The following is a 136,729-nucleotide window of genomic DNA, read 5'->3' as shown; positions in this document are numbered from 1 at the left end:
GATAATGACTGCAACACTTTGCTTTTACATCTAGTATACCAGTGGTTCCCAAACTCTTTTTTCTCAAGCCCCCCTTTGATGATATAAGAACATTGTAAGCCCCCCACCCCAAATAATTTTCACCTCCTTTGTTTTGAAAAAATTAAATAATACATAAAGATGTTTTCTTTCTAAAATATGTACATATCACTTCACATTTCAATTTTACAGTTTTTATTGTTTGTTATGCTGAAAAATAGCAATACTAACAAACTTCCAACTCAATTTAAAAATATAATTATATACAGAGCTGACATCATAGCAGCAGAGAGCCTCCATCCTGATGAAGAGCTTTAACTGGGACTCTTCTTCCTCACTGAGTTCCCGACTCTCCATCATGTTGAACAGAAGTGAGGAATTTAAACTGAATTCACCTTTTCAGACCAGATTTGATCCAGAACACTGGAATGAATCCAGAATAACAAACACTGTTTTAACTGGAATTTGCCATCTCAGTAAAAATTAATATTTACAATACAATATTTATATACAACAGTATGTCCATAGCTCTTTGGCCAAGTAGCAGAGAGTCTTTCTCCACTCCACTCCAAAGCACAGCCAGTGGATGTGAACTGTAGTCTCTTTCTTGAGTCAGATGTCATGTCAATGTACTGTTCTTCCTCTGTGGCACTGAGGTCTGCAGGTGCAGTTGCTTGAAAGGGGTCTCGTATCCAGTCATATTTTGCAGAATCCTCAGGGAAATACCTCAAGGGTGCTTTTGCAGGGCCGAGATATGAGTCTTCATACATGGAAGAATTGTATTTTCCAGCTCATTTTTTTCAAGGTATGCTTTCGGGTTTTCAAAGGAGTCCACATTTCCCTCTGCGAGCCTTCTCTCCCACATCTTTTTTTTGTGAAAGAAGCTATTCTGTCTGAGTTGTGGAAGATGAGTGTTGGTACCTGCAACTGTAAATTCAGTCCATTTAGGACCTTTCCTCGTGAAAGCCATCTACACTCACTGTGCCACAACAGAGCTGTGTGCTGAGATCCCATTTCTTCCCATATTGAAGATAAGATTCTGGATTTCAGGGGTCTGGCTTTTATGTAGTTGACTGTTGTGATGACATCTGTCAACACTGAGTTCAGTTCAGGACTTAGCTCTTTGGAGGCAAGTGCCTCTCTGTGAAGCAGGCAGTGTGTCCATTGTGCTTTGGGGGAGACGCGTCTGATGAGAGCTTGCAGTCCACTGTGTTTACCAGCCATCGCCTGAGCCCCGTCTGTACAGACTCCCATAGTCCTCCCATTTCAGGTCTGCCTCTTTCAAATAGGGGTCAATAATTAGGAAAAGCTCTGCAGTGGCTCTGTTAGGGATATATTTGCAGAAAAGCAAATCCTCTTTTATACCTTCCACATCAATATACCTGACGTATGTTATTAACAGACTGTCTTTATTACTGTCCGTTGCCTCAACCATTTGCAGAGCAAAACGACCATCTTTTATCTTTTCAATAAGCTGCTCTTCCATATCTGCAGAGAGGTCACTTATACGTCTTGAAATACTGTTGTTTGACAAGGGGATAGGTTTCAGTTTACTGGCAGTGGATTCATCAATAATAGTTGAAACCATGTCAATAGCTGCGGGTAGCATTAACTCCTCCGCTATGGTGTGCGCCTTTTTGCACTGGGCGACTCTGAAGGCTACCTTTTAAGAAGCGCGTTGTGCTTTCACAACGCACTGCGGTCTCTCTTCTTGGCCGATCATGGTGCTTGTAAAGCCCAGGCACAGATATGCCTCGGCATATTTCCTTACTTTTACCCTTTTCCTTTCCGTTGTTGTGATGTTCGCATCGCCTGTGGCACCTGACTTGCTGTCTGATTTTCACTTTGTGCCTTTCACAACAAACCTGTCCTTCTTTACCTATCACTCGACTTCGGCTTCTTCTACGGTTTCTGCAAACGCTGCTCGTTCTTCTTGCTTGTTTTATTATGGTTTGCAAACCCGGTGCGGGCGCATTACTGTCACCAGCTGGACTGGAGTATATAGCAGGAAATTCTTTGACGTCCCCCTGCAGTTTCACTGTGCCCCCCCAGGGGACGCGCCCCCCAGTTTGGGAACCATTGTATTATACTATCATATTTGACGATTGCGGACATAATGGTTGTGCCAGATGGCTGTGGTCTCCTTCGCCAGCATGTTTCACCCTACCGCCAAGCAAAATGGCTCAGGCTTTAAGAGCACTGCAACTTGAAGTGTTTCTTTAGCCTCCAAATTCTCCAAAATCTCAATCAGTGCGTTCTTGGGATGTGCTGGACAAACATCTTCGCTCTACCATGGCCCCATCCTGCAACTTACAGGAATTGCAGTTGAAAACACAGACTGAGGATCAAACAGCAAATATGACGTTTAAAGAATCTGTTGAGATCTTGACACTTGATATTCCAAGGATCACAGCTAAGGGGATTTGATCATGTGGTGTCCAATTATATTATGTAACCTTGTATTACTAAACCCCCTCTACTATATACTATACTACTGGTACTTTTTGTGACTTTGGAGTGTTTGTCATCATAGTTTTGCACCCCTGGAAGCACAAGACAAAGGAAGACAACTTGTTTGTCTCACTCAACAAGCGCCTTGATCCTCGAATCGGAATAATAGTCACTGGTCTGTCACCTTTCACCCAAGCTCACCCTCAAACACAGGTGGTCATAATGTTATGGTGGACACTAATATGTATAGCCATGTATGGAATCTGTACATAAAACTATCATTCTATTGATATTAACCGTTGCCCAAAAAGTTACAGCACTTACCTTTGACAGCACATCCATGTGAATCGCTGCCCTCACCATTTCGTTATTAAAGGAAAAGCGCACTGACAGTTTGATGTATAACATAAACACATTTTATAAAAAGACAGTTTGTATTTGTATAGACTGTGAATTATGACTTGAGAAGAGGTTCTGGATGTTAGACGTATTTTCAAGTTTTATTTCAAATAGCATTGTCACTGTGGGGTTATGGGCACCAAACACAACCTCACTTTACTTTTGACCCATTGTGATTATTTTTTCCATTCCTTACCATTACAAATGCCATACATATTGAGGAAATTAACTTGGCATAACAGCACTTGCTGTTATTAAAGTAACTTTATTATCCAAAGTTGTTTGTCGGTCTCAGAAGTTTAAAGATTATGAAACCGTGTCTACATAATGCTATGTGACGTTTAAAATGTGGCAATAACATGTAACCAATCAGTAAACACGCCCACGCCTGTTATTGACCAATGAGAGGCCGGAGTAGACAGGAAACGCCGCCCTCCACTTCCGGTTCTTGTGCTGCGCCAACACCTGGAATACGTAAAACTTCAGCAGATAAGAGTCCGGCGCATCGGTGAGTGCACGATCAAGGTAAGATACCTCACAATGTTTACATTACACCCAGAACTTAAAGTGAAGATGGCAAGTTTTAATCATCACTGCGAATAATGACGCGTCGCTGACGTGAGCGTCTCTTTTTCAGCATTCTGTTGCTCATGATGTTTGTTGATTCAGTCTGCTGTTTATCATCAAAGGGGCTGTTTATCGTAAAAGTGAGCTCACTAGGTCTTAGTGATGCTGTCTCGAAGCAATAAAGTCCTCTCCCAGCTCTATAAACCGGCCTCATGGATCCATCTCCCTCTAAATCATGACCGGAGAGCCCTCGCTACTCTGCAGAAAGGTAAACACACGCAATAGCAAGTCATGCTTATTAGGCTAAAGTGACCTAGCATGCAAGCTAATCCCAAAGTGACGCAGTTTACCATAGCAACAAACTTCGCTGTTGTAAAATGGTCAGATGAACAATTTAAGGACTAAAGTAAACAGAACGAGGGTTTTACTGAATATAGCGGTAAAGTCTGCTTTAAAAAAAAAAGTTGACATAACGTTAATGACTCTGTAGAGTTTCATCCATTGTCACACTTGCACTGATTGTCAAGTTAACAGATCGGTAATAGTCCGCTAATACCTTTAATTCGTTAATAGGTTAGAAAGTAGACATGGATTTGCTTGTGTATTTATGGATACGTGGAGTAATGGATGTGTGCTTCCACAGGCACACAATCTCTTGGTTTATAACTAAATATTTGCAGGAAATGGATCTATAAGCAGTGTGTGTAGACATAGATTTAAAAATAAGAATACATTTTTCCAACATCCAGTTAATGCAAAATCCCATTTTCAGTATGTTATGGTATTTACTCAAATTAGCTTTTTGCTGCAGATTTGATAAAGAAACATGAGTTGGAGAAAGATGAATTCCGCCCTCTCTACATGGACTTCCAGGCCACGACGCCTATGGTAACCATTACACCCATTTCAGAACCTGTTGGTGGAATCATCCGTGGGAAAGGATACTTAATCTTGTCGTTTAATGTGTGCACTCATGAGTAGGATCCACGTGTCCTGGATGCCATGTTGCCCTACCAGGTTAATTACTACGGTAACCCTCACTCCAGGACACACGCCTACGGCTGGGAGAGCGAAACGGCAATGGAGACAGCAAGAAAGGTAACGAGATTTAATTGGTATGATGGGTACAAAACCTTGATTTCTTTATTTTTTGATGAAAAATGCCACTGAGGGTTGCCTTTCACTCCGAGCAGCAGGTGGCCGATCTGATTGGAGCAGATCCCAGGGAGATCATCTTCACGAGCGGCGCCACAGAGTCCAACAACATGGCCATCAAGGTTACTCTTCCCTACCACTTCATTTCATCCAGCTTCATGGAAAATTAATTACAACCATATAGAATTGAAACCAGTTGCCAAATAAATGTACATGTTCCTCCAGTTTAGGGGTAAAGGTTTTTTTTTATAGCTTATACTTAAAATGTAGTCATTTTCACCAATATCTCCTCCCTAAAGTTGATAATAATGAATTCTAATGAATTAGACTTGAATTCTAAAGAGACAAACTCCTTATTTCTAGTTTATTACAACTCTGTGCACCAAAAAGGAAATAGTTCCCTCTTTAATTCCATTGTGTTGGTTAGTATTGCCACACCATGACATGAAGGTAACAGCAGCCTTCATGTAGAACAGTCAGAACCGGGACAGTGATCGCGCCTCTCCCCTTTATCCCACCTCCAGGGCGTCGCCCGCTTCTACCAGTCCAAGAAACGCCACGTGATCACCACACAGACGGAGCACAAGTGCGTCTTGGACTCATGTCGGGTTTTGGAGTCGGAGGGTTTTAGTGTCACCTACCTGCCGGTTCAGAAGAATGGACTGGTGGACTTGGAGGTATACGTGCTGGATTTGCAGGAACACCAAACAGAAGAGAGACTGTCGTCAAAATGTGCATTTGTTTTTCTCTGGACAGCTATTGGAGGCCTCCATACGTCCTGACACCTCTTTATTGTCGGTGATGACTGTCAATAATGAGATTGGAGTCCAGCAGCCCATTGATGAGATTGGTAACCATGGCATCACCTACATGTTTCCTCCTCGCCCAAATAAGGAGAAATCATATTTCTGAAACACTCCTGTTTTGGCTGATTTAAAAACTTGGCCTTCCTAAACATCTCCCTTTTTTTTTTTTTCTCCACAGGTCGGATTTGCCGCTCTAAAGGAGTTTTCTTACACACTGATGCTGCACAGGCTGTTGGAAAGATTCCCATCAATGTGTCGGACTGGAAGGTTGATCTGATGTCGATAAGCGGTCACAAAATCTATGGGCCCAAAGGTGAGCCTTAGCGGTTCGGTGCTGTAAAAACCAGGCTGAAACGCCGGAATAACGTTGAAATCTGCCGGCTAATTCGGCCCGATCCACTCCTCCTCACCGGCCCGCCGATGCACGTGTGCACAGGTGTCGGCGCCCTGTACGTGCGACGCCGGCCCCGGGTTCGTCTGGAGCCGCTGCAGAGCGGAGGTGGGCAGGAGCGAGGGTTACGTTCTGGAACCGTCCCCACCCCGCTGGCCGTTGGTCTGGGAGCCGCTTGCAGCGTCGCCCAGCAGGAGATAGAGGTGAAACCCACGATAATCCCTTGGAAGGTCAACGACATGGTGGCACGTTCTGACCCCCGGTGTTTATTTTTGTGCACGGGCGAGCAGTACGATCATCAGAGGGTGTCCATGCTAGCAAATCGCCTGGTCCAGAAGATCATGTCTGCAATACCGGACGTCGTCATGAACGGAGACCCGAATCAGCGCTACCCTGGTACACACATTGACACACACACACACATAGCTACAAGCTACATAGCTACATAGCTACATGTTTGTGGTGTTCAGCTGCTGATGCCCAGATTGTCTCTGCAGCTCAGCAACATGTCAAACAGATTTTGCTGAGCTGTTTAAATCTGCTCATTGTCACTCAACACATGTTTTTCTCCCTTTCAGAAAAGGGATTAGTGCCTCTTACCAAACAGTTTTGGTGTCAAAGAGGCATTGAATGAGGAGATATTGATTTACTCTGAGTAGATAAATGAGACTGTTCATTTCAGGCTGTGTCAACCTGTCCTTTGCCTATGTGGAGGGAGAGAGTCTGTTGATGGCGCTGAAGGATGTTGCCCTGTCATCTGGGAGGTCAGTTACCCTGGGCGTTGAACCACCAGCCTGCTTCTGACTCCGATGTCGTTTCGGAGCACATTAGCTTTGCATGACAGCATTATGGTTCTCCACGGTTTAGCTGATTTAATTAGACAGATTAAATGTGTTTGTAATGTGTGTGCGCGTGTGTGTGTGTGTGTGTGTGTGTGCAGTGCTTGTACATCAGCGTCTCTGGAGCCTTCATATGTCCTGAGGGCCATTGGAGCAGATGAAGATCTGGCTCACTCGTCTATCAGGTATCCTGAAGTTTAAATGTTCTGGCTTTTCTTTTTCTTCATTCAATGGTCTTCATTCATTAAAAAAAACCTCTTAATTTAGACATCACCCAAACCACATTAAATCTGAAATAAAGCAATAGTTTTAAAGTTGTGCACGCCGAGCATCCTGTTGGTTTAAACCAAAGTGTGTAAGAATTGCATTGAGCAGAATCTTTCTGTGAGTTAACGCTGCCACAGGCGGATGGACCAGGACCAGGACCAGGACCAGGACTGGCTAATCTGCCCGTGCCTGCATTTTTTTCTCCAATCCTTTTTGTCCTTTTGGCAGATTTGGTATTGGCAGGTTCACCACAGAAGAAGAAGTGGACTACACGGCAGAAAAATGTATCTTCCATGTCTCCAGACTGAGGGAGATGAGGTCAGTTCGGTCCCATTTTGAATCCTGTCCTAATAGAATGGCCCACTTCATCATTTCTGTCTGTGTCCATCAGTCCTCTATGGGAGATGGTTCAGGAAGGCATCGATATCAAGAGCATCAAGTGGGCGCAGCACTAGATTCCCAATTGATCATCCGGAAGGATTGTGGCTCCCTGCGGATTCAGCAAATAGACCAGCTTCTTTCCTTTCCGTCTACAAACACGCACAAACTCCCTGTCTGACTTGAAGTCTTCGTCTCTGTAGAAGCTCCCAGATGGAAAAAATCCACTTGCATTCACGCTGTTGCAACAGTAAACACATTAGTTCGTACACCTAATTTCCCTTTGATCTCCTATTTGTATGTATTGTCTTCTAACTTTATGTAACATCAGAATTGTGGTTATCCTAATCGACGAAAAATGAATAAAGAACAAGCTATTTCTTATTAAATGTGCTGCAGAACAGCAAGCTGACTAACTTGTTTTTTCAGCTGTCACGAGCTGGAGCCTCCACACAAAATGGAATTATTTAGCACGTTCCCGTCAGCGTTGCTGGTTTTGACTCATTGAAATTCAAGTGTGTTGACTCGCCTTGTTTGCATCACGACTCTGCCAGCGTTGTTCTTTCAGCTGAGGTTGATATTAAATAATGTTGTCTGCTGTTGAACCAGTGTTGGACTACTGCATAGTCCCCATTTTGTTATTCTATTATATTATATGCAATAGTATTCAATAAAGAATCACCCTATTATGCATTTTATTTTATTTTTTTCATTAGGAGCTATACATCAGGGAATGATATTCAAACGTGCATGTGATTTAAAGCATAGAAGGGCCCATTTTATTCTGTGAATGGGTGTAGCTGGGTGACCCTGATGGGTATGAGAGAAAAGAAGGTGCTAATATTTTAGATCGGTATTTATTGTTGCACATTCCTGTGCAATTGACCGGGTCGGTTCCAGAGCTTCTGCTCTGCTGAAATGGGAAAACGGAGGGAGAGGGTTGTTATTGCAGTGCTTCCAATAAAACTCTTGAGTATTTGGCTTAACCACCACATCCTCGTGGGGCCCAAACATGACTAAATGTTTGTGAAAAGGTTAGGAAACAAACACAATCAAAGCCACAGAATGAAGGCCATGATCGCTGTGGTCTGTGGCCTTTTTGATGATCACCTGTGAAGAATGAACCAAGAACACAGTAGAAATTTCAGTTTTATTTTTCCTTTGACAGGTAAGTCTCGGTTGATGTGTAGGTATTTGTGTCTATTAAAAGCCGGCTTAAAATTGTACCTGCAGCTATTCGCGCAGCAGAGGGCAGCAGTGTACAACTAACACCTGCGGGATTGAAGACGAAGAAGAAGAAGGAGGGGGAGGAGCGACCTTCTGTGACGTCAACAAAGTCTCGTTCCTCATCGCGGTGTTTGCCGACATTTTGTACACCGTGACGAGAGACGAGAGGAGAGAAGAGTAGAGAACATTAATGAATTAAACTTCATTGTCTTTCTTGACAGATTTCTCGGTAAGAATCCAGCAGTGTCAGTCCACTGGGTGATGCACTCGCGACGAGAGGCCAAGATGAGCCGTTGATAGCGGCCATCCTGCTTCGCTCCGTTGCGCACAAAGCATTGTTCCTAGCTAGCTAAACAACAGCTAAAACAGCGCTAGCTAGCGTAACTACACTCACATTTCTACCGGGTGCTAAATTAGACCTCTATTACTCTAACGACCAGTCACAGTGTATCTAACATGCTCATTACATTGATGAATTGGGTTAATATGTGGGTTTGTTTGGGTGGCGAGTTGCTACGGGCTATCGGCCGTCATTCACGAAGCTGCATTGATTTTCTATGCGTGAGATGAGCAATGTTGGCGGTGAAGGTAGCTCAGGTTTTGCCTATTTACTGGTGACCGCTTACATCATGCACCGTGACGCTTTTACCTGGTCAGATCTACCGATATATCTCGGTATAATTGAATGTCTAGAGTGAGTGAACGGAGTCTGGGCTTTCCGATGGACGCGAACGTGTCGCCATCGTCGCTCTTGGTTGTGTCTGATGGGCTCCACTGTTCTTCTGGCTTCATTTCTTATTTATAAAAACTTGACGCGTGTTGCGTGCAAGTCAGTGCGGTTATTTACAGGTGCCTCTGCAGATTGTGGTTGTTTTAAAGTATTTTCTGGAGATATTGTTGGCCATGCACCTCATGGGCATTTACGTGCATCTTGGTTCACACTGACTACTGTGGTGGCCTTTAGTTAACGTGTACATCAGGTTTGCTAATCACCTCTGCCCTCTTATTGTTGGTTACTCCTGAGGAGAGCTGCATCTAGTGTGAAATGGAACCCCGACGGTGCCTTCGGCTCATTGATTTTGCGATTTTTTCCTGTGTTAAAAGATGCTGCTCCTGCTGGTGTGCGAAGAATTGTGTCTCCTGGGTTTCTGATTGTTGCATCTGCAGTTTTTGCCTCTCCGGCTTTGGCTGTTGCTGTGTTGGATCCTTTCTCTGCTGTTGCTTATGTTTTTTAATCAGGGTGAAATCAAGAAAAAGGGAATCACTGAAATTGATTGAGCTGATGTGGTTTGTGACTGGAGCTGGTTTTGTTTACACTTTATAGAATGAATAAAAGGTTAAAGGTCGGTGAAATGACCAACTATGACTATGCTGCCCTTTAATATTACAAAAGTGGCTCGGTGTTTGTTCCATTTCTTGCTGCTCAGTTGGACATAATGGTGGTTTATTTTTATTTTTTTTGTACATTTGTGTTTAAAAATCTACACCCGATGAAATGCTAAAATCTTGTGATGTAAACAGATTAGACCAAGAGAAACAGTGTCAGAACATTTCTCGCCTTTTTAATGGGACCTCTAAAGCGATTAATTAAATCAGAAAACCAACCCAAACCTTTTCGTGGTGCTCTGAGGATCGGGCTCTTCAGACTCGTGTGAAATAGTTGCCAGGGTCCACCTGCCCACACTTGAATCATGTGTCCCTGACATGATTTCCCGACATTTCTTAGTTGCCTCTTTCAGGACTGGATTGCAAAAGCATCGGAGGGTAGGTTCTGATTCCTCCAGCTCAGGAAGCTCTCCGATTCACGGGTGATCGGCGGTATCGGCGAGGAGAAGCCACAGAGCATTGCATGTATTAAATGGAGCACAGTCAATATGGCACAACAGCGACGTCACCAAGAACTGGGCGCCCTCCGAAATTGGTGAAAAGGAGAGAATAAAAGTGGCAAGGGTGGCCTCCAAGGGGCCTCCAGCAACATTAGACGAGCTGCTGGAAGCACCGACTGCGTGCTACATGTGACAACAGCGTTGTGTGTTCTGCGAACGTGTTGGGTGGCACGACGTATGACGTTATGATCTGGTAAAATCCCGGTTTTGCCTACAACTTTAAGGTGTATTTACCATCCACCTTCCGAAGACCAGCGGCCCCATTGTGAAGCGTGGTGGAGGCAGCGTCAGGGTTCGGGAACCGGTGTCCCAGGGTGGAGGGCCATGTGACCAGTTTGATTGTTCAAGCTTTAGACATCAACCAAAGAATGGCTTCAACAGGTTTTGGAATGGCCCAACCAGAGCCCAGGGTAGAGTCCATCGGTAAGGTCCATCTGAGGACGGCTCAACGCAGGAGTCTGAATCTTACGAATTCCATCCCCCCCACAAAACGTATTTCAGCTTGTTTTGGGTGGCATTAAAGGTGGGAACCGTTCTGACAGGAGTTTTCTTGGTCTTTCTTGTAATATCACAAAACCCTGGCATTTTGACGGGTGTGTAGTCCTTTTTGACGCAGCGTAAATGTGAGCTAATGGTGCTCTTCTCTTGGCTTTATTTTCATGTCGGCTGCTTTTTTTTTGGTGCTCTACTGCCTGAGACGGGGATGTTGCTCTGATTTGTCTAATGCAAACTGCTGCTGTTTTGTCGCTGGTGTTTCTTTTGTCCTCACCTCCTTGACTTTGCTGTTAAAATGTTGATGTTTAGAGTTATTGTCTTGCTTTGGTTTTTGCTGCTTTTGCTCCGGTTGAAGTGATGATAAGGCTCCTGGGAAAATATTGTGGGATGTTGCCCGGACACTGGCTAAAGTGGTGCTTAGCTGATTTTCTGTTTGGTAACCAGAAACAACCATTTGAGGTTTGCTCAGCTTGGACTCTATTTCTTATTATTCCAGAGTGGATTGTTGCTTTGTTTGTTGATTGCAATTTTTAGCCACTAAATTAGTTTTGTTTGTGGAAGAGAGCATTCCATGTTGATTATAAAATAGTGTAATGCTGACATGTCCTAGCTGGATTTGATTGAGGAATTTTTTCTCGTCGTAAAATATTCAATATAGAAATGAGCATTCACTCTACATCATTTAAGGCTATCCAAAGATGAGGGTCTTTTTACGCGCTTTAGGGTATATCCCATAATAAAATCATATTACATGTAGGCATTGATGGCGGGCGCTATGTACTCATGTTAACGAAAACGGTTTCCCCGAAGGTTTTAGTTGGTATCGCCGCTGTTTTATAAATTTATTTTACAATAAATCAAAGTTCAAATAGGACTTTGCTGTTATTTAAACATGATCGATGACCAAAAAACAAGAAATTTATAACTTTGGCCAAGACAATAGGCATTGTTTTTCCCAGAATCAGGCAGCACAACATTGAAATGCTTTAACTTTGTACATTCTGATGTCTTATTTATCTATTTCAAGCCAGCGAAACATTGGAATTTGATCCTAGCCTTTTTTTAAACTCACTGTCGTATAAATGTATTTACAACTTCCGTTATAAAGTTAGCTAAAGTGCCACTGGTTTCCAAATGTCAGAAGCCAAACGAACACACAGAGTTGAAACAAATTTATTATGGCTAGGCAATTCTACCGAGACTTACATTTACACGGTGTAAGTTGCGAAGGGTTTGTTTTACTTTTATTTAATTGCCTGATGCAGGTTTCCCAAGGAAACATCTGGAAACCACTGGTTGCCCTCTTTCTGCTTTTCATCTGACAGTAGTATTGCTTTCTCCCCAGGTTATAAGGCTGTTTAGCAGTCATTATGGCAGTAGTCATCAGGCTGCAAGGTCTGCCCATAGTGGCCGGCACCATGGACATCAGGCACTTCTTCTCTGGCCTCACAATCCCTGATGGTGGAGTGCATATTGTTGGGGGTGAACATGGTGAGGCTTTCATCGTCTTTGCCACTGATGAAGACGCCCGACTGGGAATGATGCGTACAGGTGGGTCCATTAAGGGCTCAAAAGTGTCTTTGTTGCTTAGCAGCAAGACTGAAATGCATAGCATGATTGAACTCAGCCGCCGCAGGTTTGAGGCTGGAACAAGTACCGCAGAAACGGCTGCAACTGCCACGGGAAATGCAAACCGGCAAGTGGCACAAATACCCACGGTGCAGACGGGGGCAGGTGGCCGAAGCGGTAACCACGGCAACCAGGCTTTCAGTAACACCCAGGCCTCAGTGACAGCAGCAAGTTCCTCTCAGGAGTCTCCAAGCAACAAGGCAGTGGCCAGCATAGTGCCCAGCTTTGCTACGAGCTACAGTTCTGCCCCCACAATCACCACAGCTCTGACATCTCTCAGTGCAGGCCCTCCACCTATACCCCCGCTTCCAAGCATGCCTTCCATGCCCCCGATCCCCTCACTACCCACAATTCCAGTCCCTCCCCCAGTGTCTTCCCTCCCCCCTGTTCCAACTGTGTCTCCACTGTCTCAAGGACCTCCAGTTCCTCCAATGTCCCACCTCCCTCATGTGTCATCTCTTCCTCATTTTAACCCATCATTGCCACCCCCAGCAGGCTTGGCCTCCGGCCTCCCCCTTGGAACGCCCAACCCCATGCTGTTTAACCCTCTTTCTCCTCTGGCCTCTCTTGGCCTCCAGGCCCACATGAAAGCTGCAGCTGCTGCCAGTGGAGCGGTAGCAATGACTCGCGATGAGTTGTTTGTCCTCTTACAGAACCTTCCGTTCACATGCACAGAGGTAGATGTCAGAGGTTTCTTCAGGGGTCTGGGTGTGGATGCGGTTCGCTTTCTAAAGGACGCACAGGGCCGGCATACTGGAAAAGCGATGGTTAAGTTCTTTTCGCCCCAGGAGAGTTTTGAAGCTGTGAAGAGGGGCGGAGGCATGATGGGCCAGAGGTTCATTGAAATCAATCCAGGCTCTGAGCAGCAATGGGCCAGCATCAACAACGGTACAGCAAGCCAGGCTTCACACAGTGGCAACAAATCAAATATCGAATTGCAACAGCACTGCCGTAATAATTCGGGGGTGGAAGCAAGGGATCAACGAGGAAGGTCACGATCTCCCCACCGGCAAGAGTTTTGCATTTACTTGAAAGGCCTCCCCTACGAAGCGGACAAAAAACAGATCAAAGAGTTCTTCAACAATTTGGCCATCATAGAGGACAGTATCTACATTGCTTATGGACCTAATGGTCGAGCCACTGGAGAGGGCTTCCTTGAGTTCAAAACTGAACAAGACCACAAGGCCGCGCTGGGTGCTCACATGCAGTACATGGGTAGCCGCTTCATCCAGGTCCACCCAGTCAGCCGAAAGGGAATGCTTGAAAAGATAGATGCGATCAGAAAACGAGAAGCATCTCACGGTGGCGGGAAGAGCCAAGATGGCTCAAAGAATCCCCGAAACTGCGTCCACATCACCAATATTCCCTACAACATTTCCAAGAAGGATGTCCGTGCCTTCCTGGAGGGGGTGGGGCTTTACGAAGACAGCCTTAAGGTTCTCACAGATAGCCACGGCAATGGTTTGGGTCAGTCTATCTTCCAACTTCGTAGCGAGGAAGACGCCAGAAAAGCAGAGAGACTGCACCGGCAAAAACTCAATGGTCGCGATGCTTTTGTTCACTTGGTGACTGTTGAGCAGATGAAGGAAATAGAGAGGAATCCTCCTCCGCAAAACAAGAGAGGCCAGCGCGGTCAAAACCAGATGAGCCAAAATCAGAACCAGAACCAACAAGCCCAGCTTAATGCCCAGCATTCTCAGATGAACCCGTTTGCTGCCATCAGCGGTGATGAATTCACTTTTCTTCGAAACACTATGGGAAACCTTAATAATGCCCCCTTCGTCACTCCATTCTCAGCCACTGGAAACGGACTGGCAGGCCCTCCTCCAATGCCTCCTCTTGCCGCAGGGCTGGGGGAGGTAAATCTGGGTGTAGCCCCCCCACTTGTTTCTGGGCTTCCGGGAGCACCGATGTTGGAGCCACCGGGCTTTCGGCCCGGGCCAGTTGGAGGAGCCCCGTTTGGCCAGGATGGACTCAGAGGTCTGGTACCCTTTGACAATACCAACAGAAAAGTAGGTGGCGGAGGCCAAAGTCGGGGAGGAGCCGCTAATAACCACCAAGGACGTCCAGTTGTTGGAGGTGCTGGTGGACAGCAGGTGTTTATCCCAGGAAATGATGGTCTCCTCAGTCAGCCTGGGGGAACCCCTAATTCCAACAGTCAATGTGCTGCTGGACCAACGGTTGTAAAGCTCCAGAACATGCCATTCACTGTTACCGTGGATGAAATTATGGACTTCTTTTACGGCTACCAGGTGGTGCCAGGCTCAGTCTGCCTTCAGTTTAGTGAGAAAGGCCTACCAACAGGTGAAGCCATGGTGGCCTTCCAGAACCACGAGGAGGCTACGGCTGCCGTGCTAGACCTCAATGATAGGCCTATTGGAGCTCGCAAGGTCAAGATAAGCCTGGGCTAAAGTCTTAGTATTTTGAGGTGGAAAACGGCTAATACAAATTCTTGTTTTCTGGACTGAAGTTTATCTGTAGCTCCATTTGAACTTTGCCCTGCCTCGTGTCATTTTTGTGTGTGTGTGTTGATGATGGCAGGCAGATCGCACGCGGTTTGTCAAGATGCAACTTTCTTTCCTTCTCACAGCTCGCCCACCTGCTAATTCTATGGACATCATCACAAATTAAGCTCTTCGTTATGTGGCGGGTCAAAATCGCTCTTTTGTTGCTACGATGTGATTATTATGCTGCCGCTCTGGTTACAAACATGCTTTGTTGCTGCGATAAAATGATGCTGAAAAGCTGTGTTGCTATGATCAACTGTAAAGCTCTGTTGCTATGGTGAAATGTGGATAAAAGATACTGACCTAGCGCTTCGTTGCCATTGTAAAATCCCTGTTGCTATGGTGAACGCTCGCCTGAATCTCGCATCAACGCCGTAATGTGTCGTGGATATCGGAATGACGAATGCTGTCCGTTTGTTTCTGTAAATAATGACTTTTGGTTGCTGAGCCTTTTTTTTGTCACAGTGCCACCTTTAACCCCTCTTTATTCCCAGCATATTTACATGCTCATTAGCAGCTTGGACTGTAGAGCGGGCAAATGAAGTCTGTAGGGTTTGGGTTATTTTGTTTTTTTTTCTTGCGAAGTCTTTGTTGTATTCATAGCATGTTTTAAATGTTCTTAATGTTTCACCTTTAGGCTCGGCTTTGTTTCTGCTGTCAGTGTATACAATCATGTATAACCATATCTTACGTGATGTGGAGTCTCCTTTGCTTTGGCTAATAAAAGGATATTCCTACTGTTCCTGTGCGTTTAGCCCCGTCTGACTGTCTGCTCTCCACTGCCAGATGAATCCTATTGTTCATGTCGATTTGCGTGATTTGAGTCCATCTTCTTTTTGTGTAAAACCTGGACTGCTTGGTTTGGAATACCGAGGCTCACCGCTCCACTTCTCTGGTGCCAATAAATGGTATCGGTTTGTGCATTGATTAATGACCTTATTTTTTTTTAAAAAAAATATAGATTTGACTTGAGTCCCAAAGTGAAATTGTCTTCTGTCCAGTGACGATCTTGGCCAGTCATAAAATATCAAGCCCAGACAGTACCGTGGAGCTGTACCGTGTGGTTGTCATCAGGATTTCCAGCTGTCCTCACACTGCAGTTGTAGTCATCTCCACAGCTAATGCTTAAAGGTCACACCGTGCGCTTTATTTTGGAGGCTTTCCTATAGGACTTGGGGGTCCCCCAATGCTGTTTCTGAGGTCTTGATCCCTAAATTCAGGCATTGGGGCAGAATGACAGTCCTCTACAAACCACTCCCACAAAGAGCTTTGTGCAGCTATAAATGCTAATGGGGAGGTTGAGAGGTGGGGCAAGGTGGACGGTGGGGGTGTGGCCTTGCCTATCTTGCCCCCATGGTAGGGCGCTCGAAGCTCAGCTGATTTTCCAATAAAATTAGACGACGCCTTTTAGCTAAAAAACGATGCACCGACACCGAGGGATGAACAAAATTTGCCTCCTTTCACTTCTGCGAACGGAATGACGAGACCCTTTTCAAATGTGCAAGCAAGTAAAGAGCTTGTGTACTGGTAGTACTCTCTAACAACTGGTGCTGGTTTTACGTGCTTGAGGTACTCCTGCATATCACCCTTGGTACAGCCCAAAGACTAGTGTAGCATTAGTGCTAACATCTATATACAGTACGCCGTATGTTTCAGAGGGATACAAGGGAGCAGAAAACTGGTAAATCTAAAAAAAAATCTTGGTAATTTCAGCAAACGAGTTGATATTCGCTCCGATATTCGCTCCAAAATTTCTTTCTGCTCATTGATGAATAAAATGCTGCCTAACACAGCAGAGAAGCGTTTTTAATATATACTGGATTTATCTTGTCTGGCTATGACGGATGTTACTGCGGCACATGCAACAGCATAAAGCAAGAGATAGTACTATAATGTGCCTTTAAAAAAATCAAGGGTTAAGGGGCAAAAAGCACCGAAAGATAAAGATTTATAGAGCAAAACTTTCAATTGGAACATTCATCAGTACCCTATTAAAATAAATGATATCTCCATGTAATGTTTTTACAAACTACTAATGGTCCCCATGTTAGCTTCCTGTATTTCCAAAATTAGTTCAAAATGCAAAATGCACTTTGAATAGAAGTAAAGTATCTGATTTGGTGGAGAGTCCAGTATTTTTTCCCCTGTCCTGTAACTGTGAGCACACTTGAAAAGGGTGTATTCTTGGCCGAATGAGGGGAGGAAGCAAAGGATTGAAAGGCTTTGGTCAGTAAATGCACCCGTTGTCGATAGCTGAAGACTTTTTTTTTCCCCAGAAGAGGGCCCTTCCTGCTGCTCAGGAAATGGTTAACCTTCAACCAGGTACACTGACTGGTGGTGGATGTGTGTAAAGGTGAATTGTCAGGTCATAATGGCCTGAGGTGTCCGATTGGACAGTAGGGTTGTTGCTGGCTGAATGTGTGATGGACGCGGGGCGTGGCGTGAAGAACAATCTGAACTGTAGACGGCGTGGCCCGGTCAATGTGGAGCAGATGTACACTTACTTTATGGCTGATATTCAGCTGTTGGTCCAATGATGTGTTGATAAATCCTGTACGTGCAGGTGAGTAACACAAAGGTGAGGTGACCGTGAGCAGCTTTTTCTTTTCAGTCATCTCCTGACATGGAGAGCGTTGCCATTTGAGGAGAAATGATCAAGTTTTGGCATGAGCCCAGAGAGTGGTTCTGTTCCAGAGGTGGAGCATGTGGTGGGGTTCTATCATCCTTGGACCGGTTTGATTGGAGAACATGCATATCTGATCTTAATAAGGCCCGTTCGGTTCCCGTCGGTCTCTGCTTTGTCTCCCCGCGGTGGCGCTAATGCGCCGTGCTGGCTGGTGCTGGTCGGTCACAGTTGTTGTTTGCAAACCAACACACTTGAAGAAGAAGAAGAAGAAGACGCTGTTTGAATGGAGTTCATCAAACACTGTTGTGGTCTTGAATCTGTGCTGTGTAATAAAGCTGGATTTGTTGTGTGTCGGCTGTGTGCTAAGCCCTGTTACTATGGATCACACACAGAGCGAGAGACTACATGTCAGGCATGTCAATCACCAGGCCGTGGCGTGGAAAATAAAGTACACCCTCCCTCAATGGGAATATTTTTCTACAATAGTGAGAATAGTTATCCTTATTATTACCCTAGTCACTGCCTCAGATGAGCTTGAAATATTCCCTAATTACATTAGCCATCCTGCCACAGGCTTCCATAAGCTGCAGTCATGTAATCAAATGCTGTTAATTAATCAGCAGGATGTTTGAGAACTCCCGTAATGTCTGGAATTAGGAGTTAACGTCATCACATTCGATGAGCGGTCCAGTTGAAATGCTAGCTTCTGAGCAATTCTGCATTTTAAAACATTTACTCTCAAACATTCTGCATAAATCCCCACACTGACGTGCGCATCCCCCCCCCCCCACACACACACCCCTGGTGTGTTCGCTGGGCGTAGATGAAGCTAAAGAGAATGTGTGCATACCTCACACATTCTGCTTTACAGCCAACCGTTACACTAACTGTACGGTAATGGCACGTTTGTAAGCTACAATCTTTTTTAAATTACTTCATTCTGCACCATCAAAAGACTGATTGCCACTCAGATTGTGCATAAGACTCCTAGGAAAGCCAGGGCCCACACACTTTACAGAGCATTAGCATGTGACAGGCCGCAGGATGACTCGACCGTCTCTTAGAGAGCAAGGTCGCTCGTAAAGCTGCATCAAACAGCACGTAAGCACAAATAGCTGAAACAGCCTGTCGGTCACACGGTGGGACGATGTGAGCTTGTTTAGCATCCACAGCACCAGAGCCGACACTTTATCAATGTTCAAATTATTACTAAAGACTTCCTGTAGGTCAACGATTAAAAGCAAATCTACATCCAAGTGGTTAAAGCAAGGTGTGATGCCTCAACGTTCAAAATTCACAATGTGATCCATGCCTCAATAAATGTTCAGTGAACCCAAAGCTAAGCTGTCAAAGGGCCTAAATCTTTTCACAATAAATTAGGAGCCCAAATGAATTACAGTAAATCCTTTTGGACGGTTGTGCGTTGCTTTTTAAACACACACCTCTCCTGTTGGCCTTCATTTTGGTTTTGTTTTTTTTATTTTGTGGGTCGTGTTTGTCTTTAATGAACTCTCAGGGACCAGACAGTTCATTAAGAGATGTGGAAAGTGATAAAATTGAAGAAGGGTGTACTTTGATCTAAATCTAACTCCACTAATCCCAAAGGAGCCGCTGGTATATCAGCATATATTACAGTTTCCAGGTGACTCTGACTCTGTCGTTTTTCCTAAAGAAGTGTTGGGAGAACATTTGGGAGACGGTGTCCAGTCCCTGAATGTTCACAATCTGGTGACAGGTCTTCAGTTGTTTGACGAGGCTGCTAATTTTGTGTGTACGACTGGGGCTTTTATCACTGATCCTGTATTGATTGATTTGACTGATTTGATCAGTTACGTGTTCCCTGGAAGCTGAAAATGATGGCCTTCATTAAAGGATGCAAATGTGGGCGCTGTAGTATGGTGGTATTCTCTTAGATCTTAGATTTCTATTAACATTGATTTGTGGTGAAGCTTCAGTAAACTGCAGAGGTGCTGGGCAGATTAAGTGTGGATGCAAATGTTTTGCTGTAGTTTTGCTGTAGATGTGGTTTGCACATCCAGCTGAGCCAGGTGTGTTTCAAACGTGTCTGTGTATGAGAAACATTGCATATGTATAAAGAGAGGTTTTATATACATTATGTATATCTTGTGACCTTACTCAGTGAATTTGGAAACATCCAGATGCTGCTATCCTTTTATTGCTGCTTTTACCCTCCTACCCCCCAAAATGTGAGCTTTGTGCATTTTCTGTCATCGTTGCTATTTTCTGTGTAGATTTTATTTATTTTATTCCGTCAATGATTCAGTCTGACGACAGGTGGTGATTGACAGCCACCTTGTCCAATCAGAACTTGCTCGTGCCACCGTCTGCCAAATCAGAGGTGATCGCTTAATTAATCTCGTTGTTAACTAAAAGCGTCTGAACATTTTAGTTCGCCAGATACAGAATTTATAGCTGCTTTTATTAGTAGGGTGTGACCGTTAAAATTATGGCTAGAGTTGGGGGTTGGGGGTGCCCGCCAGAAGTGACGTCGGCTCACTTCCGCTTCCTGTTCCGTGTCGCTCTGCAGACGAGCCGCTCCTTCCTCTGCTGTGTAAAGATAAAACAACTCGGATAAGGTGATTTTCTGTCTCTTTTCTGCGTGTTGTACTAAAACAACGTGTGTGTAACGGAGTTACAGAGAACGTTTCCCCTCAAAGCTTCACTTCTAAACGTGCTCTTTTAACGCCGTTTCTGGGTTTAGGACTTTAGAATGTGGGCGTTGCCCACAGCTGCGGGATTTCATGGACAACAGACATTTTCTGTATTTTCTCAAGAACGCAGCTTCTTTTGGGGCTTTCGGCTGTATATTCGTACATTTGTTGGAGAAAAGAATAAAAGACGTTTGTTCCTATCGTGGGCTATGTGTTCAGGTGAGGTCTCACCTGAAAAAAAAAGTTGAATTTCTAGTTTGTAACACACCATATCTTAATACATGACGGATTCTTGCTGTGTTAATGTAAAGGAGGTGTTTCTTATGCTTTCTGTCTAGTCAAATGTGTGTTGAACAGAACTAAAAGTGTCTTTTCAGCCACTTTCCCCAAAGTGCAACAATGGGAGGAACTTTTGATGGAACTAACACTTGGAAGTTATTGTCTAGTATGAATTAAAATGGTTTTTCCTCCAACATCCCCTATTCTATAAACGTCGCACTCATCACTTTAAGCAGATCAATGCATTTACCCAACCCAAAGCAGCCAGGTCAAGTTTGGGTACCTTGCTCAGGGGTACCTGGGCAGTGCTGTGAACACCTAGAACAGCACCCATGTTTTGCCGGCATCGGGCTTGAACCGAGAACCCTCCACTTCTCCGCCCAGCTCCCACCGGCTCTCACTTTGGACCTCTTTCACCTGTTAAGGCCTCTTCAGTTTTGGTGCAACTGGGGGGGGGGGGGATCCGTCTGTGTTTTGGGCTGTGCTGGTTTACCGAATGCTGTTGTTCCTGGTCGTTAATGGTTATTGGTGCTGTTGGGTGTGAACAGTAGTAAAGGTTTCAGTTTTAAACATCTCAAGACATCATATATGCATTTATGCTGCTACAGTCATGCCTGCAAGCGCTTTCTGTTCCAAAATGTTATTTTCTTTTGGATTTGTAACCAATAGACCCGAGGTGATTGTTCTCTTTAGAAACCATCAACACCTGTCAGATTATTATGGTGTATACTTGGTAATACTGAATTCAGCAGTCACATACTGCCTGTTGACATACTTATACGATGGTATATTTGTGTAACCTAATCTCGAGGTGTTTCTGTGGCCCTGCAGATGGCGGACTGCGTCTCAAAGGTGGAGCTGACGGTCTCCTGTTCTAACCTGCTGGATAAGGACGTGGGATCAAAGTCTGACCCACTGTGTGTGTTGCTGCAGAGCTCAGGGGGAGACAAGTGGACAGAGGTACTACTGCAGTCCCCCCTCCCTTAAGTGTTCTGAGATGAATTAAAATGTTGGGTTGACTAAACGATATCTTCCGTCTGCCAGCTGGGTCGCACGGAGCGTATAAAGAACACGTCCGACCCGTCCTTCAGCCAGCGCCTTCGGCTGGATTATCACTTTGAGGCTGTTCAGAATCTGAAGCTGGGGATCTACGACATTGACAACTCCAGCTCTGACCTGGGTGACGATGACTACCTGGGAGGACTGGAGGTCACACTTGGCCAGGTAACGGACCTCTTTCCATCAAAATTTATGCCGGTTTAAAATTCAGGTTGTTCAATAAAATGACCAAGGACCATATGAAAAGCCATAACAGTGCAGACATCTTGGAGTTTAAAGGTCACATGGTGTGCTTTTTTGCTGACTGTGTCGCCTAATACTGTGTCTGAGGTCTCTCCTCAAATTTGGCCTCGGTGCAGAGTAATAGCCACTACAAACCACAGTCAGCTTTCCCAAGGATGTTCCAGTTTGGTGTCTGCTGCTATAAAAGCTAATGAGGAGCTAATGAGGAGAGGTGGGGCAGGTCTGATTGGGGGTGGGGTCTTGATGGGCTTGCACCGCCCCAGTAGGGGAGCCCTGCTGAGGTTCTCCTGGGCTGGACAAAGCAGAAAAGGAGGTGATGTTATGGTAACAGAGGGCGGGGGTTTAGGATGGCCAGTTTGAGCTTTCATGTTTTTTAAAACTGGAGAATAATCTCCAGAACATGATTCAGGGCTGTGACTGTCTTGCCTTTAGAACTAATTGCAAATATAAGAATTAGAAACCACTAGAATTCTACAAGAAATCAGCAGTAGCATTATCACACTGCCCCCTGTCGGACTGATCGTGTAAGTACAGCTTAAACTGTATTCTGATTCTGAAGGCCGGTCTAAAGAATGATGTCTCATGATTGTGTTTCAGATTGTTTCCAGTAAAACATTGACCAGACCGCTGCAGCTTAAAAAAGGGAAACCTGCCGGCAAAGGAACTATTACTGTATGTACAAGTCAGTGTGTCGCAAACACGCCTTAATCTGTCTGGAATACATTGACATGTGGCATCTCGTGAGATACCTCCATTGTGTAAAGTCACATTTGTTTAATTACGAGTCAACTCGTCCTTGTGTTAACAACAACAGAATTATTGCACATTTTACTGGTATCATGGAGTTTTGGCTCTGTGCTACAACAATGTAATATCTAATGATTAAAACAATATTTAGCTTCTTGGGATCATTAAATAATCAGAGCTTTATGTGTGTAGGTAACAGCAGAGGAGATGACGGACAACAGAGCGATTGTTTTGGAGCTGGAGGCCAAAAAACTTGACAAGAAGGTAACTTTGCTCCCACCTTTCAAGATTGTTTATTTGTTATTTTGCTGCTATTCTTTCTCGGCTTCAGTTGCCACTAATTCCAGTCAAAGTCTCCCTCCCTCCTTCGTGAAACACTGCTCTTTGGAAACCGAGAGGATTCTGTTTTAGATGCTGGTTCTGGTCAAACTCAAATACCCAGTGGGCCAAAATTCAAAACTGGGACAAAGTCACGGGCCAACATTGATATTGAAAAAAATCTTCCTCCAGCTATAACAGGGAACTTTTTATTTATTTATATATTTAAAAAAAAATCTCTTCCTCGCCCTCCTGGGCGGTGCCTCCTTCCTTCAGACTCGGGTCCTCTACCAGAGGCCTGGGAGTCTGAGAGTTCTGCGCGTTCATGTGACTGGATAGGCCAGTGGTTTACGCCACTGACTTTGGTGCGGAAGGTTGTCGGTTCAAATCCAGGCGAGCCCTTAGGCAAGGCTCCTTACGCATATATGCCTATATGGTATGAGCGGAACATTAACTGATCGAGTCAACAAGGTCCGCGTCAGGGAACCAGGGCTACCTGATGTCAAATTGGCTACTGGAACAAGGCATTCATGGAGCAGGGTGGAGAACATGGTACTGATATATATATATTTATTTATTTATATTTAATAAAATACCAGTAGGCCAGCTCTAATAGTCAATTGGTATGGCTTTGCGGGCCAAATATTATTACATTGCGGGCCAAATTTGGCCCACGGGCCAGAGTTTGACACCTATGCTCTACCTGCATGAAAGAGGCTGCGGTAACTTACTGAAGCCTATGAGGAACATGGCTGCTTGTCTAAACGTGTGTTAAAATAGGGTTCAGATAGCTCTCTTCAGGTGGATCCTCAGGTTAATTCTGTGAAATTAAGAAGTGATCTTCCCCCACACACACACACACACACACACGAGTCCTCCCTGTGAGGATGCTTCAGTGTACGACGAGGCTGCTCTTCTCTGCAGGACACCTTTGGGAAGTCTGATCCATTCCTGGAGATTTTCAAACAAGGAGCCGACGGGAAGTGGCAGTTGGTCCACAGGACCGAGGTAATTGGGCTTTTCTAAATGCAAACTTTTCTGTGCCCACTTCTAAGAGGAAGCGTCTCTATTTGTCTGTCAATACACAATAGCCTCCCCGCAAATACCCCAAAACTCCAGCGATACACTCGTTTAATAACGGTCCTGTGATGGTGACAGACATGGTTGTGTGTGTAGGTGGTGAAGAACAACCTGAATCCCACCTGGAAGAAGTTCACCGTCCCTCTCCAGACGTTCTGCTCCAGCGACCTGGAAAGACCTCTGAAGGTCGGAGCTTTCAAAGCCGTTTCTACCGGAAACGACCCGTGAAATGTTTGAGTAGTCACCTGGAACCCCACCCCCCTCTCTGCAGGTGGACTGTCACGACTACGACAGCGACGGATCTCATGACCTCATCGGTTCCTTCACCACTAAAGTGTCTGAGCTCCAGAAGACAGCCCATGGCTCACCTGTAAGGGTTTTACACCTTCAATAGGTGATTATGGGATGGTGGCTGGTCAAGGGTGGTTAAATTGAGGTTTTGTCTGAAAGGTGGAGTTCAACTGCATCCACCCAGAGAAACAGAAGAAGAAGAAGAGCTACACAAACTCTGGGGTCGTCTCTGTGAAGAGCTGCAAGGTAAACGCCCCCAAGGTTCCCTGGAACCTTTTAAAAGCACAGAGAGTACTGCCCAGGTGGTTAAGAAGAGGAGAGTCCCGTTGTGGGTGCTTGTAGACGGCGGAGAGATTTAAACTTTGACTCCTTTTGTGTGTTTTTGCAGCTGGTGACTCAATACTCGTTCCTGGACTACGTGATGGGAGGATGCCAGATCAACTTCACTGTAAGAGAAGAGCTTTGTAAATAACTGTTGCACCTTTTATCCCTGATTGAACGAATGTTTTGCCACGTCACTGCAGGTGGGGGTTGACTTCACCGGTTCTAATGGGGACCCCAGCTCCCCCAACTCTCTTCACTACATGAGCCCCGATGGACTCAATCAGTACCTGTCGGCGCTGTGGTCCGTGGGTCAGGTCATTCAGGACTACGACACGTTAGTATCCTCAGCACGCTTCTTTCTTTCAGCTGTTTGGACGCGATTAGCGTCTGGGGTAGTCAAGGTCAAAGCCACGGGGGGGGGGTTCTGAACTTCTGGGGTTTCCCCTGAAACTGTCCAACGCATAAATACGCACTCACATGGCTTAAGATGTTGACGCGCCTTCTTCTTCTCCCTCCTGACAGTGATAAATTGTTCCCAGCGTTTGGTTTTGGCGCTAAGCTGCCCCCAGACTACCAGGTCAGTGCATCAACCCGCCCAGTCGGTCCGTCCACAGCCCCCCAGCTCTGCTCAGAGCTGGACATGTCGCACCTTTACAGCTGCTCTTGATCTTGCAGGCTGCGCACCACGAGTTTGCCCTCAATTTCAACCCTGCTAACCCCTACTGCCAAGGTAAAGCGCTCCGCTCCCACATTCACCGTAACAACGTTCCAGTCGGGGAACGAGCGGCGCGCGGGGGCTAACGCTCCCCCCTCACGTTTCAGGCATCGAAGGGATCCTCGACGCCTACCGGATGGTTTTGCCCCAGTTGAAATTCTCCGGGCCCACAAACTTCTCGCCCATCATAAATCACGTGGCTTCCATTGCGTCGGGCGGTGCCCAGAGCAACAGCGCCTCTGTGAGGACACACACTGAAACACCACACACCCCTCACCCTGAGCAGTCTAAAGTGGGCGTGTCTTCTGCAGCAATACTTTGTCCTCCTCATCCTGACCGACGGCGAGATCACCGACTTTGATCAGACCCGGGACGCCATCGTCCGGGCCTCTCTGCTGCCGCTGTCGATCATCATCGTGGGGGTGGGGCCGGCCGACTTCAAGGCCATGGAACTTCTGGACGGCGACGACGGCGTCCTCAGGTCAACAGTAGGGGAGGCTGTTGCCAGAGACATTGTCCAGTTTGTCCCATACAGGAAATTCAAAGACGTAAGTAAGGAAATGTATTTGGATCTTCCATTTTAAAGTCATTTCGTGACGCTCCTGTTTTTTGTTGGGTTTGTTTTAGGCATCAAAGTCGGCCCTGGCCCAGTCTGTCCTGGCCGAGGTTCCCAACCAGCTGGTCTCTTATTTCAAAATGAGAGGCCTGGAACCAGCTAAAGCTAAAGCTGCTCCCAAATCATAAACCTGCCAAGGCAGCCCCTCTCATTTCATTCCACCAGAAGATCCCGACCCGATGTTCTCGTAGGGCAGTCGGCGTCTGTCAGGGACCAGGAATAATGTTACAGCCCCCCCCCACCACTGCTGAGCACAAATGCAACATGATGGACCAACTAGTCCAATTTTAAAGAGCCTTTCTCTGCTTGCTGACTGCAATAATATAGATGCTGTATTTCTTCTTCTGCTGCTGCTGCTTCAGCAATAACTATGCATGTTATCGGTGCCTTTTTTTTTCACCAGTGCCAAACAATAGCGTGAGAATCTGCTGAGTCAGCTGTTCCTTAGACAAGCTTTGCACTTTTGCCACAAAGGCAGTTCTTTTCTAACAAAGGGGGAAATGAAGACCACCTCCCTCCTTACCCACGGAAGTTTTAGCTCAGCCGTGCACGAGCGTGCGCACGCTGCCGTCTAGATGTGTTACTGCAGTGTGTAAACAGCCTTTGAATAGAGCGCAGGTCAGACTGCAACACGCTTCTGTCTAAAACACTGTTCAGTACGCTGGGCAGGTCTCCACATTCCACGTGCATCCCAATCACACGTTTGTATTAGGAGTTTCATTAACCGCTCCGTCCAAGGTAGTTTTCTATGTCTATAGTTTTCCAGTTGACATAGAAAACGACCTTGGATACAACGACCTGGACGATTGAGACTCTACACAGACATTAACCGCTGCGCAGCCTTTTAATCTGCTAACGGGGCCAAGCGTGTTTCCCATTTGTGTGTGTGTAAGTCCGACGTTTTAGTTTTTTTCCTAATTGCTAGCCAACTTTTGTAACCCTTCAGCTCGTTCCCCGGAGGGTTTGTTGTCACCTTCCATCATCGGCCAGTAGCGTGTCGCTCACCCAGGGGCTGGATCCAAGCCCCGAACCTTCGCCGTTGCCAAAGATTACGATTGCACCTTCACCCCGAACCCCGGCCGCGTGTCGGGATCAGCCAACGCCGCTCACGGCTGAACTCTTTGTCCTGCTTTCTTGTCAACAGATTTGATCGGGTGTGGTTCACCTGTGTCTCCAGGCCGCACGTGAAGCCGAAAAGGGCGAAATCCCTGTTTGGCACAAACAAACGGTCTGTCTTGGGTTGTCTGTCACATGATGCTGTGATGTCATCGAGTAAATATGTCTTGCCAAAATGTACCATATGGGCCACTGATTGAAACAAAATCTGGTGTCTAAAGGCCAGAAAGGGTGCGACTTGTGTCCTTGAGTCCTTCCTGGGTACACGCTGAGTTACACAGACGTATAGCACCTGTATAACTGCTCCTCACTAACCAGGCTGTCTACGCCATTATAAGCATTAACATCATGTACCAGCGCTTGTTAACAAGCAAAAATAAAAGCATTTTGGGGTAAAAGAAAACTCTTGTCTCAGTGTGTGGATGAGGAGCTGGAGGCGGCTCCTGCCGCTCACCTTTAGTCAGAGTTTTAACTGATTTTTCACACATTTAATACAGAATTAATAAATTAAGAGGTTTTTTTTCCCCCTCGGATGCTAGTTCAGCTAAACATTAGCGCAGCCAATTGGTAGGTGTGAGCGAGACGCTGCTGCTTTCGGCGCCCTTTGGCTCCTCCCACTGCTGCCCTCTGATTGGTTGGGTCCCATCCTGTTGTGCACGTTTCCCTTAGCTTTTATGGACAGTAGGTGTCCCACAGTGCCCGCGGTTTTTCAACTTTTAAGTAAATACGTTATATTTTGCCCCCTAGGAACAAAAAAAAACAACCAAATATAGAACCTTGTAAAGTATAATCATCTATAAAAGTGGGCCGGTGGCAAGAGTGATGCTGGGACAGCACTACCAAGGTGCTTTTGAGCAAGGTGTCCACCCGTCAGAGCACCTCGCATGTCTTCTTTGAGCCTAACGTGTGAGTAACAGTAATAAAGGTTCCTTGGGGATTATTGAAGTGCTTCTTTTCTTTCTAGACTCAACCATGTTTTCTGGGATGTGGGTTGGTTTGTGTTTAATGACGCAATCGTCTTTCCGTCTCTGTGTCTATTTGCCCGTGGGAGAGAAACCAGTTCGCCGACTCTATTTGCCTTCTCAAACATCAACTGCCCTAACGGACTCAGACTTCTGGTAGAGTCTCAGACACTCGAGCACCATCCAGTTACAGACGGGAGACACGCTTGACCAGACGCCAGCACGCCGGTCGCTTGGAATGTAGTGTGGACCGCTGAAGACGGCTGTGCACGTCCTCGGGTCGTATCGTCATGTCCATCAGTGTGACCCTGCAGAGGGTCACCAACCTGCCGGGCAGATCTGACCGCAAGGTGGAACTCACCTTCAGAGGTTAGTGTCAGCTACCGTTGGATGCTGCCAGGTGGACAAACCTCCTCGTATAAGAGGACGATATGAAGGACTGGTCTGGGTCCTTTGATGCCTTTTCTGCCCTTTAAAGAAGCAACAACATTCTATGACGTCATTCTGATAGAGGAACACAGTTGATGGCAGCTTTAACATGAAACTCTTTGTTTCGTTTACGCTTGCGGCTAATTACCGACACCCCGATGGATGTTTCACCTTTACAAAGTTTGTAAAACTGACGACTGGAGCAGCTTGTTGTGAAGCACAAGCATCTTCTGCCCAGTTTACATGCTGTGGGTTTCTGCCTGTGCTGTGAGGAGACGTGCGTGTTAGCAAGACTGCCAGTCCCATAAGTGTGTGTCGCCTTGGCAACCTGTCCAGGATACACTCCTGTCTCTGGCCATGTGACCACTTTCACCTCAGGTGGCTCCCTTTAATGTGCTCTGGTCTCTAAGGCTGAGCACTGGGACCTGATCCTACAGACCCCAAAGCGCCTCAAGACCGTGGGGAGCTGATCCAGGGTTCCAGATCGGGGGTAAAACCTGTGTTTGATCCCCACAACTGTAAAAATCCGGTCCCCTCTCGTCCATCACCCCAGGAGTCCTGCAGGTGTATGCAACATTGCAGAGGTGTAAAAGTCAGAACAAGTCTAGAACAAAGCCTTGAGGGACTTGGGGCAAACCTCACCCACCCTGGGGAGTTGTTGAACAGTCTCAGTCCCCTTTAACCGACCCGGGTTCAGCTACTACAGTGAGAATATAGTTCCTAACTGCCTTTGTTAATGCTGCTTTACGTGAAATAAAGCCGTCACACATAAAGCCATATTCTTTTTGTCTTCTCCAGGGTTCACCCACAAAACCAGAGTCCTGCAGTGCGAAAACTTTGCCATCTTCAATGAGGTCAGTCAGAGCTGACAAAGAGGTTGCCGATCCCTGTTTTCCATCCTAATAAAAGCTTGTTTCTGCCTGTAGAGGGTTGGCGAACATGATTTGTTTAATTCTGTGTTCTGATTGGCCAGTGGGGGTGAAAGGGCAAGAGGGCTTCCGATCAAAAACCCAAAAACAGTCTGTTCAAACCTCCACCCGTTCACTCGTTCACCTCCTGTTTGACAGGTTATTAATAAGCTGTTGAAGGAGAGCAACACCGCTGCCATGTTTGCTTTTCAGGTGTGAGGGATCAGGTGCCCCCCCACTTACTCTTTCACAGACTTTCTCATCATCTTTCTCTTCTTTTCTTCTGTCCCTTGAAGAAGGAGTGGGTAGAAATATGAACTCGTATTTGAGAGAAATTCATCGTTTCTGTTGTTGACTTTGCTGCTCTGACGTCATCTGTTTAATCTGAGTTCATGGAGTCTACATAAAACAATACTGTGTGTGTGTTTGTGTGTGTGTGTGTGTGTGTGTGTGTGTGTGTGTGTGTGTGTGTGTGTGTGTGTGTGTGTGTGTGTGTGTTCAGCATTTCCGTTGGCCTCACTATGGCAAACTGGTCAGTGATGAAGTTTTGTGCATCAGCGTTTACAACAGCAGTAAAATCTTCTCCCACAGGTGCCAACACACACACACACACACACACAGAGAGGAGATGCAGGTCGACACGGTCTGATCCTAAACATGTTTCTGTGTGTGTGCACGTGCATGTAGACTACTCGGTAAACTGGTCATCGGTCTCCAGCATGTGGTGTCCTCAGGGAAGATGTGGCTGCGTGAGCCACTCACTGATTCCAACCTCAGCCCAACAAATGTAAGAGCACAAACAAACACACACACACACACACATACACACACACACGCACACACACACACACGCACACACACACACTTCCAGTCTAAACACAGTCTTAATATAGTCTACACCCCCAATCTAAATATTGCCTGGGAGCCCAATATAAATATGTATGATTGTTTACATCTAACAGCTAGCTAAAGGCTAGCAACACTGTTCAGTTTAAGCTATACGTTCCAGCAGCACAAGGTCACAAACACAACGTTTTCGGTGAAAGATGAAAGGAAAAAACTGCTCAAAAATGTCCGTAAAGTTGGTGGAGTTTGATTAATCACGTAAACAAACATTTCTTGTTACCTTTGTTAACATATTTAATGACACGATCCTTGTCTCTATATAAAGTTCTGTCCTGGATAAACATTACCTTTGTGGAGGCGATTAGACACTATTTGATGAGGCTCTCTGTGTAGATCTTTATTGAGATGGAGATTGTTTATCATCCGCTTGAAGGAGCAGCAGGACACTGGGAAGGATACGAGTTCCTCCAAACTGGAAACGAAGAAGAGTGAGATGTCACACACAAACATGAATTCTTTAGCATTCAGCACTCTGGTGCTAGTGTAAATGATGAAGACGCATGTTGGGTTTTCAATTTTCGTCTGTCTCCTAAAGAAGCCACAACTAATTTAAAGTTAAAAGGTTTTAAAAACAGGTTTTGGCTACAGCTGAAGAACGTCACCGTGACGTGCGATGGAAGCATCTAACCCTTTTTTTCTGTTTTGGCAACATTATAAACGCAGTTTTCTTTTATCTCCTGACAGAAAATAATGTTTGTTTTTCTTCTGCATTCCCAGCCCGGATCTAATGTTCAGGAATGAAGGCTTTTTTGATCCAGAGAGGTAAAGAATGTGCATGCAGCACACATTGGGTTCCTTTGCACGCATGAGACGGGCAGATTTAGTTGAGCTTATACAGTAAAATAAAGCAACACATCGTCAGTCTCATCCGAGAGTATCAAATCAGCAATCTGGGTCATGAAAGAAGCCAATTTTAACTGTGAAATAATGGTCAACATGAACGTTGAGAGTGTTGGTTAGGGGCCCAAAAAGGGCCCATAAAGGAAGATTTATGGCTCCAGTTCCGTATTCCTGCGGGATCTGGTGATGGGATTCTAGTCAGATGTTAGGATCCCTTCTCGTTAACAAAGAGCACGCTTTGTGAGGCGTCGGTGGATCGCTGATCTCACATGTTGGTTGTGTGTGCGTGCTCATCAAACTCTTGATGAGGGTTTGGTTTTGGGGGGCGAACTGATGAACATGAGTCGTGGTCCAACCCCTCACCCTCTTTCCGCCGCCTCTCAGTCAGCAGAAAGTCATCCATGTGGGTCAGATGGATCGAGAGGCTCGCCGTCTGGGGCGGAGTCTGGTCAAGAGCGAAGAGGAGGATGACGAGGGTGATGACTACGATGATGACCTAATGGACTTGGAGGCTTCCAACGTCATCCTAACTCCACTGCTCAGGTCAGACCTTCTATCTCTGCACGACTCTGGCTTCTTATATGTTGTGAAATTGACACCTTGTCAACGTTCTGTGCGTAGTCGTTTTAGGCCCATATCTGCGAGTGTTGCCGCGGCAACGCCCAAAATCCGCAGCTTCCAGGTGAGGCCGTTTAATTCATTTCCTTTCCTCACACCTGTGAGCGGCTGCAGGAAAAGCAAGTGAGGCAATTCTCCTCTTGCCTGTTCACCACTGTTACGCCGTGTATGTGCACATGCGTACAGGTGAACGTGAACGTCCTTGAGGCCCGGAAGCTCGTCGGCGTGAACATCAACCCTGCCGTTTTCATTCGTGTGGAAAACCAGAAGAAAAACACGATGACCCAGAAATCTACCAACTGCCCCTTCTACAACGAGGTAGAGTAATATCCTGGAGAACAAAGGAGACTTTAGGACAGGTTATTGTTACACCATACAACAGAATCGGTGGTAGTAGTACTCTAGTAGTACTCTACATCTCAGAACTCTAGAGAGCACTGTAAAAGAAAACACATTTATCGCGTGTCCACTTTCAGAACTTCCAGTTTGAGTTTCAAGAGTATCCTGAGATCCTCTTTGATAAAGTCATAGAGACAAAGGTAAGTTCAGTGGTTGCGGTTCTGCTCCTGTAAGCGCTGTGAAAGACCCTTTGGTTGCTTGTCAGGTGTGCCACAGGCGGATTTTGGCCTTCCTCTTGTCCCACATTGGAAGCTTTAAGATTGACCTCTCCACAGTGTACAAACAGCCAGGTACCGTAAGCACTCGCACCGCACTGCGTTTGCCACAATACCCCTGTACTGACGCTCGGATCTCTCCGATGATCTCCGTCATCTCAGACCACCGTTTCTACCAGAAGTGGGCCCCCCTCACCGACCCGGCAGACACCAGGTCAGGGATCAAGGGTTATGTGAAGATGAGCGTTAACGTGCTGATGAAGGGGGACTCCCTGAGCCCCCCGAGTCTGCCCCCCGCCTCTACATCTGGAGCGCAAGATCACATTGAAAAGTAGGACACATCACGCCAATACGCATCAACGTTGCAGTGGTCAGGAGGAGAATCTATCCCTAAATAGAGCACAAACAGATGTGACCTCGTTGACCTTCACATTGATCTTGTATTTACAAAATTAAACTGTTGCTTTCTGTCGTAGCTGCATCTTTGTTATGGAACAGTTTGTTTTTGGTTATGCAGGAACCTGATGCTTCCGCGCGGTATGGTCTCTGAGCGCCCCTGGGCTCGGTTTCAGATCCGCATCTACAAGGCCGAGGGCCTACCCACCATGGACTCAGGACTAATGGCCAAGGTTGCCATGGTCACAGACCGGACAGTGTTCATTGACCCCTATGTACGAGTGACCTTTGCTGGACAACAGGTACGCAGAAGTACCTGCAGGTCCGCTGATGGACCTGCAGGTACCATCTATGTTCCCCAAGAGGACACTTGAAGGAAACCTTTGTTACAGTGCTTAAAGACTTGAGGATACCAAAGGATATCAGTGGTTTATATCCCCTGATATCCTTGTTCTTTATATGGCATTTAAGGTTTTATGTGATTTGGTCATGAAACACGAGTCGGGGCTAAATCTTTGGTATCTCGTGGAACCCTAGGGGGAGACGTCAGTTGTCACTGCCAGCAGCGCTCCGGTTTGGAATGAAGAGATCTCCTTCATCGAGCAGTTTCCTCCTCTGGCTCAGCGAATCAGAGTTCAAATCCTGGATGATGCAAAAATGGGAGACATCATCCTGGCCACACACTTCCTGGACCTGCAGCAGATTTCCGACCCTACCAGGAATGGTACAGTGCACAGTCCATATTTATTTAGTTAAGAGATAGGTTGGATTCTAGTTCCCTGATGCTTGGTGCCGTTGAAGTGATGTATTCTGTTTTGAGTTAACCGACTGTTTAAGGTGCATTTTTCAAAGGAAACAACTGTTTTTCTATAGGGTTTAACCCAGTCTTTGGTCCAAGCTGGATTAATTTATATGGTTCTCCTCAGAACTCCACCCTCAGAGATGTACATCAGGTAAGCCATACTATTACAGACTTGATGGCTACAGAGTCAAAGGAGTGATGATTCTTTACTTCAGTATGATATCACTTGATATCTGATATCTCTATAGAATAAAGAATATGATCTATGGATTAACAAACACATGGACAAACTAGAAACTGCTGAAATCTAAAATGGACCAACCTATTTCAGGCTTTGAACGAGGGTTTGGGTGAAGGAATCTTCTACCGTGGCCGAATCCTCCTGGCTTTGGCTGTGGAGGTTTACTCCTCACATTCATCTGTAACCACAGACTCAAGATCAGGCCTCTCCACCAAGGTGCAGTAAAGTGGGAACTAAACCCAGTTTAAATGACCTACACAGATCAGTGTTAGCACTTCCACCATAGGGGGGCCCATCGGTGAGTCAGGAAGTTAAGTCAGATATTTCATACTATAGATCTTCTGACAGAAACCTTCTCAGTTCAAACATTTAATATTCACCTCTGTCCAACTCAAACTCTCCAATAAAGACATTGGCGGTTGAAGCAACCACAACCAACTTGTTTCCTTTCAAAGAACAAAACTTGATTTCATTGACTCTGGTGTGCTCATGAATTGTTCCCCAAAAGGTGAAAGGAAAGCTGGGAAGGTTGGGACTGAAGAAGAGAAGCACCAAGAAGGAGAGTAAGCAAGGTCAGTCAAAAAACAGGGGGAAACGAGGGAAGAGAGGGTCTCATCTCACCCATCCACCCATCCACCCATCCATCCATCCATCCATCCATCCATCCATCCATCCATCCATCCATCCATCCATCCATCCATCCATCCATTCATCCATCCACCAACCCACTCACCCATCCAAATTTCCTTCTCCTTAACTCAGGAAAATCTGAGGTCATGGTGTTTGGTCCTGAACCTCTCAGGGATAGATTAGATCACATGATCACTCTAGATGGTATCTCATTAGCATCTAGTCTCTCTGTGAGGAATCTAGGAGTGACTTTTGACCAAAATCTGTCCTTCAACTTAAATTAGTCTCTAGAAGTGCCTTTTTCACCTGAGGAACATCACAAGGATCAGGAAACTACTGACCCACCATGATGCTGAAAAGTTAGTCCAGCATTTGTTACTTCCAGGCTGGACTATTGTAATTCTTTATTATCAGAGGGCCCCCTGCTATGGAACCAGCTCCCTGTCCTGGTTCCAGAGGCTGACTCCATCTCTACTTTTAAGATTAGGCTTAAAACCTTCCTCTTTGAAAAATCTTATTATCACTAATTCTGTAGTCCCAGTTACTATCATAGACAGACAAATTATCATACTTAGGGGTCGTCTAATCATTAGGTCACATCTTAGCTATGCTGTTATAGGCCAAGGCTGTCGGGGTCTGTTAAAGGGGAGTTTTTCCTTGCCACTGTTGCTTGTCTGGGGTCAGGCCCTGGGATTCTGGAAAGCACCTTGAAACAATTGTGATTGTAAAAGATGCTATATAAATAAAGATTGATTGATTGATAAAGATTGATCCATCCATCCATCCATCCATCCACCCACCCATCCATCCACCCACCCATCCATCCATCCATCCATCCATCCATCCATCCATCCATCCATCCATCCATCCATCCATCGTATTCAGCACTTTTTAAATTCATTCAATCGAAATGACCATACCAGCTCCTTGGACTAGGGTTTTCTAACTACTTGCAGCTCAATCTGCTGGAGCAACAGCTGAAGATTCTGAAGAGGCAGGACCGGAGGTACCAGAGGCTGTAACTGTGGTGGTCGAGGAGACCCACCCGCTGCCTGAGGTCAGTCACCCGGGGCAGTTGTGAGGTCAGGCCTGTCCAGGGCAACATCTAACAAGCGTTCTGTGTTGGATGAGCTACTCCTCATTTCCTTCTGTACAGTTTTTTTATCCCCAGCATTCTGATAAAAGTTTAATGTGATTTCATCTGTCCAGAATCTGCTTCCACAAATTGAGTGTTTCTGTTTTTTAATGGTGTTTTTACGGTGAGTTTTAGTTTCTGAATAAAAGATAGACTTTTTCTTGTTAACCCTTTAAGTGAATCTTGGCTTCAGAGAATTCAACTAGACTTTTGTTAGTTTTTTGAAGACGTTTCAGCTCTTAGGGTTACGGTCAGGGTTAGGGTCCTGGATTAGACGTTTCCTCACTGTGGTAACTGCGTCTGAAGTTGGGAAGCAGGCAAACTGCGAGGTGACATCATTGAAAACTTTGGTTTGCTCTGTGTCTAATTTGAGAGTCCTTATCTTGACAGCAAAATCCTGGGCGTTAATGCTGCTGACGACTGGTCTGAAGGTTGATGCCTTCCTTGTAGGTCTTGGGGAGGCCGTAGATACATGGAGTGTTTAAACCAGGCTGTAGGAAAGTTTCCTGTCGATGGCTCTGTCCAGTTGTTGAAGGCACTCAATTATCTTCTTTTTGTAGGTGTTGGTGGGGCTCATGGTTCAGTCTCTCATAGGTGGTCGAGTCACTGAGAAGACTCAATATTTGGGTGGTGTAGTTAGCGGTGTTAAGGATCACGGTGCGCCTACCTTTGTCTGCAGGCAAGATTGTGGCGTTCAGATCCCTTTGTAGTGTTGTTACTCCCCTCCTCTTCTGAACCGTCAGGTTAGGTGGTGGTGTTTTGCCACTGGCAAGTCCAGCTGATACCTTCAGTCTGATTTGTTCTGCTTCTGTTTCTGGTAGTTTCTTGTGTCAGAGTGCTTCTTTTGCTGGGATAGCAAAATCCAATCCCTTTGCCAGAACTTCCTGTTCTGACTGGGATACATCTGATAGATTTCTTTCATCATCATTGCAGTTGCAACTATTGAATAACAAACATAATCACATGCTGCAATTTCAGTTTATGTTCCCAAAAATGTTATTTTATCTTGTCTTCAGGGTTTCTTGGGAGAAAAAGAGGATTTCCTGTTGTTTGCATCTGTATTTGAAATCACCATGATGGATCCATCTGTGGGAACTAAACCAGTGAGATTTGAACTCTCCATTGGTGAGAAAAGTATTTTATAGCCACTGAATGAGCTATAAACATGGACTATGCTTACTTACTGTTAAAGCTGTTTCATTGGTGTTAACTGGGCCAGCTGCGGCTTTGGCGCAGCCATAGATAGGAGATTATTTATAGCATCTCCTCATAACGAGTAATACAAAGAGGAATTAGACTCTCCAAATGATGGGGTGGGCATTATTTAATGAAAACACACTTTTAGATATTACATTTAAATTTGCTTGGCTGCGTTGCCAAATATCCATTTGAACAGTTGAGGCTCATGTGAACATTTTATTTTATTTAATTTTTAATTTTTTCTGGATTTGCTTTCTGTAGGGAATTGTGGGAAGGCAGTTGAGGTCAAGAGATCCAAGAAGAATCAGAGCAGAGAGGACCTGAGTAGGAGTCGAGATGACCTGAGAAGTAGTAGGGAGGATCTAAATGAGGAGGGGAAAAGTCTCCTGGAGTCAGAGGACGAGCTGGACAAAATGGACATGCTGAATCCTGAACCTGAGATCAGGTCTGTGTCTGATGCCATGAGACCGGAGCCGACTCAGTACGACAGGTAAACACACCTATGCAACTGATCACTTTGTAGTTGCTTCTTCTGTGTGGCCAATATATTCATCTGGCTGATTATATAGCGAAATAGAGAGTGCAGGAGCTTTCAGGGGTCCTCTCATAAATCCTTGAACAGAGAAGATTTCTCCAAAAGTGATTGTCAGCTTTACTTGTTGAAATGTCATCTTTTAAGTGAACGTTCCATCTGACTTTATTGCAGGTCGTTCCACTGTATTCCTCTACAACCAGCCTCGGTGCGACAGAAGCCTTGCCTTTTTATCTGGACACAGTTTGAAGATCACAACTTTCGCCTCTACCAGGCTAACTGGCTCACCAAGATGGCCGACAGGCTGGTGAGAGTCTTGTGAGGCACAGGTTCAATGATGTGTGATGTTTCTGTGCTTCAGCCACTTCTCTGTTGTGTGGTCCCTGTTATTTAACAGGAAATTGGCCTTGATGAGGTGGACCGTCTCTTCAGGAGGCCGAGGAGCAAAGCAAAAGAGCGTCTGGTGGAGGTGCTGCTCGAGCTGCTGGCCACCTGCAAGTACGTCTCTGTTAGTTTAAGATTTCAGTTTATTTCCTTTTGAGAAGCAGCTAACATTTCCTTGTTATGTCACTGCAGGCAGTTTTCTGTTTTGACAGAAAGGAGGTCTCATTCTCGGCCCAACAAGCTGGACAGATGCCGGAGGAACTTCATCAAGAAGAATTTGGTGAATGTTTCCTCAGGTTTCTCTGGTTTTATCTCCACCATTTCGCTGTCTCTTTGTCAAACTGTCTCGTCTCCATCTCACTTACCATCCAACTTGCCAGATCCTGCTAGCGAGACAGGCGGTAAGAGTAAGAAAAAGAGTCACCAGGCGGACAGTCAAGCAACGTTCTACAGAAACCAGGAAATTCCTGAAGACGCTCCGCCTTTTGGCTAAAGAGGTTAGCCAGTGTTAGCATAGGCTCCCAAAAAAGATATTCCTTTATTGATATAACGGTCGTTTTAAGCAATCCCACAGCAGATCATTACAGCAGCATCAGAAAAACCCCAACAAAATTGACAAGAAAAAGCCCTTTGGCTCTGATCTTTGGAAGATTAAAGGTCAATGCCCATCTGGAATCTGGAACATCACCAAAAACTGTCTTCCTTTAGTATTCCATTAGTAAAAGTAAAATTATTGTAATGGTATAATGATAAGAATAAAAGACTATTAAATAATAAATGTAATGATAATGTATTAATAAGGGTAACCATATATCATAGTAGTAATACGAATAACAATTTCTCTATAATACTAATTTTATAACACTAGTAATAGTAATAATAGCGTAATAGTCATAATAGAGTAATAGTTAAAGAAACAATTACAAGTATTAACGAAGCAATGAAGAAATGACAAACAATAAATAAAATTAGAGGGATCTTAAAGTGCGGCAGCAACAACCAGAGGCAGCAAATTTCTAAGGTTTACTTTGCTCTTTTCAGCCCCAGTCTACAATACCAGATGTGTTTCTATGGTTACTGCGGGGAACCAAGAGACTGGCTTATGTACGAATTCCTGCGCACTCCATCCTCTTTTCACTGGTTGAGGAGCAGAGAGGATGTAACTGTGGCCGAGTTTCCACCCTCTACATCAAGGTAGCCTCTCTAAGGTCGAATTTGGAACCATAAACATTTGAAGAACTACAATGTGTACCGAAAATGGATCTGCTCTCAGTAATCCAAACAGGAGTAAATAATTCAAAGTAAAGCTTTGATTGATCTGAAAAGAAAGGAAAATAATACCCACTTAAAAGGAAACATTTTTATACAATCCCATTGAAAATATTAACCTCCACAATATGGAAAATATTAGATATTCCAATTTTAAGTATATCCTTCAAGTGAGAAAATATAAAGTATTCCAAATTGGGGTAATCCACCGAAACTTCCATCAAATATTTCATCATAGTTTGAGAAACGATTCCAGCCTGGAGACCTTGTGGAGCAGGTGCCAGAACCAAAGCATTCCACGGGGTCTCAGAAAATAGGTGCCAACTAACGTTAAAGTGGAGACTGGAGACCACCAAAGTCTACAGAGCTAAAATTCCTCCGTCACAGATTCCAAAAAAGCCAGAGTTGCCCATGGAACAGCTGATTTTTCAGCTCTAACTTATTCCACTTTTCATGTTTTTAGTGGTGTTTGATTACGTCATCTGTGTTGTGGGTGTTACACAAATCAAATGTCTCGGTCCAACCCTTAATCCCACTCTTATGAATAGGAATATTAGCCAATCACATGCTTATAATGGAGTCAGAAGTTCTTCTGTTTTTTCAATGAATATTCTCTCTGTCCAGTCTCCAGGAGGTTCAGTGAGTGAGATCTTTGCAAAGTTGGAAGTATACATGTGGTTGGGTTTGGCCAAGTACAGCAAGGAGGCCCTCAATAACCTGCCAGATGAGTTTCTGCCAGTTTATGAGGAGGAAGAGGAAGAGCAGAAGAAGCTGGTTCCCACAGGTTTAAGGAAGCTTCCTTTCAGTCTGTCCTGCCAGGGTAAGTAAGCCGACTGCATCCTGCAACCAGTCGCCCTTCCTGCTCAACTGAAGGAACAAACCTCACTACAGACAGTCGGTACTTCCAGCTGCGATGTCACCTGTACCAGGGACGAGGTCTGATGGCAGCTGAAGATAATGGTCTATCCAGCCCTTTTGCTAAGGTCGTTTTCTCTACTCAGTGTCTGGTTACCAGGGTAGGTAGCTCTTCCTGTGGAGATGGAAAGATCATTGTAGATTGATTTTAGCTACTGTAAGCTGTTAAACAACCCCTAAAACTAGTAAAATGCTCAATAAAATTCATGTCTGCCCAGGTGTTGCATGAAACGCTGTCTCCAGCCTGGTGTGAGACTCTGTTGTTTGACAGAGTCCTGCTGGAGGGAACACCCGAGCAGCTCAGACAAGATCCGCCCCTCATTATCGTCAACATCTACAGCCACAGCAGCATGGTTGCACTGGCATTCCTATTTTCAGCAAAAATTGAACTGCCTCGTCATTCTGGATTCGGTCTTACGTCACCCGTCTCTCCCTGCTGCAGGGCGCCCCAAAGCCACTCGGTCGGGCCTTCACAGAACCAGAGTTTAAAACTGTGGATCAGTTGCATAAGAAGTCTCACCTTCGTTTCTATGATGTGAACTTGGGGAAGATCCGCGCGGGTGAGCTGTTGGCCTCCTTTGAGTTGATTGAGCTGGACTATTCATTTGGAGAGGTGAGACCCGTTTCTCCGATTGTCTGTTACTGTTGTGTTGGAGCTTTAGTGTTTCAGCAGTAATGTTCATTGTAGCACCAAAATGACTTCAACATATATGTTATTAATCATTTAACAGCTCAGTCAAACTTGAGCCTGGAAATATTTGGACAGGGACACAATCGTGGTTTGGGCTTTGCTTGCCACCATTTTGGATTTGGCTTTGGAGTGCAGACTTCTATGTTTGATTCAAGGGTTTGAACAAAGATATCCTATGATTCATTTAGGAATTCCAACCATTTTTATAAAAAGTCTCCTCACTTCAGGGGCTCAAATGTATTGAAACGATCACCATAAATAAAATGTTTATGAATCTATTGTTAAGAATCCTTTGCAGCAGGAGTTTCAAAACATGTACAAGTATCACAAACACGACAAAAAAATCCAATATGTGGCCTTTATCTCCTCCTTTGGCCAGTTTGTTATACCAGTGGGGTATTGGATGGTGGGCAGGGAGTTGGTGTTTACGGCACGGACCCTGTTGTTTGCGTTCAACTGACTCCCCAGGACTTTACTCTTTGGAGGTAGAGTCACCACTGAGATTTAAAATGTGTTTCTAGGGGAGCCCTACCAAATAAGGCATCAGAACAAGGTAGCTCTTTAAGATTGATGTTTCCTGTGAGATCTCAAGGTATTTGTAGCTGTTCTCTTTATTGTCTTAATATAGCTTAAGATAGCTTTGGTCCTAGCTCGGCCCCACTGGTTGAGTCCAGATGGCTACGGTGTGGTTGCTCCACATCGGAGATGGGTAAATCTAGTCCTCAGTTTGACGATTTGAAGCGTGGTTTTATCTGTAGGATAACAAAAAAAACCTGGCTTGAATCTGGCCCTCGTGGGCTGGATTTACCCATCCCTGCTCTGGATTTTGGTGGGGTGGATTTGTGAGTCCATGTCTCGCTCATTTCTGGGATACAGCTTGATCTCATCCATGTAGAGGAGATAGCTGATCGTTGCCACTATTTCACAGTCAGGACCATAGCCAGTTTTTATGATGGCCTGACTGAGGGGGTTCAGACCTAGGTAGAACAGCTCTCTCTCTCTCTCTCTCTCTCTCTCTGTCACACACACACACACACACAAACATGGTCTTTTACTGTTTTAGGGTGTGAATTTGTTTTTCGTTGGGAGTATTTCAGACTCCCATTCTGCTTAAGAATTTAAATGGCGTCGCAGGCATGTGAGCAGATTAGGAACCCACCATTTCAGTCAACGGGAATTTTGATGAATGCTTAAATATCTTTTCTCTGCAAAAGTAAGTGTGTTTTGTCCTCTGCAGCCTCGTCTCCCAAAGAGCGTGGACCCTCATGAGCTGACCTTTATAGAGGATGAGAGATATTACATCATTCCAGATGGCGTTCGTCCCGTGCTGAAGACTTTCAGGATTGAGGTCTCACTCATGCTGCTGCTGACATGTTCCACATGTGTGTAACTGTTTCTATCATACTTTCTGATTTCTGCATGTGTGCATGTGTGTGTGTGTACGCACCCTTAGGTGCTTTTCTGGGGTCTGCGTGAGCTGAAGCGGGTGGAACTGTTTGAGGTGTCCCGTCCCTTCATGAGAATGGAGTGTGCGGGACATCAGCTGGAGTCTGAAGAAATCGAAAACTTTAAACTTCACCCTAACTTCAAAGAGATGGTCCGCTTCATGGACGTCGTGAGTTTCTGTTGTGTGAGGTTGCTGCCAAGATGGGAAAGCTTTGAGAGCTAAAGTCCTTTTTTGTGATGGATCCAACCAGGAGCTGCCTGAGCAGGCCTACCTCCACCCTCCTCTGACCATCTTTGTGTTGGAGCAGCGGGCATTTGGTCGACTCGCTCTGGTCGGGTCTCATGTGGTCCAGAGTCTAATGGATTATGCTCCAGCTGAGACTGGGCTGCAACCAGAGGAGGAGGACGATGAGCCCAAAAGGAGAAAAACAAACGGTAAAAGAGCCGAGAAGGAAATGATGCCGAGTTCACGGTCGTATTTTATACAGCGATGCCTCAACAACTTGTATAGTTTTACTTGTTTGATTGACTTATGTCCAATAAATGTGTTTATCTAACCAAACAAGTTCTTATCAGTGTTCTGTCTCCTCTGGAAAAATCTCTTTACTGCAAAGTGTTTTAAAGGCCGTGTTCAAGACCATTTTCCTCTTTTAGCTACCCTCGTGGTGGAGAGTACGATGAAGGTCAACCGCCTGAACATAGTGAAAAACATCGGGCTGGCTGGTCTGCCAATCATGCACACAAGAATCAATCCTCTCAAGTTTGTTCGCGTATGTACCGTACGCGCTTCTCGTTTCTCAGAAAAAAAGTGAATTCTTGGGTGATCGAAGATGAACTGTTGAGCGCATGTTTCCCACAGTCTCCTCTGAGCAAACTAATGAAAAAGTCGGAGGAGTTTGAGGAGGAGCCACCTGAGAAGGAGGAATTAGACTGGTGGTCCAAATACTATGCTTCCCTTGAGGAGATCGAGAGAAAGGTGAGAAACCAATTAGAAAGAAAACCATCTGATTTGTTGGTTTTGTGTGCGTGAATGCATTCAGTTGTGTGACTTTGTGTGAACTACTTGCAGGCTGCTGAGGAGAGGGAGATGGAGGAGCAGGCAGAGACCGGTGCAGGCTAAACTCTTATTTCTATCAATCACATTCAGTCATGTTGAGGCAACAGATTGGTCTTAGTGATGGAGAAACTCTGATGATTAAACTAGCCACAAGTATCGGGTCGTTTATCTGTAGCTGTTTGAGAAAATGGGTGTTTAATTCCTGTTTTAGATGTGAGGATTTGCTCACACAGCCTTGATAGCCTGTTGCTCATCTTTCACCAAAGGGCCTTTTAGGTTCTAGATCTAGTTTTTAGCGAGGAACAAATGTGTTTACGTTTGTTTGTTGGTTCATTGGTTGTGTTGCTCTGATGGCTCAGACGAGCTGTAAGGCGGGGCATTTTAAGAAGCGTCATTAAAACCCTCATTAAATCAGATTATTGTTTCTGAAATAGTTTGTGCTTCCTGCTGAATGGTCCTGCAGTGGAAAAATAGCTGTGGCGATTCTACATTTCTGCAGAAGCACGAAACCTGACAATGGCAAACATTGAAGATGACGAAGAGGATGACGATAAAGATAACGATAGCGAAGAGGTGGAGCCTCCCAAACGCAAAATGATCGCTACGCTGAAGGTGAGAACTCTTCTCAACACCGTTCCCAGTCTAGCCGCCAGTCAGAACTGGCATCAGGTTAAAGATCAGTGTGGAATTTGATTGTTGCTCGTCGATGGATTAGCCGTTTTCAACAACACAGAGCAATTTAAAAAAGTTTGAATCCATTCATTTCCTTCTACGATGAGAGATGAAGAGTTAGAATCTGCTGTCTTGTGGGTCTGGCATGAGTCCATGACCTGATACCTGTTGTTTCGTTGCCTGTGTGTTTAGCTCTATGGATATGATCTGGAGTCAGAGTTCAGTCAGTTCCAGGACTGGCTGAAGAATTTCCCGCTCTATAAAGGCAGAGCAAATGCTGAGGATTTTGAAGACGATGAAGAGGAGAGGTTCATGGGCAAATACAAGGTGTTGTGTCCTGAAATATTACCAAATGGGTTCGGAGAAACCTTCATTTTCTCAAGCGATATATTCCCCCGTCAGGGATCCTTCCTGGTTTACCCCATAGATGAAGACGACACAGATGAAACAAAGTGTGAGATCACAAAAGGAATCCCAATAAATTCAGCCATTAAAGTCTTGGCCAGAGTCTACATCATCAAGGTATCAAACTCATATTCTGTCTCAAAATGGCCAAATCCATAATGGTTTATCCAAGGGGTTCAATTCCAAAAGGCTTTTTCAGTGTATATCCAGTTGTTCTAGGATGGAGCTGCTGTAATCTGGATGAATCCTCATCACTGATGTACTTTTTTGTTGGCCCTCTAGGCCACAAACCTGGCTCCGTCAGACCCGAATGGGAAAGCGGACCCTTACCTGGTGCTGAGGGTCGGCCAGCAAATTCTTGACACCAAAGATCGATACATCCCTAAACAGCTGAACCCCACCTTTGGAGAGTCGGTACCACTTGGAACTCCTCCATCTTTCCAAAGTGGACCGCTCCAGACTGTCTGTCTGACCGTGTGCGGATTATATTTCAGGGTGTTTGAATTCACGGTGTCCTTCCCGCTGGACACAGAGCTGGTCATCAGAGTGATGGACCATGATCTTGTGGGGACAGATGATATCATCGGTGAGACGCGGATCGACCTGGAGAACCGGTTCTATAGCTCTCACAGAGCCAGCTGTGGCCTGGCTCTATACTATGATGTGTGAGTACTACTGAGTAAGGGAGTCCTGGTAATACTACAGTAGCATCGTTTTTAGAGCAAACAATAAGGCTATTCTTAATTTTTTAACAAAAGTTGTGGTAAACCATATATCCAAACTCCCCAGTGCACATTACGTGCATGTGCGACCAATGTGGGAGTTCATCTCCATGGTTACCCATGTGCTAATCTATACTGAAACATCTCCACTGTCCAGCGACGGCTACAATAAGTGGCGTGACGCGAAGAAGCCGACAACCATCTTGGCTGAACTCTGCAGGAGCAACGGCATTGCACCTCCAGAGTATCGACCGTCTGAGGTCAAAGTCCTCAACAAGATCTTCAAAATCCCCCCCGATGCCGTACCGGAGGGTAAGAGCCAACTAGGCAAAATACTGTGTTGCCCTTAAAGCCCCGTAAGCAGCAGGAACAAGTTTTGCAGAGTCTCAGCATCAGCGTCCTCCTCTGAAGCTTCTCTTTTTTCAGCTTTGCTGAGAAAGGCTGATCGGACTCCCGAGGAGGAGGCAGAGATGGAGGAACACGCAGCTCTGAGCGTGCTCCATCGTTGGGGCGACATGAACGAGTTCCTTTCTGGAGCCATCCCGCTGGTCCCAGAACATGTGGAAATCCGCCCGCTGCAGAGCTACAGCAATCCTGGATTACCGCAGGTGATCAGAGGAACACCTGCGGTGCGGTTGCAGTGAAGTCAAGGTGGCTGGTGCTGAAGGTCACGATGGTTCTGTCTTTCAGGGTTACCTCCACATGTGGGTGGACCTGTTTCCTACTGATGTTCCAGCTCCGCCCACTGTCGACATCAAGCCCCGTCAGCCAGTGCAGTCAGTGTCACGACACCGTTACTGAAGAGTTCAGGCGAACAGTAGAGCGGTGGATGTTAATATTCTTTGTTGTCTGATGAAGGTACGAGCTGCGCGTGATCATCTGGAACACTGACGATGTGTTCTTGGAAGATGTCAATCCCTTCACTGGAAATCCATCCTCAGACATCTACGTCAAAGGGTTGAGCAAGCGCACAACTACACCAACACGCTCAGTCAGACTGTTCTGCACTGGAAATAGGATTTAACGTTAATTTATCCACACGTGGTTGTTTCCAGTCGGAGGTTTTTCTCCAGACGATGTCATGTAGGAGCTTGTCACTGAGTCTCTGTCGGATTCTGCTGTGTCTTTGGTGCAGGTGGATAAAGGGGCTGGAACACGACAAACAGGAGACCGACGTCCACTTCAACTCGCTGACCGGAGAAGGAAACTTCAACTGGAGATTCGTGTTCCGCTTCGACTATCTGCCCACTGAGGTAGACACACACGTCTGGGAACATCTGGCCAGGCAGGATTATCTGCTACGCTAATTCCAAAGAATATTTCACATATATGGAAGTTGGAAAAAATAACCCCTGTTAATAATCTTTGCTAAAACAAATGTTTAAAACACAAATCAAAATTTTACAGTAACTCCAAGTGGGAATTACGAGCGTCGCCATAGCAACCTTGAGCTTAACCCCCTTCCTAATTACAACGTGATGTCATCCCTTTGGTTGTTTTGCCTTGTTAAATCTTTTGAAACGTTTTGGTGTGTGTGGAAAAAAATAAAGACAATTTCAGTTTTTACAACTTCAACACTGAAAATGCTCAGAACGACAAGTTGACCTTTTTTTAAAAAAAAAAAAAGCATTAGTTTTGCTCTTTACTGGAAAGAAACTTTCAGTTCATTTGCATTTCTTGTTATCAAGTGATGAGTTGTGTTATGTCTTATCATGACAGCTTCTACCAGATGTGCCCCAGTGCCACCTTCAGCCTCCTTCTGTCCAAACACAGTCAGGCTAAATTTCCTGTAAAACCTGTAGATTAAGAATTGATGTTGAATTCAGTGCTTCGTTCAAGTCTGAGTGCCTCAGTGGGTGTCTGAGCAGTCAGGGGGGTCTCCTGGCGGTAATGTTTTGTAGTTTATACAATCATTAAATCAAGAGTAGAAGCAGCAGATTAACCTACATGGATCAACCATCGAAACATTTCCCGGCAAATCTGGGGTAGAAATTTATAGAATCAGCTAAAAAGTTAATTTGCTAATGTCGTCTCTGTGTGTTCTTTTCTTACAATATAGAAACCTACAAGATTTGTTTTTCAGTGTAAATGGATGTCTGCTTGCCCTGTAGAAAGAAGTGGTGTATAAGAAAAAGGAGTCCTTCTTCTCCCTCGAGGAGACGACGTTTCGACAGCCAGGAGTTCTCGTGCTGCAGGTCTGGGACTACGACCGCATCGGGGCCAACGACTTCCTGGGTGAGACACAAATTTGAGGTTTTGAGTGATTCCCTAAATGCTCCTCCCAGTCAGATTCAGGGTGTGTCAGCTGTTCCAGTCTTATAACAGGGGACACACTTTTATTTTATTTCTTTTATTTTTTGATCAGGTTGCATTGAATTAAACCTGAGTGACATGGTGCGAGGGGCAAAGCAGGCCTCCAAGTGCACCATTGAGCTGGCCAAGGACTGGGCGAGCCCTCGATTCTCCATCTTCCGTGCCAAGAAGATGAAAGGCTGGTGGCCGCTGACGCGTCAGAAGACTGCTGAGGACTTTGAGAGGGAGGAAAAGGAGAGACAGAAGGCCAAGAAGAAAGGAAAAAAGAGGGGGAGGAAGAGGAAGGACAAGTGGAGCCACATGAAACAGGAAGACATCGAGTACACCGACGCTCTTGGCAACACCTTCCTGCTCATGGTACCGAGCACACGGACAGCAGCTGTTCTTGCTCTCTCACACAGTATGGTTGCTATAGAATACCGAGGAAGCCGTAGAAAGCTAATTTTACGCTAAATTAATCTGATTTATTCGATCAATCCTTTTGTTATTTGGGGAGGTGAAGTTCAAGTAAGCAGGAGCCAAACCCAAGATGTTTCTGTGCAGGGGAAGGTGGAGGCAGAGCTGCAGCTGGTCACGCTAGAGCAGGCGGAGGCCAATCCAGTGGGACGGGCCCGCAAGGAGCCAGAAGCTTTGGAAAAACCCAAGTATGACACACACACACACACACTCCTCAACAGTTACTGATTCTTCCGTCTGTATGAGCCCGGTTTTTCTGTTCTTCTAGTCGTCCCACCACCAGTTTTAACTGGTTCGTCAATCCCATGAAGACCTTCATCTTCCTCATCTGGAAGAAGTTCAAGAAGTACATCATCGCCCTGGTCATCCTGGCCGTCCTCACTCTGTTCCTCGGTCTCATCGTCTACACGTTGCCACAGCAGATCACAGCCATGTTGATAAGAGGGTGAAGACACCTTCAGAGACTCTTCTGTGGCTCATCTGCACGGATGTTATTTACAGATGACTTAAGTTATATTAAGCCCACCTGAGACCTGATAAAACTGCAGCCATTTATGGTATTCAGTCAGCAGAAAGACATCAGGTCGAATCGGGTGCAAATTATATCAAAAATCATGTTTTTATGCTGTTTAAATGCAACTCTTGCACTGTGCTGATAGCGACTAATGGCCCTTCAAAATATTTTGGTTTATTCTTAGTTTGTTTTTTTTCCAATATGTTTTGATATTTTTTTGGCGTTGAATCATATGTCTGAAAAATGAGTTAATGAATTATGATTAAACTGAATTCTTTTCATTTGCACCGTGGACCTGTTTGAATCTGTTTGACCCCGTCTGTCTCTATTTGACCCTGTCTGACCCCATTTGACCCCTGCATGTCTCTATTTGATCCTGTTTATCCCCGTTTGACCCTGACTTTCCTTGTTTGACCCTGTTTGGATCATGGCTGTCTCTTTTTGACCCTATTTGACCCCTGCATGTCTCTATTTGACCCTGTTTGAACCTGTTTAAATAAAGATCTTTGTGTTTGGAGATGACACTGGTGAATCAGGGCCAAAAGGAGGAACCTTGCATCGACTTTGGACTGGTTTAGGCCATTTGTTAATGACCTCTGCTCAGGAATATGACCTTGACTTATTGTCTTTGTCCAAGTCTACCTGATGGAAGCCGATGTCACACAGCCTGAAGAAGAGTCCTTGTGTGCAACAATGTCCTCACAGCCGAATGACAGACCTGCAGTGTTTGTAATGGGATCTATTTCCAGATCATAAATATAGTTGGTGCTCTGTTATCAAAATAGTAGGAAAGAAACGTCGCAGACATTTCAAATATTCAAAATGGATTTGGTCTCATACCAATTAAAATGTCTCCTGACTGAGGTCAGAGGGGACGGCAGGTTGTCCATGCCCACCTGTCAAAACGTGAAGGCTGTGAAACTCAGTCAGCGATGATTGACAGGTTCATACCTGATGATTGACAGGTTCATACCTGATGATTGTCAGGTTCATACCAGATGATTGACAGGTACACCGGTCATGATTGATAGGTTCATACCTGATGATTGACAGGTACACCGTTCATGATTGACAGGTTCATACCTGATAATTGACAGGTACACTAGTGATGACTGACAGGTTTATGATGATTGATGGCTGGCTGAGGTGGAACATCAAAGCACCCCATCCCGCCACTCCAGGACACTAGGAGACAGTAGGCACGTCAGCCTGGTACACTGAAATGATCTAAATCCTTTTTCATCCCACATCTTTCCCCCAAATTTTAATTAGTCTTTTCAGCATTGTGGTCATGATGCTACAAGAACCTTCACAGTCACATGATACGAAGAGAAAAAGGCCCATTTGATTCTTGTTCTTCAAATGTTTCGTCATACTGACATATTGACTTGATGCCATGAGGGAAGAGCAGAGAGGTCGAAGGTCTGGGTTCAAGCGCCAGCACGGACAAAACATGGAAGGTATTCTGGTCGGGGTGGGAGGTGCCAGGCACCGAGGTACCCTTGAGCATGAAACCCACCCCCAAATGCTGAGATAGGGCCCTGCCATGGGGTGGCAGCTCATCCATACGCACCCTTCCCCACAACCCTTAAAAGGACAAAACGTTGAAGAAGGAAGGGAAAAATGATGCTGCACAGTAAGAACTTGAGATTTTCTTCTTTTAAAATCTCATTTATTTATAAACATCATCTTAAGGTTACGCTGTTGTGCTGATCTCCGCACGCAGTTCCCTTTTAAAATAAAAAAGAAATAGCGAAACGATGTGAACATACAGATCAACGCTCACAGAGCCACCGACACAGTTCAGGCTTTTCCGACAAATCTGACACCGACATCACGGACGCAAATCTGCTGAATCATCGAATATTAAACAGCGCGGTCAACTTGAGTAACCGTCTGAGGGGCTACAATAGCCTGCCATAAAAATCAGATATAGCCATTGAAAACTATTGAAAAAGTATAAAAAAAATAGATAAAAACCCAAAGCACAGCAGAGCACACAGTGGTCACACACACACACACACACACACACACACGCACACACACGTATCAGAACCAGAGGATATCACCTCCAGATGCGGCAGCGCTGATAACTGGAGCGCTTTGGGACATTAAGGCAGGGTGAAAACAACCTTCTGTTCTCAAACCGTGAAATGTTCTCCTGTGTTTTCAGCTGGATGATTCTTATTCATTGGACTCAACATTGAAATATAAAGGAAATGATTCAAATCTCTTTCTCTTGCTTGAGTCTGCGACAACAGCTCATCAAAACCACCTCCCAGTCAGAACAATCCCACTGTGTATGAGTTTATTTGGCTTCCCAGTCATGCGTGGCAGGTCTAGAACCTGATTACAAATGAGATGGGAGTCTGGGTCTCCGGGTTTTGATATGTATGAAGATGATCTGTGACACTCATTGGTGTTAAACTATCTTCTCTGTGTGGAATCATGAACCTTGTTGGTGATCCGGGTTTACAGCATGTGTGGTGATCTGGCCTGATCTATAATTTCTTACTTTGGCCGAACCAGCCGGTGGAGTTTCTGTGGACTGAAGCACCGAAGCTGCTGTGACCTGTAGAGCTGACACCAACACGTTAACCTCATCCTCCTTTTTTGTCCAGAACTATGCATGATGTAAAGGCCTAACAAGGGCAGACAGCACCATCTGTTCCAACACCAATCATTACCTGATATGAACAGTTTAAATAGAAACATGGTGCCCAAAACACGAGTCTCTGGGTAGAAGTCTGCTGACATCAGAACATCAGCCTCTTCAGGATCCACCTGGGAGAATCAATCAAGAACAAATGTGCTCAAGCGACATTGTGACATTTTATTTAAGGGGGAAAAAAGGCCAAAAGCACCACCAAGAACCCTCACCAGGTTTCTTGACTGAGGTCACATACATTCCATTAAAGCTCCTCTCTGTCTCCACCCTCATGTTCTCCCACTTCTTCTTCCAGCTGCTTCATTCGCAGGTTGATAGAGCCGTAAGTTCTCTTGGGTCGTATGAACACAATGTTGTGCTGGTATAACTGACCTTGGCAGACTGACACCAGCAGCAGCACACACAGGAACATCCCCCCCAGAGTTAGCAGGCCCAAGCCAGCGATGATGCACTTGTCCAAGTGGGAGCCCAGTTGGGCGTAGTAGATCTCCAGTTTCTCCATCTGCCGCGCTGAAACAGAGTCCCGGTCTACTTTGGCCTCTCTGGGAATCGTATAGGCAATGACCACAAGGACAATCCCACTGACCAAGAAGACCAGAGCAAAGATAAAGCCGTAGTCTGTGGAGGGGGCTCTGGTTGGGCTGAACTTGGTGACGTCTTCCTGGCCATCTCCTCCTTCTTCTTCCTGTTCATCAAAAGGCTCCAAGAGCTCCTGATGCTGCTGTTAAAGACAAAAAACATGAATCAGAATCCAACGTTGTCTCTTGTGATTAGATGATTTAACAGTGTCACACTCATTCACCAGGAGAGAACCCTGGTTCGGATCTGGTCTTCAGGCTGTTTGGTCACACAAACAGGAGACCTCACATGGGACAGGGTGAAGGCATCAGCCTCACTGGTGAATTTGTACCCAGTAGAAGCCCTGTGCTATGAGCCACGGAGGCCGGAGAACACCTTAACGGGAACAGTGTGTAAAGAGTAAGTTGTGGGAATAGTGACTAAGTGCTAGCAACCTACCAGTAGCTACCAGCACCTACCAATACCCAACGGCAGACTAGCAGGCTGGTGAGGTGGCAGACTGTTAGGTTTGTAGAAAACAGGATATGTTTGGTTTCCAGGAAACAAACTAACACACGTTAATGCTAACTGGTCAAATGCTTGCGTAGCTCCAACTCAGGTTTGCGTTCTGCATTGTTACTGAACGGTTGAAAGAGATTTAGTTTTTTGGATTCCTGGGGAGCTCCGGTGTGTCAGTCGTACTCTTTGATGCGTGCCTCATAAGTAGCCAATCACACGTTCAGCGATCATGTACTTGTGTCTGGAAATGTCTTGATCTTAGTTACCGCTGGCGTTGGACAACCCATTGACGGAAACTCCTGCTGCGGGGGGTCGTCCTGCAGGCTGGGGGTGTTCTCCAGTAACTGGACAGTGCAGCACACTGAGGCTGCTCGCCAGGACGCCAAGGTCGGGACTGGACTCATGCCCTGCTGCCTTCCTCTTCCTTGGAGCTCCTGAAGCTCTACGGACGTCTCCAGAGACATCTGTTGGGTATGCTCATGTCTTCACAACCACTCCAGTCTTTATTTCACAGAATGATAACAAAAAAATTAAAATAACCAGCACATTCACATGAGTTAAAAACAAAAATAATATTAGTAGCAAAAATAACATCACTTTATATAGTATATACGACTGGATTTATACTTTAGGTACAGTAATTAACCGACAATTAAAAACAGAAAAGAGTGAAAACCTTGAAACCCTGAGAATCAGTTAATGATAGCTAAAGAATTCTTAATTGATTTAACTCTTATGACAAAGACAACTTTAAGAAAACTGATTAATGGAAACTCTTAAAAATGAAAACGTATGACAGCATGATACATATGGAAATATAGTAGAACTATAGCAGGAACTTCCTGTGAGTGTCTCAACAAAGCACCGTCGTCATGGTGACAGTCATGATTAACAGCGACGCTACAGAAATGTAATTGTTTGTTTATAAGAGGAAGAGTCTCCACCGGGGTGGCCTGTAAAATATGACCTTTATAAACAGGGGAAATGTAAAAAACAATTACTTTTAAAATAAGATAAGCATCTGCCTGAAATCACATATCCTCCTGCTCCCATCTGAGCACAACGGAACCAGTTGCGTTGTTGCGTGACACTTTGGGCTTTGGCAGACTTGTGACTTGTTAACTTGGGGTTGGGGCGTGGCAACTGTATTTAATGCTGTTGTACTTATAATTAAACTGACGTTAACTGTCTTTGGGACACTTGAGTCGGAGTCTGCGTGGGCCGTATACAGAACTACAGCCGCCCACCGACCTGAGCTACAGGAGCCGACTGGTCTGACTTTTAACTTCCACAGAACCAGTGTGATCCAGTGTGAACCAGTATGAACTAGTGTGATCCAGTGTGAAACAGTTTGAACTAGTATGAACTAGTGTTGACCAGTGTGGACCAGCATGAACCAGTATGAACTAGTATGATCCAGTGTGAACCAGTATGAACTAGTTTGAATTAGTATGAACTAGTGTGGACTAGCGTGAACCAGCATGAACCAGTATGAACCAGTATGAATCCGTGTGGCCCAGTGTGAACCAGTATGAGCCAGTATGAATCAGTGTGGACCAGTATGAACCAGTGTGGACCAGCATGAACCAGTATGAACCAGTGTGGACCAGCGTGGACCAGTATGAATCAGTGTGGACCAGCGTGAACCAGTGTGGACCAGTGTGAACCAGTATGAATCAGTGTGGACCAGCGTGAACCAGCATGGACCAGGGCAGCAGACTGGGGCTTCTGCCTTTGTGGTGCACCCAGACCTGGGTCAGACAGTTTGCCTCCTGCCTCCTTCTGCTGTGACATCCAGATGTACTGGTTACTGTTGTGTGTCTGCTAACCAGTTCATACTGGTCTGAAAGATGAGGAGCAGACTTGGCTGGGGAGTTCACCATGCCTGATTAAATTAAGCTTTCATGATCTCACTCGCTGCCTCTTGTCTTTCACCCTGTCCCAGGAGGGGCGCGTCATCGGCAGGGACGGAAAGACCACCTAGATCCTCGTGAGAGATCTCTTTGGAAAGCTTGAGGAGGAATCCTCACTGGCATCCTTCACCACCGATGGTGTCTAACAGAGGAGGTCAGGGAGTCGTCGGGGAGCGCCGTTGTCATTGGCTACGGTCACAGCCTCTGTCATCTTCCGGTCCTTGAGTTGACAGGAACATTCCCTCCTTTCACCGATGAGTACGTCTCAGTGGATCCTGGGTTCCTAAAGGCTCCACAGTTCAGTAAACCGGATCACACCGTTCTGATCCATTCTTCAGCCAGAATCTCCGCCAGTTGCATCACATCCCGAGCTACCTCATCCACACATCCTTCTCCTTTGTGCGTGTGTGCGTGCGCGTGTGTAGGATACGTGTAGCATACTGATACAAATACTGGTTCTCATTAGCGCGCGTCAGGCTCACCGGAAGCACCGTGACCTTGCGCTGCGCCAAATTCTGGAAGCGACAACAATGAGCGGTTCCGGTCTTCTGTGTCCATCTGTCCATCCAGCGTGTGGACATGCGATCAGAACACGCGCGCGCCGACGTGAGGCCCGTGCAAAAGCGTCCGTGGGAGGAATATGAGAGATGGACACAGTGAGGGAGGAGAGGGGAAAAGAGCGATGCTGTCAATGACAGGAGCCGGTTCCTGCACAGCTGGAGCGAGGCTGGAGCCAAGCAAACACCCCGCAACCGCACCCCGCAGTCGCAAACACGCAGAACGGTGCGTCGATGTAAGCATGGGTGAGGCGATGAGCTCTTACCTGGGAAACTACCGGCGGATGTCTGCAGAGGAGATCCGAGAAATGCTCCGCTGCGGCGGGTTCATGTGAGAGATGAGAGGGAGGAGGGCAGGGGCGCATCGCGCACGCGCAGGACCGATTCCTCTGATTGCTCCAGAAGGCAGTCGGTTAAATGACTATGAATCTCTGAGGTTCAATCAGATTCACAGCCACGTTTTTTACCACATTGATGTACATAAGAGATTAAAAAGAACAGACTGTCTTTATGTCTCCTACACTTCCAGGACAGGGACACAGGAGTTAAGGCTTCACGCATGTGTCAGTAAATAAATTTCCTTTACAGCCAAACAGCAAGTCTCTTATTTATGTTGACTGATTCTTTTGTAATATCCCAAGATTTGGAATATGGATTTAAATTACATTTAAACATTTTCACTTGCGTTTTAAAACTCTGCATTGAACAATGAGACCAAATTCTGAAACAAATCATCATCAAAGTCTCAGGTTTTAAAAGTCTGACAAGTGTCCCTATCCTTCATGTCGACACTTGAAAACTGGACGAATGGTCTCTGCTTGCTATTCTCTGTTTTGTTAACCTCACAGAAAAACATTGGTTTACTCCATAAAACTACACAATCGGGACCAAGACTCTTATATGTCACATGTTACAGATGCACTGGGTGAGTGTGCAGCTACGCTACATTTATCTGACGAAACATGAGAATTGGTCGATAAAAAGCGCCATTTTGACTGTTGCCCCTGGCCATGCACCCATGTGCCACGAGCATGGAGTCCTGAGCAAGATCCATCAACCAGGAGCGCCACCTAAAGAGTGAGGAGGTCTTCACAAGGTTAAGCTAAACAGAAGAACAAGTGAGTCGATCCACTAATTTCATATTCTAATGTTGCATTATCCTTGTTTACATTCAAGACATATTACAAACTTGCTACCCTGGGGCCTACAAGGGAAACCCGAGATTAGCACAGCGGTATTAACGATGTTCTGGTTATCTTTTGTTACCATGAGGTGATGTTTTAAGGCAAACAACCTTTTTTCAGATGGGGCACTGAACATGAGAGTAAGGAGGTTGAGGAGTCAAGAAGATGGAGAGCCACCACACACATCTGCCCATACATGCACAAAAATAACCAATCTGTGTGTCCTGTCCATGCTTGTGTAAAGGAAACAAAGAGAAAGCAGTTAAAAAGCATGTAAACATGGACATACAGATGTGGAAACCATACAGTGACCGAAACCAATATGTAGTAATAAAACCACTGGAACAGAAAATGCATTTTCTTTTATTGGAAGTATGAGCTCACCAGTGCCAATCGTCATTTCACTTCTGAAAAAAAAAGTCCACTGTAAACACTTCTTTAATGTTTCGCTTAAAGGAACAAATGGTGAACAGCACACACGGACTAGATCGTAGAGGCATTAGATTAGCATTTATATTCCCACTGTACTTTGAAGTATGGTGTACCGAGTTCTAGCTTTGCCCGTTAACTCTATATGGATTCGTACTGATGCAAGTCCTGTGGACTCCAAATCCATTAGAGGGTTTCCTCTAATGGCCAATGTTACGTCACCATCTAAGAAACCACAGTTCCCAGTTATGATGTTCTGGCGCCCCAACCTTTTTATACGAAGGACAGTGTTCCTTGTGGTGTTACACAAATGAGATATTTCCTGGTATGCTGATGTTTGTACTCAGGCTACGTCTGTGCTCTTGCTCTTGTCTCTTCACTTTTCAATAGAAATTTGAAAGCGCTCAATAAAACAGGCACATCTACGAAAGAACTGTCTAAATGCCGCGGGCCTCGGGAGCTGGAGCTCATCAACTCGGCCAAAGCAAGAGCGCTGGGACAAACCTCGCAGGTATCACGTCAGCGGTGTTCCGAAATATTCTGCTGGCAGTTGCAATTGAGATCCTAAAAGATGACTGAGCAGCGAAAGGCACAGCTTTGCTTTCATGAGACAGAGAGAGACGGGTACCAGATAGTCTGATGATATAACAAACTACCCGTAGTGTGGAACATGAAGGGATTCCAGACATCATTTTCACTTTTTCATCTCGACTTTTAAAAGCTAGTTCATCAAACGGTCCTGATTGAATTAGGCCCTTGGCTTTCCTCTCCAAACTCATTACGTTCCCTTTGTAATCTTTCAAAATGTTCCTTGCACATTCTGTTTTGACCTCGTTGCCCTTCCTCGGGCAGCCAGCGTCGGCTTAGCGTCAGGCCCTCCAGGACATCCGCTACACACTGCTTCTTCTCCATTCTGTTGTGCTGTTCAAACCTCTTCAAGTCGCTCTCTCTTGTCCTCTTCTAATAAGTTCATGCCAACAAGTTACAGACCTAAAGTTTCAGCATGAGAACTATAAACATAGCACAAGTCATTTTTAGAATGGCTGTAGCAAATTTGTCATCAGGCTTATTTATTTCCCAACAGATCAACAGCTTGACAGAGAAGGAAAGAATAGCTCAACCAGCAGTAGCCACAAATGATCAGGATAGTCGGGGATTTAAAATTTAAATCCTCTACTATCCATCTTTTAAATTTTAAATAGATGACTGGTTTCACAAGTCCCCCTTACACTTTTTTTTTTTTTTTTTACAAAGAATGCATCAAAACGTGCATATAAAGAATCAAACGAATAAGTACTTGGTGTTTATTTGCGTCATCCAAGGCAGTCTTCAATATTAACTAGCCAACATCCACTTAATATCCCCGCGTTTTGATCACCACATCCAAACGCCCGTATACAATATGATTTAGAACCAAGGACCACTATACATGATATATGTCATGTCACCGTTGACTCAAACTTTAGCTTCAGCCCCTTCCCATTGGTAAAGTGCTTGCTCCTCTCCCCTTTAGCGCTGGTCCACAACCTTCTCTTCCCGGGATTGTCGCTATCGGACGGGATACGGTAAAATCACAACCGCGCAACAACCGTCCGGCAGCTGGCGGGAAAGTTTGGCGCTTTAAGGGGTTGCGACGTCACGGAAAAACGGAAATAGTGGGTTCCACCGGCAGCACAATTTACTTAATATAATGTATTTCTGTATGTATTCTCTATGATCTATGTCTATTCTCTCCTCTCCTCTCTCTCTACCCAGCCGGCCATCAGCAGGAGGGTCCCCCTACATGAGCCTGGTCCTGCTCAAGGTTTCTTCCTGTTAAAGGGGAGTTTTTCCCGCCACTGTTGCTTGTCTGGGGTCAGGCCCTGGGATTCTGGAAAGCGCCTTGAAACAATTTTGATTGTAAAAGACGCTATATAAATAAAGATTGATTGAGCAGAGGTGAACAGAACCCAAACCCATGGCCAGTGACCGGCTCAAGCACTGACTGCTGCATGTGTCTGTGTGGGGAAACAGCATCATTCTGTTGGATCAGATTCAGCTGAAAACTGTGATTCTTGGGAGAATTTTGTGGTTTGTAAAAATGTGTCCTGCCTGGCGTTGTCGCCATGTATTTCTGAGTTTGTGAGATTGTTTGTAAGGTACGTCTGCAGCTATTTTCACTTCATCAGGAAATGAACAGGTTTGCTGGTGCTGTTGTTAAGGGTTAAGGCTCTGAAGCAGCACAGACCCCAGGTCAGATTCATGAGCCTCCATGAATTTAGTTTAGTCAGCTTTTATTTAAACCATGACAGCTAGCTTCCTTTGACCGAGCACACAGACATAAAGAAAAAGAATAAAATTTGAAAAGCATTTACAGTTAGAAACAGACAAACGGGTGCTAATCCTGAAGGGTCCGGACTAGAACCACAACCTGACACACCTTTGTATCACATCGGGACCAAATTCTGTCGTCATGACAATGATTGACTGATGTAAAACCTAAACAAGAACCATCTGAGATGATGGTGATCTACTAAAGCTCAAGAGATGATATGGTCCTGCTATGTAGGGACACACTACAGAATATATGTACAAATACATATGGGAACGTTCAACTTCTTCACAGTTTATAAGCAAGTCCTAAGGCAGCGTTGAGTCACTGACTGTGGTCATAAATGAGCAGAAAGCCTGTTATGACAGCACTATCCACCGCTTTAGCATTTATAAACACATGGGTCACTGAAAATCTTGTAAAAGTATCAAATCAAAACCTCCAGAACTACCAACTAAAAACGAGGCCACTGCTAATGTCGGGACCGGTTTGTCTTCCTGTTATCTGTAGATTCATTGAACAATAAAAGCAGGCCAGCTTTTAAATCCCTGATATCAGAAAGGACTGATGCTAATTCAGCAGTAACACAACACCAGATTGGGTTTGCACTTTCTGTACACCACATTTCTACAGCTCAATCAGTGGATTCATTTGTGTGTTTCTTTTGGTTTTAGAGGCCTGTTTGAATCAATATTTTGCGTTTTATACGCTGGCATAAAACATGGAACAATTTCAAACGCAGCTTGAGTATCACATATTGAGTCTTAACACTGGCACTAAACTGGCCAAACACATTTACACCAAATGACTAATTAAGTCATTCCAACATTAAAAAATCATGATTAGCGGTCGGATCGGTGTGTTACATATCCTGCAAATGCTCCACATTTTCTTTAAAAACATAAATAGAAACAGGCTAAAATGAGATCACTTGTGGTGTGTAAGGCCCGCTCTAGTGATCCACCCGGGTCAAAGCGTTCAGGCTAAACTACGCGGTTGTCCAGGAGGCCTCGGCTCAGCTCCCTGGGAGTGACAGTCCTCATCGGCTCAAGTTTGTGCATCAGTGGCTCTGGCGCTCAGACACAACATCCTGCAGGCGTTTCAGCAGCACATCTGGACTGCTGCTGCTCTGAGAACAAGCCCTCTTAGTGGGGGAGTACGAGGCTGACGACAGGACGTCCCCCTCAATGGTGAAGACCCTCTTTCTGCTCACGCAGCCTTGCTGGATGATGCGGTTGATGGCTGTTAACTCCTGATGGAGAGTAGAAATGGGTAACGGCTAATGCAGCAGAATGTGGTAGGCTGAGGTTACATTTGGCTATATTTGGATTAGTTGGGATGGTTAGAGTTGGGTTAGCAGCTGGGCAAGGCACCAGGTCTGCGGCTGTCCTCACAAAGATAGAATTTGTGTGTGTGTGTGTGTGTGAGGGAGATCTCACCTCTGATGGGCTGCTGTTGATCCTGTAGGAGTAAGAATTCACCGTGTGGCTCAGGGTGGAATTCTTGTGTGGGGACACGTACAGCGAGTGTCTCTGGGAAACCCGGCGAGGAGAAAGAGGCTGAGCTCTGACGGATGGGAAAGGAGAGAGAGGAGGAGCTCCGACCTGAGGGTCACAAACAGACAGAGAGGGTTGTTAGCGTGCCTGTGGTTATCATACGTCTCACCGGGTCACGTGACCTTGGATCCATACCTCACTGTCACTGACGGCGTAGCGCAGAGCGAAGTTTTTAACCTTCAAGACAAAGACGCTGTTGTAGAACTGGATGAGGTCGCCTCGTTCCTCCTCTCCTGGCTGGCTGACATTTGCGTCCCCGGAAGTCTGGCTCGTTTTTTCTGCAGCTGTTGGAACGCAGGGACCAAAACGTCAGCTTTTAAGTCACAAAAGACGTTGGGCACCGAAACCCTGAGCCCTCCATAAGCAACACTGGCAAAGAAAAGCTCCCTTTAAACAGGGAGAAACCTTGAGCAGGACCTGGCTCGTATGGGGGGAGAGACAGAGCAGGAGGGAAGGACAGAAAGAGAAGACACACGAGCAGATACGCGTGTAATTATTCTGGTTTGCTATCTGAAAGACAAAGAGGGGCACGTTTAACGGGTCTTTAAGTCTCTACACCTGTAGCATCAACCGCAGGAAGCATGATGACCTCCGGCCCCGCTGACCCGTTGTATAGTGTATTTTTGTGTGTGCCTCTCCTCTCCTCTCCTCTCCTCTCCTCTCCCTTCCCCTCCTCTCCCCTCCTCATTTCCTCTCCCCTCCCCTCTCCCCCTCCTTCTCCTCTCCTCCTCCTCTCCTCTCTTCTCTCCCCTCCTCTCCTCTCTCCTCTCCTCTCCTCTCCTCTCCTCTCCTCTCCTCTCCTCTCCTCTCCTCTCCTCTCCTCTCCTCTCCTCTCCTCTCCTCTCCTCTCCTCTCCTCTCCTCTCCTCTCCTCTCCTCTCCTCTCCTCTCCTCTCCTCTCCTCTCCTCTCCTCTCCTCTCCTCTCCTCTCCTCTCCTCTCCTCTCCTCTCCTCTCCTCTCTCTTTACCCAGCCGGCCATCAGCAGGAGGGTCCCCCTACATGAGCCTGGTCCTGCTCAAGGTTTCTTCCTGTTAAAGGGGAGTTTTTCCTTACCACTGTTGCTTGTCTGGGGTCAGGCCCTGGGATTCTGGAAAGCGCCTTGAAACAATTTTGATTGTAAAAGATGCTATATAAATAAAGATTGATTTGATTTAGTCCTTCCATAAATATGAACCCTCGTATATGTAAAACAGAGCACGTGTATTAGGTATTAGTACCAGTGTAAAGTTCTGTAGGTAGAAACGCTGAGGGAAACATAAACAGTGACATCATGACTGAAATAGTGTATTTCTATACACTGCGATTGGGATAATTTGGCAATAAAAACAGGCCCTTTAAATACTCGCAGCTATTCTAACAGAAATGTAAATGGTGAATTTACTGCAATAATAACAATTTCTTGTGCGTTTACAGTCCTTCCTGCAGCCACCATATTTACATGCTTCAAGGCGTCGTTTTAATACTCACAATCAGCAACCGAAGCAGGATCCACCTCCATGTTCTCTTCGGCCACACACTCTCGGTGACGCAGCAACACGTTGCGGTACACCTACACACACAAAAGGTCTTGATTTGGGCTTTTTTTTTTTTAAATGAAGAAGTAAATATACTCCAGAACAAGGGGGTGTCCTACGTGGCTGTGGGCCTGTGGTTGGCTGCGGTAACACTTCATGATGTCATGGAAAAAGTGGGTCTCTTTGGTGATCTGCAAGGACAGAAAGGGTTAAGCTAAACCTTTTCGAATTTCCAATGAGATTTCTTGATCTTTTGCAGCACCTAACATTGTAAAAATGGCTGATTTGAAGGGCCTCATCCAAGCAATCAGGCCTCCTCACGAGCTGCTTTCCTCTCCAGTTGTTTTGATGGAGCCGGTTATAAAAAGTCCTCCAGAATCTAATGCTCGGTAACGGTGCAATATTCCTCATTTAACAGAGGTTTTGCTGGGTTGCTACTTTCTTTGCTCACATTTGCTCAACTGCTGATGTTCAAATAAGCTTTTCCAGGTTTGTGAGGTTAATATATTAAAACACTGGCTTTTAAATCAGAGTTGTGGACACTGCTGACCAAATATGAAGCTAGCTAGTCTGTTTTCTCACCTTGGACATGATGTAAACACTGCACAGCAACAGCTGATCAAGGTGCCGGCCCCTCATCAGATCAGTGCAGTGGATGAGAGTGTGTTCGAAACACGTCCAGATCTTCCCCCGCAGGTCTGATGAGATGTCCAGCTTCCAGCACAGATCCCTCAGACGTACACTGGCCAGGTGATACACCTGCAAGCACAGACAGAGGGCTCGGGAAAAAGGCTTGGGCTGTAGTTTGTGGTCTTTACAGATGCTTGTGCGGCTCTTACCTTCCTGAAAAACAGAGCAAGTGACCCTGTGCGCCGCGGCCGACTTCCTGCCTGGGCATCGGGGGGAGCAGGGTCCAGGGCCATGGCAGGACCGAGCGAGGTGGTCAGCAGAAACTGAGCGTTGATGGTTCCAGAAGAATCGCATGGCTGAACTGGAGTTGGGAACATTGCACAGATAATGAGAAGGAAAGCAGGCTTTTTATATGCGAGGCCTACCTAAAGAGCAAAAAAAAACCCCAAAAGAATATTCTCTACTTTGAAGTGGGATGGTCAGAGCCGCCTGGGAGCCTGGAGTACTGATCTTCAGGGTGCTGCTCGGGCCAATCATCAGTCTTTTAGCTGGTGATATCAGGGTCAAACCATGAGGTACTCCTGGAGATGGGTGGTCATCACCAAAGAGACGCCGTTTAGCGCTGCCAGCTACTGGGGAGCTGTAGCGGTCATGAACTGACAACGGAGAAGGAGGCACGTCTGGGAAAGAAAGGAAGAAGCCCTTAGGACTGCGGCCACACACACCCAGGCAGCACCTTTGGTTGAACAGGGTGAAGAACGCCCACCTTTGCGTGTGCTACCCAGGCCTGACCTGAACTCCCTGATGCGGGGGTGGATGATGGGCGACAGGGTGACCAGAGGCAGAGGGGACTGACATCCGGCTGCTGCGCCAGGGGTGGAACCGGAACCGGAACCGGAACCAGGACCATGACCGGTGTCAAGACTGGAGGAGAAATTAACCTGAGAGAGATGAATGAAAAAACAAAAAATCAAAACAACTTCTACCAGAAAAAGGAAGTGAAAATATTGGTATCTTGTCTTTGATACAGCTGCCACTGGAGGACAATGCCATCTTTGGTCTTCCTGCTTTTTACCTTCCATGTTTTAACCCACATTTGGTCCAAAGGTCCACAACCATCGGGACCAGGGAGAGTCTCCACTACAGGGTATAATTATTTTGGCAGATCTAAACAAGTTTGACTTATTCAAGAATGATAAAAGAGAAGTATTGGGACGAAGAGGAATTCAACTGGAAAATGTGGCCAAAACTAGTGTGAAAACGAAAAGGCTCAGAAAACCTCTTCTGGGAGGTCAAACTGAGCAGAAGGATCTTGGTTAGAGAGGAGACCAAGAACCCGACTGTGACTCCGACTGAGGTTCCTGGCTACAAACAGGAGAAAAAATTAAAAAAAGACTCAAATGACCGGAGCCTGAACGTGCTGCCAAATGTGCTTCACCAACTACAGGATCTAAATGTCACTATAATATCAAGACTTTACCCAAGTCAACATTTAAGGCCTTTTGCTTATTCAAAATCCCTAAAAGCTTCCTGAAATCCCAGCCAACCCATGACGGTCGAGCGCCTTACCTCCTCCACGGTGGGAACCTGGCTGCCAGCAGCCTGCAGGGCGCTCCACAGGGCTGAGTCTGTGCTCCACGCTTGGCTCTCTAGAACCTGCTCCTCAATCTGGTTCAAATGCTTCACCATGTCACGCGACAAGCCCTCCTCCGAGCGGATAAACACCTCGATCACCTGCAAATTCACACTTACTATGGAGGTCTCACAGTTTGCTGACTGAGTGAATGCGAGACGGAGCACTTGGACCTTGAAAAAGTAGAAAGAAGCCAACTTGAAGATGTTGATGATCCAAGGAAAGGTTCTTTGGGAGCTGTAGGAGAACAAGACCACCTCCAGACAACAGGCCATCAGGGAGCAGTGGAAAATATCCTGTTCCAGTAAAATCTACCAAAACAGACAAAAGCTGCTTAATAACGTGAGAAAGTCGATATTAGCAGGACATAAACACAGCCACGCTTCACATAAATCAACTACAGCAAAGACTCAAACCTCCCTTTGATTCTACGATTACAATTAAAGCCGTTGACGTTGCCATTACTGGGCACGCAGCACACCTTCAGGGGTCTAGAGGACAGTATGCCTTGATGCGTCAGGGCTGGTTTGGTGGCAAAAGAGGCACCAATCATAATGATCCAATATTGAGCAGGCGGCTAAACGTTGTGCTTGGTGGATTTACAGCATTTGGAATCAAAGCCTTAGCATACAATGGCCGCCTTCACCATCATTCCTCAATGGATCATTTAAGCTCAAATGGACGATAATAATGAACGAGAACGCTCTCAAACTTACACTCATGTCTTTGCCATGCAGTCGTTTCATTTCCTGAACCATGACGTTCTCCAAAACCTTGTAGTAAAGGATCTCAGCCAGCTTCAGACGTTTCTCTGCAAAGTCTGAAACGACAACGCAAACGTGGCGAAACGTTGGCTGTAACCATTTTGATTCCCCCTCCCAAGCCTCCTCCTGCATTTGCCCAGCCGCCAGGAGCAGGACCCCCCATGAACCTGCTGCTGCATATTCAGGGTCAGTATTGGAGCATCGAACACATCGTGTATGGTAAAACTACGATAACTGTAAAAATAAGGGTGAACATGAAGATGCTGGAGTGTATTTCATGCTTAAACCTCGTGTGATTTTGACCTGTTTTCCACAACAGCAGTCTTCAAATCTTCCTGTGGGTCTCTTCTATGAACTCTGATCTTAAATCCTTTCCATGTGTTATCAACTGGAGTCAAGTCAGGTGACTGGCTGGGCCATGTCAGCAGCTTTATTTCCTTCCTCTGAACCCAACTGAGCTGTGTGTCTTGCTGAAAAACTCACCCTTCACCTTCAACATCCTGTTATCTGGCAGCTGGTTTCTATGTCTAAGTACATTTTTCCCATTCATCCTTCCTTACGTTATATAAAGTAAATCAGTGCTAGATGCTGAAAAATTCCCCAACCACATGGTGCTCCCTCCTCCAACCACAGCGTGCTTTGTCTGAGTCTCGTGTGGCGAGCCTGCATACAGGCCAGGCGGTTTAAAGCACCACTATTGTACTTGCCAATTCCACATTGTAGTGAAGCTCTCCACAAGGGGGCCCTTGGCTGTAGGACACTTCTGATCATTTTCTACTCAGAAATCCTAGCAGGACCTGTTCGCCACCTATTTTAGCTGTTATTTATGATTTAAAGCATCTCATGCAAAGGAAACCTTTTGGAGTGCTACAGGGGTCAATTCTGGGCCCACTGTTGTTTGTATGTTGGAGATCATATCACACACAATGTGTATTCTGTGTGTGTGTGTGGGGGGGGGTTGCACCTATATGAGAAGTAGGCATGTCTTCAGAGTCAAGAGCGTAATGCTCCTTGAAAATCTTCCCCAGTGTCTTCACCCTGGCCAATATGGACTCTGTGGGATCTCTGGAGCAAGACCTGGCAATATAGAAGTAAAAGATAAACTTTACATATTTATCAAACTACAGTTAACTGCACTCAGATGGTCCAGCCACCGCTCCGCTGGACCTACACGCCCAGTCTGTGTCAACGGTGACTTTGCTCGATAAGCAACTTCTCTGCAACCACCTTCACCGTTCCTGGTTTTGAAGGTCCTGTAAAAGTGCTTTGAGCACTTAAAGATGACAGGAAATGTGTATAATAAACAATAAATAACAATTCACTTAGCAATGAGTCCATTTTTGAAGCGAAAACTATAAAGAAAATACAATAAACCACAAACTGGAAAAACTGAGAATAGAAAGAACAAAAGAGTTATGTGTTGATTAATTAGCACGCTAGTAGAGCAACACTGAGAATGCAATAACTATATTTACTAATGCCCTTGCGCTTTAAAAAATAACTTGCATAGAACTATTTATTTGTATACTGTTCTGGTTTTAAGTCCTTCAATGGCCATTAGTGTTATTTAAAAAGTTACACACAGTCTACTTAAATGTGAAATGAATATAAAATGACAATTTCATGACACTGAACTGAAAAATCAAAGGGATTAAACTGGTAAATTGATTGAACGTAACAAACTAAATCCATTTAAGAGAAGCGTTCATGACTGGTAACCTGTTTCTGGTTGTGAATTGCCTCTAACCACATAACCACCATTGAATCGTGAACTACAAACAGTGTAATGCCGTTAAAAAATACTGACTTAAAGATCTGCATCAAATTTTCGCTGGGAGCCGTTCTCAAGCCGGCCACCATGCTCTGCAACCGGCTGACGCTTTGGGTTGCCAAGGAGATGGGCGTCCCCAGTACCTTGTTCTCTTTCAGGTAAGCATGTCCGGTCAGAGGCGTGGATGGAAGGAGAGAAGCGGGCTAAAAGAAATGTTAAAAACAGAGTGTTTTAACACACACAGATCAAACTAAATAGTGTTAAAACATTCAGAGTTGTTGGGACTACGTGCAGATAATGGAATCAGCACATCTTCTTTTACCTTCTCCACATTCTTTTGACAGGAAGACGAGTCCCGAACAGTCTTCCGCGGAGTTCCAATCTCCTCATCTGCGTCGGCTCCCAGAAACACACGCTCATCAAAATCTCCCACGGTCAGCACGTACTCTTCGTACTCCTTGTTTAAGGCTTTGCTGCGGGGAAAAAGACCTGGTGAAGACATTGACGCAACAGCCAGAGCACCCTGGCAGTCCCACGGGGCCTCACTTGTTTTCAATGAAGTTCTGTGGGTCCAACAGTTCGGTCAGGTGCTCCTCGTTACCTTTAAGGATCTGTTTAGGATTCACACATTTAAAGTTAGAGTTTAATGAGATGTGCTTGTAAATGGAGGTCCTTCTGAAACATAGGTGATGTGTTCAGTACCTGTTTCTCAAAGAGTTTTTGGATGTAGGGCTTGAAGTAATGCTGCTTAATGCCTTTGGCCTCTACGACCAGTCCGTCATGCAGCTCACATAACCTCTCCAACACACAGGGAGGCCTCTGGGGCGCAGTGCGGCCATCAGCATGGTACGCCGCTGGCAGTCCTACACACAGCACGCAGAACCCCCTGAGCTTCCAAAGCCTCCCAAAAATGTTTATTTGCCTCCGTCTCAGGTCATTTTGTGTGTGTGGTTTTAAAAATATATATATAGGCACGGCCACGATACAGTGGAACGTCTTTCTGGTTCAGTTACGTCCAGAACCAGAACCGAGCTAACATTCGACAACGCAAAGAGCGGAAAACCAACTGGATCATGCCCAGAATGTCTTCAGAAGCTCTCTGTGGAGTGGACCCACCTTTAAACGAGGAGTTGATGAGCTCCTTCCTGTTGGAGCAGAGCAGGGCGTTGCCAAACACCAGGTCCAGGCAGCAGAGCAACAGGTGGTATGAATTCACCAGATCATCCCCGATCATACAGAAGTTGCCTTTAATCACACAAACATCTTTTTATTTACCATCCATCTGGGGTGGGACGGCGCTACAATGTCTATCATTTATTAAAACTGCTTAATTAACAGTTTTGAATCATTTTGAGAAGCATGAAACCTTAATTCACACACAATAGTGGCCAAAATTCTTTCAAAACTTGGCATAGTTCAGAGGTTTCTGTTGTTTTTGTTAAATTGGCTGTTAAAATATTTGTATAATTATGACAGGTGTACCAGGCCAGATTAATGCCCAGTATAGTTTGCCCTTCCAGTTTGAAGTAATAAACGTCTCTGTATTCAAGGTTGTGGTCAAGATTTAAGTCGGTTACCTTAGCAGACAAAGCTGAAAGCCTAATAAATATTTGGAAAATTAAGAAATACCAGTTCATACCACAGAGAGTGAACTGGCCCAAGACCTAATATATAGGCTCTAATCTAGCATGGGCCACGTTAGCCCCAGCTATAGTGTGGACTGGGGGAACACGGCCTGGTATATCAGAACTACCTGCCTCAGAAGGAAACTGCTGAAAGACGAAAGATAATGGACTTAAAAAACAGAACTCAAACTGTTGACTGACTTTGAAGCGAGTTGGGAAAGAAAGGAAACATACTGACACACTGGCAAATGGATAACCGCTGCAAAAGGTGGACAAACCAAATATTAAATCTAAACTGAAGGACTTCTGGCATTCGTTGGGCTCAGAGCAACCATCTGCACAATGCCTGAACATTTCTGCCAGCTCTGTATGTCTGTATGTAAAAACCTTTTTTGCGTTTTTAAGTACCTTTAGCGTAGACAAAAAGAGTCCAGCAGAACTTAAACACATCAGTGATGTGACAGGGCAGGCGCCTGCAAGGCAAAACAGAGGGAATAACTTTAGTGAGGTGTGGACTGGGCTTTGCTTTCATTTGAAGAAATTAAATTTGTATTATATAACTGCTTGTTGACAAATGAAAAGCATGCGGCACATATACATAATTAGAAAAATATCAGTTCTTGTACAGTATGTTGCAGTGTTAATGCGTCAGTATTGGTGTGACAGTATGCTAAACATCTGTCGTGTCAAATCAACATTGGTTTTCTTACAACATCACTGTGGATGTGCTAGAGAGGAATAAAATGGCTTTATTTGGTTTACATCATTAACAATCTGGGAATGAAGAAAAAGCACATGTGAAATATGTTGTTAACACCTTACAAAAGTAGTATAACATCAAAGTCATCATTTTAGTGCTAGAGAGTGTATGAGTGTAAGGATGTGTGTGTGTGTGTGTGTGTGTGTGTGTGTGTGTGTGCACTTGCACACACATGCCATGCCTGTGTTTCCTGGTACGTGATTTACGTGGGGGTTCCTCTCCCTGAGGATTCTGAAACATGTCCACAAAAATGAGCTCAAACTTGCGGAAAATGACCATGGAGACCTCAAAGTTGCGTTCCAGCTGCTTCAATCGAAGTCTGAAGTTCTGGGAGAGATTTGACATATCTGCCCACTTCCTCATCTTGGAAAAGAACTGGATCAGGCTGAGAGAGATGGTTACGAGTGTGAGAGGAGCCCCCTAAATGCACAGTGCTGTAGTAAACAGAACAACAACTGAAAGTGACAGTCAACAGCGGCTGACCTGAGTTTAGAAGTGCGCAGGATCCTCGTCAGGGAGACGCAGTTCCCCTCCATCAGCCCTTTGCCGACGGTGGGCGTTGATCCTTTGCGACAGGCTGCATACAAGGAGCAGGCCAACCAGTGGACCACGTCCCCCTGCCAAGACCCAGCAACATCAGTCACCCCCAGCAGATGCTGAACAAGAACTATTGAACAATAAAAACAAGCCCCATAGTCTGTGCAAAACCTTTATCGACCCCAGGACTGGGCACCAAAACACTGGTACATGGATTTGTTTCATGGACACACAAGAACTGTTGTATTACAGCTGTAATGTCAGTGTATGACATAATAATATAGACGGGTGTGTGTGTATATATATCACAAATGTAAAAGCACGACCACCGTGTTTTTAATATCCTGCAGTTTGTTATTGAAGGAATATGTCCAACGTTTACAGCCTTTAGAGACACATTAGGGAGACAGATCGAGATCTCAGGAGCGGACAGAGACATGGGGACAGACAGAGAGACTTGGGTTTGGACGAGTGGACCCGGAACTAGCTTTACCTCTAAGGTGTGTGTAGCCCATATAGCAGTGAAGTTCTGCATGGCTTCGGTAGCCGTCTGCTCGTCCATGTTGAGCTCCTGGCACAACTTCTCCAAAACTGTCCGGACCGAACTCTCCTCCATCCTGCTCGACCCGGAGTCTAACGACTGCTCTTCCCGCATCGCTGCAAGTTTACGTTTGGCCAAAAACGTAAAGGAAAATGGCAAAACAACATCAATAATAGACACTGTAAACACCAACCCGGTGCTGAACCCTCCCCCACTGCCGCCACACTTCCGCCAACTACCCGTCCCACAATGCAACGGGTTGGCGCGAAAACGGCGGTCGGCATCGAAAGGAAATCAGCCTTTCAAAGTAAAGTCGTAAAAATACAGTGAAAGAGAGAAGTAAAAGCTCAGAAAACTACTAGTACTACTAGTTATTTTTTAATGACCTCTCTCTCTTTAATGACCTCTCTCTTTTAATGGGAGAGGAGAGGAGAGGAGAGGAGAGGAGAGGAGAGGAGAGGAGAGGAGAGGAGAGGAGAGGAGAGGAGAGGAGAGGAGAGGAGAGGAGAGGAGAGGAGAGGAGACACCTTGGGTCTGAACAATATTGTAACTGTGAAACTTTGTGTAAAACTGTTTGTATTTCCAGCTGATTTACCACGTATTTACTCAAATGGAAACTAAAAATCCCCAGAAACAGAGGCCTTCCGCAGGTGAATCTCATTTTCAAGTTTCATCGCAATCCAACATGAAAAAAAGGATAAAATCAGAGATGTGTGATTTCACCTCTATTTTTATTCATGTATATACACAACACAATGTTTTCATGCAGGTATCATAAAACCACAAACTATAAATATCTAATATAATCATTAAAACCAGAATTTTTAAACATCACCCCAAATAATGTGTCACCATTTCCTTCCACAGACTAAAGTTAAGCTAATGAAACCCAAATGGTGAGTACAGCAAGATGAATACATTTACTACCCTATGTGTGTCACAAAATTATATTTGATTAATTAATGTCTCAAATACTTAATGAATCATCTACTCGATCAATCTCAGTTAACCATATATATACTTTAGCTTTATACTAGTCTATATGTTTACACTTGTGTGGTACACATTACTATTAGGAATGGTTTGCTGGTCATTTCCTGTTTTAGGTGAAGGGAATTTCCTGCCACGGCCCCTTCAAAATGACCTACAGCCAACCTTCAAACTTCATGAGGGCGACCCGAGTCCACAAGTCCACCTGTCCCCTGACACCAGACACCAGACACCGTCTTGTCTCACCACAGACTGTCCAGATGCTGCCAGATGCTGGAGGAGGAGATCAGGAGCACGTTGTGGGGTGCACACAGGCACACTGAGGCCACGTTCCCCGTTATGAGCTGGCCAATCTCCAACAAGGTAACCATTTTGTTTTCACACAATTATTTGACTTAATAACAGTTTTCAACTTAAATATTTCATTCTTTGGTGAGTTTTTGGATCACATTGAAAATTCTGACCCCTGTTTTCTTGATCGCTCACACTCTTACTGAAAAATTACCATCTGGTGAGTAAAAAAAATAAGAAAGAAGAAACCAAGCTGCAAAACTTAAAAAAAAAAAAGTTTTCTTTGATCTGAAATGTAGTTGAATAAACTGTAGGATATTTTTCTGGAGTAAATTTGTAGAGCTTTTGGAAAGTTTTCAGACCCTTTTCCCGCCACATTTCCTTATGTTGTGGCCTTTATGCTGTACTGTAATAACAATGATAATATTAGCCGTAATAACAGTGATAATGATATTGAAAATATCAACTATAATCAATGTACATGGGAGCTAAAGTTCAAGGGTCAGAGAGGTCTGAATACTCATATACTCAATGCAATACTTCAGGGTTTCTTTTTAAATAGATTTGCAGTGTAGGATCATGAGAGAATATTTGATATATTCAATTTAAAAAAAAAAAAATTGAGCTACATTGTAAGAGGTGTGAAAGTCCTCCGACTGTCCTGCGAGCATTTGCTGTAGAGTGGGTGTGTGGCCTGGGTCTCAGTGGGTGCTGAATCTGGAACTGTCTCTCGTCTCAGTTGTCTTCACAAGCAGCTTTGGAGGAGAGATGCTGCTCTTCTGGTATCCGTTGGTACTTTTAATACCTGCACATCAGACAAAGAGATGAAGGAAGGTCTAGTCTCTCTGTGAGGAATCTTGGAGTAACTTTTGACCAAAATCTGTCCTTTAACTCACACATCAAAATAGTCTCTAGAAGTGCCTTTTTTCACCTGAGGAACATCACAAAGATCAGGAAGCTACTGACCCACCATGATGCTGAAAAGTTAGTCCAGCATTTGTTACTTCCAGGCTGGACTATTGTAATTCTTTATTATCAGGGTGTCCAAACAACTCTTTAAGAAGCCTCCAGCTGATCCAAAATGCTGCAGCCAGAGTTCTGACAGGTATTGACAAAAGAGATCACATGACTCCTGTACTGGAGTCTCTTCATTGGCTGCCTAATAAAATTAGAATAATTTTTAAAACCCTTCTTTTGACCTACCAGGTCCTCAGAGGCCTAGCTCCATCCTACCTGGAGGAGCTAGTGACTCTACTAGCCACTCTACTCTTATAACAGCAGCTTGTACTATTAATGTGTCTCTATGATCTCTGCCTATTCTCTCCTCTACCTGTCCTCCCCCTTCTCCTACACTCTCTCTCTACCCAGCCCCCCCCCCCCCCCCATCAGCAGGAGGGTCCCCCTACATGAGCCTGGTCCTGCTCAAGGTTTCTTCCTGTTAAAGGAGAGTTTTCTTCCATCTCAAACAAGCAGTGGGATTAATATGAAGGGAGTTTTTAAAAGCTGTTTCTACTAACAAGGGTCACTCAGGAGCCACAGATCTGCAACACCAGCTCTCACATTTGAGATCTTTAGGAGGAAATATCAGGCCCCTGCCACCCCACAGAGCTGTAACTGTGTCTGTTTGTCAGTGCTCCCACTTACTGTAGTTTGAAAGCGTCTGGATGTTGAGGACGGAATGCTGCCCGAGTCTGGAAGAAAAGACCCACTTTTGTTGAGATGCATGGAAAGGGACAGAAACACAATTGCACTTCTGTTCTGGCTCTCTCACCGGTCTTCTTCTCCTTCCAGCAGCTTCCTGTAGGTGGCGATCTCTATGTCGAGAGCCAGCTTCACGTTCATCAGGTCCTTCGGGTGAAAAAGCAGAAGGAAAGTCAGAGTTTTTGTTTTTGAGGCTAATAGCAATATAAAAATATTCCATTTAGTCAGAAAGTAAAAGTTTTGTCTGTTGGAGAATGAACTAGAGCATTTAGACCACTGATCTTATGAGCATCACAGAATTTATAAGCCTGATCAGCCAGCAGTCTCCCCAAAGCTAATGGTCCATGTGCCATGTTAAAGAATAAATGCAAATTTAAATGTACCTTAACACTGCACATTAAGTTTTATACACAAGCGTACTACACACATGTAAAAGAAATGATAACACCAAAAATGATGACATCAGTTTTTTAGTGGCCTACTTAAAACTCTACAGGTCCATTTGGGTCCTTAAACTCAAATAAAAAGCAACTATTGCATAACTATTAATGCATATAGCTGCAGCCCAATAGGTGCTTCTTTTTTTTTTAAGGGCAACAAAAAATAGATTCAAACAAATGTTTTACCATTTAAAATTCTATAAAGTATTCTTGTTTCATTTATATGCATCAAATTGAATTTTAAACTAAGGAAAGCAGAAAAGTTTGTAAATGTTTTGTAAACGACTGACCCATCACTTGTAAAAGGAATGAAGAACTATTACATTTCTATGCATGGTAACTATTTTCCCAGCTAAGATGAAGGGATGAAATTCCTTCTGTTTCTTTTCCTCACCCTTCCATGACTCGTGCTCACCTGGTACTCTCTGAGCTGCCTGGCCATGTCTTGTTTGGCCCTCTGCAGAGCCTCCTCTAGGTCCCTGGCACGGGCTTTGGCCTCTTTGATGGCCAGTTCTCCACGCTCCTCTGCCTCAGTTAGCTGGTTTTCCAGATTGCCACGCTGAGAGAGGACAGAAATAAGCCCTCCAGAAATTGACCGCACCTTCCGTCGCCGCTTTACTACCTGCGATTTGACAGCTTCTATCTCGGACTGCAGACGGCCGATCAGGCGATTGACCTCTAACACCTCCGCCTTCACTGCACGCAGCTTGTCCCCGTAGTGAGTGGCCTGCATGGACATTTGGTCGTACTGCCGAAGGAGGACAGGAGACGTTATCCTTGAGTTGTAATGAAGGGGTCAAAACTCTAGATCATTATTCTTTTCAATAAAGCTCAAATTGAATGGTTGCTTCTAATGTGAAGAAATCACAGCTGTTTTAATGTTGAATTTTAATATATTTGAGTTGTTAAATCTATAGGCTGAAAGCTACATCTGGTCCGGTTGACGGCATGCTGTCCTCTTTCTTCTCAACGACCGTCACCTTGTTATTTTCAGAGTCTCTGCCATGTTGTTAGAGTTTTCTCCTGATAGAACCTAACCACCCTCTGAGGAATCCTCACTTTGCTCTTGTACCAGGCTTCTGCCTCCTCTCGACTGCTGACTGCGATCTCCTCATACTGGGCTTTGACCTCAGCAACGATCTGCTCCATGTCTAAACTGCGCCTGTTGTCCATCTGCACCACCACCGACGTGTCCTTGATGCTGGCCTGCAGCTCACACAGCTCCTGGGGTTGGAAACAAGAGACCCGATCAACCATTAATGAGCACACGTGAGCAGGTGAGGAGGAAACTGCTCAATCTCTAGTTCAGTTTATGACCTTGACATCAAATTACAGATTGAGACACACTTATGTCAACATTAAAACTCTCCTCTTCCACCTGACAATACAATAATTGTTATTCAACCCACACACACCAAATGTTAAAGGTATTATAAAAATATAAAAGGTCAAATTTAATTTCATTGTGACATCGAGACAGATCAATTAGCCAAAACAGTTTATCCGTGTCCAGAAAGAAAATACAAGAACACCAGAAATATGCAAATAAGGCAAAAGAGGAAAGGTGTGTTGTCACAACGAAAGCCTGGAAAATACCTCCTCATAGATGTTACGCAGGAAGTTGATTTCATCCGTTAAAGAGCCAACCTTGTCCTCCAGATCAGCTTTCACCAGATAGGCTGAGTCCACATCCTGAACGCACCAGTACACACAAATGAAACCTTACACATCCCACAACATTGTTTGTGGCGTTTCAACGTTGGGATGAACGTTTATTTCTACTCATCAGCACATTTTATCACCCAAGTTTGACCTCAATCAAAGGCTTCCAGTTTAACTGAGGATTCTATTTATATAGTCCAGCCTGCCTTCAGCTCGGTGGGGGCCTTTATGGCCTACTGGATGCTGCAATCAGCCCCCAACTAACAAATATAAATGCATTTTTTAATATTTGTGAAAATCAAATGCTGTTCATCAAACTGGTAGCTGGCAACTTGAACCAAAAAAGACATTTATGAGCTTTAAAACAGAGAAATGTAACTTATGAATGAATGTGTTTGTGTGCCAACTCTGACCTTTTTAAGAATAACAAAATCATTTTCCAGGTTGTTTCTCTTGTTGATCTCATCCTCGTATCTGTGACAGACATGATAAGGTTGCATACAAACGATCTGTTTAACAAGTATCAATTCCATGTATGGTTATAAAGAAGTCAATATGATATTCATATGTAAGGGTATTTTTCACTAAAACAAACAGTATTATGTTCGTAAAACCCAATGGGAATATTTGTGAGGCCTTATGGCACATATTTATTGTCAAATTCAGGCAGTACACTAGGAATGTTGCTCTAAAAGGTGTAATCATATGAAGCTGTTGGGTTTGTTTCCCTGTTGAAACCTGATGCTGCTGGTGTCTACAGCAGATCCTTTACTGTCATTGCTGATCATCAGGCTTCATTATTTGTTCACTGGGAGTAACAACAGGCTCTTACTTGTGTTTGTAGTCCTCTACCAGGCCTTGCATGTTCTTCAGTTCCCCATTCAGTTTCGTCTTCTCATTGTTGACTATATCCATCTGACACCTCAAGGTAGACATATAGGTCTCAAACATGGGCTCCACATTTGAGCCTCGAGCCCCTTGGCCCTGCAAAAGCTCCAGCTTCGTCTCAAGCATCTTGTTCTGCTGCTCCAGGTAGCGCACCTGTGAGGTTTGTTGGAAACATGTATGTTGTCATTTGCTATTGAACTTCATCTGCTGCTGGTATAGAGACCTTTAATCCAATTAGGCTGTGTTTGGCAACATATATGTAAATACCTGCTGCCTACATTAGTCCCTTTTCAATCATTTGAGGAAGCAAAAGACCATTTCGGAATTTTATCTGATTGGCCTGAGTGGATTCTGAATGAACAGGGCTTGGGTTTCATGCAGGGGTCCAGAATTATTCATTGCACTTTCGCCTGGAGGATCCTATTCTGTTCTCTCTGAAATACTAGTCAACCAGATATCTGATCTGATTTATCAAATTACAATAGGACAAGAGGGGGGCATAGCTAAAATATCAAGTATGTCAATAGAGTTTCAATCCCTGGAAGCATTTGACATAGTTTTGAATCTGTTTTTAATGATTTATCTACCCTTATAAAAGCGGAACATTGCTCATGTAACAACATGTATCAGCAATCTTTCACACTTCCTCGTGGCCTTACTATCGCAGCCATTGTTTTTATCTGTATGAGGGCATCATTTCATTTAATCATGACAAATGTTCATTTATTTAATTCAGAGCCTTTAGCTTTTTAGAATGTTTCTGTGAGGACAAAGGAATTAGCTAATTAACTCAAATGTCTTTCTGTCACTATGAGCATTAACGGTTCTTGTGATTACTGATAAATTATCTGTTACAAATTCACACATGGATGCGGATATAGGTATTTTCTATATTGTGCATCTCTGGCCTAGGTGGTGTTTTTGTTCATCTTGGTGCTGTTTGGGACATTAACCCTCTTCACAGAGTCGGTTTTGTGCATTTAGACAAAAGCTCTCTGTCTCTCCCACAGTGAAACGTATCGCTGCTGGTTTGCAGAGCTGAACAATGTCTCTACTGTCAGACTGTGTTACCTAATCCGTGAGAAAGGAACGATGTAGCTGGTACAGTGTCGATATCTGAGGTTACCATAGAGCCGTTCTTTTCTCGACAAACTAAATGCAGGTTGTGGTGCCCTATTTACATCAAGCTCCCATGCATTTATTATTTTACTCTCCATTTCAAGTTTAGGATGAGGAATTAGTCCAGTCTTGATCTGAGGTATGAACCCGAACAACTTGTGCATTTTCATAATTTGTTCATATAGAAGCAGTTAACTTTTAAATCACAACATGATGTTGTTCTGTCAAACTACTCCTAGAGGTATTTCATCTGCAAAGAAACAAACAAAACTGCCAACAATTGACACTAATAAGACATGTATAAAAAAAGGAATCAACTGTTAGAGCTGTGGGGAGTATAAACTTAAAAGACCATAATCACATGTGCATATCAAAATATTTTACCAGGTATGACATCAGTGGAAAATTGATGTACAATGTAAGATGCATATATAGCATTACTAATTAGAAAAGAAATAAAGCTTTACCTTGTCAATGAAGCTGGCGAAACGGTTGTTGAGACTCTTGATTTGTTCCTTTTCATGAGTCCGGTTTATGAAAAGGTTTGGGTCTATGTCCAAGTTCAGGGGAGCCAGTAAGCTTTTGTTAACTGACAGGGGTGTGAGTGGGGCTGTAGGGCTTTGGAGATACCCATTGGTGCCTACATACAGAGAGCTGCTGCCCATGGACATGCCACTGAATCCACCTTGAACTGGACCAAAGCTACTCAGCCGACCGAGTCCACCACTGCTGCTTCGAACCGAGTTGCTGGAGCTAATTCTCTTGGAACGGCTGAGACTCATGATGGAAGTACAGGGATAAAAGAGACGCAAACTAAAGCAGAATATTATGGAATAACAAATGGATGCAAAAACTGAACGGGTGGAGGAAGCAGTGAAGCAGATGATGTCTGAGCACAATGAGGTGTCTCAGGTGTCCCCAGGCCTTTTAAAGCTCTCTAGGGCGGAGCACAGCATAGCTCCGATTTCAGACCTGAAGTGTTGTTGGTCAGATCTGTAAGGATTCAAAATTCCAGGAAGAACATGAACAGGTTAGGGAAATGTTGAAATGAAGGATTTTCATTTCATTAGTTCCTCCTGGTTTGATGCAGCAGTCCTGTTTAGCATGTGAATCAACCTCAGACTCAATTCTGTTCTCTAGGACTTTCTCAGAACTTCCAGTTAACTCTCTACTCTCATTGTGGAAGACAACACTGTCCAATTGTCATCAAGGTGTTAGTAGACAACGGGCACTATTTATTTTAAGATTTAACACTACAAAATCTCATAACAAAAACATATGAACTACGAACCATTTACCCTGCTAAATGTATTATTTTAACAATGTTAACTTAACTTAATCGGATTATTCCGATTAACTGTAAATGTGCAACTTAAAACTTAAATGTGCAACTTAAATAAAACATTCCTGAAGATTTTATTCTGCATTTTATGTCCATTCATCTCAGCAGTCATAGTACAGGAGGAGCAAATGCAGAAAATTACTATTCTTTATTTGTCTTTAATGCTATTTCATTAAGTTTATTGTTTAAGTGCACAGGGCTCCGGATTGGGGTTATATAAAGTTTAGGGGCCTTCAGCACCCAATTGATGAAGGCTTATAAAGTAAGACATGGAGTTTTAGAGGAATTTTTGGAATCTAAATCATTCTATGATAAATATGGCCTTTTACACCAGTGGTTTAAAAGGTCCGATATTATTCAGTTGCTTTTTTATTTATATTACGTCTGTTACAACCAAAATTGCCTAATTGACAGCTGTTTGATTGAATCCTCAGAGTGGTTTAGATCTATTTTCATCAGTAACTAAAGGTACATCATGCCCAAAAGGTGTTTTCACATGCTCACAGTAAATCTGTTTGGGCTCCTTCTTGGTCCCTGTCTCTACCCTGCCCCCTGTGTGTCTTATTGGTATCTCCACATGTGTGTCTGTATTATTCCAAGCTGGGCGGAGCCGTGACCCTTTTTTTTCCCCACCGCCTTGCCTGTGTGGCTGCTGCTCATCATCTGCCAGTTAAAAGCTGGTCTCTTCCCCAGGTTCGGTGCCAGTTTGTTGAGAAACCTAATTAGCTCGACTCAATCTTGTGTTTAGACTTTCGATTTTTTGTAAGCTTTCGCTCACCTGATCACTGGCACAGCTTTTCCTAACCCAGAATCTGCCAACAGCGGGGCTGGGGCTGCTCCGCTGTGAGACGCTCGTGTCTGTGATCCCGAGCCCTTCTAGGGTGACCTGGAGAAGTGTTGTTGTTTTCTCCTCCAGTGCAGTTTGATTTTCCAGCAATAGCCTTCTTGCTTGCAGCAGATGTTTCCAAAGTAAATTATCTTGTCAACTTACTCCATGGAAAGGCGTATCTTGGACGGAGGCAGTTGGTCTGGTCTGGTCCGGTCATTGCTGTATGGGGAGTCGGAAGAGAGTTTCCAGATGGTTTCCGATCACCCTGACCGTTCTGGTAATGTGGCCACTCATCTCTTGAATCTCTGTCAGGAAACCTGCACAGATGAGCAAGGATGAGCTTGGGTGAGCTTGCCCTCATGACCTAAATGTCCTTCTCACCCTCACCATCTCCTTGGATAACCATTTAAGATGTCGGGAGTGAGCCATCCACACCTCTGCTTCCTCCCCGGTGTCCCCCATGCCACAGCATACATGAACCACACTCGCCCAGTTATGCGGCACCTCACCCTCTTTCGCTCAACGTGCGGAGCAAGAGCCAAAGCAGCTGGGACATGTCAGATTAACACCTTATGAGCGTTTCCACAGGATTCAAGCAGGTGAGTGTCTGTATTCTGGTCAACTTGGACATTTTGTTTCGGCGTGGACACTGCGGCCAAAAGACCGGGCCCGTCAGTAATGGTTGGGGTTCTACGGGCCAAGGCCCAGCTGTTAAATCGACTCCATCTATCACCTTCACTATGTGTTGTGAGTGGGGTTTTCTCTTTTAGATCTCTGGATGACTCCAGAGCCCAGGACAATCTGCTTGATGAGAATCTTGCAGCTCAGATCGGCTGTTCGCTGGAGGCCCCTCCAACACTCATAACAGCCTCCGCTCTGGATGAAAGAATCATTGCTCGGGTAATGAACAGAAAAGCCCCTGTAACCCTCATTTTCTCAGGCAATCATTCTGAGCTAGTTGTTTGATCTTTTAATAAAACTTGGTTTTGGACATTATTCCCACTGCATTTTGCCTGCTTTCGGGTCCCGGAGAAAACCCAGACCTAACACTTTGTTTCTATTGGTGGATTACTTTGATGTGACTTCATCATAAACCTTTTCTATTGGTGTCTAAAATGGCAGTGCCTTCCCCCTTTGTGTTTACTCTTTCCCATCATTCATTTTTATTGGTGTTAGGAATGCTTCTCTTTTGTTTGTTTTTTTAAAAACAGGTGCAGACTTTGTTAGTACTTCATACAGTGTTTTATATTCATTGTTATCACACCTCATACATCATTGAGACAGTTGTGAACAGATAAGTCTTCATCAATCACTTATTATGACATTTGCCAGATCATCATTAGAGCACAGACTCTCCTTATTCCATAGACTTCATGTCTTGAGGTCTTCTCTTAATATAACACATTACATTGTTCACATTCTTAGAAGATAGTTAAAATAACATAAGCTTTCTAAGCCTAGGAAAAAATACACTACAGTTTATACAAGACTACAATAAGATTGCCTCATGCCTTACTAAACTCACCTCTGTAAATGTGAGCTTTAGTTAATCACTTGAGGCAAACAAGGCTTCTTTGAACATGACGCAGCAGTTTTCCTCAGCACTGGTCCTGGTCAAGCCCAACCCCAGTAAACACTTTATGGTGGCCTCCAATGTGGGGGTGGGTACAGTTCTGTTCCAGTACACTGGCCCTGAAAATCAACTTAACCTCTGTGTCTTTTTCTCTTGTAGTTTCACCCCTTGCGAGCAGAATTATGATGTGGGGAACAGTGCGCTGTTGCCGTTAAAGCTGGCGTATGAGGAGTGGCGACACTCACTAGGGGCACCACAACCTTTTGTCATATGGAGAGACCACAGCATGGGTATTATTCTTTGACCAATTCGATTTTACCATTGCCTTCCACCCTGTCAGTTTGCCTTGGACTACAGGGCCTCTGGAAGTTATCTGTGTCCTGAACAAGGTTTTGATTGATTGATTGATTGATTGATTGATTGATTGAGTGGTGGGTATGCTCACTTGGGAGGTGGAGCAGACTGTCAGGGAGGCTCAGCAACAGAATCCCACCCTGATCCAGGTACTGGACCATCCAATTGTATATTCATCCCTAACTCTGTCCGTTCTTAGGTTTTACAATAGGGGCTCTCCTCCCAGCTCATCTGCCACCCTGGAATGAACAGGACCAATTTCCTTATCCGCTGCTACTTCTGGCGGCCTACTCAGGACAGGGAAGCTCGGGAGTTTGCATTGATTAAGGCTTGGCATGAAGCCCCAGCGAGACTGCTCTAGATGTACCCATCCTTGGTAGACCAGGGTCCCACATCATGATGACTTTTTTACTGGCCTTCCTGTGTCCAAAGGTAACATAGTTATTTTGGTGACTGTAGATTGTTTTTCCAAAGCTGCCTATTTTTAAGCCTTGCCCAAGCTCCCCACAGGGCCACAGAGCTGGAAAACGCTAACCTCTTGTTCAAACGCGAATTCCGAATTCATGGCATTCCCGCTGATCTGGTGTCTGACAGTACCCCAGTTCACCCTCAATCCAACGGAAGATCGAACAGGCTAGTCAATTCCTGGAGTTAGCCCTATGCTGTGTTGATAAAACCCATCCATCTTCATAGTGCTCTCATCTCCCATGGGTGGAATATGACCACAATTCCCTCATCAGTTCTGCTACCAGCTTATTCCCTTTTGAGGCCTCCCTAGGCTAACAACCCCCCATTACTTGCTGTGCATGAACAAGAAACAGCAGTTCATCTAAAGGACCCGGGAGGTCTGGAGGAGTATTCGGGCAGCCCTGTAGCATGCTCAGAACACCAGCCAGTGCTCTGCCCACTACTGCCGCAAGCCCCCCATTTTCAACCAGGTCAGTCTGTTTTGGTTGTCCAACCACAATGTTCCCTTGACTACCGGGTCGAGCAAAACTACACCTCGCTACTTTGTTCCGTTACCCATCAAAAGGATTCTCGTCCATTCGCTGTCTGATCAGACTCAATAAGGATTCATCCCCCCTTTCACGTGTCACAACTTAAACCCTTTTTCCACCAGTCCTCTGTCCCCACCTTCCACGCCCCCGGTTTATTGATAATCACTCTGCCTACATGGTGCATTGCATGGTGCAGGTCTCCAACTCTTGGTGGACTGGGAAGGGGTATGGATCCGAGGACGCTCGTGGATTCCTTGTTCCTTGTTACAATGGGACAACATCCTGGCATCCAGGAGGTTCCCGTTGAAGGGGGGTGGGTACTGTTAGTGTTACTTCTTGGTGCCTGTATCTCCCCTGCCCCTTATGTGTCTTGTTGGTATCTCCCCATGTGTGTATGTTTTGCTCCATGCTGGGCGGAGCCGAGATCTGTTTTTTCCTCCCACCTTACCTGGGCAGCTGCTTCTCATCATCTCGTCGTCTGCCAGTTAAAAGCCGGTTTCTTCCCTATGTTCTGTGCCAGTTCATTGAGAAACCAATGTGGTCTGAGGTCGGCTCATTCTGGTGTTTAGACTTGCAATTTTTGATTCTACACGCACCTGTACTCTCTCGCTCTCCCATCCACAGCTGTGCTGGCATCACCGGTCCGAGCTCAGTTCTGCTCGTGTGTGCATTTTGGAGTTCAGTCTGTGCCTGCTTGTCAGTAGATAAACAAAATCAGCGTGCTCAAATCCAAATCAAATCATTGTTGCATTTTTTACAATCAAAATTGTCTCGAGGTACTTTACAGAAACCCAGGACCTGACCCTCAACAAGCAACAGTTGCGAGGAAAAACTTTCCTTTAACAGGAAGAAACCTTGAGCAGTACCAGGCTCATATGAAGCGACCCTCCTGCTAATGGCTGGCTGGGCAGAGAAGAAAGAAATCACTTAAATACGTTAATTGAAATGGGCTATCAGTATAAGAGATTATAAGAGAGGAGAGGCAACAAAAACCTCATGTTTCTGTATCTGGCGAAATAGGCCGATAGCAGCATAACTAGACGGTAGCCTAATGATTAGAGGATCTTCTAAATATGATCATTACAGTAATTCTGTACTATAAGCTATTTCAAAGAGGAAGGTTTTATCTAAGAGAAAGTCTTATCTTAAAAGTCAGCCACCAATTCTACTTTAATGATGGGGACCATAAGTAAACTAGCATTCTGAGAATGGCGCGGTCTATTGGGATTATAGGGTACTATTGGCTCTTCTGGATAGGATGGAGCTTGGTGTCTGACAACCTTGCAGGTCTGAAGAAGAACTTTGAAAACTATTCTAGATTTAACTGGCAGCCAGTGAAAAGAAGGCAGCACAGCAGTCATATGATCTCATTTGTCAGTACCTGTCAGAACATTACCTGCAGCATTTTTGATAAGCTGGAGGCTTCTCAGAGCATTATTCATGTTTTCAAAGGGAATAATGTACAAAATGAAAAAGGATTGGTCGAAGTACAGAACTTAAGAAATTCCAGGACCAATGTGATCATCACTGCAGTCTAGAAGGATAAAGGAATCATGCCAGTGGTGACAGAAGAATGGATGATGACAAAGACAAAGGGGGCACAGAGGGAAGGCAGGCTTCTGCCAGAACTAGCGGAAGCAAGTTCAGATAAGATTTCAAAGAGTCAGGTGGTTCAAGGAGTGAAATACTATATGTGAGTAGATGGAGGAAGATCAGACATGGTACTGGAGGAGATTCAACAAAGATGTAGGTGGATCTTCAGCATTTATTTGCCATTAGAAAGGGATGAAGGGAAAAAATGTATTTGCTATTACTCTAAATTGCACAGATTGTAGTGGAATAGCATTTGGGATTGTAAGAAAATGTTATCCGTTTCACTACCTTCATACTCATTAATTTAAAGTTTTCTAGAAGTACAAATACAGGCAAAAGAAGAAAGAATGTGCTCAAACTCAACTTTATTCTGCAGGATTTGCATTGATTTAACTAAAGAATCTACAACAGATCAATAGTAAACATGTCATAGTTTAGTAGCATTAAAGGTGAAACATAATTTCATTTGTGTTGGATGAGAACTTTGTCTTCAGCAGCCATAGAGCAGATTGACCCTCTGGATGTCCCAATAGGACATGCCGTCCCTTTGGCCAATCTGAACATAGGGGTCTGGGATTGGGGTGATGGTTTCCAAACCATTATACATAGTGAAGGCTGTTCTTCCATAGTGCATGATGGAGCCATAGTCATATGGAATGTTCAGGTTGTTGGTGTCCTGCAGGTAAAAGTTGAAGGCCATATCGGAGTAGATGTTTTCCCAATTGATCCTGACGTAGTAGTTGCGGTCACTTCTGGTCTGCTCGTGTTGGAAACCCAGAGCGTGCATGATTTCGTGCTGAACGACTCCATAGTAGACACAGCCCTGTCTGTTGATAGAAAGCACCTGTCCGTACCCCTCTTTACCCAGAGAGGAGTAACATCCGTCTCCATTCTCCACCATGATGTAGTCGTACTCATTGGTCCTGGGCACGAAGCGGATGCAGGTGGTGCTGTGGAAGGACTGTATGGCATTTTCAATAATCTGCCTCTCCCAGTCGTCATACACATTGCTAATGGTGTAGGGGATGACCACCAAGCCGTTGGAGCTTTTTGGCCACAGACAGCTCTGGGACCAACACTTCATGGCATTTCAGCTTTTAGGTGCCACTAAGTCTCCTTCCAGCAGGATCTGTTTGCTGCCATTGTTAGAGGAAAGAATTCTGGTGCTGATGTCAACGGGCGCCTCTTCATCCACTGCGTTGCTTCCTTCCTCTTTGACAGGTTGTGCCTGAGAGAGGCCCAGTAGAAGCAGCAGCAGCAGACTGACATAGGGAGTCATCTTCAAGGTGGTTCAGGTGGCTGTGGAGCTTCTGTAGGTAGCAGATGTGGAGAGACTGCTTGAAGCTTGATGTGCTGTTCAGGTCAGGCCAGAGTTTTTATACTCTCCTCTACAGGTGTGTCTCCTGGAGGATTATGGGATGCGATCTTTACAGTAAGGCCTGAGTACACCTTTTAGGAGGACTTTTCTATTCCAACATGTTTGGTTATCCGGAGTGATCATCAACACAGTTGGTTTTCTGGGTTGGACATGTTTTGTGAGCATTATGTGTTTTTTCAGGTACTTGGGTTGCACCCAGTTTTTATTTGCCTTCAGTGAAATATTTACATTAATCCAAACAAATAAATGTCAAAAATACAGACATTTCTATTTCATTGTCACATTGCTTTCAAAGAGTTAAGCCACATATGATGTCAATGAGATGAGATTTAGAGTTTTTCTTCAAATTCCTGATCTCAGTTGATAAGGTCACCATAGTAATTAGCACTAACATGTTAAAGCTAAGGATTTAAGTGTCCTGATTTAGAATAAGCAACACTTCAGCATAAAAAATAAGATGTTTCAATAGTTGGCTGTGTAGACCTTGTCAAAAGACCTTTTTTTCATCTTTTCAGGTTTTCCATCCCTACTGCTGTACATAGATCCAAAGAGAAGAGAGGAGAGGAGAGGAGAGGAGAGGAGAGGAGAGGAGAGGAGAGGAGAGGAGAGGAGAGGAGAGGAGAGGAGAGGCAGCCATGAACCATTGGGGTGACAGAGGCCTGTCAGGTGATCATGTTTCTGGACCCCGGCAGACTCGACCTCAAGCAGCATAGCTAAGACGTTAATCTAATAATTACCCGCTAAATATGATAATTAGTCTGACTAGAACAATAACTTGAACTACATAATTACTGACTATCACCTTTCTCAAAGAGGACGGTCTGAAGTCTAATCTGATAGTAAAGATAGGGTCAGCCTGACGTACCTGGACAGGGAGCTGGTTCCACAACAGGGGGGCCTGGTAGCTGAATGTTCGGCCCCCCCATTCTACCTCTAGAGACTCTGGGGACCACAAGTAAACCAGCATTCTGAGAGCAGAGCGGTCTATTTGGATGATAAAGTGTCACTAGCTCCTCCAGGTTGGATGGAGCTAGGCCTCTGAGGACCTTGTAGGTCAGAAGAAGGATTTTAAAAATATTGCAGTTTTATTAGGCAGCCAATGAAGAGAATCCAGTACAGGAGTTATGTGATCTCTTTTGTCAATACCTGTCAGAACTCTAGCTGCAGCATTTTGGATCAGGTGGAGGCTTCTCAAAGAATTGTTTGGACATCCTGATAATATTGAATTCCAGTAGTTCAATCTGGAAGTAACAAATGCATGGAGTAATCTTTCAGCATCATGCCACGTCAGTAATTTCCTAATCATTTCCTAAGCGAGGACTAACGTTGTGGATTGAGTAGTGATGGTGAGAGCAGCTGTTCATATATGGATTTCTGTGTGAGACCAAACCAAGAGGATTGCAGTACCCAGGGAAGAAGTGACAAGGTTGGGAATGAGGATAGAAATGGTATGGGGGTGAGAGAAGGTCTCAAGGAATTAATTTTACCTCAGTGGATGTATTCAAACCTGGTGATGTTATTGATATGGGAATAAAAAAAATAAGAGCACTGTTGAGGATGACACCCAAATTTTTTACCATGGAGTTTGAGGAAGGCAGTCAAGTTGTCAATACCTAAAGACAAATGATATGTTTTGGTTTCTATTGATTTTGAACCAATGAGGAGAATGTTCATTTTATCACTTTTTAATTTGAAAAAGATAAAAGACAACAAGGAATCAATGTCTTCTACAGAGTCAGTTAATGAAGACGGAGCGAAGGTGATATTGAGTTTGCTTATGTGGTTGAGTTGGTCAGTATTTTTTAGAATTATGATCATCACTGCAGTCTAAAAGGATAAAAGAATCATCCCAGTGGTGACAGAAGAATGGATGATGACAAAGACAAAGACAAAGGGGGCACAGAGGGAAGGCAGGCTTCTGCTAGAACTAGCGGAAGCAAGTTCAGGTGAGATTTCAAAGAGTCAGGTGGTTCAAGGAGTGAAATACTATATGTGAGTAGATGGAGGAAGATCAGACATGGTACTGGAGGAGATTCAACAAAGATGTAGGTGGATCTTCAGCATTTATTTGCCATTAGAAAGGGATGAAGGGAAAAAAAACGTATTTGCTATTACTCTAAATTGCACAGATTGTAGTGAAATAACATTTGGGATTGTAAGAAAATGTTATCTGTTTCGCTACCTTCGGACTCATTAATTTAAAGTTTTCTAGAAGTACAAATACAGGCAAAAGAAGAAATAATGTGCTCAAACTCAACTTTATTCTGCAGGATTTGCATTGATTTAACTAAAGAATCTACAACAGATCAATAGTAAACATGTCATAGTTTAGTAGCATTAAAGGTGAAACATAATTTCATTTGTGTTGGATGAGAACTTTGTCTTCAGCAGCCATAGAGCAGATTGACCCTCTGGATGTCCCAATAGGACATGCCTTCCCTTTGGCCAATCTGAACATAGGGGTCTGGGATTGGGGTGATGGTTTCCACACCATTATACATACTGAAGGCTGTTCTTCCATAGTGCATGATGGAGCTATAGTCATATGGAGTGTTCAGGTTGTTGGTGTCCTGCAGGTAAAAGTTGAAGGCCATATCAGAGTAGATGTTTTCCCAATTGATCCTGACGTAGTAGTCGCGGTCACTCCTGGTCTGCTCGTGTTGGAAACCCAGAGCGTGCATGATTTCGTGCTGAACGACTCCATAGTAGACACAGCCCTGTCTGTTGATAGAAAGCACCTGTCCGTACCCCTCTTTACCCAGAGAGGAGTAACATCCGTCTCCATTCTCCACCATGATGTAGTCGTACTCATTGGTCCTGGGCACGAAGCGGATGCAGGTGGTGCTATGGAAGGACTGCATGGCATATTCAATAGTGTCCCTCTCCCAGTTGTCATACACATTGCTAATGGTGTAGGGGATGACTACCAAGCCGTTGGAACCTTTTGGCCACAGACAGCTCTGGGACCAACACTTCATGGCATTTCGGCTTTTAGGTGCCACTAAGTCTCCTTCCAGCAGGATCTGTTTGCTGCCATTGTTAGAGGAAAGAATTCTGGTGCTGATGTCAACGGGCGCCTCTTCATCCACTGCGTTGCTTCCTTCCTCTTTGACAGGTTGTGCCTGAGAGAGGCCCAGTAGAAGCAGCAGCAGCAGACTGACATAGGGAGTCATCTTCAAGGTGGTTCAGGTGGCTGTGGAGCTTCTGTAGGTAGCAGATGTGGAGAGACTGCTTGAAGCTTGATGTGCTGTTCAGGTCAGGCCAGAGTTTTTATACTCTCCTCTACAGGTGTGTCTCCTGGAGGATTATGGGATGCGATCTTTACAGTAAGGCCTGAATACACCTTTTAGGAGGACTTTTCTGGTCCAACATGTTTGGTTATCCGGAGTGATCATCAACACAGTTGATTTTCTGGGTTGGACTTGTTTTGTGAGTATTATGTGTTTTTTCAGGTACTTGGGTTGCACCCAGTTTGTATTTGCCTTCAGTGAAATATTTACATTAATCCAAACAAATACATGTCAAAAATACAGACATTTCTATTTCATTGTCACATTGCTTTCAAAGAGTTAAGCCACATATGATGTCAATGAGATGAGATTTAGAGTTTTTCTTCAAATTCCTGATCTCAGTTGATAAGGTCACCATAGTAATTAGCACTAACATGTTAAAGCTAAGGATTTAAGTGTCCTGATTTAGAATAAGCAACACTTCAGCATAAAAAATAAGATGTTTCAATAGTTGGCTGTGTAGACCTTGTCAGAAGACCTTTTTTTCATCTTTTCAGGTTTTCCATCCCTACTGCTGTACATAGATCCAAAGAGAAGAGAAGAGAGGAGAGGAGAGGAGAGGAGAGGAGAGGAGAGGAGAGGAGAGGAGAGGAGAGGAGAGGAGAGGAGAGGAGAGGAGAGGCGAGGCAGCCATGAACCATTGGGGTGACAGAGGCCTGTCAGGTGATCATGTTTCTGGACCCCGGCAGACTCGACCTCAAGCAGCATAGCTAAGACGTTAATCTAATAATTACCCGCTAAATATGATAATTAGTCTGACTAGAACAATAACTTGAACTACATAATTACTGACTATCACCTTTCTCAAAGAGGACGGTCTGAAGTCTAATCTGATAGTAAAGATAGGGTCAGCCTGACGTACCTGGACAGGGAGCTGGTTCCACAACAGGGGGGCCTGGTAGCTGAATGTTCGGCCCCCCCATTCTACCTCTAGAGACTCTGGGGACCACAAGTAAACCAGCATTCTGAGAGCAGAGCGGTCTATTTGGATGATAAAGTGTCACTAGCTCCTCCAGGTTGGATGGAGCTAGGCCTCTGAGGACCTTGTAGGTCAGAAGAAGGATTTTAAAAATATTGCAGTTTTATTAGGCAGCCAATGAAGAGAATCCAGTACAGGAGTTATGTGATCTCTTTTGTCAATACCTGTCAGAACTCTAGCTGCAGCATTTTGGATCAGGTGGAGGCTTCTCAAAGAATTGTTTGGACATCCTGATAATATTGAATTCCAGTAGTTCAATCTGGAAGTAACAAATGCATGGAGTAATCTTTCAGCATCATGCCGCGTCAGTAATTTCCTAATCATTTCCTAAGCGAGGACTAACGTTGTGGATTGAGTAGTGATGGTGAGAGCAGCTGTTCATATATGGATTTCTGTGTGAGACCAAACCAAGAGGATTGCAGTACCCAGGGAAGAAGTGACAAGGTTGGGAATGAGGATAGAAATGGTATGGGGGTGAGAGAAGGGCTCAAGGAATTAATTTTACCTGAGTGGATGTATTCAAACCTGGTGATGTTATTGATATGGGAATAAAAAAATAAGAGCACTGTTGAGGATGACACCCAAATTTTTACCCATGGAGTTTGAGGAAGGCAGTCAAGTTGTCAACACCTAAAGACAAATGATATGTTTTGGTTTGTATTGATTTTGAACCAATGAGGAGAATGTTCATTTTATCACTTTTTAATTTGAAAAAGATAAAAGACAACAAGGAATCAATGTCTTCTACAGAGTCAGTTAATGATGACGAGGGAAGGTGATATTGAGTTTGCTTATGTGGTTGAGTTGGTCAGTATTTTTTAGAATTATGATCATCACTGCAGTCTAAAAGCATAAAAGAATCATCCCAGTGGTGACAGAAGAATGGATGATGACAAAGACAAAGACAAAGGGGGCACAGAGGGAAGGCAGGCTTCTGCTAGAACTAGCGGAAGCAAGTTCAGGTGAGATTTCAAAGAGTCAGGTGGTTCAAGGAGTGAAATACTATATGTGAGTAGATGGAGGAAGATCAGACATGGTACTGGAGGAGATTCAACAAAGATGTAGGTGGATCTTCAGCATTTATTTGCCATTAGAAAGGGATGAAGGGAAAAGAAACGTATTTGCTATTACTCTAAATTGCACAGATTGTAGTGAAATAACATTTGGGATTGTAAGGAAATGTTATCTGTTTCGCTACCTTCGGACTCATTAATTTAAAGTTTTCTAGAAGTACAAATACAGGCAAAAGAAGAAATAATGTGCTCAAACTCAACTTTATTCTGCAGGATTTGCATTGATTTAACTAAAGAATCTACAACAGATCAATAGTAAACATGTCATAGTTTAGTAGCATTAAAGGTGAAACATAATTTCATTTGTGTTGGATGAGAACTTTGTCTTCAGCAGCCATAGAGCAGATTGACCCTCTGGATGTCCCAATAGGACATGCCTTCCCTTTGGCCAATCTGAACATAGGGGTCTGGGATTGGGGTGATGGTTTCCACACCATTATACATACTGAAGGCTGTTCTTCCATAGTGCATGATGGAGCTATAGTCATATGGAGTGTTCAGGTTGTTGGTGTCCTGCAGGTAAAAGTTGTAGGCCATATCAGAGTAGATGTTTTCCCAATTGATCCTGACGTAGTAGTCGCGGTCACTCCTGGTCTGCTCGTGTTGGAAACCCAGAGCGTGCATGATTTCGTGCTGAACGACTCCATAGTAGACACAGCCCTGTCTGTTGATAGAAAGCACCTGTCCGTACCCCTCTTTACCCAGAGAGGAGTAACATCCGTCTCCATTCTCCACCATGATGTAGTCGTACTCATTGGTCCTGGGCACGAAGCGGATGCAGGTGGTGCTATGGAAGGACTGCATGGCATATTCAATAGTGTCCCTCTCCCAGTTGTCATACACATTGCTAATGGTGTAGGGGATGACTACCAAGCCGTTGGAACCTTTTGGCCACAGACAGCTCTGGGACCAACACTTCATGGCATTTCGGCTTTTAGGTGCCACTAAGTCTCCTTCCAGCAGGATCTGTTTGCTGCCATTGTTTGAGGAAAGAATTCTGGTGCTGATGTCAACGGGCGCCTCTTCATCCACTGCGTTGCTTCCTTCCTCTTTGACAGGTTGTGCCTGAGAGAGGCCCAGTAGAAGCAGCAGCAGCAGACTGACATAGGGAGTCATCTTCAAGGTGGTTCAGGTGGCTGTGGAGCTTCTGTAGGTAGCAGATGTGGAGAGACTGCTTGAAGCTTGATGTGCTGTTCAGGTCAGGCCAGAGTTTTTATACTCTCCTCTACAGGTGTGTCTCCTGGAGGATTATGGGATGCGATCTTTACAGTAAGGCCTGAATACACCTTTTAGGAGGACTTTTCTGGTCCAACATGTTTGGTTATCCGGAGTGATCATGAACACAGTTGATTTTCTGGGTTGGACTTGTTTTGTGAGTATTATGTGTTTTTTCAGGTACTTGGGTTGCACCCAGTTTGTATTTGCCTTCAGTGAAATATTTACATTAATCCAAACAAATACATGTCAAAAATACAGACATTTCTATTTCATTGTCACATTGCTTTCAAAGAGTTAAGCCACATATGATGTCAATGAGATGAGATTTAGAGTTTTTCTTCAAATTCCTGATCTCAGTTGATAAGGTCACCATAGTAATTAGCACTAACATGTTAAAGCTAAGGATTTAAGTGTCCTGATTTAAAATAAGCAACACTTCAGCATAAAAAATAAGATGTTTCAATAGTTGGCTGTGTAGACCTTGTCAGAAGACCTTTTTTTCATCTTTTCAGGTTTTCCATCCCTACTGCTGTACATAGATCCAAAGAGAAGAGAGGAGAGGAGAGGAGAGGAGAGGAGAGGAGAGGAGAGGAGAGGAGAGGAGAGGAGAGGAGAGGAGAGGAGAGGAGAGGAGAGGAGAGGCGAGGCAGCCATGAACCATTGGGGTGACAGAGGCCTGTCAGGTGATCATGTTTCTGGACCCCGGCAGACTCGACCTCAAGCAGCATAGCTAAGACGTTAATCTAATAATTACCCGCTAAATATGATAATTAGTCTGACTAGAACAGTAACTTGAACTACATAATTACTGACTATCACCTTTCTCAAAGAGGACGGTCTGAAGTCTAATCTGATAGTAAAGATAGGGTCAGCCTGACGTACCTGGACAGGGAGCTGGTTCCACAACAGGGGGGCCTGGTAGCTGAATGTTCGGCCCCCCCATTCTACCTCTAGAGACTCTGGGGACCACAAGTAAACCAGCATTCTGAGAGCAGAGCGGTCTATTTGGATGATAAAGTGTCACTAGCTCCTCCAGGTTGGATGGAGCTAGGCCTCTGAGGACCTTGTAGGTCAGAAGAAGGATTTTAAAAATATTGCAGTTTTATTAGGCAGCCAATGAAGAGAATCCAGTACAGGAGTTATGTGATCTCTTTTGTCAATACCTGTCAGAACTCTAGCTGCAGCATTTTGGATCAGGTGGAGGCTTCTCAAAGAATTGTTTGGACATCCTGATAATATTGAATTCCAGTAGTTCAATCTGGAAGTAACAAATGCATGGAGTAATCTTTCAGCATCATGCCGCGTCAGTAATTTCCTAATCATTTCCTAAGCGAGGACTAACGTTGTGGATTGAGTAGTGATGGTGAGAGCAGCTGTTCATATATGGATTTCTGTGTGAGACCAAACCAAGAGGATTGCAGTACCCAGGGAAGAAGTGACAAGGTTGGGAATGAGGATAGAAATGGTATGGGGGTGAGAGAAGGGCTCAAGGAATTAATTTTACCTGAGTGGATGTATTCAAACCTGGTGATGTTATTGATATGGGAATAAAAAAATAAGAGCACTGTTGAGGATGACACCCAAATTTTTACCCATGGAGTTTGAGGAAGGCAGTCAAGTTGTCAACACCTAAAGACAAATGATATGTTTTGGTTTGTATTGATTTTGAACCAATGAGGAGAATGTTCATTTTATCACTTTTTAATTTGAAAAAGATAAAAGACAACAAGGAATCAATGTCTTCTACAGAGTCAGTTAATGATGACGAGGGAAGGTGATATTGAGTTTGCTTATGTGGTTGAGTTGGTCAGTATTTTTTAGAATTATGATCATCACTGCAGTCTAAAAGCATAAAAGAATCATCCCAGTGGTGACAGAAGAATGGATGATGACAAAGACAAAGACAAAGGGGGCACAGAGGGAAGGCAGGCTTCTGCTAGAACTAGCGGAAGCAAGTTCAGGTGAGATTTCAAAGAGTCAGGTGGTTCAAGGAGTGAAATACTATATGTGAGTAGATGGAGGAAGATCAGACATGGTACTGGAGGAGATTCAACAAAGATGTAGGTGGATCTTCAGCATTTATTTGCCATTAGAAAGGGATGAAGGGAAAAGAAACGTATTTGCTATTACTCTAAATTGCACAGATTGTAGTGAAATAACATTTGGGATTGTAAGGAAATGTTATCTGTTTCGCTACCTTCGGACTCATTAATTTAAAGTTTTCTAGAAGTACAAATACAGGCAAAAGAAGAAATAATGTGCTCAAACTCAACTTTATTCTGCAGGATTTGCATTGATTTAACTAAAGAATCTACAACAGATCAATAGTAAACATGTCATAGTTTAGTAGCATTAAAGGTGAAACATAATTTCATTTGTGTTGGATGAGAACTTTGTCTTCAGCAGCCATAGAGCAGATTGACCCTCTGGATGTCCCAATAGGACATGCCTTCCCTTTGGCCAATCTGAACATAGGGGTCTGGGATTGGGGTGATGGTTTCCACACCATTATACATACTGAAGGCTGTTCTTCCATAGTGCATGATGGAGCTATAGTCATATGGAGTGTTCAGGTTGTTGGTGTCCTGCAGGTAAAAGTTGTAGGCCATATCAGAGTAGATGTTTTCCCAATTGATCCTGACGTAGTAGTCGCGGTCACTCCTGGTCTGCTCGTGTTGGAAACCCAGAGCGTGCATGATTTCGTGCTGAACGACTCCATAGTAGACACAGCCCTGTCTGTTGATAGAAAGCACCTGTCCGTACCCCTCTTTACCCAGAGAGGAGTAACATCCGTCTCCATTCTCCACCATGATGTAGTCGTACTCATTGGTCCTGGGCACGAAGCGGATGCAGGTGGTGCTATGGAAGGACTGCATGGCATATTCAATAGTGTCCCTCTCCCAGTTGTCATACACATTGCTAATGGTGTAGGGGATGACTACCAAGCCGTTGGAACCTTTTGGCCACAGACAGCTCTGGGACCAACACTTCATGGCATTTCGGCTTTTAGGTGCCACTAAGTCTCCTTCCAGCAGGATCTGTTTGCTGCCATTGTTTGAGGAAAGAATTCTGGTGCTGATGTCAACGGGCGCCTCTTCATCCACTGCGTTGCTTCCTTCCTCTTTGACAGGTTGTGCCTGAGAGAGGCCCAGTAGAAGCAGCAGCAGCAGACTGACATAGGGAGTCATCTTCAAGGTGGTTCAGGTGGCTGTGGAGCTTCTGTAGGTAGCAGATGTGGAGAGACTGCTTGAAGCTTGATGTGCTGTTCAGGTCAGGCCAGAGTTTTTATACTCTCCTCTACAGGTGTGTCTCCTGGAGGATTATGGGATGCGATCTTTACAGTAAGGCCTGAATACACCTTTTAGGAGGACTTTTCTGGTCCAACATGTTTGGTTATCCGGAGTGATCATGAACACAGTTGATTTTCTGGGTTGGACTTGTTTTGTGAGTATTATGTGTTTTTTCAGGTACTTGGGTTGCACCCAGTTTGTATTTGCCTTCAGTGAAATATTTACATTAATCCAAACAAATACATGTCAAAAATACAGACATTTCTATTTCATTGTCACATTGCTTTCAAAGAGTTAAGCCACATATGATGTCAATGAGATGAGATTTAGAGTTTTTCTTCAAATTCCTGATCTCAGTTGATAAGGTCACCATAGTAATTAGCACTAACATGTTAAAGCTAAGGATTTAAGTGTCCTGATTTAAAATAAGCAACACTTCAGCATAAAAATAAGATGTTTCAATAGTTGGCTGTGTAGACCTTGTCAGAAGACCTTTTTTTCATCTTTTCAGGTTTTCCATCCCTACTGCTGTACATAGATCCAAAGAGAAGAGAGGAGAGGAGAGGAGAGGAGAGGAGAGGAGAGGAGAGGAGAGGAGAGGAGAGGAGAGGAGAGGAGAGGAGAGGAGAGGAGAGGAGAGGAGAGGCAGCCATGAACCATTGGGGCGACAGAGGCCTGTCAGGTGATCATGTTTCTGGACCCCGGCAGACTCGACCTCAAGCAGCATAGCTAAGACGTTAATCTAATAATTACCCGCTAAATATGATAATTAGTCTGACTAGAACAATAACTTGAACTACATAATTACTGACTATCACCTTTCTCAAAGAGGACGGTCTGAAGTCTAATCTGATAGTAAAGATAGGGTCAGCCTGACGTACCTGGACAGGGAGCTGGTTCCACAACAGGGGGGCCTGGTAGCTGAATGTTCGGCCCCCCCATTCTACCTCTAGAGACTCTGGGGACCACAAGTAAACCAGCATTCTGAGAGCAGAGCGGTCTATTTGGATGATAAAGTGTCACTAGCTCCTCCAGGTTGGATGGAGCTAGGCCTCTGAGGACCTTGTAGGTCAGAAGAAGGATTTTAAAAATATTGCAGTTTTATTAGGCAGCCAATGAAGAGAATCCAGTACAGGAGTTATGTGATCTCTTTTGTCAATACCTGTCAGAACTCTAGCTGCAGCATTTTGGATCAGGTGGAGGCTTCTCAAAGAATTGTTTGGACATCCTGATAATATTGAATTCCAGTAGTTCAATCTGGAAGTAACAAATGCATGGAGTAATCTTTCAGCATCATGCCGCGTCAGTAATTTCCTAATCATTTCCTAAGCGAGGACTAACGTTGTGGATTGAGTAGTGATGGTGAGAGCAGCTGTTCATATATGGATTTCTGTGTGAGACCAAACCAAGAGGATTGCAGTACCCAGGGAAGAAGTGACAAGGTTGGGAATGAGGATAGAAATGGTATGGGGGTGAGAGAAGGGCTCAAGGAATTAATTTTACCTGAGTGGATGTATTCAAACCTGGTGATGTTATTGATATGGGAATAAAAAAATAAGAGCACTGTTGAGGATGACACCCAAATTTTTACCCATGGAGTTTGAGGAAGGCAGTCAAGTTGTCAATACCTAAAGACAAATGATATGTTTTGGTTTCTATTGATTTTGAACCAATGAGGAGAATGTTCATTTTATCACTTTTTAATTTGAAAAAGATAAAAGACAACAAGGAATCAATGTCTTCTACAGAGTCAGTTAATGATGACGAGGGAAGGTGATATTGAGTTTGCTTATGTGGTTGAGTTGGTCAGTATTTTTTAGAATTATGATCATCACTGCAGTCTAAAAGCATAAAAGAATCATCCCAGTGGTGACAGAAGAATGGATGATGACAAAGACAAAGACAAAGGGGGCACAGAGGGAAGGCAGGCTTCTGCTAGAACTAGCGGAAGCAAGTTCAGGTGAGATTTCAAAGAGTCAGGTGGTTCAAGGAGTGAAATACTATATGTGAGTAGATGGAGGAAGATCAGACATGGTACTGGAGGAGATTCAACAAAGATGTAGGTGGATCTTCAGCATTTATTTGCCATTAGAAAGGGATGAAGGGAAAAGAAACGTATTTGCTATTACTCTAAATTGCACAGATTGTAGTGAAATAACATTTGGGATTGTAAGGAAATGTTATCTGTTTCGCTACCTTCGGACTCATTAATTTAAAGTTTTCTAGAAGTACAAATACAGGCAAAAGAAGAAATAATGTGCTCAAACTCAACTTTATTCTGCAGGATTTGCATTGATTTAACTAAAGAATCTACAACAGATCAATAGTAAACATGTCATAGTTTAGTAGCATTAAAGGTGAAACATAATTTCATTTGTGTTGGATGAGAACTTTGTCTTCAGCAGCCATAGAGCAGATTGACCCTCTGGATGTCCCAATAGGACATGCCTTCCCTTTGGCCAATCTGAACATAGGGGTCTGGGATTGGGGTGATGGTTTCCACACCATTATACATACTGAAGGCTGTTCTTCCATAGTGCATGATGGAGCTATAGTCATATGGAGTGTTCAGGTTGTTGGTGTCCTGCAGGTAAAAGTTGTAGGCCATATCAGAGTAGATGTTTTCCCAATTGATCCTGACGTAGTAGTCGCGGTCACTTCTGGTCTGCTCGTGTTGGAAACCCAGAGCGTGCATGATTTCGTGCTGAACGACTCCATAGTAGACACAGCCCTGTCTGTTGATAGAAAGCACCTGTCCGTACCCCTCTTTACCCAGAGAGGAGTAACATCCGTCTCCATTCTCCACCATGATGTAGTCGTACTCATTGGTCCTGGGCACGAAGCGGATGCAGGTGGTGCTGTGGAAGGACTGCATGGCATATTCAATAGTGTCCCTCTCCCAGTCGGCATACACATTGCTAATGGTGTAGGGGATGACCACCAAGCCGTTGGAACCTTTTGGCCACAGACAGCTCTGGGACCAACACTTCATGGCATTTCGGCTTTTAGGTGCCACTAAGTCTCCTTCCAGCAGGATCTGTTTGCTGCCATTGTTAGAGGAAAGAATTCTGGTGCTGATGTCAACGGGCGCCTCTTCATCCACTGCGTTGCTTCCTTCCTCTTTGACAGGTTGTGCCTGAGAGAGGCCCAGTAGAAGCAGCAGCAGCAGACTGACATAGGGAGTCATCTTCAAGGTGGTTCAGGTGGCTGTGGAGCTTCTGTAGGTAGCAGATGTCGAGAGACTGCTTGAAGCTTGATGTGCTGTTCAGGTCAGGCCAGAGTTTTTATACTCTCCTCTACAGGTGTGTCTCCTGGAGGATTATGGGATGCGATCTCTACAGTAAGGCCTGAATACACCTTTTAGGAGGACTTTTCTGGTCCAACGTGTTTGGTTATCCGTAGTGATCATGAACACAGTTGGTTTTCTGGGTTGGACATGTTTTGTGAGCATTATGTCTTTTTTCAGGTACTTGGGTTGCACCCAGTTTTTATTTGCCTTCAGTGAAATATTTACATTAATCCAAACAAATAAATGTCAAAAATACAGACATTTCTACCTTATTGTCACATTGCTTTCAAAGAGTTAAGCCACATATGATGTCAATGAGATGAGATTTAGAGTTTTTCTTCAAATTGCTGATCTCAGTTGATAAGATCACCATAGTAATTAGCACTAACATGTTAAATCTAAGGATTTAAGTGTCCTTATTTAGAATAAGCAACACTTCAGCATAAAAAATAAGATGTTTCAATAGTTGGCTGTGTAAACCTTGTCAGAATCGTTTTTTTTATCTTTTCAGGATTTTGAATCTTTTATTTGTTTCCAGCAGATCTCATACATTAACTCAATTTCAATTACCCAAGTAACATTTTACTTCTATCCTGAACATTAACAGATGGAAGTATATGTAACCTATAATAATGCACTTTTTCTACAGGCATCATTCTGGACCCACTCAAGGACCCTAAACAACAAATGCAATGAGGTCAAAATGCACAATTAAATAATTGAGAAATAAAAAAAATTCAACCCAATGAAAAATTAAAATTACACAACACAATTATTATATCAGAGAGAAGGCCATATTTAGCAAAAAATGGTGAAATTATATTTGAAGAGAGGGAATCAGATGATGTTTATGAACCACAAATGCAATGAGGTCCAGAGTGGAGAAGAAGAGCAGCTGAATGCTCTCTTCTCCATTGTGAAGAGACGGGCAGAGGGGACAGCCCAGTGGATGGAGACAGGATATCTGAGTGTGTGAGAGGGAGTGGCAACATAAAATATATCAGAAAGATAAGGAGGTTTGAGGTTGTTGATGGCCACAAATCAATCAATCAATCAATCAATCAACCAATCAATCAATCAATCAATCAATCAATCAATCAATCAATCTTTATTTATTGAGCATCTGTTACAATCAATATTGTTTCTAGGTGCTTTCCAGAAACCCAGGGCCTGACCTCCAACAAACAACAGTGGCAAGGAAAAACTCCCCTTTAAGTGGAAGAAACCTTGAGCAGGACCAGGCACATTTTGGGGGGAGGATCCTCCTGCTGAAGGGGGGGTGGGCAGAGGAGGAAGATAAGGGGGGAGGACAGGTAGAGGAGAGAATAGGCAGAGATCATTCAAATGCATTAATTATAGCAAACCTCTGGTATAGGATTTGCGTACGTCAGAGGGGTCAGAGGTCAGCAGGTCAGCACACAGCTATGAAGTTGTTGATACCTGTAAATAGATCCAGAGAGAGGAAAGGAGAGGAGAGGAGAGAAAAGGAGGAAGAGGAGAGGAGAGGAGAGGAGAGGAGAGGAGAGGAGAGGAGAGGAGAGGAGAGGCAACTATGACCGAGCAGGGTGACAGAGGCCTGTCAGGTGATCACGTTTCTGGACCCCGGCAGCTACGACCTCAAGCAGCATAGCTAAGACATTAACCTAATACTTAGACAACCCTCTAAATATGATAATTAGTCTGACTATAATAATAACTTGAACTACAGAATTAGTAACAATAAGCTTTATCAAAGAGGAAGGTTTTAAGTCCAATCCTAAAAGTAGCGATGGAGTCAGCCTCGCGTACCTGGACAGGGAACTGGTTTCATAGCAGTGGGGCCTGGTAGCTAAATGCTCGGCCCCCCATTCTATCTCTAGAGACTCTGGGGACCACAAGTAGACCAGCATTCTGAGAGCAGAGCGGTCTTTTGGGCTGGTAAGGTGTCACTAGCTCCTCCAGGTTGGATGGAGCTAGGCCTCTGAGGACCTTGTAGGTCAAAATAATTTTTTTTTAAATTATTGCAGATTTATTAGGCAGCCAATGAAGAGAATCCAGTACAGGAGTAATGTGATCTCTTCTGTAAAAACTTGTCAGAACTGTGGCTGCAGCATTTTGGATCAGCTGGAGGCTTCTCAAAGAATCGTTTGGACATCTTGATAATATTGAATTCCACTAGTTCAGCCTGGAAGTAACGAATGCATGGAGTAATCTTTCAGCATCATGCCGCGTCAGTAATTTTCTAATCATTTCCTAAGCGAGGACTAACGTTGTGGATGGAGTAGTGATGATGAGGGCAGCTGAATTATGAATCAGCTGATGTTCATATATGGATTTCTGTGTGAGACCAAACCAAGAGGATTGCAGTACCCAGGGAAGAAGTGACAAGGTTGGGAATGAGGATAGAAATGGTATGGGGGTGAGAGAAGGTCTCAAGGAATTAATTTTACCTCAGTGGATGTATTCAAACCTGGTGATGTTATTGATATGGGAATAAAAAAAATAAGAGCACTGTTGAGGATGACACCCAAATATTTTACCATGGAGTTTGAGGAAGGCAGTCAAGTTGTCAATACCTAAAGACAAATGATATGTTTTGGTTTGTATTGATTTTGAACCAATGAGGAGAATGTTCATTTTATCACTTTTTAATTTGAAAAAGATAAAAGACAACAAGGAATCAATGTCTTCTACAGAGTCAGTTAATGAAGACGGAGCGAAGGTGATATTGAGTTTGCTTATGTGGTTGAGTTGGTCAGTATTTTTTAGAATTATGATCATCACTGCAGTCTAAAAGGATAAAGAATCATCCCAGTGGTGACAGAAGAATGGATGATGACAAAGACAAAGACAAAGGGGGCACAGAGGGAAGGCAGGCTTCTGCTAGAACTAGCGGAAGCAAGTTCAGGTGAGATTTCAAAGAGTCAGGTGGTTCAAGGAGTGAAATACTATATGTGAGTAGATGGAGGAAGATCAGACATGGTACTGGAGGAGATTCAACAAAGATGTAGGTGGATCTTCAGCATTTATTTGCCATTAGAAAGGGATGAAGGGAAAAAAAACGTATTTGCTATTACTCTAAATTGCACAGATTGTAGTGAAATAACATTTGGGATTGTAAGAAAATGTTATCTGTTTCGCTACCTTCGGACTCATTAATTTAAAGTTTTCTAGAAGTACAAATACAGGCAAAAGAAGAAATAATGTGCTCAAACTCAACTTTATTCTGCAGGATTTGCATTGATTTAACTAAAGAATCTACAACAGATCAATAGTAAACATGTCATAGTTTAGTAGCATTAAAGGTGAAACATAATTTCATTTGTGTTGGATGAGAACTTTGTCTTCAGCAGCCATAGAGCAGATTGACCCTCTGGATGTCCCAATAGGACATGCCTTCCCTTTGGCCAATCTGAACATAGGGGTCTGGGATTGGGGTGATGGTTTCCACACCATTATACATACTGAAGGCTGTTCTTCCATAGTGCATGATGGAGCTATAGTCATATGGAGTGTTCAGGTTGTTGGTGTCCTGCAGGTAAAAGTTGTAGGCCATATCAGAGTAGATGTTTTCCCAATTGATCCTGACGTAGTAGTCGCGGTCACTTCTGGTCTGCTCGTGTTGGAAACCCAGAGCGTGCATGATTTCGTGCTGAACGACTCCATAGTAGACACAGCCCTGTCTGTTGATAGAAAGCACCTGTCCGTACCCCTCTTTACCCAGAGAGGAGTAACATCCGTCTCCATTCTCCACCATGATGTAGTCGTACTCATTGGTCCTGGGCACGAAGCGGATGCAGGTGGTGCTGTGGAAGGACTGCATGGCATATTCAATAGTGTCCCTCTCCCAGTCGGCATACACATTGCTAATGGTGTAGGGGATGACCACCAAGCCGTTGGAACCTTTTGGCCACAGACAGCTCTGGGACCAACACTTCATGGCATTTCGGCTTTTAGGTGCCACTAAGTCTCCTTCCAGCAGGATCTGTTTGCTGCCATTGTTAGAGGAAAGAATTCTGGTGCTGATGTCAACGGGCGCCTCTTCATCCACTGCGTTGCTTCCTTCCTCTTTGACAGGTTGTGCCTGAGAGAGGCCCAGTAGAAGCAGCAGCAGCAGACTGACATAGGGAGTCATCTTCAAGGTGGTTCAGGTGGCTGTGGAGCTTCTGTAGGTAGCAGATGTCGAGAGACTGCTTGAAGCTTGATGTGCTGTTCAGGTCAGGCCAGAGTTTTTATACTCTCCTCTACAGGTGTGTCTCCTGGAGGATTATGGGATGCGATCTCTACAGTAAGGCCTGAATACACCTTTTAGGAGGACTTTTCTGGTCCAACGTGTTTGGTTATCCGTAGTGATCATGAACACAGTTGGTTTTCTGGGTTGGACATGTTTTGTGAGCATTATGTGTTTTTTCAGGTACTTGGGTTGCACCCAGTTTTTATTTGCCTTCAGTGAAATATTTACATTAATCCAAACAAATAAATGTCAAAAATACAGACATTTCTACCTTATTGTCACATTGCTTTCAAAGAGTTAAGCCACATATGATGTCAATGAGATGAGATTTAGAGTTTTTCTTCAAATTGCTGATCTCAGTTGATAAGATCACCATAGTAATTAGCACTAACATGTTAAATCTAAGGATTTAAGTGTCCTTATTTAGAATAAGCAACACTTCAGCATAAAAAATAAGATGTTTCAATAGTTGGCTGTGTAAACCTTGTCAGAATCGTTTTTTTTATCTTTTCAGGATTTTGAATCTTTTATTTGTTTCCAGCAGATCTCATACATTAACTCAATTTCAATTACCCAAGTAACATTTTACTTCTATCCTGAACATCAACAGATGGAAGTACATGTAACCTATAATAATGCACTTTTTCTACAGGCATCATTCTGGACCCACTCAAGGACCCTAAACAACAAATGCAATGAGGTCAAAATGCACAATTAAATAATTGAGAAATAAAAAAAATTCAACCCAATGAAAAATTAAAATTACACAACACAATTATTATATCAGAGAGAAGGCCATATTTAGCAAAAAATGGTGAAATTATATTTGAAGAGAGGGAATCAGATGATGTTTATGAACCACAAATGCAATGAGGTCCAGAGTGGAGAAGAAGAGCAGCTGAATGCTCTCTTCTCCATTGTGAAGAGACGGGCAGAGGGGACAGCCCAGTGGATGGAGACAGGATATCTGAGTGTGTGAGAGGGAGTGGCAACATAAAATATATCAGAAAGATAAGGAGGTTTGAGGTTGTTGATGGCCACAAATCAATCAATCAATCAATCAATCAACCAATCAATCAATCAATCAATCAATCAATCAATCAATCTTTATTTATTGAGCATCTGTTACAATCAATATTGTTTCTAGGTGCTTTCCAGAAACCCAGGGCCTGACCTCCAACAAACAACAGTGGCAAGGAAAAACTCCCCTTTAAGTGGAAGAAACCTTGAGCAGGACCAGGCACATTTTGGGGGGAGGATCCTCCTGCTGAAGGGGGGGTGGGCAGAGGAGGAAGATAAGGGGGGAGGACAGGTAGAGGAGAGAATAGGCAGAGATCATTCAAATGCATTAATTATAGCAAACCTCTGGTATAGGATTTGCGTACGTCAGAGGGGTCAGAGGTCAGCAGGTCAGCACACAGCTATGAAGTTGTTGATACCTGTAAATAGATCCAGAGAGAGGAAAGGAGAGGAGAGGAGAGAAAAGGAGGAAGAGGAGAGGAGAGGAGAGGAGAGGAGAGGAGAGGAGAGGAGAGGAGAGGAGAGGAGAGGAGAGGAGAGGAGAGGAGAGGAGAGGAGAGGCAACTATGACCGAGCAGGGTGACAGAGGCCTGTCAGGTGATCACGTTTCTGGACCCCGGCAGCTACGACCTCAAGCAGCATAGCTAAGACATTAACCTAATACTTAGACAACCCTCTAAATATGATAATTAGTCTGACTATAATAATAACTTGAACTACAGAATTAGTAACAATAAGCTTTATCAAAGAGGAAGGTTTTAAGTCCAATCCTAAAAGTAGCGATGGAGTCAGCCTCGCGTACCTGGACAGGGAACTGGTTTCATAGCAGTGGGGCCTGGTAGCTAAATGCTCGGCCCCCCATTCTATCTCTAGAGACTCTGGGGACCACAAGTAGACCAGCATTCTGAGAGCAGAGCGGTCTTTTGGGCTGGTAAGGTGTCACTAGCTCCTCCAGGTTGGATGGAGCTAGGCCTCTGAGGACCTTGTAGGTCAAAATAATTTTTTTTTAAATTATTGCAGATTTATTAGGCAGCCAATGAAGAGAATCCAGTACAGGAGTAATGTGATCTCTTCTGTAAAAACTTGTCAGAACTGTGGCTGCAGCATTTTGGATCAGCTGGAGGCTTCTCAAAGAATCGTTTGGACATCTTGATAATATTTAATTCCACTAGTTCAGCCTGGAAGTAACGAATGCATGGAGTAATCTTTCAGCATCATGCCGCGTCAGTAATTTTCTAATCATTTCCTAAGCGAGGACTAACGTTGTGGATGGAGTAGTGATGATGAGGGCAGCTGAATCATGAATCAGCTGATGTTCATATATGGATTTCTGTGTGAGACCAAACCAAGAGGATTGCAGTACCCAGGGAAGAAGTGACAAGGTTGGGAATGAGGATAGAAATGGTATGGGGGTGAGAGAAGGTCTCAAGGAATTAATTTTACCTCAGTGGATGTATTCAAACCTGGTGATGTTATTGATATGGGAATAAAAAAAATAAGAGCACTGTTGAGGATGACACCCAAATATTTTACCATGGAGTTTGAGGAAGGCAGTCAAGTTGTCAATACCTAAAGACAAATGATATGTTTTGGTTTCTATTGATTTTGAACCAATGAGGAGAATGTTCATTTTATCACTTTTTAATTTGAAAAAGATAAAAGACAACAAGGAATCAATGTCTTCTACAGAGTCAGTTAATGAAGACGGAGCGAAGGTGATATTGAGTTTGCTTATGTGGTTGAGTTGGTCAGTATTTTTTAGAATTATGATCATCACTGCAGTCTAAAAGGATAAAAGAATCATCCCAGTGGTGACAGAAGAATGGATGATGACAAAGACAAAGACAAAGGGGGCACAGAGGGAAGGCAGGCTTCTGCTAGAACTAGCGGAAGCAAGTTCAGGTGAGATTTCAAAGAGTCAGGTGGTTCAAGGAGTGAAATACTATATGTGAGTAGATGGAGGAAGATCAGACATGGTACTGGAGGAGATTCAACAAAGATGTAGGTGGATCTTCAGCATTTATTTGCCATTAGAAAGGGATGAAGGGAAAAAAAACGTATTTGCTATTACTCTAAATTGCACAGATTGTAGTGAAATAACATTTGGGATTGTAAGGAAATGTTATCTGTTTCGCTACCTTCGGACTCATTAATTTAAAGTTTTCTAGAAGTACAAATACAGGCAAAAGAAGAAATAATGTGCTCAAACTCAACTTTATTCTGCAGGATTTGCATTGATTTAACTAAAGAATCTACAACAGATCAATAGTAAACATGTCATAGTTTAGTAGCATTAAAGGTGAAACATAATTTCATTTGTGTTGGATGAGAACTTTGTCTTCAGCAGCCATAGAGCAGATTGACCCTCTGGATGTCCCAATAGGACATGCCTTCCCTTTGGCCAATCTGAACATAGGGGTCTGGGATTGGGGTGATGGTTTCCACACCATTATACATACTGAAGGCTGTTCTTCCATAGTGCATGATGGAGCTATAGTCATATGGAGTGTTCAGGTTGTTGGTGTCCTGCAGGTAAAAGTTGAAGGCCATATCAGAGTAGATGTTTTCCCAATTGATCCTGACGTAGTAGTCGCGGTCACTCCTGGTCTGCTCGTGTTGGAAACCCAGAGCGTGCATGATTTCGTGCTGAACGACTCCATAGTAGACACAGCCCTGTCTGTTGATAGAAAGCACCTGTCCGTACCCCTCTTTACCCAGAGAGGAGTAACATCCGTCTCCATTCTCCACCATGATGTAGTCGTACTCATTGGTCCTGGGCACGAAGCGGATGCAGGTGGTGCTATGGAAGGACTGCATGGCATATTCAATAGTGTCCCTCTCCCAGTTGTCATACACATTGCTAATGGTGTAGGGGATGACTACCAAGCCGTTGGAACCTTTTGGCCACAGACAGCTCTGGGACCAACACTTCATGGCATTTCGGCTTTTAGGTGCCACTAAGTCTCCTTCCAGCAGGATCTGTTTGCTGCCATTGTTTGAGGAAAGAATTCTGGTGCTGATGTCAACGGGCGCCTCTTCATCCACTGCGTTGCTTCCTTCCTCTTTGACAGGTTGTGCCTGAGAGAGGCCCAGTAGAAGCAGCAGCAGCAGACTGACATAGGGAGTCATCTTCAAGGTGGTTCAGGTGGCTGTGGAGCTTCTGTAGGTAGCAGATGTGGAGAGACTGCTTGAAGCTTGATGTGCTGTTCAGGTCAGGCCAGAGTTTTTATACTCTCCTCTACAGGTGTGTCTCCTGGAGGATTATGGGATGCGATCTTTACAGTAAGGCCTGAATACACCTTTTAGGAGGACTTTTCTGGTCCAACATGTTTGGTTATCCGGAGTGATCATGAACACAGTTGATTTTCTGGGTTGGACTTGTTTTGTGAGTATTATGTGTTTTTTCAGGTACTTGGGTTGCACCCAGTTTGTATTTGCCTTCAGTGAAATATTTACATTAATCCAAACAAATACATGTCAAAAATACAGACATTTCTATTTCATTGTCACATTGCTTTCAAAGAGTTAAGCCACATATGATGTCAATGAGATGAGATTTAGAGTTTTTCTTCAAATTCCTGATCTCAGTTGATAAGGTCACCATAGTAATTAGCACTAACATGTTAAAGCTAAGGATTTAAGTGTCCTGATTTAAAATAAGCAACACTTCAGCATAAAAAATAAGATGTTTCAATAGTTGGCTGTGTAGACCTTGTCAGAAGACCTTTTTTTCATCTTTTCAGGTTTTCCATCCCTACTGCTGTACATAGATCCAAAGAGAAGAGAGGAGAGGAGAGGAGAGGAGAGGAGAGGAGAGGAGAGGAGAGGAGAGGAGAGGCAGCCATGAACCATTGGGGCGACAGAGGCCTGTCAGGTGATCATGTTTCTGGACCCCGGCAGACTCGACCTCAAGCAGCATAGCTAAGACGTTAATCTAATAATTACCCGCTAAATATGATAATTAGTCTGACTAGAACAATAACTTGAACTACATAATTACTGACTATCACCTTTCTCAAAGAGGACGGTCTGAAGTCTAATCTGATAGTAAAGATAGGGTCAGCCTGACGTACCTGGACAGGGAGCTGGTTCCACAACAGGGGGGCCTGGTAGCTGAATGTTCGGCCCCCCCATTCTACCTCTAGAGACTCTGGGGACCACAAGTAAACCAGCATTCTGAGAGCAGAGCGGTCTATTTGGATGATAAAGTGTCACTAGCTCCTCCAGGTTGGATGGAGCTAGGCCTCTGAGGACCTTGTAGGTCAGAAGAAGGATTTTAAAAATATTGCAGTTTTATTAGGCAGCCAATGAAGAGAATCCAGTACAGGAGTTATGTGATCTCTTTTGTCAATACCTGTCAGAACTCTAGCTGCAGCATTTTGGATCAGGTGGAGGCTTCTCAAAGAATTGTTTGGACATCCTGATAATATTGAATTCCAGTAGTTCAATCTGGAAGTAACAAATGCATGGAGTAATCTTTCAGCATCATGCCGCGTCAGTAATTTCCTAATCATTTCCTAAGCGAGGACTAACGTTGTGGATTGAGTAGTGATGGTGAGAGCAGCTGTTCATATATGGATTTCTGTGTGAGACCAAACCAAGAGGATTGCAGTACCCAGGGAAGAAGTGACAAGGTTGGGAATGAGGATAGAAATGGTATGGGGGTGAGAGAAGGGCTCAAGGAATTAATTTTACCTGAGTGGATGTATTCAAACCTGGTGATGTTATTGATATGGGAATAAAAAAATAAGAGCACTGTTGAGGATGACACCCAAATTTTTACCCATGGAGTTTGAGGAAGGCAGTCAAGTTGTCAATACCTAAAGACAAATGATATGTTTTGGTTTCTATTGATTTTGAACCAATGAGGAGAATGTTCATTTTATCACTTTTTAATTTGAAAAAGATAAAAGACAACAAGGAATCAATGTCTTCTACAGAGTCAGTTAATGATGACGAGGGAAGGTGATATTGAGTTTGCTTATGTGGTTGAGTTGGTCAGTATTTTTTAGAATTATGATCATCACTGCAGTCTAAAAGGATAAAAGAATCATCCCAGTGGTGACAGAAGAATGGATGATGACAAAGACAAAGACAAAGGGGGCACAGAGGGAAGGCAGGCTTCTGTTAGAACTAGCGGAAGCAAGTTCAGGTGAGATTTCAAAGAGTCAGGTGGTTCAAGGAGTGAAATACTATATGTGAGTAGATGGAGGAAGATCAGACATGGTACTGGAGGAGATTCAACAAAGATGTAGGTGGATCTTCAGCATTTATTTGCCATTAGAAAGGGATGAAGGGAAAAGAAACGTATTTGCTATTACTCTAAATTGCACAGATTGTAGTGAAATAACATTTGGGATTGTAAGGAAATGTTATCTGTTTCGCTACCTTCGGACTCATTAATTTAAAGTTTTCTAGAAGTACAAATACAGGCAAAAGAAGAAATAATGTGCTCAAACTCAACTTTATTCTGCAGGATTTGCATTGATTTAACTAAAGAATCTACAACAGATCAATAGTAAACATGTCATAGTTTAGTAGCATTAAAGGTGAAACATAATTTCATTTGTGTTGGATGAGAACTTTGTCTTCAGCAGCCATAGAGCAGATTGACCCTCTGGATGTCCCAATAGGACATGCCTTCCCTTTGGCCAATCTGAACATAGGGGTCTGGGATTGGGGTGATGGTTTCCACACCATTATACATACTGAAGGCTGTTCTTCCATAGTGCATGATGGAGCTATAGTCATATGGAGTGTTCAGGTTGTTGGTGTCCTGCAGGTAAAAGTTGTAGGCCATATCAGAGTAGATGTTTTCCCAATTGATCCTGACGTAGTAGTCGCGGTCACTTCTGGTCTGCTCGTGTTGGAAACCCAGAGCGTGCATGATTTCGTGCTGAACGACTCCATAGTAGACACAGCCCTGTCTGTTGATAGAAAGCACCTGTCCGTACCCCTCTTTACCCAGAGAGGAGTAACATCCGTCTCCATTCTCCACCATGATGTAGTCGTACTCATTGGTCCTGGGCACGAAGCGGATGCAGGTGGTGCTGTGGAAGGACTGCATGGCATATTCAATAGTGTCCCTCTCCCAGTCGGCATACACATTGCTAATGGTGTAGGGGATGACCACCAAGCCGTTGGAACCTTTTGGCCACAGACAGCTCTGGGACCAACACTTCATGGCATTTCGGCTTTTAGGTGCCACTAAGTCTCCTTCCAGCAGGATCTGTTTGCTGCCATTGTTAGAGGAAAGAATTCTGGTGCTGATGTCAACGGGCGCCTCTTCATCCACTGCGTTGCTTCCTTCCTCTTTGACAGGTTGTGCCTGAGAGAGGCCCAGTAGAAGCAGCAGCAGCAGACTGACATAGGGAGTCATCTTCAAGGTGGTTCAGGTGGCTGTGGAGCTTCTGTAGGTAGCAGATGTCGAGAGACTGCTTGAAGCTTGATGTGCTGTTCAGGTCAGGCCAGAGTTTTTATACTCTCCTCTACAGGTGTGTCTCCTGGAGGATTATGGGATGCGATCTCTACAGTAAGGCCTGAATACACCTTTTAGGAGGACTTTTCTGGTCCAACGTGTTTGGTTATCCGTAGTGATCATGAACACAGTTGGTTTTCTGGGTTGGACATGTTTTGTGAGCATTATGTCTTTTTTCAGGTACTTGGGTTGCACCCAGTTTTTATTTGCCTTCAGTGAAATATTTACATTAATCCAAACAAATAAATGTCAAAAATACAGACATTTCTACCTTATTGTCACATTGCTTTCAAAGAGTTAAGCCACATATGATGTCAATGAGATGAGATTTAGAGTTTTTCTTCAAATTGCTGATCTCAGTTGATAAGATCACCATAGTAATTAGCACTAACATGTTAAATCTAAAGATTTAAGTGTCCTTATTTAGAATAAGCAACACTTCAGCATAAAAAATAAGATGTTTCAATAGTTGGCTGTGTAAACCTTGTCAGAATCGTTTTTTTTTATCTTTTCAGGATTTTGAATCTTTTATTTGTTTCCAGCAGATCTCATACATTAACTCAATTTCAATTACCCAAGTAACATTTTACTTCTATCCTGAACATTAACAGATGGAAGTATATGTAACCTATAATAATGCACTTTTTCTACAGGCATCATTCTGGACCCACTCAAGGACCCTAAACAACAAATGCAATGAGGTCAAAATGCACAATTAAATAATTGAGAAATAAAAAAAATTCAACCCAATGAAAAATTAAAATTACACAACACAATTATTATATCAGAGAGAAGGCCATATTTAGCAAAAAATGGTGAAATTATATTTGAAGAGAGGGAATCAGATGATGTTTATGAACCACAAATGCAATGAGGTCCAGAGTGGAGAAGAAGAGCAGCTGAATGCTCTCTTCTCCATTGTGAAGAGACGGGCAGAGGGGACAGCCCAGTGGATGGAGACAGGATATCTGAGTGTGTGAGAGGGAGTGGCAACATAAAATATATCAGAAAGATAAGGAGGTTTGAGGTTGTTGATGGCCACAAATCAATCAATCAATCAATCAATCAACCAATCAATCAATCAATCAATCAATCAATCAATCAATCTTTATTTATTGAGCATCTGTTACAATCAATATTGTTTCTAGGTGCTTTCCAGAAACCCAGGGCCTGACCTCCAACAAACAACAGTGGCAAGGAAAAACTCCCCTTTAAGTGGAAGAAACCTTGAGCAGGACCAGGCACATTTTGGGGGGAGGATCCTCCTGCTGAAGGGGGGGTGGGCAGAGGAGGAAGATAAGGGGGGAGGACAGGTAGAGGAGAGAATAGGCAGAGATCATTCAAATGCATTAATTATAGCAAACCTCTGGTATAGGATTTGCGTACGTCAGAGGGGTCAGAGGTCAGCAGGTCAGCACACAGCTATGAAGTTGTTGATACCTGTAAATAGATCCAGAGAGAGGAAAGGAGAGGAGAGGAGAGAAAAGGAGGAAGAGGAGAGGAGAGGAGAGGAGAGAGGAGAGGAGAGGAGAGGAGAGGAGAGGAGAGGAGAGGAGAGGAGAGGAGAGGAGAGGAGAGGAGAGGAGAGGAGAGGCAACTATGACCGAGCAGGGTGACAGAGGCCTGTCAGGTGATCACGTTTCTGGACCCCGGCAGCTACGACCTCAAGCAGCATAGCTAAGACATTAACCTAATACTTAGACAACCCTCTAAATATGATAATTAGTCTGACTATAATAATAACTTGAACTACAGAATTAGTAACAATAAGCTTTATCAAAGAGGAAGGTTTTAAGTCCAATCCTAAAAGTAGCGATGGAGTCAGCCTCGCGTACCTGGACAGGGAACTGGTTTCATAGCAGTGGGGCCTGGTAGCTAAATGCTCGGCCCCCCATTCTATCTCTAGAGACTCTGGGGACCACAAGTAGACCAGCATTCTGAGAGCAGAGCGGTCTTTTGGGCTGGTAAGGTGTCACTAGCTCCTCCAGGTTGGATGGAGCTAGGCCTCTGAGGACCTTGTAGGTCAAAATATTTTTTTTTTAAATTATTGCAGATTTATTAGGCAGCCAATGAAGAGAATCCAGTACAGGAGTAATGTGATCTCTTCTGTAAAAACTTGTCAGAACTGTGGCTGCAGCATTTTGGATCAGCTGGAGGCTTCTCAAAGAATCGTTTGGACATCTTGATAATATTGAATTCCACTAGTTCAGCCTGGAAGTAACGAATGCATGGAGTAATCTTTCAGCATCATGCCGCGTCAGTAATTTTCTAATCATTTCCTAAGCGAGGACTAACGTTGTGGATGGAGTAGTGATGATGAGGGCAGCTGAATTATGAATCAGCTGATGTTCATATATGGATTTCTGTGTGAGACCAAACCAAGAGGATTGCAGTACCCAGGGAAGAAGTGACAAGGTTGGGAATGAGGATAGAAATGGTATGGGGGTGAGAGAAGGTCTCAAGGAATTAATTTTACCTCAGTGGATGTATTCAAACCTGGTGATGTTATTGATATGGGAATAAAAAAAATAAGAGCACTGTTGAGGATGACACCCAAATATTTTACCATGGAGTTTGAGGAAGGCAGTCAAGTTGTCAATACCTAAAGACAAATGATATGTTTTGGTTTCTATTGATTTTGAACCAATGAGGAGAATGTTCATTTTATCACTTTTTAATTTGAAAAAGATAAAAGACAACAAGGAATCAATGTCTTCTACAGAGTCAGTTAATGAAGACGGAGCGAAGGTGATATTGAGTTTGCTTATGTGGTTGAGTTGGTCAGTATTTTTTAGAATTATGATCATCACTGCAGTCTAAAAGGATAAAAGAATCATCCCAGTGGTGACAGAAGAATGGATGATGACAAAGACAAAGACAAAGGGGGCACAGAGGGAAGGCAGGCTTCTGCTAGAACTAGCGGAAGCAAGTTCAGGTGAGATTTCAAAGAGTCAGGTGGTTCAAGGAGTGAAATACTATATGTGAGTAGATGGAGGAAGATCAGACATGGTACTGGAGGAGATTCAACAAAGATGTAGGTGGATCTTCAGCATTTATTTGCCATTAGAAAGGGATGAAGGGAAAAAAAACGTATTTGCTATTACTCTAAATTGCACAGATTGTAGTGAAATAACATTTGGGATTGTAAGGAAATGTTATCTGTTTCGCTACCTTCGGACTCATTAATTTAAAGTTTTCTAGAAGTACAAATACAGGCAAAAGAAGAAATAATGTGCTCAAACTCAACTTTATTCTGCAGGATTTGCATTGATTTAACTAAAGAATCTACAACAGATCAATAGTAAACATGTCATAGTTTAGTAGCATTAAAGGTGAAACATAATTTCATTTGTGTTGGATGAGAACTTTGTCTTCAGCAGCCATAGAGCAGATTGACCCTCTGGATGTCCCAATAGGACATGCCTTCCCTTTGGCCAATCTGAACATAGGGGTCTGGGATTGGGGTGATGGTTTCCACACCATTATACATACTGAAGGCTGTTCTTCCATAGTGCATGATGGAGCTATAGTCATATGGAGTGTTCAGGTTGTTGGTGTCCTGCAGGTAAAAGTTGAAGGCCATATCAGAGTAGATGTTTTCCCAATTGATCCTGACGTAGTAGTCGCGGTCACTCCTGGTCTGCTCGTGTTGGAAACCCAGAGCGTGCATGATTTCGTGCTGAACGACTCCATAGTAGACACAGCCCTGTCTGTTGATAGAAAGCACCTGTCCGTACCCCTCTTTACCCAGAGAGGAGTAACATCCGTCTCCATTCTCCACCATGATGTAGTCGTACTCATTGGTCCTGGGCACGAAGCGGATGCAGGTGGTGCTATGGAAGGACTGCATGGCATATTCAATAGTGTCCCTCTCCCAGTTGTCATACACATTGCTAATGGTGTAGGGGATGACTACCAAGCCGTTGGAACCTTTTGGCCACAGACAGCTCTGGGACCAACACTTCATGGCATTTCGGCTTTTAGGTGCCACTAAGTCTCCTTCCAGCAGGATCTGTTTGCTGCCATTGTTTGAGGAAAGAATTCTGGTGCTGATGTCAACGGGCGCCTCTTCATCCACTGCGTTGCTTCCTTCCTCTTTGACAGGTTGTGCCTGAGAGAGGCCCAGTAGAAGCAGCAGCAGCAGACTGACATAGGGAGTCATCTTCAAGGTGGTTCAGGTGGCTGTGGAGCTTCTGTAGGTAGCAGATGTGGAGAGACTGCTTGAAGCTTGATGTGCTGTTCAGGTCAGGCCAGAGTTTTTATACTCTCCTCTACAGGTGTGTCCTCCTGGAGGATTATGGGATGCGATCTTTACAGTAAGGCCTGAATACACCTTTTAGGAGGACTTTTCTGGTCCAACATGTTTGGTTATCCGGAGTGATCATGAACACAGTTGATTTTCTGGGTTGGACTTGTTTTGTGAGTATTATGTGTTTTTTCAGGTACTTGGGTTGCACCCAGTTTGTATTTGCCTTCAGTGAAATATTTACATTAATCCAAACAAATACATGTCAAAAATACAGACATTTCTATTTCATTGTCACATTGCTTTCAAAGAGTTAAGCCACATATGATGTCAATGAGATGAGATTTAGAGTTTTTCTTCAAATTCCTGATCTCAGTTGATAAGGTCACCATAGTAATTAGCACTAACATGTTAAAGCTAAGGATTTAAGTGTCCTGATTTAGAATAAGCAACACTTCAGCATAAAAAATAAGATGTTTCAATAGTTGGCTGTGTAGACCTTGTCAGAAGACCTTTTTTTCATCTTTTCAGGTTTTCCATCCCTACTGCTGTACATAGATCCAAAGAGAAGAGAGGAGAGGAGAGGAGAGGAGAGGAGAGGAGAGGAGAGGAGAGGAGAGGAGAGGAGAGGAGAGGAGAGGAGAGGAGAGGAGAGGCGAGGCAGCCATGAACCATTGGGGTGACAGAGGCCTGTCAGGTGATCATGTTTCTGGACCCCGGCAGACTCGACCTCAAGCAGCATAGCTAAGACGTTAATCTAATAATTACCCGCTCTAAATATGATAATTAGTCTGACTAGAACAATAACTTGAACTACATAATTACTGACTATCACCTTTCTCAAAGAGGACGGTCTGAAGTCTAATCTGATAGTAAAGATAGGGTCAGCCTGACGTACCTGGACAGGGAGCTGGTTCCACAACAGGGGGGCCTGGTAGCTGAATGTTCGGCCCCCCCATTCTACCTCTAGAGACTCTGGGGACCACAAGTAAACCAGCATTCTGAGAGCAGAGCGGTCTATTTGGATGATAAAGTGTCACTAGCTCCTCCAGGTTGGATGGAGCTAGGCCTCTGAGGACCTTGTAGGTCAGAAGAAGGATTTTAAAAATATTGCAGTTTTATTAGGCAGCCAATGAAGAGAATCCAGTACAGGAGTTATGTGATCTCTTTTGTCAATACCTGTCAGAACTCTAGCTGCAGCATTTTGGATCAGGTGGAGGCTTCTCAAAGAATTGTTTGGACATCCTGATAATATTGAATTCCAGTAGTTCAATCTGGAAGTAACAAATGCATGGAGTAATCTTTCAGCATCATGCCGCGTCAGTAATTTCCTAATCATTTCCTAAGCGAGGACTAACGTTGTGGATTGAGTAGTGATGGTGAGAGCAGCTGTTCATATATGGATTTCTGTGTGAGACCAAACCAAGAGGATTGCAGTACCCAGGGAAGAAGTGACAAGGTTGGGAATGAGGATAGAAATGGTATGGGGGTGAGAGAAGGGCTCAAGGAATTAATTTTACCTGAGTGGATGTATTCAAACCTGGTGATGTTATTGATATGGGAATAAAAAAATAAGAGCACTGTTGAGGATGACACCCAAATTTTTACCCATGGAGTTTGAGGAAGGCAGTCAAGTTGTCAACACCTAAAGACAAATGATATGTTTTGGTTTGTATTGATTTTGAACCAATGAGGAGAATGTTCATTTTATCACTTTTTAATTTGAAAAAGATAAAAGACAACAAGGAATCAATGTCTTCTACAGAGTCAGTTAATGATGACGAGGGAAGGTGATATTGAGTTTGCTTATGTGGTTGAGTTGGGTGTTATCTGCATATCGGTAAACGCTGATGTTGAAAGTGCAGAACATATTTCTGAGGGGAAGGAAGTAAATAACAAAAAGGAGTCCCTGAACAGAGCCCTGTGGCACAACTAAAGTGACAGTAGAAGGCTGGGATGTGAAGGATTGGAGCTGGATGAAAAACAGGTCTAATGGAGAGTTGGTGGAAATCAATCCATTGAGGGGGTGATGGAACATATGTTGTCAAAGACTGCGATCTAGTCAGGGAGTATGAGAATGGTGAATAAATCGGAATCAGCTACCATGAGGGAACTATTGGTAATTTTAACAAGTCCAGTTTCTCTGCTGTGGAGGAGGCATATTCCAAACTGCATCTGTTTGTACAAGTTGTTGTGAGATAAGAATAAAGTTGGATAGCTCCTGTGTCCCAACCTCTTTGTTAATGAAGGATAGATTAGAAATAGGACGGAGATAACTGATTGACATTATTATTATTATACTGACATTATTTTAAAGTTTTCTAGAAGTACAAATACAGACAAAAAAGAAAGAATGTGCTCAAACTCAACTTTATTCTGCAGGATTTGCATTGATTTAACTAAAGAATCTACAACAGATCAATAGTAAACATGTCATAGTTTAGTAGAACTAAAGGTGGGAGATAATTTCATTTGTGTTGGATGAGAACTTTGTCTTCAGCAGCCATAGAGCAGATTGACCCTCTGGATGTCCCAATAGGACATGCCTTCCCTTTGGCCAATCTGAACATTGGGGTCTGGGATTGGGGTGATGGTTTCCACACCATTATACATACTGAAGGCTGTTCTTCCATAGTGCATGATGGAGCTATAGTCATATGGAGTGTTCAGGTTGTTGGTGTCCTGCAGGTAAAAGTTGAAGGCCATATCGGAGTAGATGTTTTCCCAATTGATCCTGACGTAGTAGTCGCGGTCACTTCTGGTCTGCTCGTGTTGGAAACCCAGAGCGTGCATGATTTCGTGCTGAACGACTCCATAGTAGACACAGCCCTGTCTGTTGATAGAAAGCACCTGTCCGTACCCCACTTTACCCAGAGAGGAGTAACATCCGTCTCCATTCTCCACCATGATGTAGTCGTACTCATTGGTCCTGGGCACGAAGCGGATGCAGGTGGTGCTGTGGAAGGACTGCATGGCATATTCAATAGTGTCCCTCTCCCAGTCGCCATACACATTGCTAATGGTGTAGGGGATGACTACCAAGCCGTTGGAACCTTTTGGCCACAGACAGCTCTGGGACCAACACTTCATGGCATTTCGGCTTTTAGGTGCCACTAAGTCTCCTTCCAGCAGGATCTGTTTGCTGCCATTGTTAGAGGAAAGAATTCTGGTGCTGATGTCAACGGGCGCCTCTTCATCCACTGCTTTGCTTCCTTCCTCTTTGACAGGTTGTGCCTGAGAGAGGCCGAGTAGAAGCAGCAGCAGCAGACTGACATAGGGAGTCATCTTCAAGGTGGTTCAGGTGGCTGTGGAGCTTCTGTAGGTAGCAGATGTGGAGAGACTGCTTGAAGCTTGATGTGCTGTTCAGGTCAGGCCAGAGTTTTTATACTCTCCTCTACAGGTGTGTCTCCTGGAGGATTATGGGATGCGATCTCTACAGTAAGGCCTGAATACACCTTTTAGGAGGACTTTTCTGGTCCAACGTGTTTGGTTATCCGTAGTGATCATGAACACAGTTGGTTTTCTGGGTTGGACATGTTTTGTGAGCATTATGTCTTTTTTCAGGTACTCAGGTTGCACCAAAGAACCCACATGCTTTCAGTTTATGTGTGGCCAGGTAAATCTTTAAAATAATCTTTAAAATATACAATTAAATGCTGAAAACATAAACATTTATCCTTTATAAATGTCATTCCATTTTTGCTTTTGAACAGTACTGCCAAATTTGATGTCAGTACGATGAGATTTAGACATTTGCTTCAACTTGTAGATCTCAGTTCATAACATCTTCATAGTAATTCGCACTAACACTCCAGCATTACATATCGGGTGTCTTAGTAGTTGTCTGTGAAAACCTCTTTCAAAGCCTTTATATTTAAAGTTTTTCCAATATTTTCCATTAATGATCTCAGAACATTTTATTGCTTCATTGAACACAACAGATGAAAATTAATAGAAGTATGATAATAATATATTGTAGGCATCTTACTGGAAATTAAAAGACTAGGAAATAAATACAAGAAAATAATTAAAATTTGACATTGATGTTTCTGAACCACAACTTTAATGAGTTCCAAAGTGGGGGCAGCTGAGTGGGCTCTTTTCGCTGGTGAAGAGATGGGTAGAGGGGACAGCTGGGTGGAATTCAGACAGGATATCTAAATTTGTGTCAACATGAAAGATGTCAGTCAGATTTGGGGGGGTTGAGGTTGTAATAATGAGAATATTTCACCTGTTACGCACACACATTTCGAGAACACTGCCCTTGAGCAAGGTACTGAACCCTCAATTGCACAATGACTATCCAGGACAAATTACTCTATCTGACCCCTCCCTCAATATCTATACATTCATGTGTTGTCTATATGTTCAAGTATTATGCTAAATAGTGTGATCATAGCCATTTTTTTCTCTTCGGAAAAATCAAGTGTTTTTCTTCCAATCCAAAACAATTCCTTATTTCATTTTAGAGTCATAGCTCTGTTTAATTTATATTCTCCTCAACTCTACATAGCGACGACGTAATCCTTTATTTTACTGATACAGTTATGGCCATTCCAGTAAGAATTGGTGAAATCCTTTCTGCAACCATTAAAGATGTCTCTACAAAGAGAGACAATAGAAAATAGTGATAAAATCTAATTAATTTTTAAAGGTTTTCCAAATAATCATTTACAAGTAAATTCATATCAACTTCTCTCTTATTCCCAATTTTAGTGGGGTGGCGGCAGCTCTCACCCAAATAATTTCCCCCAAGGGTCAGAGGCCGCCAGCACTTACTCTCAAATATAGAACTTTTCTATTTCTTTTCTATCACACCCAGATCCGACTCTCCAGTTTGTGGAGGAGAAGGATGCTTCAGACACCCTAGTGTCACCCATTCTCTCCGAACATCAGCCATCAGGTGGACAGCTACATCTGTATGCAAGCTTCTCCTTCTCCTGTTGGTTCAATCCAGAAACTATTATTTTGAGAATAGATAGCTGTTGCTGATTTTCCTGAAACTTCCATATTGGAAACACTGGTTGGAAGGTGACACACCTCCTTTTTGTTATGAATGGACCAAGAAACTATCTTACCTGTGGTCGGCCTGTTAAAAAAACTCATGCCAGGTTGAGTGGGCGCTGTTTCTGGGCAGGTTCGATTTTACCACCTTGTTACAACATCAAGTTGGATGACCTTTCACATCAATTGCTCCTTCTGTGGAGGACTCCTGGGAGGAGACAGTTCTACCTCCCTCATGTTTGGTTGCGGCGACAAGGTGGGGCATCAAACAGGCAGTGTGGACTGCACAACCAGGTCAGGTCACAGCAACTGGTTGCCCCCAAAATCGAATGTATGTCCCACCTATTGTTAGGGTCCTCTTGCTCCAGCCGTTACCAGTTCCTGTTCCTAAGTTACCTTCTACCTTTGAAACTGCAAGACTCTTAATCATTCCTGTGTTTTGCCTTCAAGGAATCCCTCAGGATGTCTCTGATCATGGTCTTTACCTCTCATGTCTGGAGGGCCTACATCCAAGCGTCAGCCTGGTTGTCCAAACCAACGGCTGGACTGAATGAGTGAACCAGGATCTGGAGGCTACGCTGCAGTGCAACGCATCTTAAAATCCTGCCTTCCAGTCTACTCCCCTTCCCTGGGTTTAAATACACTCACAATTCTCTGGTCAGCTCATCCACAGGCATGTCCCCCATCATGGCGAAAAGCGGTTTTCAACCCCCTTCTTCCTGTTCAGGAGGATGAGGTAGCAGGTCCCTCTATCCAACATTCCTTGAGGCGAGCCCAGCTTGGAGGGAGGCCTGACTGATTGTGTCAGACAGCTGCACGGAATCAACTACTGGCCGATCAACATTGCACACAAGCTCCAAATTATCAGCCAGGCCAGGAGGAATGGCTTCCCTCTTGGGATCTCCCTCTTCAGGGATCTCCCTATGTCTATAGAAAATAATCCATTGCTTTTTAGTTTTATCAACATGCTCTGAATAATCACAGTAACCCTAACCCTAACTCTACCTTTAACTTGGCCTTTCAACGCCGCTGTGAGGAAAAGTTATTACACACAAGGGAGCGGGCTGCCTTTATCTCTTTATCTAGTTCTATTGTTCAAGTCAGAACCACTGGACCCAATGGTTCTGGATTTAATTGTATAATTCCAGGAGGAGATTGTGTTTATGGCCATTTCATATGATTTCAAGATGTTAGTTAGTTAGTTAGTTAGTTAGTTAGTTAGTTAGTTAGTTAGTTAGTTAGTTAGTTAGTTAGATAGATAGATAGATAGATAGATAGATAGATAGATAGATAGATAGATAGATAGATAGATAGATAGATTCAATAATTGTGAATAACCTCTATCTTACAACACATGATTTTAAATTGAATCGTAATACTACTAATATTAACGATTTTACTTATCTTGACCAAATAACCAAAGTTTAATCGTGTGCTCTAAAGTGAACAAATGCCATCAGAAAAATAGCATTCCGGGTTTATGGTACATCCATAATGTGTCAATCTTACTTTAAGGAATATTACTTAACTACTTTACCTCAACTGTCTTCAACTTGATGGTTAGCCAACTTTTTTTGATAAAGAAGTGGAAACATGCTCACGAATGCTTGTCGCCCTCCTTTATTCTCCACCAGATGGAGTTGTAGCCTGAACCACCACTGGCAGCACCCAGAGTGCTTCTGGGAGACTTTGATCAGATGACATGATTCGCGAGAAATGCTGCAAAGGAGGAAAAAGGTGTTACAACTACACAGAGAAAACACTAATTTACCCTATAACATTAAATCATTTCATTTAAAAATAAAAGGCAATCTACCGCACATTAAAGACAAAAGTCTTAACGATTTGAAGTATTTTGGCTCAAAATTGAACATTTTTAACATATATATTGCTTTTAAGCAGCACAAATTTATAATAAATGGTCACAAACCCTTATAATTAGCATTGTTAATATCGTCGTTTAACTGCCGGTTAACAAATTAACCGTGGTTAATTAAATAACGATGTGCCATGTTGGAGTGAATTGATTGTTCCACTTTTTCCCCTTTGGGCTTGGTTCTGAAAATAAATGAAGGTTTTTAAATTGGTTTATTATCTGTTCCATTTAAAATTAATGGATAATATAATTTAGTTTTGACAACAGTCAGTTCATTTGCATCTATTAAGAAGACATTTAAATTAATTATAATGCGAAAATGGAACGATTTATTTTAAACCTACGCGTTTTCGGTTAAAACGCTTTAGTTAAATCGTGACTGATTTGTTTTGTACGAGTCCATTTATCTGTATTTTGTTGTGTTAAGTTTATATCGAATCTTTTAACGGACTCTGATGCCAAAAAAAAAATCATAGAAAATAACAAACGCGCACTTTTCACGACATTTGGTAAAGAGTGTCCTTGAATGGCACCTCGCGTTTTAGTGACAATAAAAAACACGCAATTAAAATATCCCTAACGCATTTGTAGAACCATCTTAGTTGAACGAGCTTTACTCTGAATTGCTTATTTATCAATTATCACTAGGGTCAATAACAAATTAAATGATTCTAGTTAATTAGTTAATTCCATTATATAATGTAGACCACAAAATATTTTTAAAAATACAGGTATGTGATTAATAATTATTTGCGCTTCACGTGATCTATTTATTTATGTATATATTTGGAATATGCAAATATACATAAAATAAATCATTGTTTTAAAATAAATTATTTACTCTCCTGTCATTAAGCACAAGTTCTTCTGGGGCGCCAATGCTTTGAGCTCTACTCATCTGCTAAACTGCAGAATAAAAAGAAACAAAATGGAGGTCTAGGAGACTATATTCTGAAGACACCAGGTTGCACATCTGTCTAAAACTAAGGTTGCATCCATTCATTTTCTCTCAAGCCCCGATTCCAACCCAGCCTTTGTTCTCTGGGCTCAAAATGACCGTTAGTTCGTCTCATTTTTAACTTTCCACAACGTCGTCTCACTATGTGATGACTTACAAACATGCTAAAACAGGGGAAAAGATTTTTGGGGGGATCTAAATGACCCCAGGGCAACCACCGTAGGGTAGCGGGGGGTTTGCTGGGCCTGTAGTCACCTGAGAGAGAGAATCCCCCCTAAAAAAAAACCTTCGGGACTGTGGGAAGGAAACTGCGCAACATTTATTTTAAAACTGCAAGTTGATTTGAATGAGGCCAATAATTCATTCCGTGGTTCTAACAAAGACGATTTAACCAGAGATCAGCAGCACAAGAAAAAGGCCTCGACGGAGAGATTCACAAGTTCGTTAAGAAAATGTGCAGATGCAGCAAGTAAATGGCGAAAAATTGACTTAATTTGGAAGAAAACGCGCAAATACCTATATCTCTCTATAGATAGATATAACTAGTATTTATATAGATAGATAAATATTTAGAGATCTATACACACCTGATGCTACAACCGATTAAAACGTGCAATGACTTGCTTAACTAATTATAATAATGATTAAATGAGGATGTTGTGACGGTATACTCACCACGCCATCATCATAACAAATATTTACACATGTCATAACCGAAATGACAGATTAAAAGGAAAAGGGTGCTATGTGGAACAGGGCACTTGGCTCGTAGGGGCAGAATTTTCCCTCTGTTGGGGTATAAAGGAAAATGTTTCTGTTCGGGGGCTGCAGAATACTGAAAAGATCCATATTTGAGACTGTTTGGCGCAGTAATGTTGAGAGAAGGCAAAGAACAGACACACCATGTGAGGAGGTGGAGCCACGGCCAGAAAGAATAGAACCAAAGGTCTGCTGCGCCTCCAAGTCACAGTTAATGGGACACGGTGGACCATTAATTCCTGCCTGGCTTTTTCTTCCAGTGGTCGTAAACACATGAAAAAAAACGTTATTTCGGATCCAGATTAGGTCGTTCTATACAAAAAGAGTGTCATCAGCAGTAACACCGAGGATTCCAGAAGGCAGCCGGCTGCCCTGACGATATTCCAGTTTGGATTAGGAGCACACGGGGAATACCATGGCTGGCTCACCGGGCCTCTGAAGGAGCTGCAGCCTAATCGGTGCAGGCATCTGTTGTCTTGTGGCCAGCTGCAACCCTCAGCATCCTTTGGAGATGGCGTATTACAACCCCGCGGAAATTAACTCTGACAGCAGAACTCACCGCTACAGGAGCTTCATGATAGAGGAGATCCTGACTGATCACAGGGAGCGCAAGGCTGCTGCTCCGGTCGGGGACTTTCTGAAATTCGGGGTGCATGCGCTCCTGTCCGCACGGCCGCTCCACAACCAACTGGGTAAGACAGAAGAACCCAGAGTCCCTAACACCTGCTGCATCTGCAATTTAAATATAACCATTCATGTAATGCTCAGCTAGAGGCCGAGTGCACCTTCAGTGAAATGGCTTCTTTTATCACACGCTTTGAGGAGCTGGACTCGAGATGCACAAAAAAATCTCAGTGTTTATGGGTTTTATGTTTAAAGATAAGTACATTGTTTTCGAAGATACTCTACATTTTACATTATGGTCTATTACTGAGACACACGGGGCTTTTTTAAGATTTAGCTTTTCCAGTCAAATGTCGTGCTAATAGCGTTTTTCTCTTTTCCCTCCACGTTTCTGGCGCAAGTTTTTGTAAATAGTTAAATACTTGTAGGCATTTTGTCACACAGTACTTTGTGTCGTTCTGCAAAATACAGAGCATATAAACATAAATGTGGGCCTATAAGCTGTAAATATATATATTTTAAAAAGGCCTACACGTCGATGCTTTTAGATTTTTTCACTGAAATAATTCAAATAATTTTGACAAAATAATATATCTAAATATTTAAGCGATGTACCAAAACATTACACACATTTACAAAAAGTGTAAAGGCAAAAAATGTGCACGAAATTGTAAATATAGGCTATGTTTACTAAATAAAGTCAAGATCGCTTATATCCGCTTCTGGTTCTCTTTTGGGTCCCGCCAGTCTTGAAAGTGGACCACACGAGCCTCCTAAAGTTCCCAGTGTCGCCGCTGAGCAGCTCGCTGTGCTCCTCTCTCGGGGCCCCGCTCCTCTCCGTGTCCCCTGGGCTGCAGGTCGGGGCGGCTTCTCACCACCTGCCGCTGGATTTACACCTTCGCGGGAAATTAGAACACGTGAGCGATGGAGGGAACAAGAGCAAGAAGGGGCGCCGGAGCCGCACGGTGTTCACGGAGCTGCAGCTGATGGGCCTGGAGAAACGCTTCGAGAAGCAGAAATATCTGTCCACCCCTGACAGGTGACTTCATTTAGGGAACACGGAGCAAAGAATTTGGGGAAAGCAACTCTCGTAGAGGCAATAGCGTGGCTTCTTATATGAGGTGTACGATACTAAATCAAGCCCTTTGGAAATGCTGATGTTGTGTGTTGATGTTCACAACAGAATAGATCTCGCGGAATCTTTGGGGCTCAGCCAGCTGCAAGTGAAAACATGGTACCAGAACAGAAGGATGAAGTGGAAGAAAATAGTAAGTTCCTGTTCGGGCATTTTATCGTGGGACAAATACCAATGTCTTATTTATTGGTCTTTATGGTTAATTTGCTATTATTGATGATCTATCTATCTATCTACTTATTCCTTTTATTATTGTTGTTGTTGTTGTTGTTGTTGTTAACTGACAGAAATGCACATGTGTTTTGCTTGCAGGTTTTGCAGGGAGGAGGTCTGGAGTCACCCACAAAACCAAAAGGACGCCCAAAGAAGAATTCTATCCCCAGCTGTGAGCAGGTCTCTGAGCAAGAGCGACCTGCCGCCAAGGCCTCCAGCTCCTTCTCACAGGACCCTCAGCCGTGACCCAGAGCAGATTTTTTTTTATGACAAGTCTCCATGTAAAGCTGCGGCTTTTCAGCGGGTACAGGTCGCAGAAGTCATCAGAGAGGATGATGATTTTGGATGAAGATGATGCTACTTTTCCTTAAGTCCTGTTAAGTCCTATTTAATGTAAATTAAAGTGTCCACAAAGCGCAGCGGCGATGGACAGATGTTCCGGGAGCCTCTGAACCCAACGCACCCTGATAGAACTACCACCGTAGTCTGATTAACTTGCACTCTGTTGTTTGCATCCGCTTTGTTTACTGAGCTTGAATATTAAACATATTTTCATCACATGATCAGTGTGTGTGTGTGTGTGTGTGTGTGTGTGTGTGTGTGTGTGTGTGTGTGCACTCAAAGCAAGGCCTGCAATATACAAAACTCCAGGAAATGAAATGTCTTTCACCCAAATTCCTCTGGGTACTACAGCCATACGTCAGTGCATCCTGTTAAGTTAAAGATGAGCAAATAGGGCCTTTTTAATGCTGTTAATTCACACAGTGATTCTGGTTAAATAATACTAACGATAATAGTAATAATGATGCCACCAAAAACCAACAATAATAATAATAATGACAATAATACACAATAATGAGAAGAAGAGTAAAACCTGTCCTCCAGGCCTCATTGGTGATATTAGATACAAATGCTGAAATTAACATATGAAACTAGACCGATAAAATTTTAATTCACAAGCTCTATTAGTTTTATCATATATGAAGTTCTCACAACATCCTGATGCAACGGGCTACGTAATAATAACAACGATATTTTGATGCTAAGAAGCTATTGACTTTCCGAGGACAGGGTCGTGGGGAGATTGATATAAATTATTGGTTGCCTGTAGTTCCAGAAATGATCTGCAGGTTCTCGTGTAGCAAAAGCCACGTAGAATGTTGCATTTATTATACCCACATTGTTTTTAAGTCAGGTGGCTGAGAAATTAAAGGAAAAAAGAGATGTTTGCATATGGATATAATATGACATTTCCACACCTAAAGAACTCCAATAAAAAAGTTCAATAGGTACGTATGACAACAGCCCAATTAAGAGGACAAGTAAATAATAATCATGCTATTTTAAAAGAAAAAGAGGGGGAAAATTCCACCATAAAATATTTTAGATATTTGACATTTTTAAAAAAAATTAATAAACATTAGTTAAACCTTTATTCTGACGTTTTAATTTGCAGCAATCCCAAAGCACCAACCCTGATTCCACTACCCTGCATCGTTGGAGCGATCCGTTAGCTTAGAGGGGCCAAAAGATGTGTTCTGTTTTAACACAAAATGAAGGAAGCAATAATAACAATTCCCTCATATATGAAAAATAAAATGATTAAAAACCACTGGAATTTTCCCTCGATACAGCCTAAGCAATCATTATTATTATTATTATTAATTATTATTATTATTATTAGTAGTAGTAGTAGTAGTAGTAGTAGTAGTAGTAGTAGTAACAACAGCAAAAATAATAACAACAACAGCAACAATAATAACAATAACAATAAATAATGAATAATAAATAATTAATAATTATAATATATGCCAGCCCGTCCAGATTGATGCACATTATTCCCATCATGGAAGCTCACTCAGTCCTTGACCCCAAACGTCCCATTGCTGTGGTGCCGGAGCCACATGTGCACTGGAAGACTTGATATTATACTGGGAACGTGTGAGGTCACTCTGTTGCTCCCAGTTATAAAGCTGGAAGACACATTCCCTCTCTTCGTGCATCCCACTACGCCGGGCTTCAAATAAAGGCCAAGTCTTGGACAGCAATGACTTCCGACATAAATTACAATCAGGAGGAAGACTCAGTCACCAGGAATCTGCAGAACTGGAACATCTATACTTGACAGCAATTTAATCATTAAGGATCCTTTATGGTGTCTTAATAGGGCTCTGGTGCGAGCAATAATGGACTGACCCCAATTTCTGACAGAGGGTGTTTATAGAGTCAAAAGGTCTGTGCTTAGACGGAGCCCCAGCTGTGGTTTGGATGTGGAGGTGGTGTGGTCGTGCCTGTGTGTGGGAGGGCAGCCTCTCCTCAACGATGCACTGGAGAATTTCTCCACAATTAAAGAGCCCCTGATTAATCTAACATATGCGCCAAAAGTGCACATGCTCACGTATGATCCCAATTAGAGTGAAATCGAACTCTGTGCAGCCCGGCTTCTCATCAGTTCCACCATTCTGTGCTTTGTTTTTACTGGATGCTTCCTGATGTGATTTGACAAAATCTCCCTTGAAAGAAATCTAATATGTACGGTGGAGATATTTGCTCGGAGAGGTATCAAAATGGAATTTTTTTGCATTTATGTCTTGAAAAACAAACAGAAAGGAAAGTTGGGGCAGTTTGAGGCACTTTGGTTGTTTGGTATGTCGACTGATGATCTTGGCTAATACGGCTTTACAAACAGCGGTTTATTAAATGCTTTTTTTCCTTTTTCGCTCTGATTTGAAATGAATGCCTGCTTCTTCCCCCAACATATGACAAAACTATATTTATGAACTGGGGATAGAACTACTTACTTTGAATACCAAAGTTGACAGGTATTTATGTGAAGAGATCCAGCAAATTATGTTTCAAGGAATTGCTCCTTTTCACCGTTAATACAAGCATATTAATCCAAGTTACTTAAAAATCTAATGGATGTTTGCGTTTTGACTTGCTGCTCTGATCACAGCTGTAACAAATGGACGACACCATTAGAAGACATAAACAAGAGCCGTCTCGTCAGCTCCTCCACCGCAGGGATGTTCCGCGCTGGGCCTAACAACCTTGTCCTGTCAGCTTTGTGTACACTCGGCCTTCAGGAAACATCACCCGGCGTGATTGATTTGAGATGGCGGCTTCACGCTTGTTTAAAGAGACGCAGCTGTTCGCTGAAATGAAACTCCTGCAGGAACCAGAGGAACCATATTTCTCCTATCACAGCTGATTCACAGATCTATCTATCTATCTATCTATCATATTCTATTTAATTTATTCTATTTTATTTCTTATTTTATTATATTTTTATTATCTTTAATAGGTTTAATGGGGTGTAATGGTGGTGGGAAATTTTGTAGATGCTTGTAGATCTTTGGAGATGCTAATTTCCCTGGTGGACACCCCCTAAAGGGATCAATAAAGTACTCTTGAATCTTGAATCTATCTATCTATCTATCGATCGATCGATCGATCGATCGATCTATCTATCTATCTATCTATCTATCTATCTATCTATCTATCTATCTATCTATCTATCTATCTATCTATCTATCTATCTATCTATCTATCTATATAAATATATGTGTGTGTGTGTGTGTGTATATCTGTATATACAGTATGTGTGTGTGTGTCTGTGGTTGAAGGCCAGTAAAATCCTCGTTAGATTGTAATTACGGCACCAAAACTCCGTCCCCCTCAAAAGTTAATCCCGCTTTTCTCCTCTTTTTTTCTCGGTTGTTTCAGATGGGAGTCGTGACAAGGTAGTAACAAATCTGGTAATGACTTCAAGATGTCAAGATGGGCCGCATGTCAACCATAGAGCTTTGAAAAATGACACACACCCTTGTTTATTATTGGGAAAGTTTTCTTTTCTTGTCAAATCTTTTACCTCTGAAAAATATTTCCTGAAGCACTTCACCTCTTGAAAAGCCCGTTAAATGCTTAATGGCTTGAACTGTTGAATAGTTTCCACTCAACAGCCTCTAAAGTGCTTTGAAACATTCATTAAACAAAATTCAAATGTCATGACAGAAAGGCCTTTTCCAGCTGTTTGTGTAAACCCCAGCTGTCATTAGGGGAATCTTACGGCCTGGAAATGGTTCAAGTTTTGACTAAAACCCACCGTAATGTACTTGGGTTGTTTTTCTCCTAATGTGTGTAGATGCAGCTGATGGCCTTTTTTTTTGTTCGTGGTCACTTTTATAGCTGTAATTTAATTGTGGTAAATGATCACTTTCCCTACTTACTAAGAGGATGTTGGGTGTCACTCAGGCCATATAAACATGGCTGTTTTTGAATTTGAGCATATTTCTTTCTCAACTCCTGAATACTAAAACTTAAAAAGATCTAAACGCATCAGACTATATGATATTTATAACAGCCTGGATGGTTCCTTCCACCTCTCAGGGGCCAGTGGTGCAAAGGACAATGCGTCTGACTATGGGTCAGAAGATTCTAGGTTCAACTCCTAGCTGCCTTGAGGTTTGATGCCTTGCTCTCCTAATCAGGCACTTTCAATAGATTTTTATAGGAAAGCTAAATCAATCTTTATTTATATAGCGTCTTATACAATCAAAATTGTTTCAAGGCGCTTTCCAGAATCCCAGGGCCTAACCCCAGACAAGCAACAGCTAAGAGCAAGGGTACAAAAAATACTTGTTTTAAATGCCTCAAAATATTGGGCAATTAGGAATAATACATGTGTTTGAAAGCAACAGTTGAACACTGGGAATATGGCTTATTCAAAGTCTGGGGAGCTGCCACAGTGAGGGTTCAGCCTGCCCTCCGCCCAAGCAAAGGTTGGAAGGGCTCAGAGCAACAGTTCAGAGCTTAACCAACACACTGGGAGTGGGTGCAGTGATGACCGATCAGCTCCGGCAGCTTTCTGAACCAGCCGTGGATACGACCGAGAAGCCTGGCTAACGCAAGTGTGGAAAAAGATTACCGTAGACTTCATTTGACAGAATCTCATAAAAGAAAGTAAACATTAACAAAAATCTGGAAATGGTTAAAGTTTTCTCTCTCCTGTCTGATGGTGTGAGTGTTTTCCTTTGATAAGGTTCTGGTTTACATCCAGAGTAAAAAAAAAAAAATTCTATTTAACAGCATCAAGCACCTTAACTAAAAAGCATTCACTAACTTGTGAATCCTTGATGTTTTTCTCTTTGATTGCTTCTATACAGGAAATTGGGTTGAAAATTTGACTATTTTTAAAAGAATTTGCAAAAAACAACCTTCTTTTGTGTCAAAGTAAAACCAGATTTTTACAAACATATGGCAATTAGTTAAAATAGATGGTATGTACACACTGGATCATTTAGAGAATCCACAAAAAGTAAGGATCACAGAACCATCAATCTCACTGTTCATGCTTCTGAAGCCTCAATCAAGTCCGATTTCCAAAAGGAGTGTGTAGTCGTGAGGTTCCTCAGTGAAAGATGCAAAGACCACAAGCTGGATTTATGGGTTCACTTTATAGACTTGAGAAACCTTCGACTGAGTGATGCGGGTGAACTTCTGGATGTAATGAATAATGATGGAGACAACCGATGAGGCAGGAAGCCAATAACCAGGCTACAGTTGGTGGCTCCCTAGAGGGATTTTGTAAAGTTTTGTAAAGAAGCATCTCCATTACCCTGTAGAACTCTACTGGAAAGGCCAGAATCATGGGGCCTGCATAAAGGAGGGTTGTGGAGACTGGAGAGCTTTGAGATCTGGTTGTGGGGGCTGATACAGGTAGGAGGGGTGGATTTAGTCATTGATATCACCAATGAGAGTTAGAGTCCCTGGATTGGGCATTGGGGGTTTCCTAGTAAAGATAATAGAAGGCAGAATAGTGGTGAAGAGAGACATCAGACATCAAACTAGAATGTCAGGCAAGATGAAGAATGATGTCCCCTACACTTATGTATGTCAAAGGGCCGTGGATAGGACATTTGAGGACTGACACGGGGTACACATAACGATAACGGGATGTTTTTTTTCCCTATTTTCCACCTTCCTGTCCAAGGAAAGCAAACACCCGATTATTTTATGTCTCATGAGATTATCTTCTGAGATTACCCTGTAGCCTGACGTGTGTCAGTAGCAAAGTTGTCCCAATAATCAGCTCAGAAAACGGCCAGGGGCCTGACATTCGCAAATGTCAAATTTGGATGATATTTACGACCACGTGGGGACTGCTGAGTTGGGACTCCAGGATTTGTGACATGGAACAGAATGTAGCCATGAACGTAGCCACTGAGGAACAAGGAAGCAGGCATGAATAAAGACGACCATGGCTGAGCTGCCAAAGCGTTCTTTTTTAGTTAAATATAGTCCCAAGAACACATCATTCCCCTTTGTGCGTCCTCCTCTATGTTGGGCGTTTTCTGGTTGTTGAAACGTTTCTTCTTCGTTTTTGTCAGATCACATGTGATCAAGATCTTGTGGATTCTACAGATTCTCTAGATTCTACAGATTACCACAGTATCATCAGAAGTATTTTATGCCTGATTCTTCACCTTCATGTGTGGCATCTCTAGCCTGAAAACCTTGTGTGAAATCCACTGACTTATTAATCCAATTCACTAGAGGTCCAGCCATCAGTGTCTCAATCGGTAACATGGAGAACACCTGAGTCTAGTTGAAGCATATTAAGTGATTGTAGTATAAAAACAGCTGTTTTGGGGAGGTCCAGTCTGGTTCAACAGTATTCCAACTACAATTGCAGTGTTGATGTGTCAGTTGTCAACACTGTAAGAAGCTGCTTTTTTTGTACAGACATTGTTGAAATGGATAAAATATATTTTATACTTTTGTTCATTTTTATTGGCTGCTGTCTGACTCACAGGGTGGTGGGAACTCAGTCTATAGGGGACTGACTTTTAAAGTGGAGGGTTTGTGGTTCAAGGCCCATTCAGGGACAAATGTTGGAAGGTGTGCTGGTAACAGGAGAGGCACCCCAACACTTTCAGAGCTCTGCTGAGGTACCCATGATGCTCAGATAAAATGCTCCCTCCATACACCGCTAGGGCAATAGCAGTCAGGAAAAAACTTTGACTTGAACAATCAGTAAGTTCTTCTCCAATTAGGTTGTCCTCTTTTCAAATTGGTTTTCAACAGTTTTTCTAACACTGTTGCTAATAAAAGTCATATAAATTGGGGGAAATGACATAAAATCCCTCTTTGTTTTGACAAGCTAAGTTCTTCAAACATAATATTTCATGCATCTTTGCACTGAATGCTGCACTTGAAAGAGGAGCTTCTTAAGCTAATTCCCAAGACAAATCGGGACTCTTTCACAGGTGAAGATTGCTGGAAAGTACAGAGGAGCATAAATCTGAATATCACCAGAGGGCTCCTTGAGAAGGCTAACAAGTTCAGCATGCTAGCCAGTGAAGTCTTTATCTGTCTTTCTGTTTCTCTCGTTATTAGGGTTCCTTTAAAAAAGTACAACGTTCAGGTTTTCTGATGATTCTTCCACGAAGGCTGTATTTGTGCAGGTGTAGCTCAACACCTGAACAGTGATCCATCAATCATTTTCATTCCCGGTGACAGCTTAGAGGAACCCCAGGCTGCCCATTATTGAGCTCTGGGGTTCCCATTAAGGTTCTGCTTTTCCCTTTTCACTCAAAAATCCTCTACAGATACAATTTCACAGTGATATTGCCTAAAATATTTTTTTTAAGTGTTTGGTATTTAACTTTTTACCTTTTAGAGATCATTTGACATTCCACTGGCTTAACTGTTCAAGTGAACAGAAATTGTGACCAGTGTCCAAACATTTGCATTCCACTCTTCATCCCCTTCAGTGACCTCCTAACTTCACTCTTATTATTCTTTGCTAGCTTTTCTTCATTGTTCTGTCATTTTCCCCTCATTTATCTGCCCTTGAAAACAATTTTTCCATCTCCAGACAACACTTTTGGCATCTGTGATTAAAAGTTCCGTCTGGACCTTTAATCACTCTAAATGTCCTTCTCTTCTCTCCCACCTCACTGTCCAACCCAGCATGCAAGTCACCTTTTGTTCATCTGTTGCCTCCACCACCTCCACTTTACACTGTATCTCCCTCTACTGGACTCTTTTCTGTCCTCTGTCTCCCTCTCTTTCACAGCTAATCTCTTTCCCTGTAAACACCTCTGAAAGAATGAAACACGCAGGTGTCTGAGCTCGAGATCAGTGACGTCCATGAAGATGGAAGCAGGTCCATTGACGCTGCTGATGCTGCCTGGCATGAGACGTTTGAGATCCATGGCACAGGACATCCAACTATTAGGAAATAAATGCATGTGCAGCTTTTCTGGTGTCAATAAGACTTGTTAAATCAACCCTGCTCTCCCTTCAAATATAATTGGCAAGTTGAACTTCTGATTTTGACCTCTTTGGGCTCCCATCTTGGGAGTTTTCCGCTTCAAAGAAGCATTTAACTCTAAAGGGCAGATTATATTTCTACAGTTCTACTTACTCTTTTAATTTATGAGAGAACACAGAGAACATAAAACCCAGACTCCAAAAAGAAATCCCCAAAGTTAGTTGTTACAGTAAATTTGACATAAACAAATATGCCAAATAATATTCTGTGCTTGTTATACTATAATAAGTGATCGATGACCAGAGATGATCGTGTGACACTCCCGCTCGAACGAAACAAGACGTTTCAGTTTAATGCCAGCTTTCATCAGTGAAATTAAGTTCAAGCGTTAGTTCCTGAACTCCGTCTCTCGTCTGTTTTCCTTCATTTGATTTTCACTGCAGCTCCGACTGAGACGATGAAGGCTAACAGTCGCAGACAGGAAAAGTAAACGGCCCCCCGGTAGTTACGGTGAATCATGATAAAGGGGGTGGGGGGTTAGTGTCGTCGTGCACGTGCTTGACTTAGAATGGATCAGGCATTTTGTACTTCTGGAAAATATTCTTTTTAGAAAATACGTATTGCGTAATTTATGGTTGGCGCAACCAGTTTAGCAACTAAATTTAAAAGTGCAAAGCTGAGCCGGGTGTGGAAGTGCTGCAGAGGTGCTCCGTAAGAGGAGGTGGGCCCGGTTGGACTGGTTTGCCTTATGTGGCTGAAACCTGTCACAGCTGGGCAAATTGATTCACTGGCACGCTCCTCGCCATATGAAAAAGCAGTGGATGGAGGTAATTAGAAACTAGCAGTCTATTCATTAATCACTGAGGTAAACAGGCCATCAAGTGACACCTGGCCGGGTTAATGCCCGAGACCCCGCAGTAATTATCTTTACCCTTCCCAGCCAGGCACGGCACGCCACACACATGAAAGATTGTGATTGTAAAGGAAATGAGAATTAGCAGAAACATTTCAGAAAGTGGTCGGCAGTTTGCTGGACGTGAAGAAGTATAGTCAAGGGAGAGGGAAAAAAACACGTGGGTGGAGAGCGGGCTGATTGGGGTTTCCCCATGGGGCACGAGAGAGTCTTGGGGGTGGGGGTCTCGGGTTCAGACACACAAGAACTTAGAACTGTTACTTGAAACTAAAGCAGGAGCGGCCGTAATGATTTCTGAAAAGCTCGGGTGTCTTTGCCCTTTGTCGAATTCAGAGATGTTGCAGTTACTTTCACTTATCTTTGGGAATATAAGAGTTTACCGAAGATGGGAAAGTGTGCTGTTATTATTAAAAGTCATGGTCCCAACTGGGAAGATGGGACGTCTTTCAGTCGTCACTGGTCCTGTCCAAGCTGATCAAAGTCCAAGGAGCCCACAGAAGTTGCTGAGGTAGTGCAGCTGCTTCAGGAATATAGGGGGGTAGAGAACTAGGAGAGAGAACGGGAAGAGAGCGCGAGTACCAGGAGACATGGGACAGGTCGGCATGAGGAAAGGGTGGCGGGGCCGTGCTGGGGCAGGAGCCCTGAGGCAGAGCCCCTATCTGCCCTAATCGGGTATCTCCTGATTAAAGTGGAGGACAGATTAAGACAAAGTCAACTTTATTTATTTTATGTAAATATTAATGTAAAAGGAGAGGGGAGGAGAGGAGAGGAGGAGGAGGAGAGGAGGGGGGAGGAGAGGAGGAGGGGAGGAGAGGAGAGGAAGAGAGGAGAGCAGGGGAGTGGAGGAGGGGTGGGGAGGGGAGAGGGAAGAGGGGAGGGGAAGAGAGGAGAGGGGAGGAGAGGAGGGGGAGGAGGGGAGAGGGAAGGAGAGGAGGCGAGGAAAGGAGAGGAAGAGAGGAGGAGGGGGAGAGGAGAGGAGAGGAAGAGAGGAGAGGGGAGGAGAGGAGGAGAGGAAATGGGAAGGGAGAGGAGGAGAGGAGAGGAGAGGAAGAAAGGAAAGGAGAGGAGAGGTGAGGAGGGGAAGAGAGGAGGAGGGGAGATGAGAGGAGAGGAGAGGGGGGAGGAGGGGAGGAGGAGAGGAGTGGAGGGGGAGGAGAGGAGAGGAGGGAGGGGAGGAGAGGAGAGGAAGAGAGGAGAGCAGGGGAGAGGAGGAGAGGTGGAGAGGGGAGGAGAGGAGGGAAGGAAAGGAGAGGAAGAGAGGAGGGGAGAGGAGGAAGGGGAGAGGGGAGGAGAGGAGAGGAAGAGAGGAAATGGGAGGGGAGGAAAGAGGAGGAGAGGAAATGGGCGGGGAGAGGAGGAGAGGAGAGGAAGAAAAGAAAGGAGAGGAAGAGAGGAGAGGTGAGGTGAGGAGGGGAGGAGAGGAGAGGGGAGGAGGCGCAGAGATTCAAACCTTGACTCAAAGGAGTTCAACAGTTCATGCTGTTGTATGATATTCCTTTAGAGAAATGAAGTGGTCCAAGCGCAGAGCCCAGTGGATCTCCTGGATCCTGCTGTATGAGGAGGGAACAATATTAACATGTTCAAGATAGATCTAACTGATCCAGCCTTTTCAAATTCATTGGTATTTTTATGATTAAAATTATGTTTATATTTATTAAAGAGCAGCTTGATCATCATAATCAACATGCGTGTTGTTTGAGTCTCCATACATTAGAGTCGGTCGCAGCAGCGCTGGGATATGTGATCTGACTGTTCCCTTGCTGGCTGGATCGGGCACTACATCCCATCAGGCCTGCTGTAGCCCTCTTTGGGGACTGATGTTTGCGAGTTAAGGAAAGATTATGTTCTTAAAACCGCAACACGGTCTTCAGGCAATGGTGAGGTGGGTGTGATCTTTGAGGAAAGCTGACCTGGCAGCTAGCTCTGAAACGCCTCTGAAGGCTCTACTCACAGGTCGTACAAATGCTGTCACCATCAAACACACATTAGGGGAAAAAATGAGTTTGTGTCAGCTGGTCCAAGTACACTGATTTACACCGAAACCGGTGGATAATTACTCCAGAGAAGTGCTCCCCTTCAGGTGCCCTGACAGACTCAACAGACGTCCATTCAGCATGAGGCTCTTTACTTGAGCCTTTAAAAGCAGATGGAATGGAATAGAGATAGAGTACGTAGATCTCTTATATGCTGAACCCCACCAACTCTTTGTCGAGACCCTGATAAATGAAAGGGTGAAGTTTTAGGAGGGATTTGAAGGAGAGAACATAAAAACAGGAGAAGAACTGTTTTTTTTTAAAGAGTCTTCGCACACTGGTCCTTTGGGTACTTTTTTGCCAAGTGGACTAGAGTCAGTCTTAAACGTGCGAGCGTTTATGTTGGGATAATTGAAGACATCCACGTTATGGATAATTTAAATCATAGTCAGGCACATGATTACGGATGTGGTGGGTTCGTGTGGTGTCATCCCCGGGGTTCAGGTAGATCCTTTTCCAGAACATCATGTGCCGTCATGTCAGGTGGGTTATTAGCAAACAGTAAACATTTCGCTCGACGGTCTTTCCCTGCCAGGCGGTCTCGGCTTTCCCAGTTGTGGAAACTGGCCGACTGCCCGACCAAATCTGACAAAGATCTGGAAACATTCTTTACTTGTCAGAAATGGGAAGCAAGACAAAGCTGTAATAAAACACCTCCAGCCTCTGGCATGTTGTTTTACCAAATAACATCTAACTGGCCATTACTCCCCATTAAGGCTAATGGTCACACTAATTAGGATAATTCCATAAAAGTCTCTGTGTTTAGACCAATCTGGGGAGGAAAATGAATTTAATGACAACACTGACCAGTGCTGCACTGGCTTTTTAACAGTTGGCTATTAGTCTACAGCAGGGGTGGGCAAACGCTTTAGCTAAAGGGGCCACAATGACTTTTAAAACGTGACAGACGGACTGGCCCCACTTCAGATGGATGGAACCATCACAGCTGACGTGAAGAAGCCATGACCCGAAAAATCAAGAAAACTCGTTTCATCCAGTGTCAGTGGGAGCAAAGTTGTCGGTCGGCTCATCCATTAACTGAGACCAGTGTGGG

At 43.9% G+C, this 136,729-nt stretch overlaps 16 protein-coding genes, 1 long non-coding RNA gene and 1 pseudogene across 27 annotated transcripts; 5 read left to right on the top strand and 13 right to left on the bottom strand.

The window, feature by feature from the left end:
• Positions 1-3,271: 3,271 nt before the first annotated feature.
• On the top strand, positions 3,272-7,964 carry nfs1 (NFS1 cysteine desulfurase). 3 transcript variants are annotated; one of them, XM_003972993.3, is made up of 14 exons: positions 3,272-3,393; positions 3,558-3,703; positions 4,247-4,323; positions 4,417-4,533; positions 4,629-4,712; positions 5,115-5,267; positions 5,347-5,440; positions 5,575-5,709; positions 5,833-5,990; positions 6,078-6,183; positions 6,470-6,551; positions 6,728-6,811; positions 7,122-7,211; positions 7,285-7,964. In XM_003972993.3, exons 2-14 carry the CDS (start codon positions 3,598-3,600, stop codon positions 7,346-7,348), a joined length of 1,350 nt encoding a protein of 449 aa, XP_003973042.1. In that variant the 5' UTR covers positions 3,272-3,393; positions 3,558-3,597; the 3' UTR covers positions 7,349-7,964. The 3 variants fall into 3 exon arrangements, with proteins under 3 accessions (XP_003973042.1, XP_029683328.1, XP_029683329.1); XM_029827468.1 differs by having other exon boundaries at positions 4,234-4,323; XM_029827469.1 differs by lacking the exon at positions 3,272-3,393 and having other exon boundaries at positions 3,649-3,703; positions 4,414-4,533.
• Positions 7,965-8,593: 629 nt separating this feature from the next.
• cpne1 (copine I) lies at positions 8,594-27,499 on the top strand. 4 transcript variants are annotated; one of them, XM_029825899.1, is made up of 16 exons: positions 8,594-8,727; positions 21,424-21,552; positions 21,637-21,816; positions 22,492-22,566; positions 22,834-22,905; positions 23,884-23,967; positions 24,136-24,225; positions 24,311-24,409; positions 24,490-24,576; positions 24,719-24,778; positions 24,855-24,988; positions 25,177-25,231; positions 25,330-25,384; positions 25,477-25,610; positions 25,681-25,917; positions 25,997-27,499. In XM_029825899.1, exons 2-16 carry the CDS (start codon positions 21,424-21,426, stop codon positions 26,111-26,113), a joined length of 1,608 nt encoding a protein of 535 aa, XP_029681759.1. In that variant the 5' UTR covers positions 8,594-8,727; the 3' UTR covers positions 26,114-27,499. The 4 variants fall into 4 exon arrangements, with proteins under 4 accessions (XP_029681759.1, XP_011611848.2, NP_001027829.1 ...); XM_011613557.2 differs by lacking the exon at positions 8,594-8,727 and adding an exon at positions 20,111-20,238; XM_011613546.2 differs by lacking the exons at positions 21,424-21,552; positions 21,637-21,816; positions 22,492-22,566; ... (10 more) ...; positions 25,681-25,917; positions 25,997-27,499 and adding an exon at positions 12,225-15,959 and having other exon boundaries at positions 8,598-8,727.
• A 148-nt stretch (positions 27,500-27,647) lies between these two features.
• fer1l4 (fer-1 like family member 4) lies at positions 27,648-48,675 on the top strand. Of its 2 annotated transcripts, XM_011613556.2 has the most exons (49): positions 27,648-28,432; positions 29,291-29,346; positions 29,903-29,991; positions 30,088-30,187; positions 30,640-30,734; positions 31,024-31,068; positions 31,531-31,689; positions 31,768-31,828; positions 31,951-32,082; positions 32,241-32,303; positions 32,369-32,453; positions 32,541-32,709; positions 32,896-33,076; positions 33,312-33,498; positions 33,648-33,727; positions 33,908-34,033; positions 34,326-34,389; positions 35,404-35,504; positions 36,599-36,707; positions 37,044-37,272; positions 37,489-37,621; positions 37,712-37,812; positions 37,891-37,978; positions 38,079-38,195; positions 38,740-38,892; positions 39,592-39,787; positions 39,859-39,983; positions 40,101-40,235; positions 40,325-40,495; positions 41,811-41,921; positions 42,027-42,188; positions 42,271-42,454; positions 42,674-42,789; positions 42,879-42,995; positions 43,089-43,128; positions 43,576-43,688; positions 43,941-44,075; positions 44,151-44,270; positions 44,436-44,563; positions 44,648-44,818; positions 45,033-45,187; positions 45,302-45,483; positions 45,566-45,651; positions 45,734-45,832; positions 46,011-46,128; positions 46,987-47,110; positions 47,241-47,545; positions 47,732-47,832; positions 47,913-48,675. In XM_011613556.2, the coding sequence occupies exons 1-49, from the start codon at positions 28,354-28,356 to the stop codon at positions 48,091-48,093; spliced, it is 6,177 nt and encodes a 2,058-aa protein (XP_011611858.2). In that variant the 5' UTR covers positions 27,648-28,353; the 3' UTR covers positions 48,094-48,675. The 2 variants fall into 2 exon arrangements, with proteins under 2 accessions (XP_011611858.2, XP_029683326.1); XM_029827466.1 differs by lacking the exon at positions 29,903-29,991 and having other exon boundaries at positions 28,357-28,432.
• Positions 48,676-50,972: 2,297 nt separating this feature from the next.
• tmem74b (transmembrane protein 74B) lies at positions 50,973-54,839 on the bottom strand. Of its 3 annotated transcripts, none has more exons than XM_029827448.1 (3): positions 54,640-54,839; positions 52,170-52,367; positions 50,973-51,544 (listed from the first exon to the last, which is right to left on the bottom strand). In XM_029827448.1, the coding sequence occupies exons 1-3, from the start codon at positions 54,736-54,738 to the stop codon at positions 51,071-51,073; spliced, it is 771 nt and encodes a 256-aa protein (XP_029683308.1). In that variant the 5' UTR covers positions 54,739-54,839; the 3' UTR covers positions 50,973-51,070. The 3 variants fall into 3 exon arrangements, with proteins under 3 accessions (XP_029683308.1, XP_029683307.1, XP_029683309.1); XM_029827447.1 differs by having other exon boundaries at positions 50,973-51,547; positions 54,640-54,753; XM_029827449.1 differs by having other exon boundaries at positions 50,973-51,547; positions 52,170-52,404; positions 54,640-54,730.
• A 3,399-nt stretch (positions 54,840-58,238) lies between these two features.
• Positions 58,239-69,863, bottom strand: rbl1 (retinoblastoma-like 1 (p107)). 3 transcript variants are annotated; one of them, XM_029826938.1, is made up of 22 exons: positions 69,581-69,863; positions 69,034-69,167; positions 68,723-68,935; positions 68,199-68,263; positions 67,282-67,410; positions 66,868-67,028; positions 66,712-66,776; positions 66,488-66,638; positions 66,202-66,368; positions 65,359-65,471; positions 64,347-64,450; positions 63,804-63,941; positions 63,567-63,731; positions 62,764-62,938; positions 62,462-62,677; positions 62,207-62,358; positions 61,950-62,126; positions 61,487-61,558; positions 61,321-61,402; positions 59,989-60,137; positions 59,737-59,901; positions 58,239-59,549 (listed from the first exon to the last, which is right to left on the bottom strand). In XM_029826938.1, the coding sequence occupies exons 1-22, from the start codon at positions 69,740-69,742 to the stop codon at positions 59,358-59,360; spliced, it is 3,147 nt and encodes a 1,048-aa protein (XP_029682798.1). In that variant the 5' UTR covers positions 69,743-69,863; the 3' UTR covers positions 58,239-59,357. The 3 variants fall into 3 exon arrangements, with proteins under 3 accessions (XP_029682798.1, XP_011611856.2, XP_011611857.2); XM_011613554.2 differs by having other exon boundaries at positions 68,732-68,935; XM_011613555.2 differs by lacking the exons at positions 69,034-69,167; positions 69,581-69,863 and having other exon boundaries at positions 68,836-68,928.
• Positions 69,864-70,362: 499 nt separating this feature from the next.
• LOC101077435 (intermediate filament protein ON3-like) lies at positions 70,363-77,839 on the bottom strand. The gene is made up of 10 exons (XM_011613590.2): positions 77,187-77,839; positions 75,545-75,753; positions 75,126-75,186; positions 74,647-74,742; positions 74,110-74,274; positions 73,673-73,798; positions 73,466-73,609; positions 72,681-72,757; positions 72,554-72,600; positions 70,363-71,714 (listed from the first exon to the last, which is right to left on the bottom strand). The coding sequence occupies exons 1-10, from the start codon at positions 77,499-77,501 to the stop codon at positions 71,611-71,613; spliced, it is 1,344 nt and encodes a 447-aa protein (XP_011611892.2). The 5' UTR covers positions 77,502-77,839; the 3' UTR covers positions 70,363-71,610.
• A 5,916-nt stretch (positions 77,840-83,755) lies between these two features.
• Positions 83,756-84,789, bottom strand: LOC115246979 (high choriolytic enzyme 1-like; annotated as a pseudogene).
• A 2,236-nt stretch (positions 84,790-87,025) lies between these two features.
• Positions 87,026-88,056, bottom strand: LOC115247008 (high choriolytic enzyme 1-like). The gene has a single exon (XM_029827384.1). It carries the CDS (start codon positions 87,957-87,959, stop codon positions 87,171-87,173), a length of 789 nt encoding a protein of 262 aa, XP_029683244.1. The 5' UTR covers positions 87,960-88,056; the 3' UTR covers positions 87,026-87,170.
• A 2,254-nt stretch (positions 88,057-90,310) lies between these two features.
• Positions 90,311-91,341, bottom strand: LOC115247010 (high choriolytic enzyme 1-like). Its single transcript, XM_029827395.1, has one exon. It carries the CDS (start codon positions 91,242-91,244, stop codon positions 90,456-90,458), a length of 789 nt encoding a protein of 262 aa, XP_029683255.1. The 5' UTR covers positions 91,245-91,341; the 3' UTR covers positions 90,311-90,455.
• Positions 91,342-93,600: 2,259 nt separating this feature from the next.
• On the bottom strand, positions 93,601-94,631 carry LOC115247009 (high choriolytic enzyme 1-like). The gene has a single exon (XM_029827393.1). The coding sequence runs from the start codon at positions 94,532-94,534 to the stop codon at positions 93,746-93,748; it is 789 nt and encodes a 262-aa protein (XP_029683253.1). The 5' UTR covers positions 94,535-94,631; the 3' UTR covers positions 93,601-93,745.
• Positions 94,632-96,889: 2,258 nt separating this feature from the next.
• Positions 96,890-97,910, bottom strand: LOC115247011 (high choriolytic enzyme 1-like). Its single transcript, XM_029827400.1, has one exon. The coding sequence runs from the start codon at positions 97,821-97,823 to the stop codon at positions 97,035-97,037; it is 789 nt and encodes a 262-aa protein (XP_029683260.1). The 5' UTR covers positions 97,824-97,910; the 3' UTR covers positions 96,890-97,034.
• A 3,195-nt stretch (positions 97,911-101,105) lies between these two features.
• LOC101079794 (high choriolytic enzyme 1-like) lies at positions 101,106-102,126 on the bottom strand. The gene has a single exon (XM_003979059.3). The coding sequence runs from the start codon at positions 102,037-102,039 to the stop codon at positions 101,251-101,253; it is 789 nt and encodes a 262-aa protein (XP_003979108.2). The 5' UTR covers positions 102,040-102,126; the 3' UTR covers positions 101,106-101,250.
• A 3,227-nt stretch (positions 102,127-105,353) lies between these two features.
• On the bottom strand, positions 105,354-106,384 carry LOC115246835 (high choriolytic enzyme 1-like). Its single transcript, XM_029826492.1, has one exon. It carries the CDS (start codon positions 106,285-106,287, stop codon positions 105,499-105,501), a length of 789 nt encoding a protein of 262 aa, XP_029682352.1. The 5' UTR covers positions 106,288-106,384; the 3' UTR covers positions 105,354-105,498.
• A 2,356-nt stretch (positions 106,385-108,740) lies between these two features.
• fghce (hatching enzyme) lies at positions 108,741-109,537 on the bottom strand. Its single transcript, NM_001078638.2, is given in 1 exon segment — positions 108,741-109,537. A coding segment is annotated over 1 exon segment (789 nt). The 3' UTR covers positions 108,741-108,748.
• A 3,327-nt stretch (positions 109,538-112,864) lies between these two features.
• On the bottom strand, positions 112,865-113,891 carry LOC101077206 (high choriolytic enzyme 1-like). The gene has a single exon (XM_029826489.1). The coding sequence runs from the start codon at positions 113,796-113,798 to the stop codon at positions 113,010-113,012; it is 789 nt and encodes a 262-aa protein (XP_029682349.1). The 5' UTR covers positions 113,799-113,891; the 3' UTR covers positions 112,865-113,009.
• A 2,344-nt stretch (positions 113,892-116,235) lies between these two features.
• On the bottom strand, positions 116,236-117,258 carry LOC115246833 (high choriolytic enzyme 1-like). The gene has a single exon (XM_029826490.1). It carries the CDS (start codon positions 117,165-117,167, stop codon positions 116,379-116,381), a length of 789 nt encoding a protein of 262 aa, XP_029682350.1. The 5' UTR covers positions 117,168-117,258; the 3' UTR covers positions 116,236-116,378.
• A 1,448-nt stretch (positions 117,259-118,706) lies between these two features.
• Positions 118,707-119,742, top strand: LOC115246834 (uncharacterized). Its single transcript, XR_003885928.1, has 3 exons — positions 118,707-118,785; positions 119,337-119,543; positions 119,614-119,742. It is a non-coding gene; the product is annotated as an uncharacterized lncRNA (long non-coding RNA).
• A 2,947-nt stretch (positions 119,743-122,689) lies between these two features.
• barx1 (BARX homeobox 1) lies at positions 122,690-125,012 on the top strand. The gene is made up of 4 exons (XM_011613553.2): positions 122,690-123,171; positions 123,851-124,142; positions 124,287-124,371; positions 124,551-125,012. The coding sequence occupies exons 1-4, from the start codon at positions 122,991-122,993 to the stop codon at positions 124,695-124,697; spliced, it is 705 nt and encodes a 234-aa protein (XP_011611855.1). The 5' UTR covers positions 122,690-122,990; the 3' UTR covers positions 124,698-125,012.
• Positions 125,013-136,729: the final 11,717 nt, after the last annotated feature.

This window comes from Takifugu rubripes, chromosome 19 (assembly GCF_901000725.2).
Source record: "Takifugu rubripes chromosome 19, fTakRub1.2, whole genome shotgun sequence".
Taxonomy (NCBI): domain Eukaryota; kingdom Metazoa; phylum Chordata; class Actinopteri; order Tetraodontiformes; family Tetraodontidae; genus Takifugu; species Takifugu rubripes.
This window is presented reverse-complemented; position numbering and strand designations above follow the sequence as displayed.

Coding starts and splice junctions, on each gene's coding strand:
- LOC101079794 (XM_003979059.3), bottom strand. CDS start 102,039: ATGACTCCCTATGTCAGTCTGCTGCTGCTGCTTCTACTGGGCCTCTCT.
- LOC115247011 (XM_029827400.1), bottom strand. CDS start 97,823: ATGACTCCCTATGTCAGTCTGCTGCTGCTGCTTCTACTGGGCCTCTCT.
- cpne1 (XM_011613546.2), top strand. CDS start 12,250: ATGGCAGTAGTCATCAGGCTGCAAGGTCTGCCCATAGTGGCCGGCACC.
- LOC115247010 (XM_029827395.1), bottom strand. CDS start 91,244: ATGACTCCCTATGTCAGTCTGCTGCTGCTGCTTCTACTGGGCCTCTCT.
- LOC115246835 (XM_029826492.1), bottom strand. CDS start 106,287: ATGACTCCCTATGTCAGTCTGCTGCTGCTGCTTCTACTGGGCCTCTCT.
- nfs1 (XM_003972993.3), top strand. CDS start 3,598: ATGCTGTCTCGAAGCAATAAAGTCCTCTCCCAGCTCTATAAACCGGCC. Junction 5,991..6,077: donor TCGCCCAGCAGGAGATAGAG/GTGAAACCCACG, acceptor ACGGGCGAGCAG/TACGATCATCAGAGGGTGTC. Junction 6,184..6,469: donor CCCGAATCAGCGCTACCCTG/GTACACACATTG, acceptor TGTTCATTTCAG/GCTGTGTCAACCTGTCCTTT.
- LOC115247009 (XM_029827393.1), bottom strand. CDS start 94,534: ATGACTCCCTATGTCAGTCTGCTGCTGCTGCTTCTACTGGGCCTCTCT.
- fer1l4 (XM_011613556.2), top strand. CDS start 28,354: ATGTCCATCAGTGTGACCCTGCAGAGGGTCACCAACCTGCCGGGCAGA. Junction 30,735..31,023: donor CAAACTGGAAACGAAGAAGA/GTGAGATGTCAC, acceptor CTGCATTCCCAG/CCCGGATCTAATGTTCAGGA. Junction 38,196..38,739: donor TCCGCCTTTTGGCTAAAGAG/GTTAGCCAGTGT, acceptor TGCTCTTTTCAG/CCCCAGTCTACAATACCAGA.
- LOC115247008 (XM_029827384.1), bottom strand. CDS start 87,959: ATGACTCCCTATGTCAGTCTGCTGCTGCTGCTTCTACTGGGCCTCTCT.
- rbl1 (XM_029826938.1), bottom strand. CDS start 69,742: ATGCGGGAAGAGCAGTCGTTAGACTCCGGGTCGAGCAGGATGGAGGAG. Junction 63,942..64,346: donor TGCATGGCAAAGACATGAGT/GTAAGTTTGAGA, acceptor CTGTTTTGGTAG/ATTTTACTGGAACAGGATAT. Junction 62,939..63,566: donor AGGTTCCCACCGTGGAGGAG/GTAAGGCGCTCG, acceptor CATCTCTCTCAG/GTTAATTTCTCCTCCAGTCT.
- barx1 (XM_011613553.2), top strand. CDS start 122,991: ATGGCGTATTACAACCCCGCGGAAATTAACTCTGACAGCAGAACTCAC. Junction 123,172..123,850: donor GCCGCTCCACAACCAACTGG/GTAAGACAGAAG, acceptor GGGTCCCGCCAG/TCTTGAAAGTGGACCACACG. Junction 124,372..124,550: donor GGATGAAGTGGAAGAAAATA/GTAAGTTCCTGT, acceptor TTTTGCTTGCAG/GTTTTGCAGGGAGGAGGTCT.
- LOC115246833 (XM_029826490.1), bottom strand. CDS start 117,167: ATGACTCCCTATGTCAGTCTGCTGCTGCTGCTTCTACTCGGCCTCTCT.
- LOC101077435 (XM_011613590.2), bottom strand. CDS start 77,501: ATGAGTCTCAGCCGTTCCAAGAGAATTAGCTCCAGCAACTCGGTTCGA. Junction 73,610..73,672: donor TAGAAGCTGTCAAATCGCAG/GTAGTAAAGCGG, acceptor GTCCTCTCTCAG/CGTGGCAATCTGGAAAACCA. Junction 71,715..72,553: donor CCAGACGCTTTCAAACTACA/GTAAGTGGGAGC, acceptor TCTGATGTGCAG/GTATTAAAAGTACCAACGGA.
- LOC101077206 (XM_029826489.1), bottom strand. CDS start 113,798: ATGACTCCCTATGTCAGTCTGCTGCTGCTGCTTCTACTGGGCCTCTCT.
- tmem74b (XM_029827447.1), bottom strand. CDS start 54,738: ATGCGCCCCTGCCCTCCTCCCTCTCATCTCTCACATGAACCCGCCGCA. Junction 52,368..54,639: donor ATCCGCCGGTAGTTTCCCAG/GTAAGAGCTCAT, acceptor CATACCCAACAG/ATGTCTCTGGAGACGTCCGT. Junction 51,548..52,169: donor TGGGTTGTCCAACGCCAGCG/GTAACTAAGATC, acceptor TGTCTTTAACAG/CAGCATCAGGAGCTCTTGGA.